The sequence below is a fragment of the Nomascus leucogenys genome, chromosome 21 (genome assembly GCF_006542625.1).
Source record: "Nomascus leucogenys isolate Asia chromosome 21, Asia_NLE_v1, whole genome shotgun sequence".
Classification (NCBI taxonomy): Eukaryota; Metazoa; Chordata; class Mammalia; order Primates; family Hylobatidae; genus Nomascus; species Nomascus leucogenys.
The window spans coordinates 51627059-51764351 of record NC_044401.1 but is presented as its reverse complement, the minus strand read 5'-3'; the positions used below and the strand labels follow the sequence as shown (position 1 = coordinate 51764351).

The 137293-nt window shown below is 53.1% G+C and overlaps 1 protein-coding gene across 2 annotated transcripts; it reads left to right on the top strand.

Moving 5' to 3' along the window:
- Nucleotides 1-40281: 40281 nt before the first annotated feature.
- Nucleotides 40282-132535, top strand: FBLN2 (fibulin 2). 2 transcript variants are annotated; one of them, XM_030801798.1, is made up of 18 exons: nucleotides 40282-40363; nucleotides 64917-66263; nucleotides 102506-102617; nucleotides 103948-104077; nucleotides 108349-108529; nucleotides 112308-112517; nucleotides 113135-113248; nucleotides 113968-114069; nucleotides 116015-116155; nucleotides 120589-120723; nucleotides 121957-122094; nucleotides 123031-123174; nucleotides 123290-123418; nucleotides 123946-124071; nucleotides 124874-124990; nucleotides 125502-125630; nucleotides 130595-130718; nucleotides 131704-132535. In XM_030801798.1, the coding sequence occupies exons 2-18, from the start codon at nucleotides 64958-64960 to the stop codon at nucleotides 132059-132061; spliced, it is 3696 nt and encodes a 1231-aa protein (XP_030657658.1). In that variant the 5' UTR covers nucleotides 40282-40363; nucleotides 64917-64957; the 3' UTR covers nucleotides 132062-132535. The 2 variants fall into 2 exon arrangements, with proteins under 2 accessions (XP_030657658.1, XP_003265057.2); XM_003265009.3 differs by lacking the exon at nucleotides 116015-116155.
- The last annotated feature ends 4758 nt before the right edge of the window (nucleotides 132536-137293 follow it).

Genomic DNA, 137293 nt, shown 5'->3' with positions numbered 1-137293 from the left:
GGGAGGTGTCCTTTGAGGAGGCCTGCTCACCCTAGCTCAGTGCTGGCTCAGTGCTGGCTGTCAGCGTTGTCGATTTGTGGAGGGCTTGAAGGAGCCTGGCACCCCCTGGCAAGCAAAGCAGAACCCCGGCCTCCTCTCCTCCTCACCTGGCAGCCTCCTTGCAGGGGGTGGCTGTGGTGAGCATGTGCCATGTGCCAGGCCACGTGTGTGAGAGGATTGCAGAGGCCCGTGCACGGCGAGGCCCCTGCCACTCTCTGCGTGCCTGGTCCTTGTTTATCCTCACAGCAGCCTCCCTGTGCAGGGTCCTGGAGCTCCATTGTTCAGGCTGGAACACCAAGGCTCAGAGGGGCCTGCAGGCCCTCGCCCATGGCCACACACGGTGGAGTGGCAGAGTGGTCAGTCTTCACCACCACCCCGGGTGTTGACCTCTGAACTCCCTGATTTTATTAGGGCTGAGGCACAGTGGACAGGGCAGGTAAAAGCCAGGACCTTAGCTCAGGGTGACCTCAGCTCAGGGTGGAGAGTGGCCTCCGGAGAAAGAACGCAGCTCTGTAGTTGTCCAGCCAGGGTTTCAGTCCTGCCTCTGCTGTATGCCTGCGCTGTGGCCCTGGGCTGAGCCTTACTGCCTCCTCTATAGAGGACTCTGGTAAATAGTGGGAATGAGGCTGGCATACAGCAGGTGCATAATACATGTGACACTGGCCAGGGGCTTCTTTACCCTCTTCTGTTCTCATCACCTCTTTGACTCAGAAACAGGGCAAAGTCCTGTTTCCATCTCTGGTTTGGGGCCTCCCAGTGAGCTGCGGGGCAGCCCTTTTAGGCAGGGCCCCAGGCCAAGGCTTGCCCAGTCCTCGCATGCACCCACCTAGGGCTGGGCCTGAGCACCCCCAACCCTCCCATGGCTCCAGGCTCCTCGCTGGAGAGTTTGCAGGGTCTGTTCAGCTGAAAGGACCTGGGGACACATATCATTAGGCCTGGCCCCTGGCATGCTGGGGAGCCTCCCTGAAGCCTGCTGCACCTCCCCACCCTTGGCCCTGGGGAATGGGGCTGGGCAGGTCACCATCTCTAAACTGTGGGAAGACAGCCATCTTCCCTCAGGGAGGGTGGTCTCATACAGGGAAAATTCAGGCCTGGACTTGGATCTGTGTTTGAATCTAGGCTCTTGGTGGCTGTAGGCAAATCACTTCACGCTTTGTGCCTCAGTTTCCTGCTCTGTAAATAGGGATGATAATCCCTTCCTTCCCTAGGGTGGCTTGAGGGTCAAGGAGGCTAGGCAGGTAAAGCACCAGTCTGGGTCCCCCTCACATCCAGAATTTGCAGGTTACCCCTGCTGGTGGTCCTGAGACAGTGACGTTCTTTCTTGTCTTTTTTTTTTTTTTTTTTTTTGAGACAGAGTCTCACTCTGTCACCCAGGAAGGAGTGCAGTGCAGTGGCGTGATCTCGGCTCACTGCAGCCTCCGCCTCCCAGGTTCAAGTGATTCTCCTGCCTCAGCCTGCCCAAGTAGCTGGGATTACAGGCACCTGCCACCACGCCAGGCTATTTTTGTATTTTTAGTAGAGACGGGATTTCACCATGTTGGCCAGGCTGGTCTCGACCTCCTGACTTCAGGTGATCCGCCCGCCTCGGCCTCCCAAAGTGCTGGGATTACAAGCGTGAGCCACTGCCCCCAGCCGACAGTGACCTTCTGAAAGGAGCAGGTAGCGTGACCAGTGCATGCATACTCTGGGAGCCAGGGCAGCAGATTCAAGTCCCACTGCTGCCTCTACCCTCCATGTGGCCTTGGACAGGTGACAGCTCCTCGTGCCTCAGTTTTCCCATCTGTCAAATGGGGTTCACACTAGCACCGGCCTCACAGAGTGGTTGTGAGAAGGAATGAACCCATTGAAGCATCAGAACTGCACCTAATCAGCCTCAGCTCTTGTATCACTGAGGGGCAGGGGTTGCCAACATTACTGTAATCAACACCTCCAACTTTATTTACCCTGCAAAGCAGTACAGTAAGTCCACATTTAAGTCCTTGATAGGTTATTGGAAACTGACTTTAAGTGAAACCACATGAAATCGTTTGAATCAGGCCAGGCCAGTGGTTCACACCTGTAATCCCAGCACTTTGGGAGGCTGTGGACGGGTCACCTGAGGTCAGGAGTTCAAGACCAGCCTGGCCAACATGGTGAAATCCCGTCTCTACTAAAAATACAAAAATTAGCCAGGCATGGTGGTGTGTGCCTGTAATCACAGCTACTGGGGAGGCTGAGGCAGGAGAATCGCCTGAACTGGGGAGGTGGAGGTTTTAGTGAGCTGAGATTGTGCCACTGCACTCTAGCCTGGGTGACAGATTGATTGGGATTCCATCTCAAAAAAAAAAAAAAAAAAAGTTTGGATCTGTGTCCCCTTCCAAATCTCATGTTGAAATGTAATTTCACGTAATCCCCAGTGTTGGAGGTGAGGCCTGGTGGGAGGTGATTGGATCATGGGGGTGGTTTTCTAATGAATGGTTTCGTATCATCCTCTTGGTACTGTCCTCATGACAGTGAGTGAGTTGTCATGAGATCTGGTCATTTAAAAGTGTATGGTACCTCCCTCCTCTCTCCCTTGCTCCTGCTCTGGCCATGTGACCTGCAGGCTCCCTCTTTGCCTTCCGCCGTGATTGTAAGTTTCCTGAGGCTTCCTCAGAAGCTGTGCAGATGCAGGCGCTATGCTTCCTGTAGAGCCTGCCAAACCCTGAGCCAATTAACCCTCCTTCCTTTATAAATTATCCAGTCTCAGGTATTTCTGTATAGCAGTTGGAGAATGGACTAACACACCAGCTATAAGAAAACCAATTTTACGCCGGGTGCGGTGGCTCACGCTTGTAATCCCAGCACTTTGGGAGGCCGAGGCGGGTGGATCACGAGGTCAGGAGATCGAGACCACGGTGAAACCCCGTCTCTACTAAAAATACAAAAAAATTAGCCGGGCGTGGTGGCGGGCGCCTGTAGTCCCAGCTACTCGGAGAGGCTGAGGCAGGAGAATGGCGTGAACCCAGGAGGCGGAGCTTGCAGTGAGCCGAGATTGCGCCACTGCACTACAGCCTGGGTGAGAAAGCGAGACTCCATCTCAAAAAAAAAAAAAAAGAAAACCAATTTTACCATAGGCTAATTGATATAAACAAGAGTTAAGTTCCTACAGCATATTTTTGGTCACAAAAACAACATCAAACTTCTCTAATACGAAGCACCTCTAATATTAAACATTGAAATAAATGTGAGGTATACATACATTTAAGAAAGAGTAGTAAAAACAAGATAAGTACCCACTTATTCCAGTCTCAGCTCTGGGGTGGCTGGAGCCTGTCCCAAGAGCACAAGATGGGAACCAGCCCTGAGCTGGATATCACCCCATTATCACTGTAGGGCACACTCACAGACACACTCACACTCAGACTGGGGCCATGTAGACACACTGGTTCACCGAACACCCACATCTGCAGGATGTGGGAAGAAGCCAGAGTATGTGGAGGGAACCCATGCAGACGTTGGGGGAAGGTTGCAAACTCCACACAGACAGCGGGCATGGCCAGAAATTGACATTTTTTTCTTATCAACGAGACGATGTTGAACAAAATGATGTTATTTGAGGACCTGCTGTATTCAGTGACCTCTCTGCTATTTTCTGGGTGCCAGGCCCTGTGTTGGGTGCCAGCACACAGACTGTGTCTTCCCTCCTACTGGTCTCCAAGTTTCTCCAGACCTGTTGCATCTCTGGGTCATTTGAGGACAGGATGAGGGTCTAGAGGGCCAGTGTGGGAAGAACTCTCATGGTCCATGCAGTCCAACTTCTCCTTGCACAGACAGGGAAACTGAGACCCAGAGAGAGCAGGAGCTGGGACCCATGGGGAGGTGGGTTCAGCAGGGCAGTGTCCACAGTGAGTAGAGCTTGGGTCTAGCTGTGCTGCACTGGGTAAGGCAACCACCATCTTGAGCCTCAGCCATTTCCCCCATCAAATGCCCTGGCACGTGGCAAATGCTCAGTTAATTTTAGCTAATAATATTACCTAAGTCAGAGTGAGAAAAGACTTTCTCATAGCCAGAACTGTGCACAGAGCACCATGGTAGTGGCCAGTGCAGAAGGAGCGCTTGCTAGTTTTGGCACACTCTAGGCGCCACGCTTGTATCAAATGGCTTTGTCCTCACGTAACTGTGTTTTGCAGATGAGGAAAGGGGACTGGGGGAGGTTTGATGGCCCGCCAAGGCTCTCCCAGCCAGGGTGGTAGAGCCCCGGGCTGACACCTAGCTGGCCGCAGTCACCCCCACTCTGGGTGCCCTGTGGGGTGTGACCTCTCACACCCCTCAAAGGGGTGCAAGTGGAGGCTTGAGGCTGTGGGAGCCATCTGGGACTTCCCAGTTTCTGGGACTTTTCTTTCCTAGCCCCTGCCAACCCTGAGAGGCTGAGTTTCTCAGGGTGTGCCCTGGTCTTGGAACCAGAGGGAAGGGATCAAGTGTGAGGGGGGCTCCTGCTGCGGCAGTAGGGAGTGTGCCGGGGCCTTGCCAGAGGCCCGCTCCCTTCTGGGACCCTCCAGCCAGCATGCACAGCCCGCCGGTTGTCTCGGTAACCGATACCAGGCGGCCAGACAAAGTTACGGTGTGTGTCTGGGAGGCTATTTTGTCTAATATGCTAAAAGGCCTTTGGAAATTCCTGGAGCCCATCTGGTCCTAGTTACCCCACAATATTGCTGCCTCTTCAGCTCACAGACAAGGGAACAGTTTTATTTCTCCTTTTGGAGCTCAGGAATGTGCCTTAAACACGAGCCGGCAGACGCCCACTTGGTGCACGAGTTCCTTGGTCACGTGTCACACTCATCGTCCTTTAAAAAAGGACTGCTGCTCTTTCCCCTTGGCTCCCCAACCCCAAAGGGTCCCTCCCAACCCCATTACCTAGAGAGTGATGTGGGGAGGGCAGATGCTTCGGGGCTGGGCCCGCCTGACTGCGATGTGCCCAGCCTCTGCGCTTTCTCGCCTGTGTCCTGGGGACGGGAACTCCTGAGAATGGAATGCAGCCTGGTGCATGGTAGGTTTTTGGTACATGCAGGTTTCCCAGCTGGCTCTGTGAATTTAAGTAGGTCCCTTGACCCATCCAAGCCCCAGTAGCCTGCTCTGTAAAACCCAGTTGGAAAGTGTGGTACAGGAGTTTAGGAAGGTCTCAGCCACACCAGGGGATGTGGATGATTGTTCCTTACTCACCTGGCGCTTCTGCCCACCCGTGGCCGCCTCCAGACCCAGAGGGTGAGAACACATCCAGGGCTGCACATCTGAAGTCTCTCTTTCAGGGAGGAGATGTCTTCAGGCCCAGCCACTCCCATGCTTTTTGCGGGGCTGGAGTGTGTTTCTTCCCTGGAGTTCTTGTCCCTTTGGGTTCTTCAGGTTGAGGCTGGGTGTGGCCGCTCCAGGCTGGCTGAGTCTTGGCAGCTGCCCTACGTGGTTGCCTGGGGCCAGGTGACATCCTTCTTGCTTCCTTGAAGAGCTCCCCCTCCCCAGGCCCAGGCTGGAACAGTCACAGTGCCCTGCTCACCTGGCCCAGCCCCCGCTAGGCTGTGATTCCAGGGGCTGTGTGAGTGTGTGATTCAAGCTCAGATAACCCTAGACCAGGCTTCTTCCAGGCCGGGCAGGTCTGCACCTCCATCCCCTGCATGGCTAGATGTGGCATGTACTTGTTTTATGAACCGTGAACTCAGTGGCTTGTGTGCCCTCCAAGTGGAAGCTTTAAGAGCCAGCAGGCGATTCTCCACACCCCTTTGCCACAGCAATGGAGGGAGCACATTTCAAGCTGTAGCCCCTGAGAATCTGGGTCCCTGAAATCCCAGATGACTCAGGTCTCCCAGTCAAAGCAGGGCTGACATCCAGTGTGAGCGATAAATAAACCTTCATAGTTTAAGGTCCTGATGCTTAAGGGTGGTTTGTTTCTGCAGCATAACCTTACTGATATCAGCCTGGCTGATACACTTTCCATTTCCCTGATCATAGGGATGGTTTAGAGATATCATGTGATTCAAGAGTCCTTACATTACTTTTACGTTTTGAGTGGAAGAGGAAGGACTTTATCTTCTGAGTTATCAAGTTTTAGAGAAGCCATATTTCCCACCACAAAGAGAAAGCCTGTCTGAGGTATGAAATAGTAAAATGAAGGGAGAAAAAGAAAAAAACATGATGGAAAAGAGGGAATTCTGGTGATGTCAAGATAGGGCTGCCATGAGCATCTGCACAGGTTGTGCACTGCACAACTCTCGAGGCTGCTGTTACACAGTAATCCCAGTAGATTTGTGTATTGATTAAAATAATTTTTTTTCTTTTTTTTAGATGGAGTCTTGCTCTGTCGCCCAGGCTGGAGTGCAGTGGCACAATCTCAGCTCACTGCAAGCTCCGCCTCCCGGGTTCACGCCATTCTCCTGCCTCAGCCTCTCCGAGTAGCTGGGATTACAGGCGCCCGCCACCACGCCCGGCTAATTTTTTGTATTTTTAGTAGAGACGGGGTTTCACCGTGGTCTCGATCTCCTGACCTCGTGATCCGCCCGCCTCGGCCTCCCAAAGTGCTGGGATTACAAGCGTGAGCCACCGCGCCTGGCCGATTAAAATAATTTTCTAGCAGACACTAGTAAAGTATTTTGAGGAAGTGGAGCCTTTCTCTAATTTGCAAACAACTGCTGTAAAGGCTAGTGACCATGCCATATCAAGACCCTGATTTTAATTCTTGATTCCCCGGAGCTTCCCTAGCTCGATAAGTACTTGGTAAAATGTATTATTTTGGTGAATTCCCTTTGTTGTTAAGTTCTGCTCACAGCAGAACCATTGATAATTCAGTCACCCACAAGATGAATCAAGTTTATTTTCTACTTTCCAGAGCAAATCCTTAGTGCTTTTAGGAATAACAGCTCAACAATAAGAGAGAGACAGAACAACCATTAAATGCAGACATAAGAACAACAACAAAATATCAGTTTGGGGCCATTTGTGTAGGTGCAAGTAACCTTTCCTATCTCACTGAGCACCAAGACCTTTACTGTACTGGTCTGTGGCCTGAAAATGGTTCACCATGGTAATTAACACAGAGAAGACATTGTGTAGACTTCATTTCCTCTTAAAATAGTTAAATTATAACTGTGTTGTTGTCTAAAAGGAAAGACAAAAATTATCTAGAGAGTTCTCATCTGTGTGGCTTAAGCTAGATGAATAACATATCATTGTAAAAGGATGGTGTCAGCCAAGGTCCAGCCCCCAGCTGTCCCCAGTGTAGGAGGTGGCCCCACTGGCAGCATCCCTGACACCACTCTGACCTGCTCAGGACAGCTCTTTCTTAGTCCCCTAAATGCCAGGAGTTTCCAGAAAAAGTCTGGGGGAGGCTGTGGGCTCTGGGGTCAGACACTCTGGGGTGGGGTCCCTTTCCAGCAAGGTGACTCTCAGTAAGTGGCTCCCCGACTCGGAGTCTCAGCTACCGCTTCTCTAAAATGGCAATGGCCACACCCACCTGGGGGGCCGTTGGGAGGGTCGGGTGGGCCTGGGAATGACCCAGCACACAGTAGGTGCTCAATGAGAAGCAGCTGGCACCAGGGTGGGACCTGGGTGAGTTCAGAGCCCAGGCAGGAGGGCTCAGAATCTCAGCTCGGCCTTGCTGAGTGCTTGAGCGATTCACTTCGTCTCCCAGAGCCCCAGTTTCCTCAGCTCAAACTGAGATCCCCAGGGAGTTGAAACAAGCAAGCATTCTTGAGACTGTGCGTTTCCTTGCCTATTCTTCCTGCTGGGCAGTAAAGGGGCAGGATTGGGTCTGTCCCTGACTCGACCCCCGGAACAGGGCCTGCGGTGCTTAGTAGGCACTTGGTAAAGACTCAGTCATTTGCTCCAGTTGGGAGGGAAGTTGGCTGGTGCCTGCTGGGGGGCTGCCCCTGCCCTCCTGACTGTGGGGAGCAGGCCCAGAGCCGACTTTGGCCAGGCCGGGGTAGAGGCCTGCTTCTGCCACCCCTGGTGGGCCCCAGCGTCTCCTCTGAATCCCCACCCTGCTCCTGAGCAAGTGCTCCCATCCCCCACCCAGCTTTGGCGGCTTGGCATCGGTGGGACACCAAGCCCGGAGCTCCCGGCTGCTCCAGCCACCCGAGCCAGCCCCACAATTGTTTTTCCACCTGGAACGTCCAAGGAGTTGCTGGCAGCCAGGCCAGGCGGGGGAGGCGGGGGGCGGTGTTGGAGGAGACGTCAGTGGGCGTGGGAGGAACAGGCTTCACCCTTTCCATCCACAGGGGTGCTGGTACTGGGATAAACTGGACGGCACTGGTCAGGGCCCACTTTCCTTTGACCTTAGGTGAATGACTTAACCGCCCCAGTCTTTTACTTCATCCATAAAATGGGGATAATATTAGTAACTGCCTCTTGGGGTTGCTGTGAGGAATAAATGTGTCAGCTCATGTAAAGCACTCAGAACCATGCCCAGAAGCAAGTGGTCTTGATGGCAACCCTTGCTATAGGCACTCTAGGCTGGATGCGAGGGTTCTGCCGCACACAGCTGCCTGGTGCAGGCCAGCCACGTCCACTGTCTCTGCGTACCATGTGCACCCACAGCAAGCCTCTGGAGGTGACAGCCCCTCACAGAGGCTGCAGGAAGGAGAAGCGGAGTGGGTGGCAGCTCCCTCCCTTGCTTCCTCGGCTTTCCCTCACTTTCTTTCTTCCACCAGCCTGGCAGGTGCCCCCAGAGGCAGGGGATGGGTCCCCTGACCTCGGGGAGGACCCCCAGCCCCATCAGCCGCGGAAATGGTGGACCCACGGGCCCTGGGCTACTGCCATGCTGCAGCCCTCAGAGGAACTGAGCAGGGACAGGGCCAGCCTGGGTCACCCGATGCAGCTGCACAGATGTCAGGCCCGGCATAGCCAAGGTGTGGTCAGGCCAGGTTCCCCTGGGCCCCGCTGTGGGAACAGGCTGTCCCGACAGCCTGGCTGCCATCCCTTGCTGCGTTGTTTGGAAGATAGAGCAGTCATCAGCCCCAGCCCCCGGCAGCCCCACCCTCCCCTCAGCTTCTGCAGCTCCCAGGCCTGGGACAGTCCCTGGCTGACCCAGGTTGTGTACTGGGTGGCCTGGGGCAGGCCCTGACCCTCTGTCGGCCTCCATCTTTTACCTCTACTGAGAAACCGGGGGCGGAGCCCTCTGTCCCCACTGCCCTTCCAACTCAAGGCCCAGGAAAAAGGACAGGAGACACGTGGTGGGGTCTGGGGCCAGGGTGCTCACATGTGCTTAGTGAGCACCAGGAGCCACCTTAGAAGGAAGGTGAGGGATCTGTAACCTTGGCCAGGACAGCCACGCAGGAACTGTCTCCTGGACCCAGGAGGAGCAGCAGGACCCAGCCTTCTAGGCAGCAAGGGAAACTGAGGCAGGAGCCCAGTTATAGGGCCTAATAAACTTGATCTAGGAGGAGGCAGCTACTGCATGGAGACTTGGGCTCCAAGGTCCTTGTGAATCCAGGGCCCAAGACCATCGACCTCCAGCCCTACCCACTGATGGGAAGGAGGCTGCCATCTCTCCTACACCCGCTCAAGTGAGGCCCAGGCCCCAAGCATGGGAGGCTGGTTTCAGGGGCATTGAAAATGGGTCCTGGGTTCAATCCTGCCTGTGCCACTTCCTGGCTGTGTGACCTTGGGCAGGTCCTTTCTCTCTTTTTCTCCATTTCTTCTATAAAGCGGGACAGTAATGCCACCAACACAATGCAGTGGAGGTAAAGCTTGGCTGTCACGTACACCAAAAGCCTGGTCTGCAGTCTGAGCTCTGTGCCTCTGTCTTCCTTCGCCTCCCCTTATCCATCCAGAGGGCCCGAGGAAGCAGGCACGGGTGGGGTTTGCTCTGGCACTTGCTTCGGAGTCCTTGGATACCTCCAGGCGAGTCCTTGATGCTTTTCCCAAATGATGCCAGCCCAGGGATGGATTCTCTGCCTATGGGAACTTGGGTCCATCCCAGGAATGTAGGCCAGATGGTGGGGAGGAGAAAGTGCAGGGTGGAGGCTCAGCCAGCATTCTACCAAGGTCTCTCGGGCACGAGGTGAAGAGTGGGCACCCGCCTGCAAAGGCAGTGCCAGGGACTGTCGGCCTAGGCTCAGCACAAATGTTGGGGCTGCCCCCGAGGGTTGGTGGCAGGAGGCCCGGGGAAGCCTGCAGGCGGGAGCAGATATGTTCTGCTTGGAAGGATGCTTGGGACAAAGCCAGCTCCGGGAGCTCCTCGTGTGGCTGGACACATGGGGCAATTCCTGGGCTAGGGGAGGAAGGTGGCGCCTGCTGAGGGGAGTGGAGGGCATCTTGCCAGGGTTGGCAGAGTCTAGGGCCTGCGAGCTGGGACCAGGCATCAGGGCCTGGGGCCAAGGCCTTGGGAGGGCTGGCGAGACCCAGGCAGGCCCCAGCTTGGGGGCCTCGCAGACCAGGACTCTGGGTTCACTGTGCCTTATGTGTCTCACACTCAGCCGTGAGTTGTCTTCAGGGCTGGTCCTTCTCTTCCCCCAGGCTGACCCTGGAGGGGTGGCTTCCTGGGTTCGGGGAAGCTTGGTGACAGTGCTTCGGCTGACTTTGTCTCCAGAGTCCCCTCTTCCCTCCCCAGTGATTCCAGGCCTCTGGGGGTGGGCGAGGCTGGGTGATCTGCCCTCCTCTGATACCCTGGCCCCAGCATTACTGGAAGTCCTGCCCCCAGGTCCTATGACACATAGGGCTCGACTGTTTGGAAAACATTCTAATGAGGACAAGAGGGAAATAAACACAGAGAGTCTGGGGAGTGGGACAATGGTGTGTGTGCGTCTGTTGGGAAGGCCTTCCTGCAGTGGTGCTGATGCTGCCGGCCGATACCCACAGGATTAGGGTGAGACTGCACTGCCCCTACCCCGAAACTCCATCTTTGCCCCTCCTGCCTCCCTGGCTGCCTGGCAGGCCTCTCCCAGCACTGTGGGAGTTCTGCCCCCATTCTCCTCCATCTCCTCTCCCAAGAGGCAGCCAGGCTGAGATTGGGGGCCCTTTCCCTCTTTGGTCCCCTGTCAGGAGGTGGGCTGAGGTCCCCAAGGAATCCCCACCCCTTGGCAGCCTGAGCACTGGAGAGACTCCTGGGGAGGGCTGGGGTGGTGCTGGGGAGCTGGGCACCCATGGCAACCCCAATGGACCTCAGAGCGCCGCAGCCCCTGTCTCAGCTGCAGGAACATGGAGAGGGTGGGTGGAGCTCCATGCTAACTTGCAAGTCCTCTAGCTCCGACAAGAATCAACCCATCAGCTTCCCTTCCTCCTAGAGAGGTCCACTGGCTGCAGAGCCTCCGAGTATCTGGACCCAGAGCTTCTAGCCCACCCTTGAGCAGCCCAGCAAACTCAGTGCTCTGAAAGCTCAGGGGCTTTCGGCCTGAGGAGCTATTCCAGCCCAAGAGGGCTTCCTGGAGGAAGAGACGTTTGAGCTAAGCTTTGGGAAGGGCATTCTAAGCAGCAGGAACAGCATGTACGAAAGCCCAGGGGCACGAGAGAGCACGGCCCCTTCCAGAAGTGGCAGGTGGCCGTGGCTAGAAGCCTGAGAGACTGAGGACAGGGCAGAGCTCTGGTATTTTGGATGCCTTCTCCCCACTTCAGGCCTCATCTTGTTTTGGTCTTCCCCCGACCCCGACCTGGGCCCCTCCCTGGCTCTGCTAGTTGCTTGCTGTTAGTCTTGAGCCAGTTACCTTTTCTCTCTGAGTCTCAGTTTCCCTATCTATAAAATGGGGTGGATCCTCCCTCCTCCCACAGCTGTTGTGAGGAAAACACCAGCATGAACTTGGCTAAACCCTCTCCCAAGGCCTGGCACAGAGTAGGGCTAACAAGGGAGAAGTGAAAGAACAAAACAGCAACATCAACATAGTGGTTTCCCCTCCTTGCCTTCCGTTGGAACTTCTGTCCTCAGGAAACCTCAGTCCTATCTCCAGGGAAGAACAGAGAGCCCGGGCCTGAGGGCTTTTCTGTTTCGGCCTCTCTGTGTGATGCCAAATGAAACCCACCTCCTTCCCGACCCTCAGTTTCCTCATCTGTGAAATGGGAGGGAGGAACCACGAGGCGGTTTGCAAAGGACAGCCAGCCCCTCTGCAGGGTGTCCTCCTTTCTGTCATGAGGAAGACCACCTGGATCGCCTACACCGGGAACACTGAGGCCCACAGAGAAGGACGGAGTCCCTGCCCTGCACATGCTATGTGGCCCTGACAAGTCCCAACACTCCCTAGGCCTCTGTCTCCCTGCTCCTGATCTTTCAGGCTGTTCTTGGAACTCCAGGGACTCCAAGGCGGAGGGGCAGAGAAGGCTGAGGGGAGGAAGGGCGCTTGCCCTGGGCGCCCAGCTGCCACTGGGGTGAGACAGTGCTGTGCTACCTCAGGAGGCCCCCACCCCACCTGCATGTCCCTGCCCCCAAAGCCCTTTCCATCCTTCCAGCCCCACAAGGCAGGTATCAGTCCAGAGATGACACTGTTAGACCCAGGGAGAGGCTGGCAGTGTGGCCAGGAACTCTGGGTGACTGCTTGGTTCCAGCACCCCTTCCTCACAGCCCCACAGGACACTGGACTCTCAGGCCAGAAGCCCCACTCCCAGAGGGGCCAGCGTGTGAGCTGCCGGGAAGAGCAGCTGTCCCGGGCAGGGAACCTGTGGGGGTCCTGAGTGGGGAGGTCATTTTACCACGCTCTCTACTTCTGCTAGAAACTTCCTGAAATAAAATCATACAGTTCAGACCCTGGAGAGCAGCACACACCTGCCCATTGTGGCATGAACCCTTCCACCCAGGCCTTGGTTCCTGACTGTTTTCTCTATGAATACATTAATTATAAGGAAGTGATCTGTCATATGGGTGTAAATGTGGCAATCTGGTTTACAATTTTGTGTCACATAAATGTGAGCCAAGAGGCAGAAACAACCCAAATGTGCATCAGCTGATGAATGGATGAGTAAAATGTGGTGTCTGCACCCAACGGAGTATTATTCAGCCGTAAAAAGGAATGAAGGACTGAGGAGCCCTACCACCTGGATGAACCCTGAAAACATCATTTTGAGTGAAAGCAGCCAGACACAAAAGCCCACAGAGTGTATGCTTCCATTTAAGCCCACAGAGTGTATGCTTCCATTTGTTTCCAATGTCCAGAACAGTAAATCCATAAAGACAGAAGCTAGATCAGCAGTTGCCAGGGTGGGGAGCAGTGAATGGGCAGTGAGTGCTAGTGGACGTGAGATTTTTTTGTTGGGGTGATAGAAGTGTCCTAAAATTGATTGTGATGATGATTGTATAATCCTTCAAATATTCTAAAAACTACTGAGTTGTACATTGTATTTGTCTGTTCTCATGCTGCTAATAAAGACATACCCAAGACTGGGTAATTTATACAGGAAAGAGGTTTAATGGACTTACAGTTCTGCATGGCTAAGGAGGCCTCACAATCATGGTGGAAGGCAAAGGAGGAGCAAAGTCACATCTTACATGGCGGCAGGCAAGAGAGAGCTTGTGCAGGGGACCTCTTCTTTATAAAACCGTCAGATCTTGTGAGACTCATTCACTATGGAGAGAACAGCATGGGAAAGCCCACCCTTCATGATTCAATTACCTCCCACCAGATCCCTCCCACCACACGTCAGAATTCAAGATGAGATTTGGGTAGGTACACAGCCAAACCATATTACACACTTTAAATGGGTGAATTATATGATATGTGAGTTATATATGAATAAAGAGGTCTTTAAAAAGACATGTACTCTATGTGTTAATGTGAGTATGCCAGTATTCAACTGTAAGGTGTTTTGTATTGGAAATTGTGAAAATAAAAATTATGGTCTTGGAGTCAGTGTGCCTGTGGCCCTAGGTGTGAGACACCCTCCCTGAGCCTCAGTCTCCTCATCTGTAAAGGGGGATAATACTAGCACTTCTCTCACAGGGGGCACTTGTGAGGATTCGGAGGGGGAAGCACTCCAGGCTACCCCAGCTCTTACTATTATTGTCGATGTTATCCTTGTTGGGCTGTGCCGGGAGGCCCTGCCCAGCTCTGGCTGATTTCACCCTGAGTTCGGGCCCTGCTGCCATGAGATAGCGGGTGTCTACCGGTAGTACCTGAGAGACTTGGGTCCTCTCCTGACTCTGTCCTGCACAGCTGTGTGCCTTTGGGCAGGCTGGTAAGCTCTGGAAGCTCAGTTTTCCCATCTGTGAAATGAGAATGAAGCCAGCAGAGCTCCCCCACTTCTTCCTTATGTCCCCTCCTCAGAGAAGCCTCCCCTGTGTCCTGTTTTAAAAACAGCCATCCTGCTACTCCCTCTTCTTTTTCCCCATTGCATTTTTTTTTTTCGCTTGCCACTTCTGGACACAGATGTGTTGACCTACTTGTTTTTATCGCCTTTCTCCTCTCCCTGGAATGAGCTCTTTGAGGGTCTCAGGCAGCACTGGGCACATGGCCAGTGCTTGGGAATGTCTCTGGAGTGTGGAATGTATCCCCAGGTGTCGTTGGCCAGGACAGGGAGCTCGTGTGTTCCTTCCTCAGGGCCTTTGCACTTGCTGTTCTTTCAGTAAGTATCCACATGATTTGCTCTCTCATTTTATGTAGTTCTTTGCTTACCTATCACCTTCTCAGGGAGGCCTTGCCTGACTTGCCTCATATTTACCCTCCCCTCGTGCCAGCCCTGCCTAGTTTCCCCCTGCTTCCCATGTCACCAACTGACGTTCTGCGTGTTGGCTTACGGACGGGCCTGCTGGTGGTCTCCCCACACAGTGGTCAGCCCCAGGCCAGCAGAGATCTGTGCACCTTATTGCCTGCTGGGGCCCCTGTGTGCAAAGTTAGCACTCAGCAAGTATGTCTTGCATTAATGTCATTTATTTCCTGGAGGAGTAACCACGCATGGAAACCCCTTGAAAAATGCCTGGAAGCATAGACACCAAAACTCATGACCATGGATCTCTCTGGGCAGGGAGGAGAAGCCCTGGTTGTCCATTCTGTGTTCTAAGGAGAGGCAGGCAACTGTTCAAGGGGCTGGGCCACAGCAGGAAATGGGGGACAAAGACCCTGACCTTCGTGGGGCCAACAGTCCAGTGGCAGAGGCACAAATAAATCCATGCAACACAGAGCTTCCCAAAGTGTGGTCCGCAGACCCCCAGGAATCCCAAGGCTCTCTTAGAAGATCCACAGGGTCAAATGGTTTTCATAATGATCCTAAGATATCATTAGCCCCTTTCCCTCATTGACATTTGCTCGAATGATGCAGAAGATGAGGAGAAAAGCACAGTTGGGGCCGTGGTGCACCTGTTGGTGGCCCCTAGAGTCTTCACCAGCACACCTGGGCCACGTCCTTGCTAAGCGCACAGACTAGCAGTGGTGTTGAGCCTGACCCTTGAGTGCACATCTTCTGAATATTCTTTGTGACAAAGTGGGAAGTGCACATAAAGCAAGCCCAAGTGCGATGGTTCTCAGAAAAAAGGCACACGTGAGATGTTTGAGTTGTCAGCCCAACTAGCCACGTTTATGTAGAACCCGAGGGTTCTATAACAATGGCAAAAGCTATGGCTATTCAGACTTGGTATCGTGGCAGATATTTTCTTGAAAACGATCGAAGTGAGCTGTCACTTCAAGGAAAACAATTGACAGGAATTGTTGCTAGTGAAAAGATTTCAGCTTTCAAGTGAAAATCAGAATGTTAGAAAACTGGCCAGGTATGGTGGCTCACACCTGTAATCCCAGCACTTTGGGAGGATTGCCTAAGCCCAGGAGTTCGAGACCAGACTGGGCAACATAACAAGACCCCATCTCTACTAAAAATGTGAAAATTAGCTGGGCATGATGGCGTGCATGCCTGCAGTGAGCTGTGATTGGGCCACTGCACTCCAGCCTGGGTGACAGAGTGAGATCTTGTGTCAAAACAAAAAAACAAACAAAAACTTGTACCAGCACCAGAAGCCAATACTTACAGACTTTTCTGATGAGATTGGCAGGGATATCAGCAAACTGTGATGTTTACTTATTGAATAATAACATTTGGAAGGTGAGTGAACCAATATTCTTTAAATGATCAACCCATGTTGTTACAATATGTGTGAAGGTAAAAAAAAAAAAAAGCCATTCAAAGAATGAGATAGACAGGCTGGGCGAGGTGGCTCACTCCTGTAATCCCAGCACTTTGGGAGACCTAGGCAGGTGGATCATTTGAGGTCAGGATTTCAAGACCAGCCTGGCCAACATGGTGAAATCCCATCTCTACTAAAAATTCAAAAATTAGCTGGTGGGAGTGGCACACACCTGTAATCCCAGCTACTAGGGAGGCTGAGGCAGGAGAATTGCTTGAGCCTGAGCCTGGGAGGCAGAGGTTGCAGTGAGCCGAGATTGCGCCACTGTATTTCTACCCCGGTGACAGAGTGAGACCTGGTCTCCAAAAAAAAAAAAAAAAGATGATGGATTTTTGTGTAACCAAGTATGAAAAACTCTTCATATGGTTCCAAATTCCACATCATGAATAAAGTTTAAGAAATTAACACTTGTTGAGTTTTGATGTTATAGCAAAGAAAAATATTCATAACGATCTGAAAAGTCTATTAAAATGCTCCTCCCTTTTCTAACTGCATATCTGTGCAAGGCCAGATTTTGTTCACATAGTTCAATAAAACCACATATCGCAATGAACTGAATGAAGAAACAGCTATGAAAATCCAGCTGTCTTCAATTAAGTCAGACATTAAAAGGATTTGCAAAAGTGCAAAACAACACCACTTTTCCCACTGATTTCTTTGTTTTGAAAAATGTAGCTTTTTCATAAAAATGCTTTATGTGAACATGTATTATTTATTACTTTTAAAAATAGACTGATAAATATTCTAATAATTCATCTGTCTTAGTTTCAAATACAGTAAATATCAGTTTTCATAACTCACATGAACTACAGCTCTTTGAAGTCCTTGATAATTTTTAAGAGTATGGAGAATAGGCTTGCCAGATAAAATGGAAGTGTGTCCTGTGCAATATTTGGGAAGTAGTTGTTCTAAAAAAAATTATTTGTTATTTATCTGAAATTCAAATTGAACTGGGCATTCTGTACTTTTATGTATGTAGTAAATCCGGCGATCCTACTAAAGGGATCCTGAGAGCAACATATTTGAGAACTGCTGGTTGGGAAGAAAAATAAATCGGGTAAGAATTCAGAGTGGTCTGCGTGATCAGGGCCCCTGTCATCGGGGCCAGCCACACGGGGAGGAGGGCTCTGGTTCGGGGCTTGGTGAGGCTCAGGGCCTGGAGTCTGGATGGGGCTTGGGGAGCCGGAGACACAGCAAAGAGGGAGGGAGATGTGGTCTCCTACTGCGCTCAAATCTGTTCCAGGAAGGAGGACACCTCTATGTCCAAGAAGTGGGCTTGCAGAGAGGCAGGAACAAGCCCAGACTTGCGAAGCTAGTGTGTGGCATCAGGAGCAAACCCTCTCAGGCTTGACACAAAGCCCACGCCTGGCCTTTCTAGTCTCTTCTCAGCTGCGGACAGGGATGAGGATGGGAAGGGACGGCTGGCACCGGGCCTGGAGGTGGTGTGCTCAGCAGGGAGCTTCCTTCCTCCCTGACTGAAGAAAAGGCAGCCATGGGGGGCAGGGAGGAAGGGCAGCAGAACAAAGGCCTTTTGTGCAAGGGAGGGTTTCGGGCTGGCCCTGTCTGCACACAGGATTAGGGTCACCAGTCTGGTGGGGAGGCACGGGCTGACCCAGGCTGCCTGCCGGGCATGGCGTCCCTGCTGGTGTGAGGCTTGGCTGCTGGGGCACATCTGCGATGGGTGGACTTACAGCCATCTGGGCTGGGAAAGTGAGAGGGACCCTGACGAGTGTCCCTCTGGGGTCACAGGGCAGAGCCAGAAATGTCCTCATCCCCAGAGACCTCCTCCTCGGGCCAGCCCTGCCACTACTCAGATCAGGGGTGGTGGTTGCCCAGGCGGGACACAGTCAGGGTGAGGACCGAGGTGGTCTGGTGTCTCCAGGTGGGGGCCAGGGTATATGCAACAGTCTCCAGCCACAGGATCTGTGGGTTAGGTCAGAGGGTTAGGCCTGGGGGCGTCGGGCAGGACCCTTCCTCACAGCTAATGAAGTGCCAGGGGTGTGGCAGACTAAGGCAAGAGGCGGGAACCGTCTGTCCTAGGACAGCCAGTAAGGGGTGCATTGGCTGCACATGATGTGAATCAGTAATGAACCTGGCCAAAAGCCAGGCTGCTTTTTATTATCACCATGCTCTGAAAAATCTAAAAAAAAGGTGAATGATAGAATATTGCTCCTTGTGCTAAACAATTGCTGTAGATACTGTTAAGTTTTACTAACATATATGTATGCTCACATTAGCATATTCTGGTGACTTTTTTTTTTTTTTTGAGATGGAGTTTCACTCTTGTCACCCAGGCTGGAGTGCAACGGCATGATTTCGGCTCACCGCAACCTCTGCCTCTTGGGTTCAAGCAATTCTCCTGCCTCAGCCTCCCAAGTAGCTGGGATTATAGGCATGCTCCACCATGCCTGGCTAATTTTGTATTTTTAGTAGAGACGGGGTTTCTCCATGTTGGTCAGGCTGGTCTCGAACTTCCGACCTCAGGTGATCCTCCCACCTTGGCCTCCCAGATTGCTGGGATTACAGGCGTGAGCCACTGTGCCCGGCCGACTTTTGTTTTAATAAACATGGAGAACTCAATTATGCAGTCAGCCCTGAAACATGCCCATTCAATGATAAGCATGTGTTTGGAGAGTCTGTTTGTGGTGATTTAGGATCATTTGAGCAGCTTAATGTAAACTTGTGTCTCTCGTTCCTGGCGGAGCTACCTACTCTTGCATTTAGGCAGTGGGTTTGAAATAATCAGTGACTGTGCAGTGATTAGAAAGACAAAGAAACATGGCTGGGCCTGGTGGCTCACGCCTGTAATCCCAGCACTTCGGGAGGCTGAGGCGGGTAAATCACCTGAGGTCGGGAGTTTGAGACCAGCCTGACCAACATGGGGAAACCCCGTCTCTACTGAAAATACAAAATTAGCTGGGCGTGGTGGCGCATACCTGCAACTACTTGGGAGTCTGAGGCAGGAGAATCGCTTGAACCTGGGAGGCAGAGGTTGCGGTGAGCCGAGATCGAGCCACTGCATTCCAGCCTGGGCAAAAAAAGAGCAAAACCCTGTCTCAAAAGAAAAAAAAAAAGACAAAGAAACAAAAATTGAGTTATTTCAGTTCTTTCTCTGTGCCCACATGGAGTTTTTATTTGGGTTTAACATTTAAAACAGTGAAACGAATGCAAACAGAGTGAAATGGTCTTGCTTGGTTAATGCACATTTTAGTTCATCCATACAATGTTTTCATTTTGTGATTACTACCAAGAATAACTGTAAAAGTGACCTGCTCTGAGTGTCCGATGTGCTATGTCTGCCACTGGGCCAGAGTAACCACAGAGAGAACCCGGATGGGGTGCAAGACCCTGAGGTGTGCCAGGCAGAAGGTGACTCTGAACCCCAGGTCTGGGCAGGGAGGCAAGGCAGGGCTGGGGAGGGGATGCTGAAGGCACAGCTGAAGTAGGGGTGGGAAAGAGGGCCAAACAGAGGCTGGGGTGCCACAACAGGCCAGGGTGGAGGAGTCTGCCAGGAGCCGCCCCACTCCCACTTTCTGCACGTCACATCTCTGTTAACAGGACCCTTGGCTGATTCTGCTGGCAGACAGCCCTGCTGCCCTGGAGCTGCAAATAACAACTATTCTGCCCATGCCTCACCTCCTTCATCCTTTCTCTGCAATCATTTGTTTGACCCCAAGGGCAGAACTGGATGGAAGAGGAGGCCTAAGGGAAGGTAAGGAACTCTGACTGAATGCCCTCTCTGCAGCCCCTTGTGGCCTGGGCTTCTCCTGGGCTTCCCCACCCCTTTCCCCCCTCCCCACCCCTTTACTCCGTCCCCACCCCTTTCTCTTGGCTTCCTTCCTGGCTGGCTTCACTCTCCTGTCCCCAAGGTTTTGCCTTATCCTCTGGCTTTTTCCACCGATATCTGGACATTTCCCTCAATCCCACACGTTCCCTTCCCCTCTCTCTGTTAGAACCCCCAAGCACAGCTCCAGTCCCCATGACCCCCGTCTTTTCATCCTTGATGCCCTGGCCACTCCTCCCTGGACCCCAGCCCCTTCCCTAGGCTGGTCACCACCATCACTTAGGCTGCTCTCTCCACTCCCAGTGACACTTCCAGCGCACCCCTGCTCCAGCTACCCCTCACTCCATGCAGCTCCTGCTGTGCACCCAGCTCTGTGCTAGGCTCCAAGGAGGACCCCTGGGTCAGATGAAGACCTCATTGCCTCCCCAAGGGCCTCACCACACAGTGGGGTAAGGAAATCCCTCTTATCCCATCCCTCCATCTATCTCTCCCTCTCTCTGTTTCTGCATCCATCCATCCTTCTATATCTCCCCCGTCCTCCCTTTCCTTCCTCTATTCATCTCTTTATCCATCCATCCATCCATCCATCCAACCATCCATACCCTTTTCCCTCCATCCCTCCCGCCCTCTTTCCATTGAGCCATCCTTCCTTCTTTCAACTCATCATCCATCCATTTCTCCCTCTCTCCCTTCATCTACCTATTCTTCTCCCCCTCCTTCCATTCCTGCATCCATCCATCCTTCCATCCCTCTCTCTAGCCCTCCCTCCCTGTATCCATCCATTCTTCCCTTCTTCCACCCACCCATCTCTTCGCATCCTTCCCTTCCTCCATCCCTCCCTTTATCCATTTATTTATTCAACTTGTCCCACTTTGTGCCAGGCTCTGGGTTGGGCATGGGGGCTCAGGCCTGATTCAGACATGGTCTTTGCCCTTGCAGAGCTCAGTCTCATGAGAGAAGGGTAGTAGGAATACATCTAATGGAGAAAGCCCAGGGCAGAGAGCAATGCCTAAACTGGGCTCTGTAGGGTGACTAGGAGTTTACCAGGAGAAAGAGTGAGTGCAGGGAATCAAGACAGAGGGAAGAGTATCTACAAAGGCAGAGGTGTGAATGATGTGGTCTGGCTGGAGGGGCAGATGTTAGGAAATGGGGAGGCAGGGCAGCTGAGCTTGCTCACAGGGACCTTGAAGGCCAGGCTGTTGCATTCAGACTCCATCCTGAAGGTGGTGGAGGCCCAGGAAGGCTTCTGGGCAGGGGAATAATGTAGGCAGGTGCATGCCTCCAGAAGGCCCTTCCTGGCCACAGTCTGGGATGCAAACTAGAGAGCAGTTTGGGATGCAGGTGAGGGCCTGTGGATGAGTCAGTGCATTTCTCTCTGAGCATCCAGTCCCAACTTCCACAGTCAGGTTTTCATTTGGTGTCTGCTTGTAGCCTGAGAGTTCTGGGTTCAAGTCCTGACTCAGCCACTTCCTTAACCTCTCTGCCTCAGTTTCCTCAGCTATAAAAATGGGAAGATGATGTCCTCCACTCCCCCAGCCTCAGCTAAAGGCTCACAAGCTCCATTGCTCACAGGGTCTCCGAGAGAGGGAGAATGAGTCCAGGATGGCCGGCAGTATTTGGCCCTCCGCTCAGCATAGAGGAGTACAGGGAAGGGCAGGGAGCAGCAGGCCAGGCCCTGGCTAAGGGGCCACCACGTGGCTCCAGCTGTGGGAATGCAGGCCAAACCAGACCCGCTGGCTTTTCAATACAGAAAGCAAGAAATACAGATTCTTGAACTGTCCTGAGTTTTAAAGTATCGTGGCAAACAAAATGCTTTTGCGGCCCAGATTGGGGTTGCTGGGAAGATAAGCTGAGGCTGCACGTGTGGATGATGCCAACAAATGCAGCCCCTGACCCTTCTGCCCATCCACATCCCTCCCCTTCTTAAAAACAAGCCTCAGAAGGACTGAAAGCAGTCCTTCTGCAGCAAATCTCCCCAACCCCAGTGTCTGAGCTAGTGAGAGAGGAGCCAGTGTTCCCATGGTTTGAAATAATTGCAAGTAGGAACTTGAATAGATATTTGTTCCCCTATGTTCACAGCAGCATTACTCACAGCAGCAAAAAACGGAAGCAACCCAAGTACCCATCGACGGATGAATGGATAAAGAAAATATATGGTCTATTCATACAATGGAATATTATTCAGCCTTAAAAAGGAAGGAAATTCTGACCCATGCTGCAACATGGATGAGCCTTGAGGACATTATGCTCAGTGGAATAATCCAAGTCACAAAAGAACAAATACTGTATAATTCCACTTACGTGAGATCCCTAGAGGAGTCAAATTCATGGAGTCAGAAAGTAGAATGACGGATGTGGGTGCCAGGGGCTGGGGAAGGGGGAACGGGAGTCAGTGTTTAATGGGGACAGAGTTTCAGTTTAGGAAGAGGAAAAAGTTCTGGAGCCCGATGGTGGTGATGGTTGCACGGCAATGGGAATGTACTTCATGCCACTGAAATGTGCATTTAAAAATGGTTATGATGCTAAATTTTATGCTATGTGTATTTTACCACAATTTTTAAAGAAAAGTAGCAGACGTTCATGTGAGGAAGGGAAAGGCAGGCCAGGAAACTGGCGTGTGGCACTGAGTGAGCTCTGCCTTGCTCCCCAACCCCAGGGACGGCCACCTCTGTAACAAGATAAGGCCTCGTTGAGGCTGGACAGGTACATTTAGTTCCACCAGGGTGGGGACCCTTGCTACTTTTGTGTGATGGGCCTGGCATGAGAGGTGTTCAGGGACACTTGCCTGCAACAGCAAACTGGTCTTGAAATAGGACCTGCAGGCTCATCTAGCCCTATCTTTAATTTTCTGTAGAAAATGAAATATTTAAATATACTTTATGACACTAAGGCAGTTCTTTCCACTGTAGCTTGTAAGGTGTTGCCTTCTGTTTTTTTTTTTTTTTTTTTTTTGAGATGGGGTTTCACTCTGTCACCCAGGCTGGAGTGCAGTGGCATGATCGCAGCTCATTGCAGCCTCCACCTCCCAGGCTCAAGTGATTCTCCCACCTCAGCCTCCCAAGTAGCTGGGATTATAGACGCCCGCCGCCTTGCCCAGCTAATCTTTGTATTTTTAGTAGAGACGGGTTTTTTTTTTTTTTTTTTTGGTTTGGTTTTAGGGTACATGTGCACAATGTGCAGGTTTGTTACATATGTATCCATGTGCCATGTTGATTTCCTGCACCCATTAACTCGTCATTTAGCATTAGGTGTTTTGCCATGTTGGCCAGGCTGGTCTCGAACTCCTGACCTCAGGTGATCCGCTCGCCTTGGCCTCCCAGTGCTGGGATTACAAGCATGAGCCACCGCACCCAGCCTGGTCTTGCCTTTATTATACACATTTCCCTGTCTCTACTGAGGTGATCATATCACTTTCCTCCTTTACCTTGGTAAGCCAAATGCCTTGCTCTTCTAGGGTTAAGCCAAATTTGCCTTCCTGGATACCTCCTGCTGGCAGGCGATGAACTGCCTTCAGAAGTGGCTACCCCGGGTTTGTTAGTGTTTGTACTATAGGGTGCTGAGTCTGTGTCTCTGCATGAGGCTGGCCTGTGCTTTCCTTTTCTCAAACTTAAGACGTCCTATTGCTCAATCACCCCCACCCTACTCCCCACCCAACCCTTGGCCATGCTTACCAGCTCAGCCATCTGAGCTGGACCAGACACCGAGACCAAGAGCTTGGCCGGGGCTGTATGGACTCTGGTGTGCCCTAATCTCCAACCGTGGGACATCCCAGAACACTCAGATTGAAAATCCCAATCAGGCTTTTGTCAACTTCCACACTCCCCCCTCCCCACTGGGTTTGGATGGTTGTGGCCTGAGGCACCAGGGATGGGGTGGGGAGGGTGTGGCCTGTCTTTCCCTGAGGCTGCAGACAGTGGGGAGGAGGCCCAGTTTGACTCTCCTGGCCAATTTCTGTTTCTGTAGCCTCCTGGCTGCACTGACCAGTCATCAACACCAACAATGCCTTTGGTATGGCCTTTGTCCACCAGAGCTTTTGTGATTCTTCCAGAACTGCTATTGGGGGAGGCCCTCTCTGCATTTGGCTTCTGCTGGACCCCATCCCACCAGCTCAGTTCCTACTGCCATCAGGGTCCCCTGCTGCTGTGGTCCCCCTATGGCCAGGCATCCCTCTCTGGTGTGGAACCAGGGAGACAGCCCATGTCAGGCTCCCTACTATGGTAACATTTGACTTTCAGAAACTCATGGGACCAACCCTGCTGCCTCTCCTTGTCCTGAGGCCCTCTCCAGTTCTCCTCTCCCTGTGCCGATGGACCCAGGACACAGTACTGCCAGTCTGCTGCATGAGATGACACCCAGGCTGAGAGGGAGGTGCCTGTCTCCCCGCCTTGCAGGTGCCTTCAATCTCCTGGAGATTTGGCTTTGGGCTTTCCTTTGGCTTTTTTTGGAGCAAAAAGGGAAGTGCCGCTCCCGCGCCATAGCAACAGTTCACAAGCCTGGTGATTTCTGAGCTCCCTTTTTCTTCCTGGATGTCTGCATATTTAGGCTGGTAGGGCTGGCCGAGGAGAGGATCTTGGGGTGTTGGCAAGAGCTGCTGGCTCTCTTTAAAATGTGGGCGTCTGGTTGCTTGTTTGTCCTGAGTTTTGGGTCCTGGCCACTAATTCCTGCAAAAGGAAAGGGCTCCTCAGCACCTCGTTCTCCTGCAGGAGGCTCAGGCAAGGCTGGTGACCTGTCTAAGGCCCTGTGTTATGTTCTGATTCCTTCGGAGACTGGCATTCCCACCTCCTGATTCCCAGATACGAACAATCCCTCTTGTCTTAACATCTGGGGACATAAAAGAAGACCTAGAGCAAGGATTTGGGTGCAAGTAGTTTATTTGGAAGATTATCCCAGAGAGCACAGTGAGGGTGTGAGACAAGGAAAGGAGGAAGCCCACAAAGGGTGTGTTAGGCCTGGGGGCCACGCCTGTGATCCCAGCACTTTGGGAGGCCAAAGCAGGAAGATCGCTTGAGGCCAGGAATTTGAGGTGGCAGTGAGCTATGATTGCGCCACTGCACTCCAGCCTAGGGACAGAGTGAGATCCTGTCTCTAAATAAGAAAAGGCATGTTAATGAATGTCATCACTGGGAACCGCTGGAGCTCAGTCCAGCCAGGATTCAAAGCGACAGTGCAGAGCACAGCTCAGAATTGTCCCAGTAAGAGACCTCCAGCACCGCCCCCCATTGCTTGAGAGGGGCTCCTGGGGGCACTAACTCAGGACATGCCTGGGCTGCCCGGTCAACGTGGGCCAGATGAGCTCTTGCAACCAGTGGTGTAGGTGAAAAGTCATCTGTGTATGCAGGAGCCAACCATGAGGCTGCAGGTGACCTCCAGCACCAGCTGAAGGACTATAGGCAGGATGTTGTCTGCACTGAACTACTCTAGCCATGCCTTTAGAGACCAACAACAAAATAAACATCCCCGGGGGAACAGTGCATCACAGCCCTGTCTTTCATCAGCTACTGATGCCTGTATCATAAATGTGTGCACACTGGCTTTTCACAAATTGAACATACTTGTGGAACTGGCACACAGCTCAAGAAACAGAACCTGACCAGCTCCCTGCAATCCCTTTTGTGCCCCCTTTCAGGCACAACTACCCAAAGGGTACCTGCTCCTAACTCTTTTTTCCTTTTTTTGAGATGGAGTCTCGCTCTGTTGCCCAGGCTGGAGTGCAGTGGCACCATCTTGGCTCACTACAACCTCTGCCTCCTGGGCTCAAGCGATTCTCCTGCCTCAGCCTCCTGAGTAGCTGGGACTACAGGCGCACGCCACCATGCCCGGCTAATTTTTGTATTTTTAGTAGAGACGGGGTTTCTGCCATGTTGGCCAGGCTGGTCTTGATCTCCTGACCTCGTGATCCATCCGCCTCGGCCTCCCCAAGGGCTGGGATTATAGGCGTGACCCACTGCGCCCAGCCCCTGCTCCTAACTTTTAACAGCATAGATGAGTGTCGTCTGTTCTGGAACTTCACACAAAATGTACAAAGTGCATATGCCATACGTGTGAACTCCTTTGTGTCTAATTTCTTTGGCTCTGAGTTGTGTCTGTGAGCTACATCCACCTTGCTGTGTGTAGTTGTGAGTTATAGGTACTCAATTGTGTGGCGGCCCCATGACGCACCAGCCCATCTCCACTGTCAGTGGGTGAGGAGTGGCTTCCGGTTTGGGGAGCTGTGGCCAGCCCTGCTGGGGATCTTCTTGTTTGTGCCTCCTGCCTGGAGGACACAAGCTGTCCTGATTGGAAACTGAGGAAGGGGATTTCTGGGTCACAGCACACACATATGTTCTGTTTTGGTCCCTTCTGCCAAAGTTTCTTACAATGGTCGCGCCATCTGAAACTCCCGCCGGCAGATAAACATTCCAGTGGTTTCCCTTCTTTGTCCACAGTTGTTATTTTCTGTATTTCTTGCCTCTTCCACAATTCCAGTGGGGTGGAGCCTCAGCTTTTCCATCCTCCCGCCAGCCACCCTTGTTCATATTTCACAGGTGAGAACACAAAGGTGAGGGGATGGAGTTCCTTACTCCACGTCACACACCCTGTGGGTGGCAGGATGGAGACTGAAGTCTCTCCAGAGGGAAGCAGGTGGTAGGGGGAGGCTGGAGGAGCATGGAGCTGATTTCGGCTGCGTGAAGGTGGCTGTGGGGTTGAGAGCCGCCTCTTCCTTGAAGTTGTCTGGCAGGCCGTATGGTGACATCTCTCCCTGCCCATTCTCGGGCTTGCTGCAGAGAGGTTGCACTGTGCCCACTCTTCTAGAGGGAAGGTCAGTATGGGATTTGGCACTTGCTGTGTGCTTTAGAAGACACTGTGGTCTCAGGCAGGAGCCTTGGGGGTGGCCGTGCCGTGGGGGTCAGGCTGCCTCTGCCCCTTCTGGCTGGGCCCAAGGGCTTACACCACCACCTCCAAGCATCCTGCATTTCTCATCTGTAAAACGGGCCTGAAAGCAGAGCCTGCCTGGCAGGTTGGCATGAGCCGTGCATGAGACAGGAAGGGGGTATGCTTTGCCTGGCTCCTGCAGCCCCATGGAAGACTCAGATGAGGGCCTGGTGCAGCCGGGGTTGGGGCAGGGGTGGAAGGGAGTTCTCCTCGAAGTCCGTGGCATCTGGCATTCTGGGCAGGGGCCCAGACATTGAGAAGGGTGCTGGGATGCTGGGATGCTGGCCGCCCACCTACCCCTCCTCCCACATGTTGGCATATGGTTTTGTTCAGCAGGAGCCAAGCTGTGGGGGGAAGTTTCCTCCAGAGAGCCCGGGGAACAAGGCTCCTTTGTCTGGTCTGGGGTCTGCCTGCTCCCTAGGCCTGGAATTATGGGTCAGACCTCAGGCTGGCCATCTAGGGGCACTGTCTGTGATGGAGGAGGCTGGGGTCACCCTCTGTTAGATGAGGAAACTGAGGCAGAGAGAGCAAGAGACTGGTCCAGAGAGCTCAGTTTGCCAGCAGTAGAGGCAGGACCAGCTCTCTGCTTCCCAATCCAGTGCTCTCCCTTCTCCACCCTAAGGTGGGTTCCTGGAAGTCCCTGGGTCGCTCATAGAGTTTGTTTGTGTTGGTGTAGGCACTCTTCTTTAACAACCCCCACTCCTTCAGCCCATCCTTCCCTCCTTCCTGCCCTTCCACCGAGAGTTTTAGAGTTTTAGAGTGTGGCTCTGTGCAGCCACATTCCCAGCTACCAGGAACAGAAGTGTAAACAAAACAGTCATGATCTTGGCCCTCAGGGAGCTTGCCATCCAGTGGCAAAGCCTGATGAACCCACTGACATTGATGTCACAGGAGTAGTGCCCCGAGACAGGCGCTCACAGGTGCTGTGGCTGCACAGTCCAGGGGGTGAGAGTGAGCCAGGAGAGCTCCTGGGAAGAGGTGAGGTTTCAGTTAAGACCTGAAGGCTGAGAAAGTAGCAGCCAGGAAAGAATGTGGCGCCCCGGTGGGGAGGGGCAGGATGCTCCTGGCAGGTGGCACAGCACAAGCAGGAGCTGGGAGGTTGCAGAGAGCAGGGAGTGGGCAAGCCAGTGGAGGAAGCAGGAGTCGGGGGAGGGGAGACCGTGAGCGGAAACAGGAAATAGCTACCATCGAAAACGGAGACACAGGCTGGAGCCAAACCACTTTAGGGCCTTGCCGGCCAGGCTGCCGAGTATGGGCTTGACTCCGAGGCCCACGGGGAGCCACGGAGGGCTTAAAATCAAGGAGTCACATGGCCAGATTGTGCTTTAGAAATTAGTGATTGCAAAGAAGAAAGCAATGTTTTAAGGCGCAAAAGCCATGAGCAAAAATTTCACAAAAAAGAAAATGCAGATGGATGACGAACATGGCAAGATGTTCATCCTCATTAGTAACAAGGGACATGTGGACTAAAACCACACCAAGGTACCATTTCACACCTACTACACGGGCACACAAGAGTTGGTGAGGAGGTGGCACGCTTGGCAGCAACTGGTGGAAATATACATGGGCACAAACGCTCTGCAGCAATTATTTGGCATGAGCTGATAAGCCTGAATATGTGCATGTCCCATGACCTAACTGTATGTCTGCCCTAAAGGACTCATACAAATGTCTACAAATGTCACAGGGAGACAGGCATAAGGCGGTTATAGCAGCATTATTTGTAACAGGAAAAACAAAACATGACAAAAACCAGAAAGGAATCTAAATATCCATAGACAGAGAAGCATTCAGTATGTAAGAGCTGGTCAGTAGAATACTATACAGCACTGAAAAGGAATGAAGACCACCTGTAGGCACTGATGGATGCATCTTATCTCCTCAGTGCAATGAGGAACACTTAAAGTATGAGTCTCTTTATATCAAGTTCAAAAACAGCCCTAACTGAACAGATTAGGGGTGCATACAGAAGTGGGAACACTTTTAAGGAAACTCGAGGAGTTAGTGTGACTGGGAAGGGGCCCCAGAGAGGATTTCCGGGTCAAGAAGCCCGTGCTTTTCACAGGACCCCTTTCTGGTGTTTGCACATAACCCGAATCAGCCCCTGGGCTCATGTCACATTCTCTCCTGCTGGCTAACATTTTTGCAATGGGTGTAACCTGCTTGTTTTATTATTAGTCACCAACCGCAGGCAACTTGCTTTTCCATCAGACCCTCGCGGTGTGCCTGGCCTTCGGTTCCCAGCCTAGTGGGAGCCAACGACCCTATGAGATCTGGGTATTTCTGAGTATCTCTGGGCTCTGATTGGCTGGATCACAGGGGCTTCCATGACTTGAGAGCCAATCACTGAGGAGCTTGATGAAGTCCCCTTGTGTCTGTTGAAAACTTTAGAGAGAACATATTTTAAAAATGTGTGCTAAATACATATCTGACAGTGTCTGAATTTAATGTCCAAGAAATTGACCTGAAACTCAAGGCTGCAAATTTACCTGCCCTAATGGGGCCATTCATGGATCGCTCTCCAGCATCTGGGAACAGCCCTCAGTTTCCACGTGGAGATTCCTCCCACCCGTTCAGGCCTCTGGGCACATATATGACCTGGGCAGAGCCAATCAGCACAGCCCATCCCCGCTGCAGTGACTGGTTCAGGCCTGGGCACCTGAATTGAGTCCCTCCAACTGGGGAGAACCTTAAGACCAGTGCATTAGTGCTGCATTCTAGCTGGACTCGGTTATGAGTTGAGGGACAAGGGGGGAGAAACTTGCTCCTGGTAACGTATTTGAGAGACTGGATCAAGCTGTGCTTGAAGTCCACCCTTGTACTCTGTTGGTACTGAAGTCAATAGTTCCCTTCTTGACTTAGCCTCTTTGAGTCAAGTGTACTGTGACTTGCAGCAGAAAGTCCAGACTGGCACCTTTTCCCAACTTGTCAGTCACACCTCCTGAGCCAGAAACCTGTGTGTGTGTGTGTGTGTGTGTGTGTGTGTGTGTGAGCCTGCCCCTCCCTCTCTCTGGCTCCCAGCATCACACCGGTCTGTGTCCTCTCCCCACAGTATTTCTCCAATCCTACCATTGCCCCCATGCCACCAGCCCTGTCTGAACCCCATCATCTCCCACCTGGACTCTTGCACCAGCCTCCTGCAGTGGCTTCCCACTGCTCTCAGAATAAACATGGAGCTTCTTCCCGTGCCCACAGGCTCCCCCGTGAAGCCTGACCCTGCCACCTCCTCTTTCCCCCAACTCTCCCTTCAGTGGACTCCGCAGCTTCCGGATCCCTTTCCCAGAGCCCACTTAACTGTCCTTGAGCACTTCCTGCGTGCCAGGCCCTGTCTGGTCCTTCCCACTGGTTAACTCGTGGAGCCCTCCCGAAGCCTGGCTATGTAGGAGCTGCTATTCCTATTTTATGGAAGAGGACAGGAAGCCCAAGTGGTCAGGAGCCTCCTGAGTCTGAGTTAGCACACAGCCAGGCAGCCGGACTTCAGCTGACCACTGTCCGCACCACCTCCCCTGCAGCACTGCCTCAAGGCGCTTCGTACTGTGGGGGTGTGAGGTTGTTGAATTTATATCTGTCTCCCACTGGAATGTGAGCTCCATGTGGTCAGGGGCGAGTCAGCCCTACTCATGGCCAGAGCCCTGGTGGGATGCACAGTGCCTGGCAGAGTGGGTGCCCTGGAAAGGTTTGTTGAGTAATATTCGCTAATACTTATTGAGCACTTACCACATGCAAGCCACCTCCTAAGCACTTTCCATATAACTCAGTCCTCACAACAGCATGCCGAGGTAGGCAGTTATTTTATAGTTGGGACCCTGAGACACAGAGAGGCAACTTCTCCCAGGTCCCATGGCTACTAAGCAGCAGAGCTGGGCTTCAAACCCAGGCAGCCTGGCTCCAGAGTCTGACCTGGTAACGACGTGCTATGTCATCCCTGTGTGGGCGGATGGCTGCACAGATGGCTGGATGGACACTGAGGCTATGTTCCTGCTGGGGGTCAGGGTGAGTGGAGATCAGGGGCGTGGAGCCGAGACTGGGCCCATGTCCCAAACATGTCGGGAGGCCAGGGCTGACAGATGGAAATGAAGGATCAAGGCACACCTTGCGGGGGTCTTCTCTACTTCCAGGGGCTTGGCCAGCTGGCCAGTGTGGTCCAGAGGATGTGGGTCTCCCGTCTGCTCCCTTATCAGGGCCCTGGTGAAGAGGCCTGGAGAAAGGAGGGGTTGAAGCACCTGGGGGAGAGCGGGAGGGATGGAGAGAGACCAGAGGGCAACTCAGTGAAGATACCCAGGAGAGAGGGACAGACCTGCCCATGGCCAAGCAGCTCTGGACCTTCAGCTAGGAGGTCAAGGGAACCTGGAGTCAGAGTGTGTTGGCAGCTTAATACATCACCCCGAATAACTACTGCCAGCTTAGGTCACATGGCCTGAAGGCTGGAATGTGGAAAGTGAAAGTTCTCTATGGGCCGTGCAGACCACCCTAAGGACCTGTGCTCAGTCCCTGGAATCGTCCTGGAAGAGGGACGGCTGAATTGGCCCCAGGATACTAGAGCAGCTGCGGTGGCTCAGCCTGCAGAAGAGCAGGCTTGAGGCTTTGGCTGAGGAGAAGCAGACAGGCCAAGAGGACCAGAGGGTGGGGCCAGAACCCAGAAGGGGGTCACCTCTCTGTGCCAGGATGACTTTTCTCTCAACATCCAGAGTTGCTCAAGAAGAGAGGGTGTTGCCCTCCCACCCCATAGCTCAGTTCCTGGCTCCTTCCTCTGGGTTCAGCTAGGGCAGGGGCACCTGGGCTCTTTCCACCCAAGGAAGGGGGTTCCAGGCTCTGTCCTTCCTGGCATTCCAGTGGCCCATTGGGGCCCCAGGGCCTTAGGGCCGGTTGAGGAAACACAGAGCCTGCTGGGCCGTGGCCCCAGGCACAGGCTCTGGGCTGAGAGGCCTAGACAGAAGACCCTGGCACTCCAGGGGGCTGTGTGACTCACTCATGCTGCCTGGGGGGACCCAAGCTCAGCTGTCTCTGAGCTGTCTCAGTTTTGTTATCTGTGAAGTGGGGACACCCAGTGTTTAACCTTCAGCGGGTGGAGGACATGCAAGAGAGGCAGCTGTGTCTGAGCTTCATAAACTGTATAATGCAGTGATGATTTCAATTACCATTTCTATCACTGGATTAGTTTCGGTCTGTTAAGAAGCCCAAAGTGATTTTGTCAAGCAAAACAGGGTTAGATGTGCAAGGAAATTTTGCAGGGAGGGAGCAGGAGAAGGCAGAGAGAGGTTCAGAGGGCAGCACAATTCTGACACTTGTGCTGGGAGAAGGGGAAGAAGGATTGGGCAGGAGGAGTCTTGGAATGTGATGCAATTCCAAAAAGCTTCAGCCAGGATGATGATTGGGCCTGGGAACTTTTCCAGCAGGTGAGTGCAAGGAGTCCTGGGTCTCTCTGGGATGTTGCTGCATTCCCATTCCTAGCTCTGTGCTCTGTCGTTGGTTGGGAGCAGCTCACAGTGGCCTCAGTGCAAATGTGATGGCGGGTGTGGAGAAGCAGTCAGTGACCTATGCTGCAGAGATAAGTGGAGATCTGAGTGATACATCTTCATGGCCACCATAATCCTCACTATCCAAAACCCATCTATACCCAAGACAGGTTGGGTCAAGTCCTGCCAGGTAACCAGAGGTTACTTGGAGCCTCAGAGGCCAAAGTTTGTTATTTAAACAGAGATGTGTTTCCTTTCTTCACATTCCTAGAAGGGGAGGTTTCCAGGTATAACTGGAAATTCTTGCCCCATAACAAGGCAACCTGCTGGAGGACCAGCCATCAGCTGCATGGGAGGGGCAGCCAGAGGGGCTTGGGGTTAGATTCAAGGGCAGCAATAAATGAAGATTTGATGGATGGATGAAAAAAAAGACCTGGAATAGAATATAGGTAGCTTACTATTCTATTTCTATCTTGGAATAGAGGAAGGCTTTCCAAGCACAACCCCAAAACCATAGACCACAAAGAAAAATACTGGTAGGTCTGTCTACATCAAATTTTTAAAATTCTATGTGTAAAAAAGTACATAACCGAAGCTAAACTAGAGGAGTCTGCAGCATGTGCTTGGCAGACAATAGGTCGGCACTTCTGCCATGCAAAAAATGCTTATCAGTTACTACGACCAAGATGGACACCTCCATAGTATACATGCCCTTTGTCCTTGCAACTTCTTGGAAATAGACAAGTGCTCCAAAAAATAGATTTATGTTTTTTTCTTTCTTTCTTTCTTTTTTTTTTTAGAAATAGGGTCTCACCCATCCTGGCTAACACGGTGAAACCCCGTCTCTACTAAAAATACAAAAAATTAGCCGGGCGTGTTGGTGGGCGCCTGTAGTCGCAGCTACTCGGGAGGCTGAGGCAGGAGAATGGCGTGAACCCGGGAGGCGGAGCTTGCAGTGAGTCAAGATCGCGCCACTGCACTCCAGCCTGGGCGACAGAGCGAGACTCCGTCTCAAAAAAAAAAAAATAAAAAAAAATAAAAAAAAATAAAAAAAAGAAATAGGGTCTCACTCTGTCTCCCAGACTGGAGTTCAGGGGTCAATCATGGCATTCTCCCATCTCTGCCTACCAAGTAGTTGGCATTACAGGTGTTAGAAATAAACTTTCAGTGCTGCAAAAGAAATAGCACTCAAACGTGAATTTTCTCAGCAAGCTTCTATAGAAGGGTGCATCTTGCAGATGGAGCAATGGCGAGAGCACACAAGGGAGGGGAAGGGGTTCTTATCCCTAACGCAGGTAGCCCCTACTGCAGTGTCGTTTCCCTATTGGCTAGAATTGGACTGCACAGTCTAAGCTAATTCTGATAGAATACTGGACAGCTATTGACAGTGATTCCAAAGATTTCTGTTATAGATATCTTTGGATATTTGTTATTGATATCTGTAATTGATAGAAAAATGACCATAATATATCACATGATGGAAAATATTTATTAGAAGCTGTGGGCAGGCATACATACATACATTCATGTATATGTATAAAACAAAAGCAGTTGGGGCCGGGTGCAATGGCTCATGCCTGTAATCCCAGCACTTTGGGAGGCAGAGGTGGGCAGATCACTTGAGGTCAGGAGTTCGAGACCAGCCTGGTCAAAATGGTGAAACTCCCGTCTCTACTAAAAATACAAAATTTAGCTGGGTGTGGTAGCGTAACTCCAGCTGCTTGGGAGGCTGAGGCAGGAGAATCGCTTGAACCTGGGAGTTGGAGGTTGCAGTGAGCTGAGATTGCTCCACTGCACTCCAGCCTGGGCGACAGAGTGAGACTCTGCCTCAAAAAAAACCCAAACCAAACCAAAATAAAAAACCCACCAAAAAAAAACAAAAACAAAAACAAAAGCAGTTGGATGAGATTCTCTTAGGAAGATAGAATCTCCCAATATTGAATGTTTTATTATATGAAGTTTCTAACTTAGTTATTAAAATCAGAGCCAATCTCTCTCATTTCACAAATGGGGAAACTGAGGTTGAGAGTGGGCAAGAGCCTTTCTGGGACCAGGCCCCCTGTGTCTGGGCTGCCTTCGCTGTCCTGCAGGCCCCCTTCAGCCCCTTAGGATTTCACAGTGTGGCCTTAGGCAAGTCTCTTCCCTCTCTGGCTGGCTGCAGTGGGGAAGGGGCTCTGAGGCTGCTCAGCCTATTTTTCCAGCCTGCTGGGGAGGTCCCAGCCTCTGAGACCAGTACCCTGCCTCCTCATCCTTCCCCCTGCCTGAAGAGTTGGCCCCAACAGCAAGGCTGGGCCAAATTTCATCACACCAGGCAAACGAATGGGCCAGCATGAGTCATGAGCAAGCCGGGCCATAGGAGGTAGGGGCTGACCATTCCCAGATGGGAGTTGTGAGGCCAGGCGGCTTTCCTGGAATAAGTAGACTGCTTGGGAAAGTGCAGAGAAATCCCAGAGTGAAATAAAAGTTGCAATGCCTCTCCCCCACTCCTCTCCCCAGACACTCTATTCCATGCACTTCAGCCCTTTTTGCCACTCTGCCAAGGGGTCACCCAGTCCTTTACCGCACATCCCAGCTCCCCACTACCTCACTACGATGTTCTCCCTCTTCCTCTGGAAGAGCAGGGAAAAGCATGCTGACTCTGGAATTGGGCTGCTCCAGGTGGGGGTCCTAGCTGTGATGCTGAGCCTCAGTTTCTTTGTAAAATGGGAGAAATATCTAGTACCTCTAGAATTGTGTAGAAGATTAAATGAACTAATCCATGTAAGGTGCCTGTTAAAATGCTTAGTACACAGTATATGGTTAACAGACATGAGTTTATTTTTCATCACAATCACTGCCCCCTTTACTTAAGGCAAACCACATTTGGAGGGAGCCTAGACATCATAAAAAATAGAACCTCAATGGCAAACACCAGTGTTCAAAGGGGCCTGGCAAGTGCAGATGCTGGACTTGGTGGGTAATGTTGTCTCAGTGAGATGAATTCTATTAGCCAAGGCTCTTGGGTGATAGAAGTGAGCACACCAAATCTCAGGTACAAGAAACCCCAACTCAAATTGGCCGTAGCCTCAACTAAACCAACTCAAAAACAAAACCCCAACTCAAATTGGCTGAAGCCCCAAAGAGCATTTATTGACCCCTGTAACTGAAAGATCCAAGGGCAAGATGGCTTCAGGCCGAGCTCTAACCAGGTGCTTAAACATCATGCCATCAGAAAGCCTCTCTCTCCTTCTCCTCCTCCTCTCAGCCCTTACCTCTGAGCTGGTTTCATTCTCAGCAAGTTCCCCTAAGAGGTGGTCTCCAAGCTACTGCCTTACCCCACCAGCTGACCAATAGGGCAGAAAGAGTGCTCCCTCCCCTGGCTCCAGGGCAGGCACAATCTGCCTTACATACAGATGCCCCTCACTAGGGCCACATACCTTTCCCTGAGCCAACCACTGTGGCTGGGGAAGGGATTCCCCAGTGGGCCACACCACATCAACCAAATGAACCACATCAACCCAGAATGGAGCCAAGAAGGCTGTGCAGAGGAGCCTCAAGGGCTGGTAGCTGGAGCAGGGGATGGGGATGGGCAGAAACCAAAGGTGTAGACTGCACAAGTCTTCTTGGAAGGCTCTGAGTCATGAGCTTTGGTGGGAGACTAGAGAACACAGCTTGTCTATGGCTTCTCAGTAGAGCATTTGAGCTCGATATTGAAGTGGGAGGTGTGGTTGTTAGTTGGGTGTAGGTTAGGCTGTTAGCTATAGCAAGGCTATAAAAGACTCATGTGAAGGTACAGGCCAGGTGTGGTGCTCCTCTGCTGCCCAGGGACTCCTTCCATGCAAATGTGACTCTCACCTGGTAATACAAAGTGGCTATTTCCAGCCAGCGGGAAGGGAAAGGAAGGAGAAGACATCTTTTTCTTTAAGGCCATGAGCTAGAAATTGTCCACATTACTCTGCCCCAATTCAACAGCACAACATGTTTGTGGTCCCACCTGGCTGCCAGGGAGGCTGGCAGTGAAATCTTCAGCCAGAAAGCCATCTAAAATTTCTATAGTTATGTTTCTTACATGAAAGGTGGGGGCCGATGAGGGTTTCTGCCACAGAGTAGGAAGGATCTGGGTAGGTGGAACAGCATTCATAGTGGGATGGACAGGCAGAGAGGTGGGGAAGTTCCTGGTGTAAGAGAAGAAATCAGCTTTTCTGATTTCTGATTTCTGATTTTCTGATTACATCCCAGAGTAGGGCTCTGGGATGTAAGGACGGGGTGTAGGTGGGTGAAGGGCTGGAGAGGCAGTGGGGATCCAGACCAAAGAGAGCCTGAACTCAGCTCCCAGGAGTGACTGTGTGCCCACATGTCCATGCTGTGCTCATGCTACCTGCCGGCAGCTGCCCTCGGGCCTGGGCCTGGGGTGTGTAGACTGGTGTGCAGTCCACTCTTGGGAGGAGGGAAGATGGGAAGAGACTTGTGCAGGCCTTGGGCGTCAGGGCCATTTAAGCAGAGACTTTCGGGCACTGGCATATGATCTGGAAAGGAGTAGGGGGTCATCAGGGACTCCTGGCGGGCACATCTCATTGTTCTCTTAGACTCTTCACTCTGGGGAGGGACAAAGCTGAAAGAGGAAGGCTAGAGGGAGGTACCCTAAGTGGTGTTTTTCAAATCTGGCAGCATCTTACAACCTACTAGGGATTACAAAAAAAAAAAAAAAAAAAGTACTGATGCCCAACTCCACCCTCTGGAGACTGGGATTTAATTGTTCTGGAGTAGAGTCTAGACAGTGGTATTTCCAAAAAAAGCCAAAAAAAAAAAAAAAAGAGAAATTCCCCAGGTGATTCAGATGCACTGCCAGGTCTAAGAAGCCTTGTTCTAAAGCCTGGGAGCAGGTGTGGTGTCCTGGGTCTTCGTTGGGCAGCAGGATGGCAGGTGGGGCTCTCCCCTGGGGGAGGTGGGCCTATGTCTAGATATCTTTCCTATTGTGTGGAATTCTTCCCCTTGAGGGTCTTGGTGGGCCTGGACACTGACTTTCCTAGTCTCTCTTGCAGCTGGGGACAGATGGGAGACCCACACTGCCCCCACTGTGGCTGCAGCTGCTGTTAAATGGAAGGCGGAAGAGATGACTAAGCAGGCTCAGGGCCGAACCCACTGCTGGGGAAAGAGAGGCACTGTGACCCTTGGAGGGAGCTGGAGAGAAGTCCTGGTGGGGAGTCCTGGGCCCACCATTCAAGGAGTGGGCAGCCCTCATGCTGTCTGCACCCAGGTGGGCAGCGAGATTTTGGGCCCTGTCGCTGGGTCTTTCTCCCTGAAGCTTGGTTTCCAGACACACTGTGATCACAAATCTCTTTTCTCATCCAAACAGCTCAAGTTAGTTTATGTTGTTTGTAATTAACAACAACAAACATTTAATGGAGGGCTTATGATATGCTAGACACTGCTGTAAGCATCTTAACTTCAAAACAATCCTATAAGGCAGGAACTAGTTTATAGGCTAAGACACTGAGGCCATAGGGTTGAAGCCACCTGCTGAAGGTCATATAGGGAGGATGTGGATTTAAATCAAAGCCAATGGGTCCCAGAGCCCATGCTCCAACGCAGGCAGCCTCCCCAAGGCTACCCAGTGAGGATGCAGACCCAGGAAGCTCAGGAAGGCTTCTCTTCCCAATCCAGGCTGCACAGGTGGGACAAGTGAGCCTCATGCCTGCTGACCCTGGCGCCTCAGTGCCCAGGGAGCTGGTGAGATTGTCACTGATGTAAATAACTTCGCTGCCTACTGTGATCATTCTGTCTAGGCCTTATCAGCCTGAAACTTCCTCCAACCACGTCTCAGCCAGGCCCTGGGCCCCAAATTCCTGGTGGGTGATGCGTGCTCTGTCTGCGATAACAGCCTTGGAAGGGCTCTGAAGGGACGGCCGCTTTGGCCGCATCTCTGGCTCAGATAACAGGACGGGAGAAGTGTCTCCACTTTATCTTGTGGAAGGCGGGCCAGGCCTTGGGCTCCCTGGGCTGCAGGGTGAGTTGCATCTGGCTCAGTGCCTCCCCTCCCAGGCCTGGGCCCTGTTGGGGAAGGAAGCCTCATTAGCAGTTGCCCAGGGTCTCTATCACCCCAGCCCACTGCCCCTCCTTCCCCCACAGGAGGAAGGATTCAATCTGTCACTTACTCATCAGATATTTACTGAGCACTCCCTTGGGTCAAGTCCCATCCAAAGTACAGATAATCCCTGACTTACGATGGTTCGATTTAGGATTTTTTGAATTTAGGATGTTGAGAAAGTGGTACACACCCAGGAGAAACCCTACTTAGAATCCCCAGGCAATCATTCTGTTTTTCACTTTCTGTGCAGTATAAAATGAGTTACATGAGATATTCAACACTTCATTATGAAATAGGCTTTGTGTTAGATGATTTTGCCCACCTGTAGGCCAGTAATGGAAGTGTTCTGAGCACATTTAAGGTAGGCTTGGCTGAGCTATGACGTTCTGTAGGTTAGGTGGATGAAATGCATTTTCAACTTACTATATTTTCGATTTATGATGGGTTTATGAGGACATGATCCCATTACAATCGAGAAGCATCTGTACTTTCGGTTTGGCTCATTTCGGTTCATTTGATCTTTCCAATAACATTATAAGGTAGGCTTTGATGTCGTTATGTTCATTTTACAGTTGAGGAAATAAAGGCCCAGAGAGGTGAAGTAACTTGCCCAAGGTCACACAGCTGGTGTGTGGTGACTTTCTTAATGACCAGGTGATCCTACCTATAGTCATTTATAAATGAGTAAGAGAAATCAGCCAGTGACAAGCACTGTAATAAGAGTGCGGCCGAGTCCCAGGGTGGAGAGTGGTAGTTACTACCTCTGCTGGGGTCTCAGGGAGGGCTTCTCTGGGGCTGGTGGCATTTCAGCTGCATCTTAATGCAGGGATGAGTCAGCCACCGTAGATCTGGGGAAGAGCATCCCAGGCATAGGGAACAGCAATGGCAAAGGCTCTGAGGGAACAGCAAGCACAGAGCTCCAATGTGGAAACCGGCCCAGAGGGAAGGGACCTGCCTGGGGTTAGACACAAGTTGGGGCAGGCCAGGCCCAGGCTGCCAGCTCAGGCTTTGGCCCCTCCATGCGCTCTTGGCTCCTCTATGGGTGGCCCCATCTGAGCCAATGGGCCCTTCCTGGCTCCACTTCCTCTCTGCTGTGTGGCCCTGGGCAGGCAGCTGCCCTGCCCTGTGCCTTTGCTCTTGGCTGCCTCGCCCCTGTCCTGGGCTGCAGGGAGACCCCTGGGGGTAGGGGCGGGCACACTTTGGGCCCATGGCTGCCGCTCAGATGTGAGGTGGTGACCACCAGGCCATGTGTCTCTGGACAGAGATGGGAGAGACTCAGAGAGACACAGAGACCAAGAGATAAAGTCAGAGGGAGATGCAGAGACCAAGAGGGACAAACCAAGGGAGACAGAGAGACGACATTAGATCAGAGATGGAGACCCCGAAAGAGACCCAGAAAGGGATCAGTGTGGGCTGGGGGAAGAGACACCCCGGGGGTCACACAGTGGTCACAGGCATCAGAGCTGGGCTAAGGAAAAGGACAAACTGAGCCTGTCCCAAAGCTGGGGGCTCAGTACCGTCTGCCCAGGGACGTGCAGCAGCAGTGGGGCTGCAGGCAGGCCCCCAGGGTAGGAAGCAAGCCGGGTGGGAGGCAGGGCCTGGCCTCTGGGCAGTTTTGCACCTGGGCCCCTCAGGCCCTCACAATGTGCCTAAGGCTGCTGGGCCCATCTTCCAGGGGTGATCACTCAGGCTCAAGCTGGCTGAGGCGACCGGACCCCAATCCCTAGCCCTGCCCTGTGGGCAGCAGTGCCAGGTCTGGCACTCAGAGGTTAGGCTGGGCGCAGGGAGGGTGCGGGCTCCGCAGCGAGCGCGCCGGGCGGCCTCTAGGAGCCGGGTCTGTGAGTCTGGACTCTGAACGAGCGGCGCCGTCACGGCCCCCTCCCCGGCGGGCGGCCGAGACCCCGCCCCGGAGGCGGAGGCGGAGTCAGGGGAGGGGGCCGGGGGCCGGCTGGTCCCGCCCCTCGCGCCTCCGCCCCGCCCCGCGCGCACACAGCCGGGGGCCGCCCGGGCTCTCGACGCGCCGACGGCCGGGCGGACGGACGGACGGACGCCGAGCGCAGCGCCTCGCGGTGAGTGCACGCGGCCCCTCTCGCCCGGACTCATCCCCGTCGGTCCGCGCCTCGCAGCTCAGGACTCGGGGGAGCTCGGACTCACCGACGGCTCGGCTGACCCTCGGACGCGCCTCGCGGGCTGCCCGCGCCTCCACCCGCGCCGCCGGTCCGACCGGGTCTCGTTCTCCCGGTCCCAGCGCGGGGACGGCCCGCGAGCGCCACGACCCAGTGTACAGATGCGGGCTCAGAGGCCGGCGTGGGGTGGAGGCCGGGGGTCCGCGGGCGGGTTCCCCCACCCCAAGTCCGCAGCTTCCTCCGCTCTGGGTCTCACTTCTCCCCCCTCTCCGGGCCAGCTCCCACCAGTCATCTCCTCTTGTACCACTGCCCACCCCCACCCCGACCGCAGGACCCCGCCGCCCCTCCAGTCCAGAGGGCCAGGTCAACACCCTCGGGGAAAGAAGACTGGAGTCCCTGGTCTAACACTACCCCCTCCATCACCCCCAAGTCACACTCACCGCCACACACGCACTCGCACCAGCAGAAGTTTCTGCGCGCTCTGCATTGGCGCACCCACCCTCCCTGTCACCACATCCTCCCTCTCCCAGCCCCATGCTCACCCCCCCAGCTCCCCCAGGTCAGAATCTCTCACACTCATCTCACGTCCCCTTAGCACACAAAGCTCCACACACACGTGCCTTGCACACTGGCACCCCTGCGAGACATGCCTCTCTAGCAGACAGTTGTGTCTCTGATAAACACATGTGCCCTTACTGCCCTCTGACACGCACACACGTCCGCCACACAGGGGTAGCTATCACATGCATATCTCCATCATATGTATTACACATGTGTCTCTCACATGTGTGTGCTCCTCATACCTGGAATCACAAACACTGGGAGTGCCACACACACTGTGAGTCTCACATACGAGTTACAGACCCCCACGAATTCACAGTCCCAGCCCCCCTGGCACTCCATGGGCAGTCCTCCCCTGTCCTAGGGGGTGGGGAGCCGATTTTGGAGGAGGGAGGTGGTTGCTCCTGACGGAGGCTGCTTACCATGCATGGGACCTGGGTGGCTGTGGGGAGCATGGGGTGGCTCAGCCTCAGGCTGGGCCTGACTCCTCACCTCCCTGCATCCTCTCTCCCTTCCTCTGCTCCAGTTTCCTAAATAGGGGTGCCCTCCCTCCCTTTTTTGCTGCTACAAGGAGTTGCCCATATCAGCTTTGCAGTGACCACTTGGGCCAGTCCCAAGCAGGCTTGAGCCAGGAGGCGTCCCCTGACAGGCCAAAAAGAGAAAAAGGGAAGTCAAACAGGATGGTTTGGGTGCTTGTGTCTACCCTGATGCCCCTGAGGTGCTGGTCCGGGCCCTCCCAGAGGGAGCCCTGATGAATTGGGTAGCAGCTGAGAACTGTGCCCTTGGCCTGGCATGGATTGGGAGCCGGTGTGCGTTTGTGGCTGATAGGGGCTCTGGGCCTTAACTTCCCCATATGCAAAATGGGGTGAAGGCTCCCCAGCAGGAGGAAGAGAGGGAGGGGGAGCTACTCCCCTGGGGTGCACCCTTGACTTCCCGCCCTCCCCTCCTGCAGCTGAGCTGTGTGATGGGGGTGAGCAGGGGATGAAGTCAAAGAATCTTATTCCGGAGGCACAAACCTGCCAACCCCGGCTGTGGCTGGCCCTGCATGTTTTGTTTGGCTCTCACCATGTTATTATTATTTTAAAAAATTAATTAGCTGCCAGTATTTACAAATTGGCAGTTTTCACGTAAAAGTCCGGATTTCCGTCTTCTCTTGAAAAATCACAAGGTCTGGTAGTTCAGGATCTGCATCCCCTGGCTGGTGCTGCCCGCCCCCAACCCAGGGGATGGGGCAGGGGCGCTGTTTGGTCCGCGTCCCCACCTGGCTGGCCCTCTTATGCCTTCTCAGCTCCTGCCTGGCCTGCATGGCCTTTGTGCGGCTGTGGCTGCTGCGTGCATTGGGCTGATTTTGCTCCATTGCCCGCCTCAAGCATAGGCCCAGGCTGGTCCTCCATGCGTGGCTGAGGAAGCCCTGGGTGGGCCTCTTACCCTTCAAGGCCTTAGTCACTGAAGCAATGAGTGGCGCCCAGGGCCCTGGGCCACAGGGCATCTTTGTGATGGTGGCAGACACTTCCTGCTAGGCTGTGGGGGACGGTGGTGTGGGGACCCCATGAAGCAAGAGCTCATGCCAGACAGCATTCTCCGAGGCAGGCTTTGTTCATCGCTTTTCTTCCCAGATCCCGCCACCCCTCCTGCAGGGTGGAACTTTTGCACCTATTTAAGAGATGGGGAAGGGGAGGTTGAGAAAGGGCCTCCCAGCAGGCAAGGGGGAAAGCTGGGGTTCAGCCCAGGATCTTCTCCCTCCAAAGCAAAGCTCTTTGCCCCTCTCATTGAGCCACTAGTGGGAGGACTTGGTCTCCTTGGCCGTAGAGGGAGTGCCCTGAGCCCATCCACACCTGACACGCAATAGGTGCTTCATAAATGCTTGGGGCATGCTGATGGTGAGTGAAACTGTGTTCTCTGCAGCAAATTCGGGCCTAGGGTGAAGATTGCACAGCCACTTACATGACCTTTGACACTTTTCGTCTGCTGTAAAACCCAGCCCAGGATTCCTACTTGGGTCTTGATGGTCACATTCACTGTGACCCCATCGCCACCACGTGGAGGCCACTGAGTCCTGGATGAGTCCAGGAGGTCTTGGGACCATCATGAAGTGTCCTGTTGAACGCCGCATGCAGTGTTTGCTTTGCATTTAGGAGCCGTGGGTGTGAGCATCGTTTCCTTAAACCCCTGGTTGGCCTAGGCACCTGAGATCCCACATGGGACTGAGGGACTCGGGGCCAGCGTTAGGTGGGGGTCAGCTCCCCTTCCCAGCTCATGTTCCCCTGGGTGGCTGGGTGGGCGGCATGAGGTGGGGCAGTTGCTGCATTGTTCTATCCCAATTCCTGTGGCCCTCTGCTCTCTGCCTGCCATCTGTATGTGGCTGAATTCATGTAAACTAAGGGCTTCGTTATATGTGGCCTCCTGGAAGTTTGCTGCCTGAATGAAGACCAGGCCTGTGCGTGGCACGTGGGACTTGGGGTGGGGGAAGCAGCCCTGGCTTCTTCCTTATATCTCCTGGAGAGGCTGACCCTAGCTTTTTTATTTCTGTCCTGCTGGGGGAGAGGCGCTGGGCCTGGACGTGTGAGGTGACATGGAGGGCCTGGGGCCAGGGCTAGTCTGTGTGTGGCTGTGTTGTACTCCTGAGTCTGGCCCTCCCTCTGCTGGGCCTCAGTCTTCCATTCTGTAAAGTGAACGCTTCTGATGGTTTTCAGTGCTCACGGTCCTGCTGTGGGGCCGTGGGGGGTGGGATTCTGAGACTGCTCTGCAGGAGGCAGTTGGGTGTGGGCCACCTCTCTGGCTTCCTGAACTCAGGGGCCTCCACCATCTGAAAGCCTTTCCCTGAGTTGCAGTTCCAACCTGGGACAGGCTTCTGGGCACTGTGTTCTCCCTGGTCCTTTGTGAGGCAGGAGCTGCAGCTGGGGGCCTGGCTCTCCTGGGCTAAGTGGGGAGTCACTTGCCCATTCTGGGCCAGGCATGGTCTGGGTAGGGGGCTCACAGAGGACAACGCAGACACTGTCATGGCTCCCATACAGCTTATATTCTAGTTGGAGTGGTGAAGTGGGGTCAGTTGAATGATTGGAGCTGTATTTAGACGGGTTAGATGCTGTCAAGGAGGTAAGGCCTGCCGGGCAGCGGCATCTAGGTGGGCAGGGAGGGTGCCTTTGAGGAGGGGATTTCTGAGCTGAGCAAGGGGGGAAGGAGGGGACAGCTTGTGCAAAAGACCTGAGGTGGAGCCTGATTGGCATGCTAGGGACAAAGAAAGAGAGGAGGCTAGAGTGGGTGACGGAGGGGAGAATGGGGTAGACGAGGCAGGCAGGGAGTTGGAAAGCTGCTGGAAAGTTTTGAACCAGGGCGCAATGAGGTCCAATTTTCATTCTAAGACTCCCTCCCTAGCTGCAAGGTCAAGAGGCTTTGTGCCTCTGTGGAGAGATTTTTTTTTTTTAAGACAGAGTCTGGGTCTGTTGCCCAGGCTGGAGTGCAATGGCGCAATCTTGGCTCACTACAAGATCCACCTCCCGAGTTCAAGCGATTCTCCTGCCTCAGCCTCCCGAGTAGCTGGGATTACTGACACCCACCACCATGCCTGGCTAATTTTTTGTATTTTTAGTAGAGACAGAGTTTCACCGTGTTAGCCAGGATGGTCTCGGTCTCCTGACCTCGTGATCCACCTGCCTCAGCCTCCCAAAGTGCTGGGATTGCAGGTGCCTCTGTGGAGAGATGTTGGCAGGACTGCTAAGCTGCCTGCTCCCCTGTGCCAGGCCCTGTGCTGGGGACAGGCCTCACCTTGAGAAGCTACAGGCAGGTGGGGGAGGTCAGCCTGTCCATAGATGCTGAGGTCCTGGGTGATGCATGCCACTTCAACAGATGATGGCTCATCCTCACAGGGAATATTATGCAGCTGCGAAAAATGATGCTCTCGATGGAAAGATCTTTAAGATTTGTTACGAGAAGAAAGCAAGGTGTTGACTGGTGTGTAAAGTGTGCCACCTCTTGTGTAAAATAGGGATATAAATTCACATCCGATTGTATGTGCATCAGCAAATCAGGAGCTAGTTTCCGTAGTTAACTGTGGTCACCTGGGGGTGGGGGGACAAGGGTGCAAGGGGAGGTGAGACTTCCCACCTCGTGACCTGTTATATTTTCTGGTTTTTGGGCTGTGTCACTGTATTGCCTGTTCACATTACATGAAATTAAAAAGCAGTTGGTGGTTGAATGTTCATTTGTGAGTTTTAAGTGAAAATGTTTAAGATGGTTTTAAATTCCCCGTGTTACTGACCTTGTTAAACAGACTTCTTCCTGGTGTGATATATGAAGTTTCCATTGTGATTAAAATTATATGTTACCGAAGTCATTTTTTGCAGTTTAGCCAGTGGACAAAAGAAAAAACCCCACCCATTCTCCCTCCCGCCTTGCCTTCACCTCTCTTCCTGTGGGTGTTTCCTTCTGTGGAGCAGACTGCAGGCTCTTTCTGCGGGGACATCACTGCATTTAACATTCTGTCCAGAGCCTGTTTTCTCAGTCTGCCCCACTGTCCCAGGGTTTGGTGACAGGTCCGGGCCCCGGGGGGCGGGGAGCAGGCCCAGCTCCTGGGCAGGGAGCAGCCAGGTGCAGGGAAGTCCCTTTCTGGCATTCTGCAAGGCTCCAATCCAGCTCGGCTACTCACATGCTGTGTTCCTTGGGGCCAGTATGTCACATCTCAGGTCTCAGGTTCCTCCTCTGTGAAGTGGGTGTCAAACTCCCTAGCTCTCAGGGTGGTTGGAAAGAGGAAAAGAGGAAGTGAGGCTGGGCTTGGTGGCTCACGTCTGCAATCCTAGCCCTTTGGGAGGCCAATGCAGGAGGATCGCTTGAGGCCAAGAGTTCAAGATCAGCCTGAGTAACAAAGTGAGACCTCATCTCTACAAGAAATAGAAAATTAGCTGGCTGGTGTGCGCCTGTAGTCCCAACTACTTGGGAGGCTGAGGCTGGAGGATCACTTGAGCCCAGGAGTTTGAGGCTGCAGTGAGCTGTGATCACACTACTGCACTCCAGCCTGAAAGACAGGACAAGATCCTGTCTTAAAAAAAAAAAAAAAGGAGGGGCTGGGCACGGTGGCTCACACCTGTAATCCCAGCACTTTGGGAGACCGAGGCGGGCAGATCACGAGATCAAGAGATGGAGACCATCCTGGCCAACGTGGTGAAACCCCATCTCTACTAAAAATACAAAAATTAGCTGGGTGTGGTGGCACACACCTGTAGTCCCAGCTACTTGGGAGGCTGAGGCAGGAGAATCGCTTGAACCCAGGAGGTGGAGGTTGCAGTGAGCTGAGTTGATGCCACTCCACTCCAGCCTGGTGACAGAGCAAGACTCTGTCTCAAAAAAAAAAAAAAAAAAAAAAGGAGGAAATGAGAGCACACGTTCCTTTATTCTGCAGGTGTTTATTGACCACCTGCTGGGTGCTGGGGACTGTTCTGAGGGCTGGAGTAAAGCAGTGACCAAGACAACCCCCACAGAGCTCGCTCCTGCAGGGAGACTCAGATGAGAAACACACTGATGCACACTATAGTTAGTGTCCTTGCTGACCCTGTGTGTGAGGAGGGGCGGAGACACTGGTCCAGGACAGGGACTAGAATTGGGGCTGTTTTAGGTAAAGTGTCAGTGGGGGTCAGGACCCAGCCTTGGATGTTGCTGAGGGGAGGGACATTAGGACTGAGGATACAGCAGGTGCAGGTGATTGGGTGTGATGAGGAGCTGCTGGTGGATTCTGGTTTGGGGAGGGGTGGGGTCTAATTGAGATCCTAAAGGTCCCTTCCCCCACACTGCTGCTAGCAGGGAGCAGGCTGGAGGGCAGCCGTGGGGATCCATGCAGCAGCGTCCAGGTGAGAGAATTTGGGGCTGGGATTAGGGCAGTGGCAGCATTGGAGGTGAGAGTGGTCAGATTTGGACTGACTTTGCAGGTGGGGCTGCCAGGATTTCTTGACGGATTGGAAGTGGAGTGAGTGAAAGGGGAGGCCAGGGTGAGGCCGGCCGTCCTGCCCCGTGGTGGACAGAAACACCATGCATGGCTTCTGGTCCTTAGCAGCCCTCTGTCATCCAGTTTCCTTCCCCAGGTCCCCGAGTGTGGGCGGTGCAGGTGTCCGTGTGGCTGCAGGCAGCTGTGCCTCCAGGGCTCCTTCTGAATGCTGGGGCTGCAGAGGTCTACCTTCCCAATAGACCAGACAGAGGTGCTGCTCCTGTATGCTACAGGGGCAGAGGGGACCACAGGGCTGTGCCTCCAGCCAGGCATTATGGGGTGGTGGGGAGCAGTGGGTTTGTGGCTTCACCTCAGGAGGGCCGGGAGCCATGACTGGGTGTCATGTGGGGGCGGCCAGGGCGGGGCTCCCTGGAGTTGGTGTTCCTGCTTTAGCAGCTCTATGAAACCCTTTGCCAGGGAGTGTGCCCAGGGCCTTGGATTCTCTTCATCACCCCACAGTGCTGGCAGTAGCCTCTGGTGTGGGCCGACGCTGTGCCAGGGGCTGGTGCACAGAGGAGCGGAACACAGGGCCCCTTCCAAGGTCATCCCCAGGGGCGCCTGCATGGGTTGTTCTGAAATGCTTTGTCGGGGCCGTCCTGGAGGAGAACGCTGAAGTCATGGGAACTGGGGAGGCATCAAGCTGAGCCTGGGTAGTCAGGGAGGGCTTCCTGGAGGTGGTGCAGGCACTGTGATATGAAGGTAGAGGGGTGAGGGACACCTGGGGACAGGAGAAAGCCTGGCTTCTTTCAGAGTGGGGCTTGGAGGAATAGTGGGAAGTAAGGCTGGTGAGGCCAACTAGACCCTGAAAATGGAGGCCCTCCAGTCCTGGTCTGTGAGCAAGCAACAGGCAGCCTCAGGGCGTTCTGAGCAGAGGAGGCGCTGCCAGACTGTGAGGTTGAAGGGTCCCTCTGCAGCCCAGGTGTAGGGGCGGGCCCGGAGAGGACAAGGCGGCAGGTAGGAGGCCTGTGAGAGTGACAGGGCCAGGAAACTGAGGTGCGGGGGAGGTGTGCTTGCCTGCAGTCACATAGCGACTGAGGAGGAAGAGCTGGGACGGGAGCCAGCTCCGTCCACCTCCAGGTCCTGCCTGGCGAGCTGCCCTCGCATACAGGGCACCACTGCACGCCCACACTACAAACTTACCTCCTCTGGGCATGTCCTTTCCCAGGGCCCCTCGTGGGTCAAGCTGTGCGTCATTTTGTGCCATTGTCTTCAGTTATTGGAATTTGGAAACGTTGCAGAAATGCCTCTCTCTCTCCTCATATATGGAGATTGTTGCAAAGCAAGTGCTGGTTTGGGGAAAGGTTATTTCCTTCCTCGAGGGCGGGGAGCCCGGCTTTCCTGAGAGGGGCTGTATTGTAGGCAGCCAGTGTGTCCCGCCTAGGTCTGTGTGCTGGGGAGGAAGTGGTGCCACCCACCTGTGCCGGGCCAGGGATGTGGAGGGGAGCACCCATGTGCTCAGGCAGACCCTGCCGGTCCCAGGTCTCACACCTTGTCGGGCCTCTGGTTGCTCATCTGTGAATCGGGGGCACCCCCCTGGCTATGCTGACATTATTGCCCAGGAAGAGCCTGAAATAGGAGGAGGGCTGTGAAGTGTGATGAGGCCCAGCCAGGCGCATGGGGAGCACCGTGGGCGTTGAGCGCTGCCTGGGCCTGAGCCCCTGGAGCCTGCGTCATGAGGGAGTTGTCTCCTAGCCTCAGCTTCTCCGTCCAGAAAATGGGCCTGGTGGTAGGGGCCCCCAGTAGGGTTGGTATGAAGGCTGAAGGATGAATGGAGAGCCCCAGGCCCGCTCTGGGGAGGCGGACAGTGCTGCTGGCCGTAGCTGGTTCTTGAGTGTGGCTGAGTGCAGCCACCCATGTCCCCTGTGGCTTCTGTCTTCTGGCCATGGAGACACCATCATCTGTGTTGGGGCCAGCCCTTGGGCTTGTGATCGGGGCACCCCAGTGCTTGATAAGCCTCCCAGAGTTCTTCCCTCCTTAGTTTGGGACCCCCATCCTGGCCCTGAATTCCCAGCCCCGACCTTGATCCCCAGTTGAGCTTTTAGGTGATCCAGAAAGTTCTGTTCTTCTTAGAGTCTCCTCAAAATGAAAACACATCGTCAAAAAACATTGACAAGCATGCATGTGCGTGCCCACACACACCTTCTCTCTTTCTCTCTGTCTCTTGTCTGTCTCTGAAGATCCTGCTCATCACTGTGGTTTCTTAGATAACTTCCTAGTCCTTGGAGCAGAGACACTCACTGTCCTCATGGTTTTTGGTGTTGGCTAAGCACCTCAGTGCCCTCCCTCATCTCTGTTCCCTTGCAAGGCTGTGGAAACAAATTAATTTCACCGCTTTGGCCCATGGGCGTCCCAGGGGCCCTAATGGCTGTTGTCTGATTATGGGGCTGGTAGCGGCAGAGGGCTTATATGGGGACCTGTGTACTTTCTTGGGGAATAAGCCAGAGGGTGTCAGCTTCCTTTCTGACAGAGTGGGGTTGAGCTTCACCACCGTGTTTTCGGCTGCATCCTCCTACCTCCTCTCCTTGACATCATACTTAATAACCTAATGTTGTTTTAAAAAAAAAGCCCTTCCCCGTTTTGCTTATACTTACTTTTTTTTTTTTTTTTTAATACTGAATCTCACTCTGTCGCCCAGGCTGGAGTGCAGTCGTGCGATTCCAGCTCACTGCAACCTCTGCCTCCAGGTTCCAGTGATTTTCCTGCCTCAGCCTCCCAAGTAGCTGGGACTACAGGTGTGCGCCACCACACCGGGTTACTTTTGTATTTTCAGTAGAGACGGGGTTTCACCATGTTGGCCAGGCTGGTCCCAAACTCTTGACCTCAGGTGATCCACCCGTCTTGGTCTCCCCAACTGCTGGGATTACAGGCATGAGCCATTGCGCCTGGCTGCTTATACTTACTTTTAAAGGAAACCTTTGATCACAACTGTAGATAGAAATCAGGATCACTTGCCCTAAACCAGCAATACCCATAAAAATAAATATAGCACTAAAAATACAGGGCTTAGCATCCTAGCCACCTTGTATTCTCTACCATAGCCTTGAGCCTGAGCTAGTGTTGCCTGGTTTTTATTTATTTATTTTCATTTTTATTTATTTATTTTTTTAGATGGAGTCTCTCTCTGTCGCCCAGGCTGGAGTGCAGTGGCGCCATCTCGGCTCACTGCAAGCTCCGCCTCCCGGGTTCACGCCATTCTCCTGCCTCAGCCTTCTGAGTAGCTGGGACTACAGGCACCCGGCACCACGCCTGGCTAATTTTTTTGTGTTTTTAGTAGAGATGGAGTTTCACCGTGTTAGCCAGGATGGTCTCGATCTCCTGATCTCGTGATCCGCCCGCCTCGGCCTCCCAAAGTGCTGGGATTACAGGCGTGAGCCACTGTGCCCAGCGCCCTGGTTCTTAAAAAGAATGGTTGGCAAGCGTCTGAGAGGTGTGGGAGGCACACCCGTGCTGCCCAGAGACGGTCTCCAATAGCCAGATTGGTTCAGAGGGATTCGTGGGGACGTTTCCTCACCGAGCGTTGGTGCTTGTCCCTGAAATCAGCTGTCCCTGCACAGTCATCTCTATCCCTGCCCGGAAAGGCCCCTGTGGTGGGGGCGTCACATACCTCACATCTCCTGGGGCCTCCTTGGCGTGTTTCGTGCTAGGCTGGGGTTGATGGAGGAGGCCCCAGCCCTCTAGCAGAAATGTCTTCTCTGAGACCAAGTGTCTGGCTCTCAGGGAGTGGCCATGTCCTCTGTGCCGCCAGCTCCGTGCCCTAAGACTGTCCTGGTGGGTTCCGGCTGCTATAACAAATGTCACAGATGAGTCGGGGAGGAGATTGAAGATGGACATTTATTTCTCAGTTGTGGAGGCCGGAAGTCTAAGCCCTAGATTTCGTTCCTGGTGAGAGTTTTCTTCCCGGCATGCACATGGCTGCCTTCTTGCTGTGTCCTCACAAGGTAGGGGGCGGGGAGCAGTGGAGGGAGAGAGAGAGAGAAGGGAAGAGAGGGAGGGAGGGAGGGAGGGAGAACGAGTGAGCTCTGGTCTTTCTTTCTGTAAGGACACTAATCTACACATGGGGGCTCCACCCATGTGACCTCATCTAAACCTAATGGGGGGCCCCACCCCCTGATACCATCTCACTGGGGTCAGGGCTTTCACATAGGAATGTGGGGAGGACACAGATGTTCAGCCTATAAGACTGGTTTAATGAACTGCCGAGGATGGAAACACTGTAACACCAGCTGCCGGTCCCTGAATGGTCACCCTGTGACCCCAAGGCAGGGTGTGGTGGGGAGGCCATGGCTTCCTGTGCATGGGATGGGAGGAGTGACCCCTCCTTGGCCCTAGACGTTGGGGTTCCCAGGGTCTGGTTGGGCATCAGCACATGATACTGTAGCCCACCTGTGACCTGGGCTTGGTCCCCCACAATGACTTCGGAAGTTGGCCTGCCCATTGCTGGAAGCAGGGGCCCCTTTGCACAGGCTTCTCTGTGTCTGAGGCTACTCAGGAGACGTAGGGGCCCCACTACATCCTCATGGAAGGACTAGTGATCCGTCAGTCCTGGGTCAAGTTGCGGCCACCAGGACTCCCTCACGCCCCATCTTTCTTTTGTCTCTGCCTTTCTCTGTGAGCCTGGTTGATTCTCTCGAAATGATGCCCGCCACATGGCAGGAAATGTGCCCACCTTCAGAACTTGCTGTTTCTTCCCCTGCAGGTAGTCTGCGCTTTCTTTTACTTCCACTTCAAGAGCTCAGGGAGGAGATGTGACCAGCCCAGGCTGGGAAGAACGTCTGCCCTGGGCCAGTCAGCTGTGGCTGGGGAGGGTCAGGGGGTCATGCATTGATGTGGCCCCAGGTGCATGTCTGGAGCCATTCCCTGAGCCTGGGGACTGAGCGAGGCAACCTGCTGCCCTAGGAGGGGTCTAGTCTACTGCAGGGACACAATTTCATAACCCCAGCAACTCAGACATTTTGGGGTTAAGTCAGCCATGAATACAAGAAGATGGTTCTTCTTTCTTTGTTTTCACAAATGTCAGGATAATTTTGGTTACAGGTGATAGAAAGTACAATTTCAGCAAAAAAGTCATGGAACTAAAAAAGTACAGGATGTAGCTTCAGGCATGGCTGTATCCAGGGCCTCTGCAGATGCCATCAGGAGCGGGTCTCCGTCTCTCGCTCTGCTGTTCTCCGTGTTCCATACTTCCAGGCAGGCTCTGCCGTGTGGTGATCAGGTGTCCCAGCAGCTCCAGGCTCATCCTTCAGCTCAGAAGCTCTGGAGCAAGGCAGCCCCCTCCCAGGAGCATCAGCCTGGGCCATGTGACTGGGTTGTGTGACTGCTCTGACCTGTCACTGTGGATGGGGCAGGGAGACCTCTCATTGGCCATCCAGCAGTCCACGTAGCCTGAATTGTGAGGGGGTTTCCCCAGAGGAAAATGGCTGCTGTGATTAGACCCATTGTGTAGATGAAAGCATTGCTGCTCAGAGGGTCACATGCTCCGAGGTGCCCAGCAGCCTAGTGGCAGGGCTAGGTTCAAATTTGAGCTCTGATCTCTGGGAGTCCAGAGCTTGGTCCTGCTGGCTGTCTCTCTTGGCTTTGGCAGCAGAGGCTGACTGCCTTGGGGGCCTCCAAGGCTCTTGAGCCCAACGGTTATACCACAGACTGGGCCAGACCCCGCTGTTGGTTGTACACCGGCTGCCTCACTGGCAGCCCTGAGAAATTCCTAAATTTCAGGGCCGTGCAAATAAATTGGGCACAGCAAAGGCCTGAGGGAGTCGCAGAGAGACTGGGCTGCCCACTTCCCTGGCTGCTGCCTCCTTCCAGATGCTGTGGTGGCCGAGGGAGCCTGGGTCTGCCATAGGCCAGCCCCGCCTGCCTGTCTCCACTGGCTGTCTGTCTCTGGCTGTCTGCTTGGCTTTCAGTCTGTGCTTCTCTCCATCTCTCTGTCTTGCTCTCTTTCTGTCTCCCTGATGGATCTCTTTCCTTGTCTGTGTCAGTCTCTGCGTCTCTTTGTCTCTCCGTGTCTCTTTCTGCCTGTCTCTTGCTGGCACCACTCCCCCCACCCCGCCACCCAAGTCTAGGATCTCAGCCCTTTGTGAGACTAAAAGGCGGACGCAGGAGTGAAAGTGCTTCTGTATGAAAGGTGGACACGTACCTTGGTTGTTTAAGTCACTTAGCCAGTGACTAGCCAGGTGACTTCAGGGAAGCCTTTTCTGTTTCTGAAGGCCCTTCTGGGATAATGTTTGTGATACTCACATTCATAACTCATCCCATCCTCTGTTCCAGCCCTGTGCTCGGGCCATACGGATTAATTAATCTACCCCTCTCCACTCACCCACCCATCCGTATACCCACACACCCATCCATCCACCCACCCACCCATCCGTTCACTCACCCACCCATCCACCCACCCACTTTTTTAGCCACCCATCCATTCACTCGTCCATCCATCCATCCATCCATCCATCCATCCATCCATCCATCCACCCATCCACCCCACCCTCCCACCTATCTACCTACCCATTCATCCATCTACCTACTTAACCTATCCTCGGGGCTTGGCTTTAAACCATGGGGTGGGATTTGGGTGTTCAGGGTTCTAGGAGAGTTTCAGGAGAGAGGGCATCACAGGTTGAGCTAATGATAAGAGAAAGATAAGGGGTTGGGAACCAGAGAGAGTTTTCCAGTTTAGCAGGAGTTGGGTGTGTGGAGGACAACAGAGGGGGATGGGTTAGGAAAGCTAGGTGGAGTTAGATGGTGAAGGGCTTTGAATGTCTCCGTTAGGAGTTTTTTCTTTATCCTTGGGCCACAGGACTTCAGCCAGGGGTCTGTGAGTGGACTCCAGGGAGTCTATGAAACTCCCTCACACAGCAGTCTTAGGTATGTGCCCATATGTCTGTTAAGGCTCTTGGTTGCAAGGGACAGAAAACCTGGTCCAAGTTAGGTTAATCAAAAGGGGTTCATGTCATTGTGAAGTTCAGCTTTTCAGTTAGCTTCAGGCACGGCCGGATCCAGGTGCTGGGCAGCTATCACTATGACCCTGTTTCTCTTTCTTGGAGTTCTTGGCTTTTATGTGTTTTATGAGCAGGTGCCAGCCTCTGATAGTCTCCACTTGATGACAAGATGGCTTCAGGTACCCTTGATGTTAAATCATCTTAGTCTAATACAGTAGGAAAGAGAGAAGCTGTTTGCCCAGTGTTTCACCTGAGGCGGGTCTTATAGGCTCTGATTGTCCTGGCGTCCATCTCTGAGTCAGGCACTGTTGCGAGGGGAATGGGAAGTGCTGATTGGAGCTCCAGTGGGGTGATGGGACCACAGAATGAAATCTAGGGGCTGTTCTTGGAAAGAGGCTGAATATGTGCCAGGTGGTCAGAAACCACCCAGCGTCACTGCAGAGCTTGGTTCATTATGTGCTTTTTTTGGTGGAGCTGGGTGTGTATTATCCATAGCTTTTTTCACATTCTCCAGGGGGCCAGAGCTGATGGAGAACCATTCAGGGTTTGGAGCAGGGATGAGAGGTGATGAGCAGTCCCTGGAGGCAGGATCTCGGTCCAGGGGCAGACCATGTGGAGGATGCCTGGGGATCTTAGGACTCCCCCCACCACAGGGAGGGCATGGGTGTGCCTCCTTCTAGGGTCGGGTGGAGGGTGTGTGGAGCGCCAGGTGGGGAGGGCGGTGATCTCAGCCTTGGCCGTGGGCAGCCTCATTTCTCATCGCTCCCACCCTGGGAGTGTTTCCTCTTTGCAGAGGAGCAACTTGTGGGGAAGGAAAATACCAGCTCCCTTCAATGCCAAAAGCAACATTTTCTTTTCTCAAAGGTTGATTAAAAGTCACGGACATTAATCTTTGTAATTTTTCACCTGCTTATGTTGGTAATGAGATTAGTGATTGTGTATGTAGGGTCAGCTTTACCTAAAATTTAAGGAGCTTTTTATTCATTTCTTTTTTTTTAGGGAGCAGAGGGAAGGGAGGGGAGACAACCCTGGCTGTTCCACTTAAAAGATTATTTTTCCCAGGGTTCTCATGAGCTCACCCTGTTGAAGGAAGGCCCAGTGACCAGTGAGCATGTGAGGAGCATGGGGCACCTGCTACCCTAAGCCCCACCTGCGGCCCACAGCTTGGTCTGTACTTCACGTGTAGGGCTTGCCCTGGACCTGCTGTCTCCCCGCTCCTCCTTGGGGTCTCACACCACCAACCAGTGTCATCAGCCTCACCTGCTCAACAGAAAGGACCATAGACCTCTCCTTATCCTCCTGGCCCGGTAGTCCTTTCCTCGCAGCCAAGCTTCTGGTCTTTTGCACATCATGCTATTATTAAGACATTTGCCCACGAGGAAATGAAGGCAACTGTAGTTTTCAAGATTGAAGCCAACTTGATTACTTTGCTCTGATAATTTGTGAGTTTCAAATCACTCCCCTTCTTTCTGTTTCTCTTGCCAACACCTTCTCTGGCTTTTGTTTCCTTTTTCTGGATTACTGCAATGGTTCTTTTTTATTTTCTTTAAAAAGTCCCTCTTTCTCTGTCTTTTATATATGGGGTTTTGCTCTGTCACCCAGGCTGGAGTGCAGTGGTGTGATTATAGCTCAATGCAGCCTCCAACTCCTGGGTTCCAGTAATCCTCCCGCCTCAGCCTCCCAAGTAGCTAGATACAAAGTCTCTTTGAAGGGAAAAAAAAACAAACACACAAAAGAGTACCTAAAAGTCGGTGTAGGGTGGTAGAGGAAATTCTTGGATAACCACCACCTGGGCAAAGCAAGAGGACACTGCCTGCCCCCATAGGTCCTCCGATTTCCCTTACTGGCCACTAGACTTTGATGGTGACAACTGCTGCTTGACTTTCTAGTTCTGGTTCCTACATTTGCAGTCCCTAAATGATATAGCTTAGATTTTACCAGGTTTTGTACTTTATGACTGGAATCTGTCTCAGATTTCTTGAAAGGGGTGTCTACAGTTTGTTCTTGAATTCCCAGTGTGCTGTGACCTAGTGGTGGCCCTGCCATCCTGTTGGGACAACATCCACTAAATGTACCAGATGTTTTGCTGAGGTCCTGGGCCCCAGATTCAGTGACTGACTGATCGCCCTCTCCTTGGCATCTCTTCTTCCTTGACGTGTGTGTCCCCCTCCCCCACCTCTATCATTTTTCTTTGTGCTGCTCACTTCCCAGCGACCACTCTCTTCCTGATTCCCTGCATGCCGGCTGCAGTGTGTCAGCCTGGTTCCTGCCTCAGGGCTTTTGCACATACTGTTAGTGCTGCTTAGGATACCATTCCCCAGATCGTTGCATGGCCACCACATTTTTGCATGATATCACCAAGTAGGTGTCGGCTGAAATGTTGCCTCCTAGGCCTCCTCGTCTGACCATTCTTGCCAAAGGAGCATGTGGTCTGTCTCTGTCGCAACGCCCTTTCCTCTTCCCCCCATCAGAACATTGGCTGCATGCGGGTAGGATTTTCTTTCATCTTGTTCACTGCCATATCCCAGCACTTGCAGTGGGCTGGCCGGTAGCATCTGTTTGATGAATAGCTGCAAACTAAAGGACTCTAGCTCTACTTTCTCGGCCAGACAGACCTGTTCAAATCCTTTTACTACTTTTACTACTTATGTGGCCTTGGGCAGATCATTTACTCTGTCTGGGCCTCAGTTTCCTCATTTGTAGGTGTTAAATGGTTAAGGAAAATAAATATCCCTGGAAACTCTCAGTCCAGTGATTGGCACTGTGTTGGCACTGAGAGAGTGATAGTTAGACACGAACTTGATTAACAGCTAAAATCCCTACTTGATGCTTTGTGCCAAGAACAAGCTTATTTTTCCCAGTGAACTAGATGACTTCCTCTTATCAGAGAAGGAGCACCGGGTCACCTCTCATTTCCCTTTTGGCCTTGGCTGCCAGGAAGCATACTGCTACGGGGAGGTGTCAGGAGCAGCCCTTATTTCCTGTCCATCTTCAGTGCAGTTCTTCTTCCCTTTCTTCTCCCTGTTCTTTGGTTATTTACGTTTGGCTCTACAGTGCACATGTGTGATTATTGTCTTTTATTTTGGTAAAATATACATAACATGAAGTTTACTTTTTTTTTTTTTGGTGACGGAGTCTTGCTGTGTCGCCCAGGCTGGAGTGCAGTGGAGCGATCTTGGCTCACTGCAACCTCCACCTCCTGGGTTCAAGCAATTCTCGTGCCTCAGCCTCCCAAGTAGCTGGGATTATAGGTATATGCCACCACACCTGGCTAATTTTTGTATTTTTAGTAGAGATGGGGTTTCACCATGTTGGCCAGGTTGGCCTCTATCCCCTGACCTCGTGATCTACCCCCCTTGGCCTCCCAAAGTGCTGGGATTGCAGGCCACGCCTGGCTGAAATTTACCATTTTAACCTTTTTAAGTGCACAGCTCAGTGGCATTATGGAAATTCACATTGTGCAACCATTACCACTATCTATTTCCAGAACTTTTTCATTATCCTGAACAGAAACTCTGTCCCCATTAAGCAGGAACTCCTCCTGCTGCCCACCTCCAGTCCCTGCACCCACCATTCTACTTTCTGTCTCTGAATTTGGTGACTCTAGATATCTCATAGAAGTGGAATCACACAGGATTTGTCCTTTGGTGTCTGGCTTATTCACCTAGCACAGTGTCCTCAGGGTTCATCTGTGTTGCAGCATGGGTCAGAATGCCCCTCCTTTCAAGGCTGATAATGTTCCATTGTATGGAATATTTTGTTTATCTATCCATCCATTGATGGTCACTTGGGTTGATCCGTGTGACTCGAGTCTATCATGAATAACACTGTAGTGAACTTGGATGCGCAAATATTATTTTTAAAAAATTACTTTCTGGGCCTCAGGTGGTCTCAGGCCCACTTATAAATTAAGGGTAGATTTTTGGACAGTTTCTAGGATCAGGCTGTTTTCCCTGCCTCTGCCTGGTGTGTGGCTGTGTGTCCGTGCTCAGTAAACTCCATGGCCACTGTGGGTGCCCACCCAGGTCTCTCACCTGGAGGTGCACGTCTCCCAGCGGCCACAGGTGCTGGCTGCTGATGGCTCACACCTGTGCCTTCTCCAGCTGCCTGCCCTTTGCTGGCAGGTGTCACTTCCCCGTGAAGTGCCTGGGAGGTCACTCTCCATGGTCTTTGGCCAGTGACTGACATGCCTCTGAGTGAGATGCGCCCGGGGTGCCCCCCACACTGCATGGCTTCTCGTGAGTCACGACTCCAGCTGAGATGCATCCTTGCCCAGCTCCCCCTGGCTCTGCCTGCTTTCCTTTGCCCTTCTCCTGAGAGCTCTCCCCCGACAGACCATGCCCTCAAGCGTCCCTGCCTCGGACTCTGCTTCTGGGGAGCCCCGTCTAAGACAGTGTGCAGCTCACGTACCCCTCTGAGCACTATGGGTCTTTCATTACTGTGGGCGTTGGGTTGGATTCTGATGCAGCTGACCTACTGAGGCCGACTACACCATGTGGCTAGGGGTGGTCTCCTTGGAAGAGGGTGAGAACTCCCAGCATCTGTCACATATAGAAGAGGCAGGTACTAACCCAGGAAACAAAGCTATTCTGGAGGCGACCCTGGGGTGGGGTGGTTGGAGGGGCAGGAGCTCCCACCTCATCCAGGCCTCTCTCCTCCTGGTGTGGACAAGAGACGCTCAGGCCTTGGAGTGTTCAGGCTGGTAGAGACGACCCAGGAAGCCCAACGATGCCAATGGGAAGGGAGTGTGGATCCAAATTAGCCCAGGGAAGCCCTGTTGCTGGGCCCCACAGCTTCAATGTCAAGTGTCCTGACATTAAATGTTATCATTTTAAACTAATTATCGATGAATAATATTGGCAACTAATTTAAAAAGCACCACGTGGGCCCCACGAACACATCTGTGTGTGAACAGGCTGGGTGGCTGGTTTGTGCCTGCTCTCTGCTTGGACTCGGGCCCAGGGGCAGCCGTGTGGGCACAGCCAGCGGGCCAGGTGGTACTGATTATGGGTTTCTTTGTCACTGTCTTGTCTGTGTCTTGTGTGTTTATTTCCCTGCTGCCATCCCCAGCAGTCCCAGTTTGCAAGTCCCAGTGTTTTGATACAGCTGCTTATTAGTTTTTAAAAGAGATCCCCTGCAAATATTTAAAAAATTTTAAAGCCATACTGGCGCCAACCTGAGACTTTGTTCTTATCTGTAGTTGCCTGATCAAATGGAGGTTGCCCAGTTAAGTTGGAATTTCAGATAAGTGACAGATGTGTCCCAAATACTGTACAGGACATCCTTAAATGCTAGACAGTTCTCCATCATTTCTCTGAGATGCCTATGCACATCCCAGATCTGTATTTGCTGGATCTCATCAGAGCCAGAAGGGTCAGAGCTGGAGGTGGGAAGACCTTTCCTTCTGATCCAGTGTCATATCCTGTGGCCTGTGTGCTCACTAAGGTGGGACCCCCCCTTTCCACAGTGGCAGCACTGGGGATGTCCCCCCAGGTGGCCTTGACCTTCCAGTGTCCTGGCCAGCCCAGAGAGGTTTCATCTGGGGCCTGCTGTGGATGAATGTGAAGGTTAATTTATCAAAGGAGGCAGTGTCGCTTTACTATAGGATGTGTGTTTGTTTTTGTGGTAGGTTGGGGCCCAGCCCTATCAGGACAGCAGAGCGAGGAGCTTGTGGCCAGGTGAGAGAGGCAGCTGGGGCCTGAGCCACATCCTGAGGCACTTCTGACTCTGATGTGCCGGAGCCCTCCCTCCCCATCCTGCCTGCCCCAGGCGCCTTGTGAGGAGTGGGCAAGTCTCCAGGGGGCTCACACTGTGTGCTGAGTCACCTGTCCCTGCTGGACACTCCCTGGGGAGACCCTGGCTGAATTTCTCCCCGCCCCCACACTGCCCTGTGCACGTTCAAGTGATGGCCCTGAATATGTAACTCCAGGTGTGAACCCTGCCGCCACTTTAGAATACCCTGGTCCCCCCACCCACAGCAGGGATTTGATCAACAAAGACCAAAGCTGTGATAGCCCCACCCGCCGCTGGTCCTGTCTGGAGCCTGCTCTTGTGTCTCCACTCCGGTGGCAAAGCCTTCCTCACAGTGCTGGATGCACTCCTGGATGCTAAGTGCTGAGTGCCACTTCATGGTGGCTTGACGTCCTTATTGTCACCTAAATGTCCATTGTCATTTTGGCTCTTCCTATGAAGAATGGGCCGCCAATTACAGAGGAATGGCTAGGCACAGAGGCTCACGCTTGTGATCCCAGCACTTTGGGAGGCCGAGACAGGGCGATTGCTTGAGGCTAGGAGTTTGAGACCAGTCTGGGCAGCAGAGCAAGATCCTGTCTCCTGCCTATTTTTTAATGCCGTGATATATGTTACACACATGATACGTAAAGCATTCATCTTTTAAAAGTGCCAGCAGTTGCCAACCTTCACCCCTCCTAGGGTTGCAGCCTGAGGCCAGCCTGGACAGTGACTGGCCCAGTGGCCTCCATCTACCAACCTTTCCTGTCCCCAGATGGCAGCCCGGTGACCACCAGGGGCCATATGGACCTGGTACAGACATCTCTGAGTCGCACACTGGGCGTCAGAAGCACAGGGTCATGGAGTGCACGTGCTGAATTCTCACGTGGGTACTGCCTTGCAAAGAGGCTACTCCAGGTGACACTTCGGCCAGTGGCATAAGAATGATAATAACACCACTATCCTAGTGTTTGCCTTCCTGATGGGTGCAAGGGAGAGGCTGCAGTGGTTTTACTTTGTATCTTGTTTTTTGTGTCCCCACCTGGGAGGGCTGGCTTGGCGCAGTGTGACTGCCTGGTTGGCCACCACAGCCAGTCTCCCAGGGGCTTTGTTTGCTGGCCAGGCTCTGACTGCTGGGACTGCCGCCTGCAGGGAGGTCAGGCCTCCTTCCCCACCCCATCTCCAGGGGCTTCTTTTTTCAGGTTGCTGAGGGGTGGGGACTGTCTGCAGAAGCCAGGGTTGTGGGAAAACTCAGTTGGAGCTCCCAGGAGAGGCATGTTTGATTCTGTGACCCTGCAGTGTAGAGACTGTGCCCTCCTGCTTCTCTCTTGTACGAGTGTCCCCAGCCCTGCTTGCTTATCTCTGGCGATAGGGAGCTCACTCCTTCCCAGCAGCCTGGTCTGTCCCTGCCCTGGAGGGAGCGTTCTTCACTTGGAGCTGACATCTGCCATCTCCTCCATGCCCCCACCTCCCGCCCCACACATACACGCCCCATTGGGAGCAGCTGTGGAGATGTGAGGACAGGGAGGTCTGCTATTCTCCCAGGTGAGCCACCCCAAGGGGCCTGGGCCCCCTCACCACATGGGCCACTCCCTCTCGACACATCCCAGATGGTCCTTTCCCCTCCTGAGTGGACATACAACCATCAGACAGCACCAGGATACTCTGAGCTGCATACATCTGGGGGGGCCCGCACGACATGGGGAACCTGGGAGCTCACACCCCATGTGACATCTCAGGGTGGCCAGAGCTCTGTGGCTTGAAACAGGAGTTGGAAACCTGAATTTTTATGTGAACGTTTTCAATTTATGCATGCTGGTAACCAATTTAAAATGAGAAACCCACTGTGTGAGCCCAACAAAATGCACTTATGGGCCAGATAATGCGGGTGGGCCCCCGACCATGACCTGAGGTATGGTGGAACACGTTCACTGGGTGGATGCAGAACTAGGGCTCAGAGAGGGCCAGGGCTGTGCCTGGGGTTGTGCAGCAAATATGGAGAATGCAGAGTCAGGCTTGGGCCTGATATTCTTTATCATTGCCCTGGGCCTGGAGTGGGGAGATGGGCAAGCCTGAGGTTTGGGATTGCTTGAGCATGGACAGAATGTGATGCTGGGGGCCCTGGGGGCCAAGGGGCCAGGTCACCCTGGGGGCTGTGCCGGTTAGCAGAGCAAGGGGACAGACTTGGTGGACTGGGTGGGCTGGGAAGGAAGTTCTTCTGGAAGAAGTTCTAGGACAGCCCTGTGTCCTGTGGCCAGGGTACTGTCCTCTCAGGACGCAAAGTTCATGCCTAGGTGTGTGATGCACCTGAAGGCAGGAGGGCAGGGAGCTTGGATCTCAGTTCACCAAAGATTTCCTTTTGTTTTGAGATGGGGTCTCCCTCTGTTGCCCAGGATGGGGTGCAGTGGCATGATCTCGGCTCACTCCAACCTCCGCCTCCGGAGTTCAAGCAGTTCTCCTGCCTCAGCCTCCTGAGTTGCTGGGATTATAGGCACACGCCATGCCTGGCTAATTTTTGTATTTCTGATAGAGACAGAGTTTCACCATGTTGTCCAGGCTGGCCTCGAACTCCTGACCTCAAGTGATCTGCCTGTCTTGGCCTCCCAAAGTGCTGGGATTACAGGCGTGAGCCACCTCGCCTGGCCAAAGATTTCCTTTCTTAAAAGACACTGTCAGCTGGCACGGTGGCTCATGCCTGTAATCCTAGCACTGTAGGAGGCCGAGGCGGGAGGATCGCTTAAGGTCAAGAGTTCAAGACCAACCTGGGCAACACAGTGAGACCCCTGTTTAAAAAAAATTAGTTGGGTGTAGTGGTGTGCACCTGTAGTTCCACCTACTCAGAAGGCTGAGGTGGGAAGATTGCTTGAGCTCGGGAGGTTGAGGCTGCAATGAGCTATGATCACATAACTGTGCTCTAGTCTGGACAACAGAGTAAGACCCTGTCTCTAAAAACAAACACAGAAAGAACTGTTGAGAGTGGACCTGAGGGCCTCTCCCTTGCAGTCTGACTTTTGCTGACTGGGATTAAAGGCCCTGATTCTCCCAGGGGCCCACTCCTAATGTCAGTGGCTTTACAGAGTCCTTCAGCCTCCTGAAGTGGCACCTCAGTGTGAGGGCAGGGACGTCAGCCCTGGAGTCCCCAAAGGCTCCCTGGTACTCCCCCGGCCCTGAGCCTGGTCTGAGCATGGGCTTCCATCTCCCCGCCCGTCCATGGCCCTCCACCGCAGCCTTCCCTGCCTCGGTCACACAGCTCCCGCTTCTAGGCGCTCCTGGACTTCTGTCTTCTGTCCACTGCATCCTATCCATCAGCAAATCCTGTGGGTCCTACAAAATAGATCCCCTGTGCCACCATCTCCTGCCTCTCTTCACTCACTGCCCTGGGCTCTCTCACCTGCTCCCTGCTGGCTCCCCTGTCTCAGCGCAGTGGGCAGCTGGGTGGGTCCCTTGCACTGGAGAGTCCAGGCTCCAGTGCTTGCAGGCACGCCCAGAGGCCCTCACAGCAGGCCGGAAGCCCATTGCTCCGCAGTTACCACCTGTGTGCTGGCGTGGCTCAGCCCTGGGGGCCCTCTCTGTCCCTCACCTTCCTGCTGCTGGTCCGTCCTCAGCCCCTTGGCCCTGCCACTGCCTGCCTGACGCCCTCCTCAGAGAAGGCGTTCTCTTCCGCCGGACTGACATGGGCTCCCCTGACACTGCCACGTCCTCCTTCCGTCTCCTTGATTCCCTTCATTTATTTCATCATGGGGCTCATGCCTGCCTGGCGTTCAGTTCTCTGCAGATTTGCTCTTGGGTTTATTATCTGCCCCTCCACCCCTGAGGGTGTCAGTGCTGGGAGGTCGCTGGGAACCTGTCTTGCTGGCTGATAAACCCCTGGTTCCTAGAGGGGCCGGGCGCAGAGGAGGCCTTCCTTCGGAGATGGGGCAGGCCTGGGGACCACTGCTATGGTGACGAGCCCCACTGTCCCTCTATCACTGCCCTGTGGGGCTGGGCTTTAGACTGGGAGTTGGAGAAGGAGCTCTTAACTTGTGACTTTGGGGAGCACGCTGTCTATAAGAGGCAGGTATGGCCACTGGGTCACAAGTGAGGCTACAGGCACTGGGGACTTGGGCCAGGGTGGAGGAGGGAGGAGGCATGAGGACTGGTGAGAAGGTGGCATTTGAGTGGCTTATGCAAGATGAGAGGGGAGAAGAGAGCCCTTGGGGGAGTTCAGGCCTAAGGGCCCATGGGACGGTCAGGTTGGGATGGCTCCTGCAGGGCCTTGAGTGCCAGGCTCAGCTGGGAATCCAGACCTTTCCTTGCTGGCCATGGGAAACTGGGGCGGGCTGTGGGGCCATGGCATGTCGGGGCCAGCTGCTCTCAGACCAGACTGGGTTCCCTGGGAAAGGGGAGGAGTGGAGACGGGGTGGGCAGGGAGGTGGCGGGGCTGTTCCAGTGCAGATGGGAGCTGAGACTGGAGCGGGGACAGTGCCTAGAGATGGAAGGAAGGGGCAGAGACCACGGGGAGGGAGTGGAGACTGATTGCGGGGAGAATGGACATGACTGGGGGAGTTGGTGGGGTGTTAGGGACAGCAAGGCATCAGGATGCATTTGCCAGTGCTACTGGGGAGGGAGACAGGAGCGTCCCCTGGGGCTAAGCCTGCAGTCCTGAGGGTCTCAGAGGGGTGTTCCTGAGTCCTAGGGTCTGCCGGCTGGGGCTGTAGTGGGGGTCTTGTTCTTGCCCAGCATTTCCCCACTGACAGTATTTTCTGGCCAGCAGCTGTGGTGCGTGGCTGGGGACTGAGTCAGGGATCTGGGGGGGAGGGATTGGTCGGGTGTGTGCATGGGACCGTGCATGTGAGACCACCCAGGGTGTGTACTGGCACGTGGGCGTGCTGTGGGTGAGACAGCGTGTTTGACTGCATGGAGGATTATGGGCCATGTTGCCTGACATGCCCTGGTGAGTGTGACCGAGTGGGTGTGGGGCCATGCATGCGTGTGTGTGGGCACGAGGGCTCACTCAGAGGACCTGTGTCAGAATGCAGGTGAGGATGGAGGATCGAGTGGCCCAGTAAACACATGTGGGGCTGTCAGCGACTCCAGGTCAACACTTATGGCACCCAGTGACTGCACACTCACCTGTCTGTGATCTGCCCCATGTGTGGCAGAGCCTGTGTGTGGGAGGCAGTCCTTAGTGTGCTCCTGGGGATGAGAGCATGCGAGTTAGGTGGCTGAGGCTGGGCTCCCTGCCCGCGTGCGTGCCGGTGTGCACCCTGTCTGTGTATGCACACCCAGTACTGACAGGCTTCCTTTCTGATTCCCCCAGGGTCTTGCAGGAGAGGGGACCGTCCTGGGCTGGCCTGGACCATGGTGCTGCTTTGGGAGCCTGCGGGAGCCTGGCTTGCTCTGGGCCTGGCCCTGGCCCTGGGCCCCAGCGTGGCCACAGCTGCCCCTCGGCAGGACTGCACAGGCGTCGAGTGCCCGCCGCTGGAGAACTGCATTGAGGAGGCACTGGAGCCGGGTGCCTGCTGCGCCACGTGTGTGCAGCAGGGCTGCGCCTGTGAGGGCTACCAGTACTACGACTGCCTACAGGGTGGCTTCGTGCGTGGCCGTGTGCCCGCCGGTCAGTCCTATTTTGTGGACTTCGGCAGCACTGAGTGCTCCTGCCCACCAGGCGGCGGCAAGATCAGCTGCCAGTTCATGCTGTGCCCGGAGCTGCCGCCCAACTGCATCGAGGCTGTAGTGGTGGCTGATAGCTGCCCACAGTGCGGCCAGGTGGGCTGCGTCCACGCGGGCCGCAAGTACGCCGCTGGCCACACTGTTCACCTGCCGCCCTGCCGGGCCTGCCACTGCCCCGACGCCGGTGGAGAGCTCATCTGCTACCAGCTCCCCGGTTGCCACGGGAACTTCTCAGATGCCGAGGAGGGTGACCCCGAGCGACACTACGAAGACCCCTACAGCTATGACCAGGAGGTGGCCGAGGTGGAAGCAGCAGCAGCCCTGGGGGGCGAGGTCCAGGCGGGTGCAGTCCAGGCAGGCGCAGGGGGCCCCCCAGCTGCTCTGGGAGGTGGGAGTCAGCCACTGTCCACCATCCAGGCACCCCCCTGGCCAGCTGCCCTACCCAGGCCCACAGTGGCTGCTGCCCTGGGTCCTCCAGCCCCAGTGCAGGCCAAAGCTAGGAGAGTGACCGAGGACAGTGAGGAGGAAGAAGAGGAGGAGGAGGAGAGAGAGGAAATGGCTGTCACTGAGCAGCTGGCAGCAGGTGGCCACAGGGGGCTGGATGGGCTGCCCACTACAGCCCCAGCTGGACCCAGTCTTCCCATCCAGGAGGAGAGGGCAGAAGCTGGGGCAAGGGCAGAAGCTGGGGCAAGGCCCGAAGAGAACCTCATCCCGGATGCCCAAGCCATGTCCCGCAGCACTGGGCCGGAGGGCGCGACGCCTGCACCGGGCCTGGGCAAGGCCGCTCTCGTCCCGACTCAGGCCATGCCTGGCTCTCCCAGGGATCCAGTCAAGCCCAGCCCCAGCACCATCCTGTCCATACCACTGCCTGATGCAGCCTGGATCCCACCCACCCGGGAAGTGCCCAGGAAGCCGCAAGTTCTGCCCCACTCCCACGTGGAGGAGGACACAGACCCCAACTCTGTCCATTCTGTCCCCAGAAGTAGCCCTGAAGGTAAGACCCTGTCCTGGTTCCTTCAGGGCACTTTGTGCAGGACGGGCAGCCTCAGGCTCTGGCCATTGCCCCAGGTCTCTGCCTGGGGCTGGGGATGCCGGACTGTGGCACCAGGCCTAGGGCGGCCAGCCCAGGCCCTTGGTGTGGGCAGGAGGCTGTGAGAGTGCACCTTCTCCCAGGCCCACCTCTTGGGATGGGGCGGGTGGGTGGGCGTGGGGTTCCTGTTGTGGGAGGTGCTGGGCCCCCTGGTAGGGCTGGGGTAGTGGTCAAGGGTCCAGAAGGTGCATATCTTCAGAGCTGGGGGCCCTGAGGAGGGTTCCTGCCTCAGCCCGGTAGGCCCCCATGTGTCCTGGCAGGAAATGCGAAGGGCGGTCTCTTCTCAGCTGCCCTGGTGGCTGGCCTGTGGCCTAGGAGCCTAGCATGGCCACCTCTGCCAATTTTTCAACAAATGTCAGCCAGAAAGCTGAATTTTATGTGACATCTTCCCATTTCTAAGTGTCTGCAGCAAATTCTAATCTCACAAGCACGTGTTGTAGAAAGAAGTGAACTTGTGGACAGAGGCGAGGTGGGTGGGCCATTTGAGCAGGGGTGCTGGCCATGCTGGGCCAGTGGAGGTGGTGGGGCCACACCAGCTGTACCCTCACTCCATGGAGGCCTCTCTCCGAGCTGGTCAGGCAGCTTCCCGTCATTCCTTCCAGCAGCACCGAGTGCTTACAACCATGTATGCTGTTTCGCCAGTGAGGCAACTGGGGCTCAAGGGTGATGCTGTAGGCTCAGGTCACACAACCAGTGAGCAGTGGGCCTGGAAGGCCCTGGAGCCTGCACTTCTGACCCTATATCCTCCAAGCCACCTGACACAAAGTTCAACACATTCCATCGGGCACATCAGAGCAGGCAGCCAGGACCAGGGCACCCAGGCTTCAGATGGGGACCGGCCCGAGGCTGTGCAGAAGCTAGTAGGTGGTCCAGGCCTCTTCTTGCCCATCCATGCCTGCTCCCAGCAGGTCCTCCATAGCCCAGCACAGTCAGACACCCCATTTGAAGACCCCATGAGCTGTGGTGAGAAGGGGAATGGTCCACTGAGCCTACCTAAGAACCGTCCTCAAAGGGCTCTGCTGCTAAACAGGGGCCACAGCCCCCACGAGGCTGACCCCTTCCTGCTCACTTTAGGAGCCTTGAACTCCTGCAGGGGGTGATTCTGTCACATCAGCTGGGGGCTTGCAGGTCCAGAAGCCTGGTCTAGCTTCCATGGGGACCTGGGGTGATGCTCCTAAGACCCCACGCAAGTTTGAAACCCCCGTGGGCCAACACTGGAGAGGAGAGGCTTCAGGAGTCCTCTAGCAAACAGGTTAATCTGGGCGGATGACCCTATGCTGCCACAGCCTGGGGAATCTGGGGGCCTCACAGACCCATGGACATTGGAAAGGCCCAGAGCTCCCTCAGTGTGAGGGGACAGCCCCGCACCTGGGGGGAGCACCTCAAACACAAATCAGATCATGCCACCCTCTGCCCTATATGGCTCCCTCCTGCCCCTCCTCAGCCTCTTCTCACACCAGTCAGAGCTTCCTTTCAATCAAGTTCAATTCCCTCTGGCTACAGGGCCTTTGCACATGCTGTTTCCCCTGCCTGGAGCACCCCCTTCTCACCACTGCCCACTTATCACCTCATCCTCCACATTGCAGCTCAAGTGGAAGCTCAAGGCTCCCTCCAGGGAGCCTTCCCTGACCCCCAGGAGGAGTCAGATCCCCTGAGTGAGGCTCACCACTTCACTCCTCAGCTCACATCACTGCTCAGAACATCACACCTCTGTGACTGCTGGGGTCTTTATCTCCTCTTCAAAGCCCCAAGCTCCCCAAGGTCAGGGTCTCTGCTGGGTTTTGCTCAACCCTGTACATTCAGCATCTTACCGGCTCCTGTGCACATGCTGGGCACTCAGAAGCTACTGTCAGAGGGTGGGCTGGGCGTGGTGGCTCATGCCTGTAATCCCAGCACTTTGGGAGGCCGAGGTGGGTGGATCACCAGAGGTCAGGAGTTCGAGACCAGCCTGGCCAACATGGTGAAACCCCAAATCTACTAAAAATACAAAATTAGTCTGGCGTGGTGGCAGGCACCCGCAATCCCAGCTACTTGGGCGGCTGAGGCAGGAGAATCACCACCTGGGAGACAGAGGTTACAGTGAGCCAAGATTGTGCCATTGCACTCCAGCCTGGGCGACAAGAGTGAAACTCAAAAAAAAAAAAAAAAAAAAAAAAGAAAGAAACCACTGTCAGAGGTTGAAGAGCTGAAGAAGGCAGAAGAGAAGCCTGCTTCCATCACTTTCTGCCCTTATGTCCACAGGCGGTGGCCCGAGCTCCCTGTAGCCCACTCTCTACTCCTGTAAACTAAGAGGGCTGTTGTGCTCAGTAATCACGGAGCGCTGAGCACGGTGCCTAACAGAGTCACCGTGTTGAGGGGTGTCTGCAGTGGACAGCAGCAGTCATTTGAGTTTTAGGGTTTTCCTGTTAGCCAGAGCATCACAGCATTCAGATACTCCTGCCCTGCAGAACCTGCTTGTGTGAGGCCCTGAGGAAGGGGCCCCTTTCCTGCCATGCATTCCTGGGGCCACAGGCTGTGCTGAGAGGCCTTCTGCAGGTCAGGGGCTGCCCCCAGCTGCTCTGGGAACCTCTGACCTCCTGAGGGCTGCCCTGCCCGAGGGTTCCTCCATGTGGCCCTCCACTGTGCCAGCCCTACGGGAAAAGCCGCCCTCACAAAGCCCCTTGAGTGACAACAGACGTCAGACCCCTTCTTCCCAGCCCAGGGAGCCGGGCATGTGGCTTCCATTAGGCCACATCTGGACATGCTCTGAGGCAGGGACGGCCTGGCCGAGGCAGTCTGGATCCCTGGCAGGGCTCCAGCTCAAAGACAGGACCCCCAGCCCAGCCAGGCCTGGGGCACTGGCTGGAAACCCCTTTTCTAGGCCCCAGGGCTGCCATGGCAACGTGGCTGGAGGGGTCACTTCCGGCCCCATTACCTCCCTTTCTGCAGGGCCCAGGGCTGAGCAGGGCAAAGCCACCTCCCCAGCTTCTCCTCACCAAGGGCTGCTCCATCATCTAGATCCCCAAGGCCTCCCCCAACAACAGCAGCCAGGGGCTCTAAGGCCCAAACCCCACTTCCCCCAAGAGGCTCAGTTGGGCAGCCCGATACCCCACCCGCTGGGCTTCTGTCTCCCACCCCTCCCATGCTGTGTGCACATGGCCGTGACCAGGGATAAACCTGCCTGTGTACATCCCTGTAATGCCCTCCTCCCCCATTAGACTCTAAACGAGGGCGAGTTGCGTCTGCCTTGCTCACTGTCGCAGTCTTGGCTCAGTGAGGGTGCTCTGTGAGTATCTGTTGAAGATATCAGCGGGTGGGCTGAGGACAGATGGTGACTAATCATCGTCACATTTCTAATTGCTCAGCAAGTCCTCAGCTGAGCATTGGACACGAATTAGCTCATTTAATCCTCAAAGCAGCCTCATGATGCAGGGACCTCCCTACTGCTTACAGATGGAAAAACTGAGGCACAAAATCATAAGCCACATGCTCAAATTCTGTGGGTTGTGGAGCCAGAGCCCATGAATTGGTGATGATGAGTGGGCCATGGGTGGGCAGAAGGGTGAGAGGTGGGGTGTGGGTGTGGATGTTTATCTGTCCAGGCCTGAGCTTCTGGGTCCCCTTTGAATTCATCCTCTACCCTTGGGTCCTTAAACCTTCCATTCCCTGCACACCAAAAGCTGCAGCTGCCTGTCCCTGCCCTAATTGTGGTCTCTGGGCCTTTGCGTGTGCTGGGTCCCCTGCCAGATCAGCCGTCAGACAAGATAAGGGGGACTCAGTTGGGGGCCTAACAGCCAGCAGGCCTCATCAAAGCCCACACCCAAAAATTTATTTGAGAAAGCTCAGGGCAGAGGGGAAAACTGGGGCTCCTGAGAACAAAGCTGCTCTCCAGGATCCCACAGCCCAGACCACAGAGAGGCCTCGGGCATTAAGAGGCAGGATTGGGGACCAGGGGTGGGGCCGCTTCTATTTCAGAAACCCTGGAAGCTGCACTGCACGCACCATGCTCCTGAGCCTGGCTGCATGCCCTCCCTGGCACACGTGCACTTCATTACACACTCCACCCACAACATGCATGCTCCCCACCTCCCCCATCCCAGCCCACCACCTCCCGCCTGTGACCTGGTGCTGCTAGCCACACCTCTTGGACTGTGCTCTGCTGAGAATAGGGAGATGGAGCCTACCTCCCCAGCTTGTTGGGAGGATCATATCACAGAAACAAGAGCCGGGCACCCAGGAGGTGCTCGGTGAGGGCGAGTTCTGTGTCCTGCCCACCATAAGCAGGCTGGAAGCAGAGTTGGCAGGGGTGGCAGCTGGTGGGCCTGGAGGAACCCACAGAGACCCCAGTTTCACCCTCGCTGCATGTGCATGGGCTTTGCACATGGTCCATGCCCAGCAAGTGCTGTGGGAGGACTTGGGAGATGGGAAAACAGGATCCAAGCTGGTTAAGAGCCTTGCCCAAGGCCACAGCTATGGACAGCAGAATGAGTAGATGGGAACACTGCTGACACTGCAGAGCCCCTCATGCCCCCTCCTTCAGGAAGCCTTCCCAGATATCACACAGGCCTCTCTTCCTCACAGTCCCCAGCCTGTGAACCAAGTCCATATTGGTTCATCTCTGCCTTCCCAGGGACGCCAGGACATGCTCACAGCTGACACCTGATGAAGGTTATAGAGTAAATGATATGGGATTGAACAAGACACAGGCATCCAGCTGTGGGGACAGATCTCTAGAAACATCAGAAGGGAGACAGGAAGAAAGTAGAGCTGGAGCTGGGGGAGGGGGCTGAGCGAAGGCACAAAGATTCAGGAAGGCTTCCCAGAGGAGGTGCTATCTGAGCTGGCCAGGAACAGTGTAAGCAAATGCTTGGAACAGAGGAGAGACGGTTTGGGATGCTCAGAGGGTGGCAAGAGAACTAGGGTGAGGAGGAATTACTGAGAGAAAGGGTGGTTAGGGGGATCCCCCCAGTTCACTCATTTATCCACCCAATATTTATAGAGCTCCAACTGTGTGCAGGCCCTGCTAGAGGCCCTTGGGCTCTGCAGAGAATATGAGAGGTATGGTCCCCACCCTCACCTCACAGTGCTGACATTCTGTTGGGGAAGAAAACAGTAAACAAGTCCATGGGAATTATCTGCTGTAATGTGAGGTATTGCTAAGAGAAATTAAAGCAAGGTGAGGCAGCTCACACCTGTAATCCCAGCACTTTGGGAGGCCGAGGTGGGTGGATGGATCACCTGAGGTCAGGAGTTCAAGACCATCCTTGCCAACATGGTGAAACCCCTGTCTTTACTAAAAATACAAAAATTAGCTGGGTGTGGTGGTAGGCACCTGTAATCCCAGCTACTCAGGAGGCTGAGGCAGGAGAATCGCTTGAACCCGGGAGGCAGAGGTTGCAGTGAGCGGAGATTGCGCCACTGCACTCCAACCTGGGCGACAGAGCCAGACTCCGTCTCAAAAAAAAGAAGAAAAAAAAGCACAGTGAGAGGAAGGGTGGGTGGACAGGGGAGTCCTCCCTGGGGCGGTGACCTGAGCAGAAAGCTGAAAGGAGGGGAGGAGCGAGCCATGCGGATACCTGAAAGAGGGAGCGGGAGCGGCAAGTGCGAAGGCCCCAGGGCAGGAAGGTGCCCGGACAGGAGGCCAGTGGAGCCGAGATAAGTGGGGGAGAGGGAGGGGGATAGGAGATCTGGGAGGTCACTGGGGCAGGCTGTCCAGGGCCTGTGGCCACCATGAGGACTTTGGCTTCTACTCTGAGGTGAGAGCTACAGCAGGGTATTGAGCAGAGGAGTGACACCAGCCAACTTATGTGTTAACAGGATCCCTGGCTAGGAAGAGTGGCAGAGTTGGTACAGGGCCCTCACAAGGAGCTCCCGAAAGGGAACACATCCTCTCTGTTGTCAATGCAGAGACCCAGAGCACAGCTGTGCGTAGAGGCTCTGCCGGAGAGGATGGGAGCAGGTGGCTGCCCCAGGTCCACAGAGCTCTGCGGCTGGACAGGTGCGCTGCATTTGCTGCAGGCCCCTCCAGGCCAGCTCCCCAGGTCTCATTGCCACCAGCCCTGGCTAGCAGCTGGGTTCAGGCCCTCTGCTCAGGGGCATCTATCAGAAGCAGCAGGTTTCACTCTGGCAACCTGGAGATACTCTGTGTGGACATCCCATTTCATGGAAGAGAAAACTGTCATCTTGGGGCTGTAGCAGGGGGCCCCAGTCTCCCAGTGGAAGAGGGGGGCTTGTGGTTCCCATGGGGGACCTAGAGGTACAAGTGGGTTTGGGTGGCTGGTAGCTGGGTGCTCCCTGTGTTTGCCTGCCTGGGCAAAATGTGTGCATTTCACAGCCGGACCCAACCCATCTTGAGGGTCTGGGGCCAAGGCTAGGCCTGCGGTGGGTTTCTTTATTTTAATTTTTAAAACTAACTCTGTTAGTTTATGCAAATAAAACCACTTTATTGAGATATTATTTGCAAGTCATAAAGTCCCCATTTTGAGAGAGCAGAATCTAGTGGGTTTTAGTAGATTCGGAGTTGTGGAGACATTCCCAGAATCTAATCTCAGAGCATTGTCATCGCTCCAGAAAGACACCCACATCCTGTAGCAGTCACTTTCCATTCCCTTTCTCCCAGTCCCCAGTAGCCAGGAATCTTCCTTCTGAGTCTATGGATTTGCATATTCTGGATACCCCTGGACTCTCTGGGAATCATGCACTATGTGGTTTCTTGTGTGTGACTCTTTCACTTAGCACAATGTTTTCAGCATCCATTCATGTGGTAGCATGTGTCATTAATTCCTTTTCATGGTTGAATAATGTTGTATGAATATACCACATTTCAAAAATCTGTTCATCTGTTGATGGACATTATTCTTCCAACTTTTCGGTATTATGAGTAATGTAGCTATATATATTCATGTGTAAGTTTTTATATGGACACATGTTTTCATTCATCTTGGGACCATATCTAGGAGTGGCATTGCTGGACCACATGGTAATTCTGTGTTTAACCCTTAGAAGAACTGCCAGACTGAGGCCGGGCGCGGTGGCTCACGCCTGTAATCCCAGCACTTTGGGAGGCTGAGGCAGACAGATCGCCTGAGGTCGGGAATTCAAGACCAGCCTGACCAACATGGAGAAACCCCGTTTCTACTAAAAATAAAAAATTAGCCAGGCGTGGTGGCGCATGCCTGTAATCCCAGCTGCTTGGGAGGTTGAGGCAGGAGAATTGCTTGAACCTAGGAGGCGGAGGTTGTGGTGAGTCACGATCGCGTCATTGCACTCCAGCCTGGGCAACAAGAGTGAAACTCCGCCTCAAAAAAAAAAAAAAGAACTATCAGACGTTTTCCAAAGCGACTGCACCATTTTACATTCCCACCAGCAGTGCACAAGCGTTCCAGTTTCTCCACATCCTCACCAGTTGTTATAGCCATCCTAGTGTATATGAAATAGCATCTCATCGTGGTTTAGATTGCAATTCCCTGATGACTAATGATGCTGAGCATGTGTTCATGAGATTGCTCTAGAAACTTCTAGAATACGCAAGCACACATCCCATTAGCCTCAAAGTGATGACATCATCACACTGTCATGTAGTCTCCGGAGAACTCCACTATACACTGTGCTCTGGGGGAGAGTGTGTGAAGAAGGCAACCGATGTCCTAATGTTATGACAAACATAATTTTGACCTTATGGATCCCTGAAAGGGTCTTGGAGACCCTATAGGGCCAGGACCACACTTGAGAACCACTGGTCAGTGCAACTACAAGCATGTAGGTGCGTGCATGTATTTTTCACAAGCACTAACAGAGGATGTACAGTGTTCTGTTCTATGCCTTTTTCAAATAACAATGGATCTTGGAGCTTTTCCCTGTCACTGCATGGAAAGTCCCCTTTCTGTGTTTGACGGCCGTGGTGCCCCACAGCATGCAGACCCCATCTTTGATTTACCAGTTCTCTTACTGATGGATATTCAGGTTGGTTCCAGTCTTTTGCTCTTAAAAAGTGATGCTGCTGTGAGCATCTCTACACCATGCCCCAGTGTGGAATTGTGAGGTCAATGTGTCTGTGCTTTTTTTCTTTGTACGCTGTTCATTGACACATAACCACTAGAACCTGTCAGAAGCACACAACTCAAATGAATTTTCACAAGTGAACACACTGTGGAGCTGACCCTCAGCTCATGAGACAAGACCAGGCCCTAGGAAGCCTCCTTTGTGCCCCTCCTGGGAAACCACTTCTCTTGACTTCCAATGGCAGAGGTTAGTTTTCCTGCTCTTAAACTTTTATAAATGAACAGACCGTGCCATTGCGTGTATCGGCAGGGGGTCTTTTTGATTGTTGCGTAGTGTTTCGTTGTAGGGATCGACCTTGCCTGGCTTGTTCCCCGGCTGGGGGCATCGGGGTTGTTTCCAGTGGAGGCCATGAGCTTTCTCTGCCAGGCTTCTGGTCCTTATGCCTGTGCATTTCTGTTGAGAGGTGCTGGCTGGCTGAGCTCTAGGAGATATGGATGTATTTTTTTTTATATGGATGTATTTTTATAGCCCTGGTAGATGTCGTTCACTTGTTCACCCTGGAGAGTGTACTGGATTTTACTTACACCTGCAGTGCATGAGAATGTCTCTTTCCTCATTCTATTCATGCAACAAATATTTATTGAGTGCCTATCTCACCGTTGCTGGTGCTGGGGAGACAGGGTGAGCAAAACAGACGAGACTGGAGCTGCCAGTCATGGGGTGGGGATTCACACAGTCAACAAAATGAACATCTGAAATCTGGCATGTTAGATGGTGAAAGTGCTAAAGAGGAAATTAAGCAGGTTCTGGACTTTGCCAGTCTGAGAGGTGGGGGGCAGCCTCTCCTGGTGGTTTTAGTTTGTGTATGCATAGCTCTCCACCCACCTCATCTGAGGGTTCCCAAGTGAGTCTCACTGGTCACACTCCCACCAACACTGCTGTGGGGTGGCCTTCCTGCCATTCTTGCTAAACCAATGTTATTCTTTCCTCCTTGGACACACCTCGGCCATGTACAAATGACCCATTGTCACAGTAATGCAAGTGAGGCAACCACAGCACCTCCGTAGCACATGCATTGCACATTTATTATTGCTCCCAAGTCCACAGGCCAGTTGGGCAGTCCTGCTAACCTGGCTAGGTGTGGCTGACATCAGCTGGGCCTGAGCGTGTATCTGTGGTCATCTGGCAGCTCAGCTGGTCCGGGATGGCCTCAGACAGGATGGCTCATGTCTGTGCCACGTGGTCTCTCATGCTCCAGCTGGTTAGCTCTGGTGTGTTCTCATTGTGGAAACAGAAGTCCAAGAGAAAGATTAGAAACACACAGGTGTTTTAATTTAGGATCTTGACGATGGAGTGCACTCCTTCAACGATTAAGATAGACTTGAGATGGAGATTGAGATTTTATTACTTCCTGGGGGATACGTGGCACACCTGGGGGCCACACACACACATACAGGGAAGTCAGGGAGCACAAGGCAGGGGCGGGAGTGGGGGGTGCGGGGAGAGGCATGGGCCTGGGGCACTGGCTTTCATTGGAGTCCAGGGTGGGGAACATGAAAGTCCAATAGTGATTGGACAGTTTAAAGCAAGCAGGCCTGAGATTTGAAACAAACCAATGCAAAATCCTTTCCTGGACGGAGGTGTTATTTTGGAATCCCACTGACCTGGAGGCCAGGTGTGGGTTTGGGGAGACAGCTCTCTGGGCTGAAGTAGAGGAAAGACAGCAGGAATTTATCATCTAAGTTAGGTGGCCAATCAAACATGGAGGCTGAGGTAGTACGTGTGCCATAAACCTCAACACCCACAGACTCTTGCACCTGGGCCCAGAACTAGCAGGGCCACTGCTTTTGCCACATTGTGTTGTCAGCCAGTCAGGAGGCCAGCCCAGGGTTAAGGCTCCTGGCCACGAGAGTCACTGCAGAGTCCTTCTGCCATGGTGGGGATTAAGGATGGGGAGAATGCAGGCGGTCATTCAGTGGGTGCCCCTATGCCTGAGCACCAAGCCCCAGACCCCGTGCCAGTGCTTTACATGCCTCATCTCATTTAGTTCCCATAGTGACCCTACAGCAAAGGGATTATGAGTCCCTTCCCACTGTGGTGTCAACCTGTGCCTGGCCACGGCCTAGGGCGAGGAAGTGTTGAGTCCAGCTCTGAACCCAGATCTGTTGATATAAAAGGCATCTCTGTATTTTCTGCTTGGGTCCTGGCACAGGGCTCCCCAGATTGGAGGCTGGCTCCACCCCTCACTAGCTGTGTGACCTCAGGCAAATTGCTTAACTGTCCTGGGCCTCAAGGTTTCTCATCTGTAAAAGGGGCTTACTAATGGCTCCCTCCCAGAGCTGTGTTCTCAATGGGAAGAAAGCCTGCGGTGGACACCAGGTGCAGGGGAGGCCTGCCACAGAGCAGAGCTCCACTCATGGCTGGTGTCCCGGATGCTGTGGTTCCAAGTCCTGAGGCCCTGCTGAGAGGGTGGCGGCTTCTGAGCCCTGGGCTGCATCCTGTTCACACACCCAGGCCAAGGCAGCAGATGCGGCTTTCCTGAGGCCGAACCATGCCCAGAAGTCCTTGGCCTCCTGAGCCTTCCAGAATCCTGGGGGCCTCAGTGAGCTGGAGTTCAGGATCTGTGCTGTGAGTTTCCCTGCTGGCAGTGTCAGCATCCTCTACCTGCCAGCACCTCCTCTAGGCTAGGCCAGGCTGTGGACCTCTAGGAACTCTGGCCTGCAGCATCCGGGGCTTTGAGGTGAAGCTTCTGGTTGAGATCAGAGTTGTGTGGGCTGGGGCTGTGGTGGGACCTCCACCCCCTTGTCCACTCCTAGGCCTCCATGCTGGGAAAGTGGGCTTGGGGCCAAGTTGCAGTTAGATTGAGCCTGCTTTGGCCCTCAGAGAGTGAATTCCTGCCTCTGCTGCTCCTGGCTGTGTGACCTCAGGCAAGTGACTCACCTTCTCTGAGCCTCAGTTTCTGCATGTGTACAATGGGGTGGTCCTGTTAGTCTCAGGATTACTGAGAGGAGCAGGTGGGCTAACGACAGCCAGCACACAGTGCTGCTCTGGGCCACGGGCTCCCTGCCTCTTCCTGCCAGAGGTTCTGCAGGAACTGGGGTGGCGGGGAGGGATGAGAAGAGGGCTTTGTGTTCTTGTTTCTTCAAACAGATGTAGATGTGTATCTTCTGGTGGCCAGAAGTTGTCCCCTCTGGCAAAAGAGCAGGGGAGACAGGCCTGGCGGGATTGGGCAGGGGCCGTTCAGCTGCTGTGTTTGCCACTCCAGCTGCCTCCAGATGTGCAGCAGCGTGTTCCTCACTGGCTCTCTCCCGCCCATGCTGCACTCTTGTTTCAGCCCCTGCCAACTGCGTCAGCAAACGCGCGAGCTGTGAGACCCCTCCTTCAGCCATACAGCCTGGCTGCAAGGCTGGCTTCCCACAGACAAGGGGAGGGGCACCCTCCTCTACTAAGTCTGCATGCAGGGCCCTCTTCACCACCCTCACAGGTCACCCTGCATCAGTGGAGCATTTATTATGTGCCAGGCACTGTGTTAATCACTGGACGCGTATCAGTCCATTATGTGTCGTGACCCCCCTGTGAGGGGATGTCATCATTATGTCCATTTTGTAGACGAGGTGACTGAGGCCCAGGGAGGTTAAGTGAATTGTCCAAGGTTCCTGAAACCAGTGAAGCAGATGTTTGCCAACCCCTGACTTGGCCCCCTGCACCGGGCACTTCTACCTCCTGCCTGCTGCCTCCCTGAGCTTGCCTGGCTGCCCAGTGTGAGCAGGCATTTCCCTGTTGTGGACAGACTGAGGCTTCAGGACTGTCTGGATGGCTGGCCCTCAAGGGGCAAAGCTGAGCCCAGGGCAAGCTGGCAGGCCTCAGGCTGTGCACTCTCCCCCCTGCCCCAACCCCTCAGGCCTCTCCCTGGTACCTGCCTGGTGAAGGTCTAGGCCGGTGGACCTGGTGGGACTGTGGTTCCAAGTATAGTCAAGGGCCACATAAGGACGTTTTGGTCAGTGATAGACCCCATATATGACGGTGGGATTAGCAGGTAGGCAAGCCTGCTCGGCACAGAGGGCCCAGAACCTGGTGGCGAGGGGAGTAGGGAGAGAGGGAGTGAGAGGCTTTCTCTCCTGCTTCCAGCCCCGCCCTCTCGCCTGCCCCCCTCACCCTTTGGGTGCCAGGGATTCAGTGGAACCACAAAGGTGAAGACCCTTAGGGATGAGGGTCCCTGCAGTCACTCCAGTGACTGGCCAGCCGGAGAATGCATACGATGGAGAAGCAGCACTGGAAGTCTGGGAGTGCAACAGCTCATTGGAAAGTGGGGGCCGTGGGGACCAGAGACTGTACCTAGAACACAAGGGCAGTCGCCCCTGCTGTTGCCCTGGGGCCGTGGAGGCCCGGCATGGTCCGAAATTTTGGATTTTCTACAAGAAGCCTGGGATCTGGAACTTCATATGACAGCTCCCAATTTGTAAATATTAGCAATTCGTTCACATATTTTTAAAGCACCCACAAAGTACACTACAGGCACCTGCTTGCTGCCATAACTTGGAATCTCCCTCTGCCACCCCTCATGACACAACTAGGATGACACAGACGTCCAGTGCTGAGTGAGGAGCTGGCTGAGAGCTCTGCAGATGCAGAGGATGGGGGCCCAGGAGTCCTGACTCCAGCACAGGCTCTCTCTGCCCAGACCTCCCATCCCAGCTGAGTCAGAGCTGGTGGGATCAGTGTCATGGCGAGGCTACATGGAGGTCTGAGGGCAGGGACCTGCAGGTTACTGTGCAGTACCTGGACCAGCAACAGTAGGAGCACCACCCCTGGCCTGCAGGGGAGACTGGTGAGAGCTGAGGCTCCAGGGAGTAGCCGTGGCCATAGGTAGAGGCAACTGTGCCTGTATGGGGACCCCGGGATGCCACCCTCCAGGCCAGCCTCCCTCAACAAAGAGCAGGGCTGACTGGTGGAAGGTGGGTCTAGGGCACATAGGGAGTGGGCAGTAGGCTTTGGGGAGGATGGCCGCGTGGGTGTGGTGGTTGGGGATCAGGGACTGTCCGCAATGCCACCACACAGGCATGGGCGTGAGATGAGCAGCCTCAAGCTCATCTCTCTGAGCTCCTCACGTGCTCACACGGAAGGAGTTAGAGTCAGCTCAGATGCCCAGGTAGAGATGCCATATTGGCGGTGGGAACTTGAGCATGGAGCTCAGGGCACAGGCCTAAGCTGGAGGTGGAAACTGATCAGAGAATGGCTGTGCTTCTGTCCCTTCCCCACCAAGCTGGCCCACCTGGCAGTTGGGGCTGGGTTGGTGGTGGGTGAGTGATGGAGGACGACCTCACAATTCCTCATCTGTCACCGTGTGGCCCCTGGAGCCCGGATGCAGGAGCAGGGAGGCCAAGGGTCTTGCCGGAGGTGGCTTGGCTGGTGGGGGCATGGCTGGGCTTTGAGTGGAGCCCTCTGGCTTCCTGGCTCTGTGCCTCCCACCCGCTACCAGCCGTGGCCATCAGGATAGAAGTGTTTCCTGCTTGGCGTGAGGCTGGTGAGCGTGTTACCCTGACCTCTCCTAGGCACCTTTGATCAGTGCTGACTGCTTCACTTTGAGTGTCCAGAGTGGCCAGTTATTCTGCAGGAGCAACTAGACAGAGGAGGGATGTATTTTAGTGGGGGGTGTGCATGGGGGAATCAGATCAATCAGTGCCTGGTCAAGTTCTAGGAAGGCGGGCCTGGTGGGGCCACGGTCCCAAGTACAGTCAAGCGCCGCATAATGACATTAACATCAATGATATACTCCGTATGTGATGGTCCCATACGATTATGGTGAAGCTGAAGGAGCTGAAAAATGCCTTTTGCCTAGTGACAGCGTAGCCATTACTCGTGTTTGTGGTGATGCTGGTATAAGCAAACCTACTGCACTGCCAATAGTACAAAAGCCTAGCACATGGTCTGGGTGTGGTGGCTCACGCCTGTAATCCCAGCACTTTGGGAGGCCAAGGCAGGAGAATCGCTTGAACCCGGGAGGCGGAGGTTGCGATGAGCTAAGATCGCACCATTGCACTCCAGCCTGGGCAACAAAAGTGAAACTCTGTCTCAAAAAAGCAAAACAAAACAAAAAGCCTAGCACATGTAGTTAGTTACAGTGTATCATACTTGATAATGAATGTCTGTGTTACCAGTTTATGTATTTACTATGTTTTTGTTGTTATTTTGGTAGGCCTAGGGCACTACTGTGCGCTAGTGTGTTATTTGGCTTTCTAATTATTTAAAAAATAGTTAACTATAAAACAGCCTCTGGCAGGTCCTTTGGGAGGTATCCAGGAGAAGGCATTGCTATCATAGGAGATGACAGCTCCCTGCATGTTACTGCCCCTTAAGATGTCCCAGCGGGATAAGATGTGGAGGTGGAAGGCAGTGATATTGATGATCCTGACCCTGTGTAGGCCTAGGCTAGTGTGTGTGTTTATGTCTTAGTTTCTTTTTTTCTTTTTCTTTTTTTTGAGACGGATTCTCGCTCTGTCCCCTAGGCTGGAGTGCAGTGGCGTGATCTCAGCTCACTGCAACCTCTGCCTCCTGGGTTCAAGCTATTCTCCTGCTTCAGCCTCCTGAGTAGCTGGGATTACAGGTGCCCGCCACCACGCCAGGCTAATTTTTGTATTTTTAGTAGAGACGGGGTTACACCATGTTGGTCAGGCTGGTCTCGAACTCCTGACCTCGTGATCCGCCTGCCTCGGCCTCTCAAAGGGTTGGGATTACAGGTGTAAGCCACCACACCTGGCCTATGTCTTAGCTTTTTTTTTGTTTTTGTTTTTTTTTTTTTGAGACGGAGTCTTGCTCTGTCACCCAGGCTGGAGTGCAGTGGTGTGATCTTGGCTCACTGCAACCTCCACCCCTGGGGTTCAAGCAATTCTCCTGCCTCAGCCTCCTGAGTAGCTGGGACTACAGGCGCGTGGTGCCACGCCCAGCTAATTTTTTTTTTTTTTTTGTATTTTAGTAGAGACAGGTTTCACGGTGTTGCCCAGGCTGGTTGCAAACTCCTGAGCTGAGGCAATCTGCCTGTCTCAGCCTCCCAAAGTGCTGGGATTACAGGATGGAGCCACCACACCTGGCCTATGTCTTAGTTTTTAAGAAAAAAGATTTAAAAGTTAAAAAAAAAAGTTGAAAATAGGCTGGGTGCAGTGGCTTATGCCTGTAATCCCAGCACTTTGGGAGGCTGAGGAGGGCGGATCACCTGAGGTGAGGAGTTTGAGACCAGCTTGGCCAACATGGTGAAACCCCGTCTCTACTAAAAATACAAAAATTAGCCGGTCACAGTGGCTCTGGGCTATAATCCTAGCTACTCAGGAGGCTGAGGTAGGAGAATCGCTTGAGCCCGGGAGGTGGAGTTTGTAGTGAGCCCAGATCGGGCCACTGCACTCCAGCCTGGGTGACATAGTGAGACTCCGTCTCAAAAAAAATAAAAAATAAAAAATAAATAAATAAAAACACATATAGAGTAAGGATATAAAAAATATTTTTCTATAGCTGTACGATGAGGGCATTTATGTTTTAAGGCAAGCGTTATTACAAAAGGGTAAAAAATTAAAGTTTATAAAGTAAAAACATTACAGTAAGCTAAGATGAATTTATTATTGAAGAAAGAAAAATATTTTAAACTAAATTTAGTGTAGCTGAAGTGTCCAGTGTTTCTAAAATCTGCAGTAGTGCACAGTAGTGCCCTAGGTCTTCAAATGCACTCACCACTCACTCATTGAGTCACCCAGGGCAGCATCCAGTCCTGCAAGCTCCATGCATGGTAAGGGCCCTGTAAACCAAAAATAAAATTCTAAGGCCCCTGCCACCAACCATCTAACTGGACTTCCTCCTCAGCAGGCGCTCTTAAAATTTAACTTGAAAGACTGGTTCAGGCCATGAAGGGAAGTGGGGGTCAGACAGTCCTCATTATACCTCTCACATTAACATCAATACAGACTTTAAGTCTGATAAGAAACATTTTACAGCCTAGCTAAAAGCTTCATCTGCATGATAAAACTACACCATGCACAACCTCTTATCCCAACCTAAACATCATTCCTTTCTATTGATCCCAGGTCTTTAGACAAACTTAACCAACTGTCAAGCAGGAAATGTTTACATTTACCTGTGGCCTGGAGGCGCCCCCCCATCTTGCTTTGAGTTGTCCTGTCTTTCTGGACCAAACTAGTGTGTTTCTTAAATGTACTTGATTGATGTCTCATGCCTCCCTAAAATGTACAAAACCAAGCTGCACTCCAGCCACCTTGGGCAAAAGTGGTCAGGACTTCCTGAGGCTGTGTCTTGGGCACGTATCCTCAACCTTGGCAAAGTACTTTCTGAATTAACTGAGACCTGTCTCAGATTTTCTGGGTCTGCAGGCCCTATACAGGGGAACCACTTTTTATCTTTTATACCGTATTCTTACTGTGCCTTTTTTATGTCTAGCTTTGTTTAGATTCACAAATACTTACCATTGTGTTCCAGTTGCCTGTAGTACTCAGTACAGTCATGTTCTGGACAGGTGTGTCACCTAGGAGCAAGGCTACATCATGCAGCCCAGGTGTGTAGTAGTCTATGCCATTTAGGTGTGGGTAAGGACACTCTATGTCCTCACACGATGACGACACCACCTAACCACGCGTTTCTCAGAACGTGTCCCCTTCGTTAAGTGGTGCATGATTGTGTGGGGTGAAGGGAAATGGAAAGCTGCCAGGTGGAGGCACAGGGCATTCGGTTCTGGAAGGGCCCCAGCCTGGCCCTGCGGCTTCTCATTGGGAACCCTGAGCTCCAGGTCCCAGACCACCTTGGCTTTGCTCTGGCAGAGCATGGCTGGTTGCTGCTCCCAGGGTACCTGCTGCCTCTTCTCCAGGCAGGACTTCTGAGTCAACGCCTCCCCGGCCAGCGCGGATCACCTGAGGCTTTGCAGAAGACCATGCTGGACAGTGCTGGTGCCCCACTTCCTGTTTACTTCTAAGAGAAAAAAAGATCCAGTTTATATTATGTGCTATTTTTACTTTTATTTTTTATCAATCACTATTTATATTTCTAAAAAGGTATGTTTCCATTTCTCATAGTAAATGCTGGCGTGGGAATACCAAAATTGCTATGCAGTTAAGTATCTCTTATTAAACTGTATGATGGGCTGGAAATAAAGTGAGAAAGAAAAAACAACAGAATTAAATCGTTTATAAGATTCATTTATAAGTAACACAAAACATTATTCTAAGAATCAGAATTACATCAAACTTCAGTTTGAGCAGAAATATAGTCTCTTAGGTAATAGCAGTTCCTTAAATAATAATGAAAGAGGTAATTCATAGTTCTTTCTGAGAAGGGACAGTGCACACTTTTAGTGTCTTGCAAGTTCCACACATTCTTTTTAAACAGAGTTAAACTTATCAAGAATTTCTGTGCTTCTTGTGAATCAGGGCAGCCCAGAGTTGTGCAAGATACTTTTCTCTCTTTTGCATAGAGTTGGCCCCTAGACATCTCAAGAAAAATAACCCATGAAAATGCCGATGACAGTCGCACACATCACTGGCTCCCTGGAAGGCTGTGGAAGGGTGAGGCTTGTCCATGGGTCATCCGACTGCAAACATACCACTTTCCAGAGCTTTCTAAGGAGCAGCTGGAAGTCAAATACTATGGGGTCTCACAGCATCTCCCACCCATGTTGTTGAAGCCCACCATCAAGCCCCCTTTGGTAACTGTGACTCTCCCAGCCACAGCTCACTAACATCCCAGGGTTCCACCTGGAACCCCAGCCCACACCAAGCAGCTGGGACAGACTTTCAGTGGGGCTGTTTGAGAGGGAAGGGGGCTCAGTGAAGAAGGGGCTCAGCCTCATCATTGTCCAGTGCTCTCTCTCATTTGGGACACACAACGGATATTTCAGTTTTGACACTATATCTTGCACCTCTAAAAAATAACGATATTTTCTAATATTATCACATACCAATTACCAATTCCCTAATGCCTTCTAATATTCAGACTATATTAATCTCTCTCTTCTTCTTCCCAAAGGGTATTGTATAGCTCGTTTTGCAAAAGCAATGTCTAATCAAGGATGATTAAATATTTGGTTTATTTTTGGTTGTTATGTCTCCCGAGTTTCCTTCTTTCTTAAAGTTTCTATTGAAGCATAACGTACATGCTCTTGAATGTCTTTTAATCCAGATTAATGTAACAGTACTCGTCTTAGAACTTTTTATTAGAGTAAAATGTATAGACAGTAAAGCAACAAGCCTTAATAGAACAGCCCAGCAAGTTTCTTCTTATGTGTAAACCCAGATATTCCACAGTCAAGATAGCATTTCAAGCACCCCAGAGTTTTCCTGGTGCCCTTTCTCAGTTCTTAACCCCACTGCTGCCAGAAATCATTATTTTGACTTTTATCACCATCTATTACTCTTGCCAATTATTTTTTATTTTTTTGTAGAGATGGGGTCTACCTATGTTGCCCAGGTGGGTCTCAAACTCCTAGCGTCAAGCAATCCTCCTGCCTCGCCCTCCCAAAGTGCTGGGATTATAGGCAGGAGCCACCGTGCCTGGCCTAACTCTTGCCTAGTCTTTAATTAATTTATTTATCGAGACAGAGTCTCGCTCTGTTGCCCAGGCTGGAGTGCAGAGGTGCCATCTTGGCTCACTGCAACCTCCGCCTCCCAGGTTCAAGTGATTCTCGTGCCTCAGCCTGCCAAGTAGCTAGGACTACAGGTGCCCACCACGACGCCTGGCTAATTTTTGTATTTTTAGTAGAGATGGGGTTTCACCATGTTGGCCAGGCTGGTCTTGAACTCCTGACCTCAAATGATCCACCTGCTTCAGCCTCCCAAAGTACTGGGATTACAGGCGTGAACCACCATGCCCAGCCCTGTTTTGTTTTCTATTCTTGAATTTATTTTGAATGATGGGAATGTACAGCGTGATCTTGCTTGTGTTTGGCTTCTTTAGCTCAAGGTAAAGTATTTGAGACTCATGCATGTTGGTGCATATAGCAGTAGTTCATTTTTAGAAAATTACTGCTTATGATTCCATTGTAGGAATAAATCATAGTTTTAAAAATCAGTTTTAGTGTCGATGGACATTTGGGTTCCGTGCTGCACACAGTTGCTGTGAGCATTCTCGTCTGCGTCTTTGGAAGACTTAGGCATCCATGTCTGTTGGATACAGACCGAGGACTAGAGCTGCTGCATCAAAGGTTATGTTTAACGTTAGCAGATACTGCCAAATGGTTTTCCAAAGTACATTGCCAATTTGCATCCCTACCAGCCATGCATGAGAGTTCCATTTGCTCCACATTTCTGCCAACTCTGGCGGTTGCCATTCTTTGTAATTTTGGCCAGTCTGGAGGATGTGTAGTAATAGCTTACTGTGGCCTTTATTTGCCTTCTCTTACAAGTTATGATGTTGTCTACATTTTGATATTACTCTTGGCTATTTTGTTGTCATTTGCCTATTTTAAAATTAAGTTTCTTTGTCTTATTGATTCATAAGAGTTTTAAAAATATGTTCTGGTTATGAGTCTCTTGTTGAATTCCACATATGTGATCTCATTCTATGACTTGCCTTTCTACTCTCTTAATAAAACTTTCTGATGAATTCATTGCAAATGTTGTCATTTGAGGAACACAAATTCCAAATTGGAATGAAGTATCATCTATTGATCTATATATTTATGTTAATACATTTTGTATTAACAAATGGCCCCTGGACATCTCACATGGGGTTTCACCATGTTGGCCAGGCCGCCGTCGAACTCCTGACCTCAAGTGATCCACCTACCTCAGCCTCCCAACGTGCTGGGGTTACAGGCGTGAGCCGCCACACCCGGCCAATGTTTTCTGGCCTCTTTTTTCTGTTCCATTATCTATCTTTGCACCATTACCACTCCATCTTGATTACTGTAGCCTTGTAGTAATTTTTAGTATCTGCTAGTGAGAGTTTTCCAGCGTTGTTCTTCTTTTTCAAGATTTTGTGTCCTGTTTAAGAAATCGATGTCTCTCCCAAGGCCATAAAGATATTTTTCTGTAATATCCTAGATGTTTTATTGTTTTACCTTTCACATTTAGCTCCTTAGTCCATCTGGAACTTGTTTCTGTGTATGGTGTGAGTAGGAGTCAAAATTCAGTCTTTTACTAATAGACATTCAGCTGGCCCAGCACCATGTGTTGAAAAGGCCGTCTTTCCCCTACTGCATTACATTGTTAGCTTCTCCAGGAATCCAATGGCTGCATCTGTATGGTCTGTTTCTATCCTCTTCTTTTCTTTTCTTTCTTTTTTTTTTTTTTTTTTTTGAGCCAGAGTCTCACTCTCGCCCAGGCTGGAGTGCAGTGGTGCAATCTCAGCTCACTGCAACCTCCACCTCCTGTGTTCAAGCGATCCTCCTTCTGCCTCAGCCTCCCGAGTAGCTGGGATTACAGGCGCCTGCCATCACACCCATCTAATTTTTGTTCATTTAATAGAGACAGGGTTTTGCCATGTTGGCCAGGCTGCTCTCGAACTCCTGACCTCAAGTGATCCACCCACCTCAGCCTCCCAACGTGCTGGGATTACAGGCGTGAGCCACCACACCCGGCCAATGTTTTCTGGCCTCTCTTTTCTGTTCCATTATCTATCTTTGCACCATTACCACTCCATCTTGATTACTGTAGCCTTGTAGTAATTTTTAGTATCTGCTAGTGAGAGTTTTCCAGCGTTGTTCTTCTTTTTCAAGATTGTTTCAGCTATTCTGGGTCCTTTGCATTTCCATTGAAATTTGGAATTAGCCCTTTTAAAAGGCTGCTAGCATCTCAGTTGGTATTGTATTGAATCTGTAGCTCAAATTTGACAGAATTGACATCTCAATATTAAGTTTCCAGCCCATGAACATGATATATGCCCCTATTTATTTAGGTTGCTTTTATTTTCTTTTGGGAGTGTTTTGTCATTTTTAATGTAGAGTTCTTGCATGTCTTTAATTAGATGTATTCTTAGCTAATTGATGTTTTTAATACTATTGCAAATTGTGTTGATTTTAACCGTTTATTTTCTAAGTATTTGTGGCTCATATTAGTTTGCTTTGGCAACAGTTTATTTAGCTCATTCTGTGAGTTGGGAATTTGGGCTGGGCTCTGCTGATGTGGGCCAGGTGTGGCTGAGCTTGCTCATGTGTTTATGGTCAGCTGGGGGCTCAGCTGGGGGATGGCTGATCTGGGATGGCCGCTGCTGGGATGGTTGTCTGTGCTCTCTCATCCTCCATCAGGCCAGCCCAGACTACAGAGTCCCAGGAGAGAGGGCAGAAGCCACAAGGCCCCTTTGGATTTCACATGTGCCATATCCTGTTGTCCAGGGCAGCATAGTCACGAGGTCAGCCCAGATTCAACAGGTGGGGAAATAGATGCCACTTCTCAATGGGAGGAACTGCAAAGCGTTGAGGCGATTTCTGCAGTCGTCACAGATAGGATGGCAATATTCACACTGAATTTAGCAGCCACCTCTGGAGGGTTGGATCTTCATTGGAGTCCTGCACATGTTAACTACCCAGACATGGGTTAAAGTTAATCTGCACACTCACATTGTGATATAAACATAAGGAAATGTTTTCAAGTTTGTCTCTGGTAGACAACAGCCTGGGCTTTGGGGACAGGCAGAGCTGCATTCCAGTCTCAGTACAGTCACTTTTTTCACCTTTAAGAGGAAGGTAATTGGCCGGGCGCAGTGGCTTATACCTGTAATCCCAGCACTTTAGGAGGCTGAGGTGGGTGGATCACGAGGTCAAGAGTTCAAGGCCAGCTTGGCCAACATGGTCTCTACTAAAAATACAAAATTAGCCAGGCGTAGTGGTGCACCCCTGTAGTCCCAGCTACTTGGGAGGCTGAGGTGGGAGAATTGCTTGAACCTGAGAGGCAGAGGTTACAGTGAGCCGAGACTGCGCCACTGCACTCCAGCCTGGGCGACAGAGTGGGACTCTATCTCAAAAAAAAAAAAAAAAGAAGAAGAAAAGTGGAAGATAATTGCCCCTAGCCTGCAGGGTTGTGGGGAGAATTAAGTGATTAAGTGGGTGACATATTCAAAAGTCCCCAGCACGGGCGGCTATGACCATTAGTAAGTATGAATTCTTCTCTCAGCCCTGGAAGCAGCCCGTCTTAAGCCAGTGTACCTCCTCTTCCTCTGCCCCTGACACTGCAAGCTTTTATAACACTCATTTTACCTCCACTTCAGAGTTGAACTGAGCTACAGTCGACAAGCTGATATCTTGTAAAATTGATAGACTTTTAAGTGAACATTTTCCCAGTTCTTTTCTGTGGTTGTCTCTTTAGATTTTGGAGCCATTATATTTTCTTCCCAGGCCCAGGAGTCAAGCATTTTTTCTGGAGACTTTTGGAAAGCTCATAGACCCCAGTGGGTGGGTAGGATACTGAGGGTGTGGTTAAACCCACCCTCCTTGATGTTTGGGGGCTGCGTCTTGAAACATAGGCAGAGTTCTGTCGCTAGGAGACCTGCTTGCCCGGGCTTGATGGGCTGCGGGTGGTGCTGGGCAGGGCAGAGGTTCCTGCTGTGATGGGCTTCTCTCTGGGTGGTGCAGAGGTCCCTGCTGTGATGGGCTTCTCTCTGTGCTCAGACCCCGTCTCTCACCATTCCTGGGCTCCGGGGACCTACAGCTTGGGCAGCTTTGACTCCTGTCCTGGGGAATGGGGAATCACCTCACAAAATAAGCCTGTCGTTTAAACCCTGTATGTGACCTTGGGCACGTCACTCTGCCTCCCTGGGTCTTGGTTTTCCCAGCTAGATGGTGGCTGTTACTAAAGTGCTCCTGGCTCCGTGGGCTCTGGAGGGAGGGGGAGCCCTAGCCCCCGACCTGGGCCCAGGAAACAGCTTTTGCCAGGCATCTCAAGCTGGCAGAGCTGAATGGTCAAGCTGGCTTTCAGGTGGCACTCTGCTGGGGATGCAGAGGGACCCCAGAGCCCAGGCCCCCGCTCCAGACCCTACTATGCAGGATGGTGCACAGCTGAGAGCCTGCTGTGAGAGTGGGCTTGGGGAAGGCGCCAGAGGGGTGGCAGGGAGGGCCCTGCTTCCCTTGGAAGAACTGATGCGGATGGGGACTTGAACTTCCCTCCCCTTCTTTCCTTTCTTTGATGCTTGGCTCAGGAGCCTGCATTCTGGAGCCATGCAGCTGGGGTGAGATCCTGCGGCCGCCCCGGCTGGGTGTGTGGTCTGGGGCAAGCTGTGCCTCCTCTTTCCACAGCTGTCTGCTGGTCTGCAAAATGGGGGCTGGGGCTGGGACGTTCCTTCTAGAGCCAGAGGGAAGATACCATGGGTGCAGTCTGGGGTCCAGCAGGCAGCTCTGCCAAGCCTGAGATCCGGCCGGTTGGCCGGACTGGCCAGGCGCCTGCTCTGGGCCAGGCCGGGGTATCCAGACAGTAAACACCCACAGAGGAGAAGGTGATGTGAGGGCCGCAGAGAGCCGTGGGGATGCAGAAGCCGGTGCTGAGGGGGCTGGCTAGGGCTGCTCTGCCTGCTAAGGAAGGCATCCCTCGGGCTGAGTTGGGTGAGCTCAGGCAGACCCTGCCGCCTGGCCGCTCCTGCTATTTCTTAGCCATCCCCTGCTGGTTTCTGTGATCCTGGGGAGGAAGGCAGACCCAGGTTCAGAAACCCTTTCTGTCTGTCCACTTTACAGTCCTCATAAAAAAAACTCAAGGTGCCTCCACAGACCTTCAGGTAACCCCCCTACCCTGTCCCTCCACACCCCCAGGAGAACACCAAGGCTGGCAGGAACATCAGGGCTGCAGCCTTCTCTGCGCTGTTTGCTCAGGCCCCACAAACATCCTGTCCAAACAGGGGCCTGGCGGAGATGGCCCTATCACCACCCTCCTGCCAGGTGTGGAAACTTCTCTGCAGCATTTTCAAAGCCAGAATTCTTTAAGTCTTTAATGTCAAGGGACGGGGACTGTCTAGAGGGGTCATGACCTCTGCACTGGATTGTTCAGGGAACCACTTGTCCTGTGATCAAAGGAGCTTAGAATCCTCAGAAAATGGGTAATACCTGCATAAGATAAGAAACAAATACAAAATACAAAAGGGGTAAACAGTCAGTTTCCTTCCTCCCTCCCCAGGGCTGAGTCCCTCCCCAAGATAGCCACAGTTACCAGTTTCTTGGGTCTCCTTCCAGAAATAATCTATGCATATCCATGCATCTTTTTAGAAAGATAAATGGTAGCTTACTAGAGATACTATTCAGGATTGACCCTTAAAAAATTCTTCATAGTACATATGGAAATTGTTTCATATAAGTGCATGCAGATCTAACGCTTTTTAACAGCTGGATACGATTAGATGGATATAGCATCAGTTTTGCTTTGTTTTGAGATAAGGTCTTGCTGTGTCCCCAGGCTAGAGTGCAGTGGCTTGATCACCGCTCCCTGCAGCCTAGACCTTCTGGGCTCAAGGCATCCTCCTGCCTCAGCCTCCCAAGTAGTGGGGACCACAGGTGCATGCCACCGTGCCTGGCTAATTTTTTAAATTTTGTTGTGGAGATGGAGGCTCACTGTGTTACCTAGGCTGCTCAGCATCAGTTATTTAATCACTGCCCTGCAGATGGGATTTAGGTTGTTTCTGGATCTTTGCTGTCACAAATGCAGGTGCATCAGAATCTGTGATGCTCCTGTTTGTGTTCATGGGTGCATCTCATCTATCAGCAGATTAGATCCCTACAAGGAGAATTGCGGGGTCACAAATTTTTTACACTGCAAGGCGTTATTATTATTTTTTAAATCACATAACATGACATTTTCCATTTTTAGTTGTGCTTTTCCAAGGCATGAATTACATCCACCTCGTTGTGCAGCTGTCACCACCATCCACCCCCAGAAATTTTTCATCTTCTCAAACTGAAACTCTGTCTCCATTAAACCCTAACTCCCTATATCCTCACTCCCAGCCCTTGGCACCCACCATTCCATTTTCTGTCTCTATGAATTGACTACTGTAAGGACCCCATACAAGTGGAATCACAGTCTTTATCCTTGTGTATCTGGCTTGTTTCACTTACCTTGATTTTATTTTTTAAACTTATTATTTAAATTTAAAAAATAAATTTGTTTTATTTAAATTTAAAAAATAAATTTGTTTATTTATTTATTTGTTTTAGATAAGGTCTTGCTCTGTTGCCCAGGCTGAAGTGTGGTGGCACGATCATAGCTCACTGCAGCCTTGATCTCCCAGGCTCAAGTGATGCTCCTCCCTTAGCCTCCCAAGTAGTTGGGACTATAGGCACACACCATCATACCTGGCTAATTTTTGAATTTTTTGTAGAGATGGAGTCTGGCTGTGTTGCCCAGGCTGGTCTTGAACTCCTGGCCTCAAGCAACCCTCCCGCTTTGGCCTCCCAAAATGCTGGTATTATAGGTGTGAGCCACTGCATCTGGCCTGGATCTATTTTTAAAAGACTCTTTTAGTCTTTAGTCTTAGAGTTTTCTGATCATACTACCTTTTTTCAGTACTGTTTTTGTTTGGGAGGAGAAGAGTAGTTAAGGAAGTGTCCACATGGGCAGCAGGACAGAAACCATAGGGTCGCCCCTGACACCCCACTCCATCATCCTGATGGCAGTCAGCAGGAGTTCCCTCCTTTTCCTTATAATTTTACCCCCGAACAATCTTGCTTCATTCTTCTGTTGTTGAGCCTCACATGAAAGGCTGTGTGCAGTATTCCCCTGTGACCTGCCTCTTTCCCTGGTGCAGTGCTGGTGTGGTCCTTGTGGGTCATTGCACGTGGTGGCAGTGAGGTGGCTGGCATCATGTGGTCACACTGCAGCCCATGGACCCTTTCTCTCATTTGTGGGCACTTGGAAACCACCTGGAGACCACCGGAATACTCAGGGTCGTGGGTGTGGCGCCTTCTGCTTTACCAGGGGACAGTGAGTGGTTTTCCAGAGTGGACCTGCTCTGTGCCACTCGGCGTGGGAACAGCGGGGTTCCTGCTGGGCAAGGGTTGTGCTCAACCTGCTGCCAGGCCCAGAGCCCTGATGCTGTGAAGTCAACTGTGGCAGTGTGTTCTGAAGCTGGGATGTTGCTGGGCCATGTCACTGCCAATCCCAGGAGGCCAGAGAGAACCTCTGAGTCGAGGCTGGGCTGTCAGAGTGGGAGAGCACCTGCGTCTCTCTTTCCACAGTGCTGCTGAGAACCAGCAGGTGGGGAAGACATTGCTCCCCCTCGGCCTGAGCTCCTGCAAAGTAGCAAAGTGGACAGAAATGGAGAATTCTCGAAAAGCCAGAGGAAAGAGGAGGCAGGGTAGGCGTGGCTGAAGGCTGCACCAGCTTCTGCTGCTGAAGGGATGGTTGCTAATCCTTCCATGGATTTGTCTGCCCCTTTGTTAATTAATTTGGAAAGTAGTCACCAAGCATCTTGTATGTGCCAGGAGACAGGAGGCTGTGTTTACTGAATACCAGCTATTTGCCACGCACTGAATCTTACGTTCCCACTTGTGAAATGTGGGCGGGGAGAGTTACTTGCCCATTTTACAAGCAAGGAAATGGAGGCTCAGAAGCTGAGTGACTTGCCCAAGTGCCCCAGCCAGTGAGTGGTGGCCCAGCCACACACCTGTGCTTCCAGCGGTGGAAGGACACACCTGTGCTCATCTTGTGACCCTGGTAGCATCTGCTACATAGAAGTGGTGTAAGGGGAGGTGGCCAGTAAGGGTTTGCATTCTTCCTTGTCATTTCCCTAAGGCTGTGCCCCTGGGCTCCCTCTCTTAAACTCTTAGAACCTCTTTTTACACCTCTGGGACAGGGAGATCATCCCACCGACCTCTTGTTGATGTGAGCTTTACATGAGATGATATACACCAAGAGCCTGAAGTATTTCACCCAGCCCCAGATTTTACCAGGGACCCAGTCTGTGCTGTGTGCTTGGCACTGGAGACCCTGAAATGATTAGGCTGATTCTTGGCCCATGAGACCCTCCCAATCTGGCGGTTGGGACAGCCTGCCACCTGACAGGGACATCGTGGTGGAAGGACATGAGTGAAGTCAGAGGAGGGAGCTGCTTTTCCTGGGTGCCAGACAGAGCCTGCTGGACAGACAGACAGGCAGGGAGTCACATTTGGACTGGCTCATGAGGGATGGGTAGTTGGATACTTGCCAGTTGGCCAAGGTAGAAGAAGGGCATCCCAGCATGGAACAGCGTGTGCAAAGGCATAGAACAAGAGAAGGTGCATGTGGCTGGGAGCTGAGTCTGGGCTGTGCTGTGAAGGCCCTGAGTCTCACCCCAGAGAGAGGCACTTTATCCTGTGGGGCAGTGGCTTTTCCGTGGGATCTGTGGAGCCCAAGGCTCCCCAAGATGACTCATGGATGTGGAAGGCCAGGGCATTGTGAGGAAGACTAGGTAAGATGATGTGATGAGGGTTGAGTAGGAGTTAGTTTAGATATGGAAGTTAGGGAGACCCTCTCTGAGGAGGAGAGACCCCCAGAAAGAGAAGGAGCCTGCCCCATAGAGAATGGGGGCAGCAGATGGCACAGGGAGAGGTGGAAGATTCCAGGCAGGCAGCATGGCAAATGCCAAGGCCCTGGGGCAAGACTGAGTCTGAGGAGCTCCTGAGTAGAGAGAGCGAGTGGGAGAGTGAGTCAGAGAAAGGAGGTCAGGAGGGGAGGCGGACAGGGCCCCACTCTGTAGGACTTTGTAAGGAAACTGGGGACCATGGGGGGCCATAGGCACAGGAGTGATCCAATCTGATTTGTATTTGTGGACAGTCATTCTGTAGCCCTGTGGGTGATGGGCTGGAGGGCGACAGAAGTGGAAGCAAGGAGGGCAGGAGGGGGTGGTGGAGGAGGGGGTGGCTGGTGGACTTGGATGCCTTTGGAGGTGGCCCTGTGAGTGATAGATTGGAGGGAGGTGGGGGATGGGGGATTGGCCTGGGAGAGTCCTGAGGATGGTAGGGCCTTTGTTGACATAGGAAGACCCAGGGAGGGGGTGGCTTGGGAAAATCCGGAGCTGAGCAAATTCCAGCTGGGGAAGTGCCAGGGAGACATCTGGGGTGGTTTCTTGGCCAGCTGTGGGCATGTGCATGTGACATGGGGGGCGGGGGCAAGAGGAAGGTGGCATTGGAAGCTTAGAGATGAGATCAGCCAGGCCAGGGTGTGTTAGAGAAGAGAAGAAGCCCCAGGGCTGAGACTCCAAAAGTCTGGTGCTCCGGAACTTAAAAAACACAACACAGAGAGAGAGAGAGCACCAGGCAGGGGCTAGGGGACCTGTGAGAGGTGGTCTCAGAAGGAGACCTAGAGGAGAGGAGGTGGCTGCTGGGCGGAGCCTTGGAGAATCAGGGTGGAGGGCTGGGGCCTCTGGACATGAGATGAGGGGTACTCACTCATCTTGTTGGGCTTTGCTTGGCTCTGCCTCCCACATTTTGGATGGCACCTGGCAATGCCACTCGTGGTACCTGCACAATTTCCCCTCCTGCTGCAACTGGGTGGCCCTCCCAGCATAAGGGTCACAGCTCCTGAGCTTTGTTTGAGAAGGAAGGTGGCCAGGAGAGAATGGGGGGAAACCTGGCACCTGATCAAGGAGGAACAGGCAGAGAGCACCATTCAACACCCATGAAAGCAGAGCCACCTCTTGGGCTGGTGATGGTTAGAGTCCCAGAGAGGACCTTCAGGATCGGCTGCATCAGGTCACCTGTGCGACAGACATGGGGAAGTTCAGGCCTGGAGAAAGGAGAGTAAGAGGGGAAATTGAGGCTTGCGACTTCTTTTTAAAATTTGTACTTTTTTTTTTTTTTTTGAGACGGAGTCTTGTTCTTGTTGCCCAGGCTGGAGTGCAGTGGCATGATCTTGGCTCACTGCAACCTCTGCCTCACGGGTTCAAGCGATTCTCCTGCCTCAGCCTCCTGAGTAGCTGGGATTACAGGTGCCCACCACCATGCCCAGCTAATTTTTGTACTTTTAGTAGACATGGGTTTTCGCCATGTTGGCCAGGTTGGTCTCAAACTCCTGACCTCAGGTGATCTGCCCACCTCGGCCTCCCAAAGTGCTGGGATCACAGGTGTGAGCCACTGCACCTGGCCATTTGTACACATTTATGGGGCAGGTACATGTGAAATTCTGTGACATGTATGTGATTCACAGTGATCACATCAGGGTGTTGAGGGTGTCCATCACCTGACTACAATGCATTTTTGTTAAGGGTAGTCACTCTGCCTGGGATTTCTAATTCCCCAGCTCATCTGTGAAATAGGAATGCTAACAGTTCTTACTATTAGTAACTGTGAGGTTCGTGTGCTGGGACCCTGCCTGGCTGGTTGCTAGCACTGCTATATTTCAGCTGTTACTGTTATCCTCATTGGGCATCCCAATGATGTCATCTGGCTAAGAGCCAGGGACCATAATCTCTGTAAAGCAATCTTGGAAGAAGTTTAGGGAGGAAGGATTCGGTCCTGTAGAAAAATGTTGTGAGTCTGAGCTGTGCAGAGGAGAGGATAAGCTGCCTGGGCAGAGTCGCCTCCTGTCACCAGAAGTATTCAAATAAGGAGAGTCTCCCACATGCCCAGAGTATAACAAGAGGGGATGAGACATTGAATGGTGGTATCACTCTCAGTGGCCACAGAGACTCAAGTCAGGACTGTGGCATCCTGGGAGGTAGAGGCAGGACTCTGCCTGGCACTCAGTGCTCCTGAGTCCTGGGACAGACATGTCTGAGCCATGTTCCATTCAGACGGTGAACACTGATCCCGGCCTCCGACACAGTGCCTCTCAGTTGCCCAGGGTCTCCTAGATTCATTCAGCAAATACTCATTGAACACCCACCAGGTGCCAGGGGCTGGGATATGGCTGTGAGGAAGACAGATAAGAGACCTACCCTCTGGGAGCTGACATTGCAAAGGAGGAAACAGAGGACTGAGAAAGTAAACTCATCAACAAGAGGCTCTCACAGTGCTGACTGCTGTGAGAGGGTTATTTATTTGTTTGTTTGAGACAAGGTCTTACCCAGTCACCCAGGTTGGAGTGCGATGGCACAAGCATGGCTCACTGAAGCCTCTGTCTCCTGGGCTCAAGCAGTCCCTTCCCCTCGGGCTCCTGAGTAGCTGGGAATGCAGGCATGTACCACCATGCCTGGTTACATTTTTTCTTTTTGAGAGACGGTAACACTATGTTGCTCAGGCTAGTCTCAAACTATTGGCCTCAAGTGATCCTCCTGCTTTAGCCTCCCAGAGTTCTGGGATTACAGGCTATGGATTTTATTTCTGAAGAAGATTCTCTTTTTTCTAAAATTATCTTTGTAAATTTTATTCTAATCCTGCCTTTATAGATTTGGAACATACTTTCGTGTATGGTGTGATGTGGGTCCCAGCATCATATATTAAATTCTTTCCCTGCTAAGTTTGAATGCCACCTTCATCATATATTCAATTCTCATATGCATATAGGTCTGTTTCTGAAGTCTTTTCTCTTCCATTGAGCTCCTTGTCTTCTTGTTTTGATTATTAGAACTTTGAAGTGTATTCGGGTACTGTTAGTTCTAGAAAGTCTACCTTCTCTGTTCTTATTTTTCAGAAATGTTCTCGGGTATTCTTAAGCATTTCTTTTTTTGGATGAATTTTAGAATTAACATGACAAATTCTGTGACAGTTACACTTTGCTTTGGTTGGAATCGCATTGAAGTTGTAGAGTAAGTAGAGGAGAATTGACATTTTTAAGGTACATATTAGACACATAGTATGTATTTTGAATAAAGTGTAAGTTATACCCATTAGACAATCAGATTTTCTTCTTCATGTGAATCAAGCATGTTTACTGTAGATTTATTTCTAGGTTTGTTTCCCTTTTGAATGGGAATTTTTTCCTATTAACTTTTCTATGTAATTGTTACGGGGTATAGGAAAGCCACTAATTTGAGTGTGTTGTTTTTGTTTTTGGCTATTGTATTACAGTAATTATTGTTAATTGTATTAATTCTAATACTTTGTGAGTTTTGATTCTCTTGGATTGTCTAGGAAGATGAAACCATAACATCTGCTGATAATGACTGTTGTTTCTTCTATTATTTCTTTGGCCCTTTTTTCTTTCTTTCTTTTTTTTTTTTTTTTCAAGACAGGTCTTGCTCTGTTGCCCAGGCTGGAGTGCAGTGGTGTGATCTTGGCTCACTGCAACCTCCGCCTCCTGGGTTCAAGCAATTTTCTTGCCTCAGCCTCCCGAGTAGCTGGGATTACAGGTGCATGCCACCAAGCCTGGCTAATTTTTTTGTATTTTTAGCAGAGACGAGGTTTCATTATGTTGGCTAGGCTGGTCTTGAACTCCTGACCTCGTGATCCACATGTCTCAGCCTCTCAAAGTGCTGGGATTACAGGTGTGAGCCACCACGCTTGGCCTCCTTTTTTCTTTCTTTCTTTTTTTTTTTTTTTTAATACTTTAAGTTCTAGGGTACCTGTGCACAACAGGCAGGTTTGTTACATATGTATACATGTGCCATGTTGGTGTGCTGCACCTGTTAACTTGTCATTTACATTAGGTATATCTCCTAATGCTATCCCTCCCACCTCCACCCACCCCACGACAGGCCCTGTTGTGTAATGTCCCCCACCCTGTGTCCAAGTGTGCTCATTGTTCAGTTCCCACCTATGAATGAGAACATGCGGTGTTTGGTTTTCTGTCCTTGCAATAATTTGCTCAGAATGATGGTTTCCAGCTTCATCCATGACCCTACAAAGGACATGAACTCATCCTTTTTTATGGCTGCATAGTAGTCCATGGTGTATATGTGCCACATTTTCTTAATCCAGTCTATCATTGATGGACATTTGGGTTGGTTCCAAGTCTTTGCTATTGTGAATAGTGCTGCAATAAATATACGTGTGCATGTGTCTTTATAGCAGCATGATCTATAATCCTTTGGGTATATACCCAGTAATGGGATGGCTGGGTCAAATGGTATTTCTAGTTCTGGATCCCTGAGGAATCGCCATACTGTTTTCCACAATGGTTGAACTAGTTTACAGTCCCACTAACAGTGTAAAAGTGTTCCTATTTCTCCACATCCTCTCCAGCACCTGTTGTTTCCTGACTTTTTAATGATGGCCATTCTAACTGGTGTGAGATGGTATCTCATTGTGGTTTTGATTTGCATTTCTCTGGTGACCAGTGATGATGAGCATTTTTTCATGTGTTTTTTGGCTGCATAAATGTCTTCTTTTGAGAAGTGTCTGTTCATATCCTTCGCCCACTTTTTGATGGGGTTGTTTGATTTTTTCTTGTAAATTTGTTTAAGTTCTTTGTAGATTCTGGATATTAGCCTTTTGTTAGATGAGTAGATTGCAAAAATTTTCTCCCATTCTGTAGGTTGCCTGTTCACTGTGATGGTAACTTCTTTTGCTGTGCAGAAGCTCTTGAGTTTAATTAGATCCCATTTGTCAATTTTGGCTTTTGTTGTCATTGCTTTTGGTATTTTAGTCATGAAGTCCTTGCCCATGCCTATGTCCTGAATGGTATTGCCTAGGTTTTTTTCTAGGGTTTTTGTGGCTTTAGGTCTGACATTTGAGTCTTTAATCCATCTTGAATTAATTTTTGTATAAGGGGTAAGGAAGGGATCCAGTTTCAGCTTTCTACATATGGCTAGCCAGTTTTCCCAGCACCGTTTATTAAATAGGGAATCCTTTCCCCATTTCTTGTTTTTGTCAGGTTTGTCAAAGATCAGATGGTTGTAGATGTGTGGTATTATTTCTGAGCTGGCCTCCTTTTTTCTTGTTTTACTGCATTTGCTGGTATCTCCAGGACAATGCTATACAGTAGCATGGCCCATGGGCATTATTTTTGTAATATTTAATAATTCAGTGGGGGATGTGTCTAATGTTTCCCCACTGAATATGGTGTTTGCTATGTGCTTCTGGTAGACACCAGTTCTCATTCCTCTTGGTGCCTCAGAGCAGAACAGTAACAGGTTGTGATGGAAGCTGTTTTCCCTGTTTTACGGAAAAGGAATGAAAACTTAGGAAAGCTTGGTAACTTGCCGTGCCTGCTAAGGCGATGCAGCCGATGACCCTCAGTGAGCTCTTGCTCCTGCTGGAGTGTGCAGGTGCCGTCCTTCACGGCATCTGTCCCTCAGCCCTGTGCCCTTACGTGAACTGCTCAGGACATTTAGAGGGCTTTGTGGGCCTTAGCACCTACACAGCCATTCAGTCTTCATGCAGAGAAGGACACTGAGTCTGTAGGGAGGAGAAGCGGCTGTCAGTGGTAACGCTGAGATGTGGACCCAGGCCCATCAGGCTCAGAGGCACTCATCTGTTACTTGTTGTCCTCAGCACGAATGTCTAGGCATTCTGTATAAACTTGACTTAGGAATGTCACTTCAGACCTCAGGGGCAAACGCTTGGGTTAATTACACTTTTCATTTCTTGGCATGGCTCTTATTATCCTCTTTGCAAGGCTCTCTCTTGTTTTATTTATATATTAATATTTTATTTCCTTTCATCTTCTTTCTCCATTCCCATCCACCACCTCCATCTGCATAGCTGACAGTTTCATCTCATCAGTGTGTTTTTTGCTGTCATGTGTTCTTGCGAAGTATGCATTGTTATTTTATGTGTGATAGTTTAAATTTGGATAGTAGAACTGATTTGGTTTCTTCCTTTTCTCCCTTAGTGCTATGTTCCTCCACACTTCTGTGTGTCTGTGTGTCCAGCTCATACTGCTGTGTGTGTATCCAGTCTGTTGTTTCAGACAGCTCCTCCATGTAGCATGGCCCCAGATTTTCCTCATCTTCCCCCCCAGTGGTGGATACCCAGGCTGTCCCCAACCCCCTTCCACAAATAACACTTCACATGGGCATCCTTGTTCTGGTTGTCTTATGGGCTGTGGTGAGGACTTCCCTGGCACAGACACCAGGAGCAGAGTGTCTGGGTCCTCGACGATGCGTGTGCTTAACTGTATAAGTCGTGCCACATCTCTCTAGCTGGCCGCAGTCTCCACTCCCACCCCAGACACACGGACATGCAGCAGTGTAGAGGAATACAACACTAAGGGAGAAAAGGAGGTCCCCACCTCTGCGTGGCATTTCTCACTCTTTCTTATATTTCCAGTTTAATGGATATTTTATTATTATTTTTTGATCAGAGTCTCATTCTGTCGCCCAGGCTGGAGTGCAGTGGCTCCATCTCAGCTTACTGCAACCACCAACCCCCCTCCCCATCCCTGGGCTCAAGCAATCCTCACACCCCAGCTTCCCGAGTAGCTGGGCTTTTTGTGGAGCTGGAGTTTTGCCATGTTGTCCAGGCTGGTCTCGAACTCCTGAGCTCAAGTGATGAACCCACCTTAGCCTCCCAAAATGCTGGGATATAGGCGTGAACCACCACATCTGGCCTAAGGAGTATTTTACTTTGGAGTTCTTTTTTTCTTGTTAATTTTCAGGAGTTTATTATGTTTTGTAGATGGCAATTCCTTGTCAGTTTTGGACATTCCAGAAACATCTCTTAATATGTCAGCAGTCTATTATATGTGTACATGGAGTTCTTTGTTATACATATTTGAATTTTGGGGTAATCAAATTCATTAATTTTTGTAACCTATAGCTTGTGCCTTTGAGTTTTAAGACATTCTCCCCTACCCTTGACTCCTTCCAACCTCCCCAGTCACAAATACAGTTGAACCTTGAACAACTCAGGAGTGAGGGGTGCTGACCCCACTAACAGTCAAGAATCCACGTGTAACTTTTGACTCCTCAAAAACTTAACTAATAGCTGACTGTTGACAGGAAGTCTTGCTGATAGCACAAATAGTTAACACATATTTTATATGTTATATATATTATATACTGTATTTTTTTTTTTTTTTTGAGATGGAGTTTCACTCTTATTGCCCAGGCTGGAGTGCAATGGAGTGATCTTGGCTCACCACAACCTCCGCCTCCCGGGTTCAAGTGATTCTCCTGCCTCAGCCTCCCGAGTAGCTGGGATTACAGGCATGCGCCACCATGCCCGGCTAATTTTTTGTATTTTTAGTAGAGACGGAGTTTCTTCATGTTGGTCAGGCTGGTCTCAAACTCCTGACCTCAGGTGATCCTCCTGCCTAGGCCTCCCAAAGTGCTGGGATTACAAGCGTGAGCCACCGTGCCCGGCTGACTATATTCTGTATTCTTTTCTTGTTGTTTGTTTGTTTTTTTCCCCAGGACAGAGTCTTGCTCTGTCACCCAGGCTGGAGTGTAGTGGCACAATCTCGGCTCACTACAACCTCCGCCTCCTGATTTTAAGCAATTCTCCTGCCTCAGCCTCCTGAGTAGCTGGGATTACAGGTGCCTGCCACTGTGCCTGGCTAGTTTTTGTATTTTTAGTAGAGACGGGGTTTCACCATGGTGGCCAGGCTGGTCTTGAACTCCTGATCTTGTGATCTGCCTGCCTCGGCTTCTCAAAGTGCTGGGATTACAGGCGTGAGCCACCGCGCCCAGCATATATTCTGTATTCTTATAGTAAAGTAAGCTTGAGAAAAGAAAATGTTATTAAGAAAATCATAAGAGAAAATATGTTTACTATTCATGCAGTGGAAGTGGACCATCATAAAGATCTTCATCCTCGCTGTCTTCAGGCCGAGTAGGCTCAGGAGGAGGAGGAGGGGCTGCTCTTGCTGTCTTAGGGGTTGCAGAGGTGGAAGAAACTGCTGTGTTGTCCCAGAGGTCAAGTGTGTATTCAACATGAACCTTTCGTGAATTTCCTGGATGAGCTTAAACTTCCCTTGCTGCCACTGCTGCTGTTTTCTTATCTCTTGTCCTGTCTTAGCATCTTAGGTTGGGTTCCTTAGAAGCAGAGCCTGAGGTGGGGGGTCTTGTGCATGTGTTGGTTCATTTGGGGAGACCTCTCAGGAGAAACTCTCTGAGGAGCGAGGGTTGAGAGGTGGACAAAGCTGTGGCCCACGTGAGGTCTGACCCTGTGGGAGCTCTAGAGTGTGAGTGGCCCCCACGGAACTGGCTGCTTTGAGAGTGGGGGCTGAGCTCTAGCCCCATGTTAGCCTGTTATTGGCTGGGCTCCTCCCAGCCCCCACAGGGAGGACTCCACCTCACAGCCAGTTCACCAAAGACAGTTGTGTTGTGAGCTGTTAGCGACCACCATGCACAACAGTGGTGGGTGAGTTTGCCTGCCCAGTAGAGGAGACCTGGACAGGCCCCTGCATATCTGCTGGACTTGGTGACCTCTGAATGGTGACTCTGCCTCATGTTGCTATCCACAGGCTCCACCAAGGACCTGATCGAGACTTGCTGTGCAGCCGGACAGCAGTGGGCCATCGACAATGACGAGTGCCTGGAGATCCCTGAGAGCGGCATGGAGGGCAACGTCTGCAGGTAGGGTGGGCTCCCTGGAGCAGGCAGAGCTGCCCATTTGCCTTCTCCAGAACCCTGCTTGCCTAGGACCCCAGGCAGCCCAGAGAGAGTGCACCTTCACATGCCTCTGGGGCATGAGGGGGATTGGGTGTGGCTGCCGTGCACCATCTGGCCAGGCTTTCTCCAGGGGTGGAAAGTTCAAGACTGATCCTAGGAACAAACCAGCCACATAAATTGGTAGCTGGTCTAGTGAGCAAGATCCAAGGAATGTATAATTTGAAACAAGTTTTAAAGGAGTGCTATCCCCTAGGAATAGTTGGGTGCTCCCCTCACCACATGCTGCGGTTGCTGCCACACTCATGCCCCTCAGGCTTTCTCTCCTCTGCCCTCTTCCGTTCTCCGCTTTGCTACCCTTGGGTCTTCAGGAGGCTGGCCTCTCACTGTGCTCCCTTGCTGCTGTGCTGGTTGTTTCTTCTGACTCTGATACCGCAGCAAAGCAATCCTTTATCCCCATGCCTTCCCTTTTCGAGGCCCAGGAGAGCTCTTGGTCAGCTGCTCATGCTTTCTTTTTTTCCAGGGACCCCATCTAACCTACTCATTTTTTCAAATAAGAAAGGTAAAGTTCAGAGAGGCAGTGTGATTCACTCAAAGCCACACAGCTCACTGGCAGCACGGCCTGGATTAGACCCCATGTTTCCCAATGTCCAGACCACTCTGCTTCCTGTAAAAAAAATTTATCTTCTAACCTTGTCTTTCCCTTCAGCCATTCTACCAATATGGGGCAACTTAGGAGTTACAGCATGCAGCACTGGGACCCCTGGAGTTTGGGGCTAAGCGGTCCTAGTGTATGCTTGCATCCCTCTTGTGGATGTGCCCCACCTCAGGGGGTGCTGAGCCCTGTCCCCCATAATCCCCGCCACTCTGTCCTGGCTCTGGCCTCTGTACCTGATTCGTCAGCCACCTCTGCCCCAGGCAGCCCAACAGTGACTGGCAGGCAGTGACTAGGGACCTGGAGGCTGTGCTCCTCCAGGCTGACCTGCCAGCCTTTTCTGGGATTGGGTCTCTCTGTCCTCCCCGACCGTTGTGGGGGTGGGGACTCTGATGCCAGCTGCTCTCTCTGAGGTCAGGAACACATATCTCCGAGTCCAGTGGGACCCAGGCCTGCATCTTCTTGGTTAAGCCAAGAAATGAAACCCATGCAACCCCATGGAGGTTGTGCCGGCTCTGCCACCTGCACCAGCTCCCTTGCTGTGGACCTTGGGCAGGGCTTCCCTCCTCTGAGCCTCACTCACTTTCCACTCTCGGAGGATGGGGTGGGCGATTGGGGGCTGAGTTACCCCCTCCGTTGCAGGACAGCCCAGAGGCACTGCTGTGTCTCCTACTTGCAAGAGAAGAGCTGCATGGCCGGCGTCCTTGGAGCCAAAGAGGGTGAGACCTGTGGGGCTGAGGACAACGACACCTGCGGCGTCTCCCTGTACAAGGCAAGCCTGACCTGTGGTCTTCAAGGCAGGGTGGGGCGGGGGCAGGAGGCTGGCCTGGGCCTGAAGGTCCTTGTGGCCCAAGAAGTTAGGCTGTGCTTGGGGCTCCTACTGGGAGTGACCCTCACGCCTGGGGTGGAAGGACTCATCATCTGCGCAGAAAACATCATCAGTTATACTGACCAATTAATTCACAGAATATTTTTAGAGCACCACTGTGTGCCCTGGGCATCAGGGATGTAGCAATGAGTAACACAGATGGCAATTCCCGCCCCCCCGGTGATTTCTTTCTGGCCAGGAAGACAGAGGAAGATCACGATGAATATGTTAGCACCTGGCGTGGTTGCAGGCGATTGTGCTAAGGAGGAAAACCTAAGGAGAGGCGGGAGAAGCAGTGTCAGGGCTGGGGAGGGACTGCAGTATCAGCTGACAGTGGCCAGGGACAGCCTCACTGAGGAGGGGACATTTTTGCAATGCCTGGGGTGGCAGACGTCTGTGAAATGCTTTCAGGCAGAGTGCAACACGTGCAAAGGCCCTGAGATCAGAGCCTGCTTGGCATGTCTAGGCTGTGTGGCTAGAGTGCATCGAGTGACAGAGGGCAGGTGGAACTGAGCCCAGAGAGATGACAGGGCTCCTGGCCATCATCGGAATGACTGTGGTTTGACTCTGAGTGAGGTGGACCCCATGGAGAGTTTGAGGGTCCCTTCTGGCAGTTGTGGGAACCGGTTATTGAGGGTGTTTCTCCCACATGGGAGGTGGGATTGGGATGGGGTAAAACCCCACCAGGCAGCAGTGGTGCAGAGAACAGTGTGAGCTAACACACAGGTGAGGACGTCGGGAAATGGGTTGTGTGGTCCAGTGGTCTGGCAGCAGTGGAGACAGGCCACCAGGAGTCCTCAGGCTGGAACATAAAGGACAGTAAATGCTGAGAGCTTTGGGCTTCAAGCAGAGTGTCTGTAAAGCTGTGGGAGGGATTTGCAGCAGGAGATCAGTTTGTGTACTAGGGCTCATGGAGGCCACTGGGGGACAGGGTGTCAGTTTGGCTACAAGTAATGGAAAACTTCCTGGACCACTAGTTTTTCTCTCATATGCTGCAGGCTGGAGGAAGGCAGGGCTGAGTTAGAGGAGTGAGCGGCTCCATGGTCATGAGGAATGGGGCACAGGCATAGTGGTCTTGCCCTGCCAGCTCTCATTTGCCACCTCTTGGTCCAGGACGAACTCCAGAAAGGGGCAGGAGAGCCCCCTTGTTTTAAATTATTATTATTTTAAGACAGAGTCTCTGTCACCCAGGCTGGAATGCAGAGGTACGATCTCGGCTCACTGCAACTCTACCTCCCGGGTTCAAGCAATTCTCCTGCCTCAGCCTCCCAAGTAGCTGGGATTATAGGCATATGCCACCATGCTTGGTTTTGTATTTTTACTAGAGATGGGGTTTCACCACATTGGCCAGGTTGGTCTCGAACTACTGACCTCAAGTGATCCACCCACCTTGGCCTCCCAAAGTGCTGGGATTACAGGCATGAGGCACTGCATCCAGCTTAAATTATTTTTGATCATGGTGAAATACACATGATGTAAAATTGATCGTCTTAACCATTTTTAAGTGCACAGCTCAGTGGCATGAAGCACATTCACATTGTTGTGCAACCATCACCACCAAGCATCCAAGGAACTTTCTTATCTTCTCAAGCTGAAACTGTTCCCATTAAACACTAACTCCCATTCCCTCTCCCTGTAGCTCCTGGTAACCACCATTCCTCTTTCTGTCTCTGTGGGTTTGACTCCTCTAGGGAACTCATGTAAGTGGAATTATACAGTGTTTGATCTTTTTTGTCTGGCTTATTTCACTTAGCATAATGTCTTCAAGGTTCATCCCTGCCATATGTAGCAAATATAAGTGTTTCCTTCCTTTTTGAGGTGGAATAATATTCCATTGTGTGGACAGACCACATTTTCTGTATCTGTCCATTCATCGATGGATACTTGGGTTGCTTCCACCTTTTGGCTATTGCGAATAATAATGCTGCTGTGAACGTGAGCAGAAGAAGTGCTCCCTTTTTTGAGGGCGGACTGTAGTTCTGCTTAGATTTCATTGGCTGGAGTTTCATCTCCTGGCTACATCTAGCTGCAAGGAAGACTAGGGAATGTAGTGTCTTTATTCTGGGAGGTCAGGTGCCCCACTGAACATGAGAAAGAAGGGAAACAGACATTGGGATGGATAGCTGGCTGTCTACAGCAGAGGTGAGGGCAAACTAGGACAGTGGCACAGTTTCAGGAAACTTTCCAGAAGGGACCTCATCCTGACTGAGGAGCGGGGGAAGGAATTGAAGAAGCCCAAGGTCTCAAGCCTGGGTGATGGTGACAGAGACCGCTGGATGGTTCTGGCATTTGGGAGAGGATTTTGACTTCAATTTTGGTCATCTTGGGGTCAATTTTTTCCTTAAAACAACTAGTATTAGTGAGAGGACCCTGTTGACAGGGTCTAGAAACGTTTAGAATCCCCTTTTCCGTCTTTATGTTTGACCCTGGACCAGTTCTCTTTTCTTTCTTTCCTTCCTTCCCTTCCTTCCCTTCCTTTCCTTCCTTCCTTCCCTTCCTTTCCTTCTCTCCCTCCCCTCCCTCCTCCCTTCCTCCCTTCCTCCCTTCCTCCCTTCCTCCCTTCCTCCCTTCTTTTCTTTGTTTTCTTTCTTTCGAGACGGAGTCTCGCCCTGTCACCCAGGCTGGAGTGCAGTGGCGCCATCTCGGCTCACTGCAAGCTCTGCCTTCCAGGTTCATGCCATTCTCCTGCCTCAGCCTCCCAAGTAGGTAGGACTATAGGCGCCCGCCACTACGGCTAAATTTTGTATTTTTAGTAGAGGTGGGGTTTCACGGTGTTAGCCAGAATGGTCTCAATCTCCTGACCTCGTGATCCACCCACCTTGGCCTCCCAAAGTGCTGGGATTACAGGCATGAGCCACTGTGCCCGGCCAGTTCTCTTTTCTGAGCCTCAGCTTTTCTATCTGTAAAATGAGGATAATAATCCATGTCTTTTTGGGTGGTTGTGGGGATCAGAGATAATGCAAACTAAGTGTTAGGTATGTGATGGGCCTTCATTAGTGGGAAGTGTTCGACATTGAGAGGTGCAAAAATAGAGTATCGGTTAGCTGTTGCTGGGTAACATACCATCTAAAACCTAGTGGCCTGTTGCTGGCTTAATGCATGAATTAATGGTCAGCTGAGTACTTCTGCTAACCTGAGCCATGCTCAGCTGATCCTGGGGGCGGGGGTGGGTGCTTGCTTATGTGGCTGCTGTCAGCTGACGGCTCCACTGGAGCTAGATGACCTAGGATGGCCTCGGCTGGGATGACTTGTTTCTGCTCCCTGCAGTTGTCTCAATCCCCAGCAGGCTAGCATGGGCCTGTTCAGTTAGTGGATATGCAGAGTTCCAAGAAAATAAGCATTCAAGGTCTTTTGAGGCCTAGGCTAAGAACTGGCACACCATCATGTGTATCTCATTCTATTGGCCAAAGCAAGACAGAAGCCACAACCAAGAGGTTGGGAAATACACACTTTCTCTTAATAGAAGCAGCTGCAATATCACATTGCAAAGACAGTGAACACAGAAAAGACTAAATAATTGGTGCTGTTATTGCAACCAAAATACCACTGTATTTTAAAATAAATAAAACCAATTTATTTTTGAAGACAAGCAGCCTGGGCTGGGGTAGATCTACATCTTTAGGAACCTAGTCTTCTATTTTTATGTTTAATTATCTTTAACTTGTAGCTTCCATCTTCAGGGTCACTTCATGGCCCAAGTTGGCTGCTAAAGCTCCAGCCATCACATATGTGCTCCAAGAAGGAGAAAGAGGGGGAGCAAAAACGATATACTTGATTCAAGTAGAGTCATCCCCAGTTTAAAGCCCTCCTGAAGGCTCCGCTGAGTGAATCTATCTCTAACTGCAAAGGCCCCTGGGAAATGCCATCTTTTAACTGACTTGAATAGAATTGGGGTTTGCTAGTAAACATGAGGGGATAGTGAGTGTGGCTGGGGGGTTATAGTTCCTTCCACAAAAGGCCATTTATTTATTGTCTGTTTCAAAAGACTTATATTAGTCCTACCCATGCCAGACTTAGGAAATAGAGGTAGAGGACCCCTCTGCCCTGGGAGAGCGCATAGTCTGGCAGAGGAGATAAGATAATGGTGAATTCACCACCATTTATCAGTCCCTCCCCTGAGCCTAGCTCCAGGCTGGGGCCAGAGATTGGGCAGTGATAACTGTCTCTCCCTGCAGCAATGCTGTGACTGCTGTGGCCTGGGCCTCCGCGTGCGGGCTGAGGGCCAGTCGTGTGAGTCCAATCCTAACCTGGGCTATCCCTGCAATCATGTCATGCTCTCCTGCTGTGAGGGTGAAGAGCCTCTCATAGTACCTGAGGTTCGCCGACCTCCGGAGCCCGCAGCTGCACCACGGAGAGGTGAGTGCTGCCCTTCCCTGGCTGTGGCATATGGGGCAAAGGCTGGGTGACCTCTGGCCTTCTGTGGGGACCCTGGGTCCATCATCACCTGTGGCTTGAGACACAAGTTCTGCTGTAAACAGAGTTCTGAGGATGGTGATTTCATTGTTTTCTGTGGACTACCCACTCCACCAACTTAACCACCAACTGCCACCCATCCCCCTTTCAGTGTCCACTCACCACCCTCCCCTCTCTTTGTCTATACATCTTCCTCCCTATCTACTTTGTCTATACATCTTCCTCCCTACCCACTTATCAGTCTGCTCTTTTTCCATCCATTGCACTTGTCTCCCACCCATCCTCCCATCCTCTTGTCTATCTCTCCATCCATTCATTCATTCACTTCCTGATTCATCCTCTATCCCATCATCTGTCCATCCATCCATCCATCCATCCATCCATCCATCCATCCATCCACCTACCCACCCGATTATCCATCCATCCATCCATCCACACACCCACCCACCCACCCACCCACCTACCCACCCATCCACACATTCACTCACCCACCCATCCATCTATCCATCCATCCATTCATCCATGTATCTATCTACCTATCCACTATCCACTCATCCATCCATTTATCCATCCATCCATCCATCCCTCATCCATCCATCCGTTTATCCATCTACCTACCCATCCATTCATTCATTCATCTGTCCATCTGTCCATCTACCCATCTGTCTGATCATCTATTCATCTATCTATCCATCCATCCATCCATCCACCCACCCACGCACCCATCCGTCTGTTCATCCATCTGCTTATCCATCCATCCATCCATCCATCCATCCATGCATCCATCCTCGTTGTCCTTGGTGTCACCCCCTTCTTCCCTTCTTGTGCTGTGGCCACTGTTCCAGCTGCCATGTCCAGTCCCTGACCCCTAGCCAGGGCTGTCTCCTGGACCCATGACCATTAGCCTCTGTGCCTGGTGGGTCTGCAGGAGCCTGATGAGGGTGCCCCAGTGAGTCAGCAGGTGTCCTTTGTGTACATGGGCCTTGGTGGCCCTGGGGCTGGCGCCATGAGAGTCCTGGCAGGCCTGCTTTGTTGGTGTCCACATGTTCAGCCTCAACTGATTGGGGACCAGATGTCCAGGTGGGTTCCAGAACCACCAGCCCAGTTTTTTCGCTGTTCCTATGGACTGTCATCTGGGGCCCCTGTGGATTTGTCCTGGGCACTTCATGGAGTGGGAATTAAAGCCACAGATGAGGTCCTGGTATCAAGATTAAACTCTTGGCCTCTGGAGTCAGGCAGACTTTGTCGGAATCCTAGTTCCTTTGCTTAGCTGGGGCAGGTCACACAGAAGGAAGGCTCCTTCTCAGAGCCTTCACTGTGGCATCTGTCAAATGGTCTTGTATTCTTTACCTTGTTCAGTGCAAGGATGAATGATAGGATGCCTGTCAAGGGCTTTTGGCAGTGCCTAGTGATGCACCCAGCATTGCCACCACTGTTGCTGTTACCATTGCCATGCTTCAGTAGCTCAGAGGGGGAAGATGAGGCCCAGAGAAGGGCAGGATCTTGCCCCAGGCACAGGCCGGGTCTTTGGCACAGCCACAACTGGACACCTTGGCTCTAATGACTCCCATTTCTGCCCCAGCCTTCCTGCTGCCCTGAGTTTTATCTAGACCCAGTCAGCCTTGGTTCCAGTCGACCCAGATCTCTGTCACTATAATGCAAGATGGCGGAAGTCTGTGCATAGGGATTAAGATGCCTGCTGTCCACAGGTGCCAGGGCTCAGGAGATCCTACAGGAAGAGCTCATATCCTGTGTGGTACAGGTGGGAGAACAGATAACTGGATCTCCCATCAGGGTGAGGCAGGGGTGAGTGTGTGGGGGTTGGACCCAGGCCAGGCCTGGGCAGATCAACCAAAACAGATGTACAAACCACCCTCGCCAATCCATTGTGGGTACAGAGAGTTAAGTCCAGTCCAAGGAAGTGCTACTTGCTGAGATTGGCTCTAAGGGGGCTGGTTGAGTACTGGTGTGAAGGCTAGGTTAGTACCCAGAAGAGTCTGGCTGAAGGTAGAGTTTGGGAGGAAGTCCGGCTTCAAAAGTCAAAGGGCAGGTGGGTGGAAGGGAGTAGGTGGGCAACAGAGCCAGGCACGATCCTGGCCAGAGATCCATGCTCCCTCCTCCTGTGAGGAAGATGCTGGTGAGAGTGAGCTAAGCCTGAATCCTGGAGGTACTGTCTAGCCTGTGGTGTGCTAGGAGGAGCTCTGGGTCCAGGTCTGTCCGCCGCCTGCCTGCAGTGCTGAGTCTCTGCAGGGCCAGACCACCAGCCATCATGGCCATGCCTGGAGGCACCGGCTGGGACTGATTGGGCTGCAGCTTAATGTAAACACCCTCCATATGAAACACGTTCCTCAGATGTGACTTCATGTAGCTACTCTCTCTATGGGCTCTGCTGCCTGGGTGGGGTGGGAAGGGCAGAGGCCCTGGGCTGGCACAGAGCTTAGAGGGGCTGTAGGCCTCCCCCTGAAGTCCTGGCTGCATGCTTTCCCCACACTTGTCATACAAAGAGCTTCCCAAGGCAGCTCAGCCTCAGGAGCCTTCTTTTCCACTCTCACCTGCTCCCCAGCACAACCCTGGGAGATGGGTTTATCCCAGAAGCTGGAGGCACAGAGAGGCCTCGTGCTGCCCAAGTTGACCCAGCTAGGGAAGGCCCAGGTCAGTGGTCACATCTGATCCAATGGAGCCCAGATTTGAAGCCCTTTCTGCTGCTAAGGATGGTCCTCCCTGATGTCACTGAGGTCAGGGGTCTGAATCCATTGTAACACTTTAGTGAGAGCTTCTTTGCGTTTCTGACCCTGTCCTATTGTAGGGGACTCAGTGAGGAAGACTTGGACCTGGCTCTGATGGGTTCATTCTTACTGCTTGAGGTCTGTTCATTCATTTGCCCATCCATCCATCTATCCATCCATCCATCCATCCATCCATCCATCCATCCATCCATCCATCCACCTACCAGTCCATCCATCCATTCGTCTGTCTGTCCACCCGTCCATCTACCCATCCACTCATCCACTCTTTCATCCACTCATCCATCTATTCAGCCCCACACCCATTCATCCATCCACTCACGTATCCATCCACCTACCCATCCTTCCATTCACTCATCCACCCATCCATCCACTCACCCATCCATCTATCCATCTACTCATCCATTCATCTGCCCATCCATCTATCCATCCACCCACCCATCCATCCATTCAGCCAAATACTCATTCATCCGTCCACCCATGTATCCATCTATCCACCCATCCTTCCATCTACCCATCCATCTATCCATCCATCCTCCTTCATAAATCCACCCATCCAGTCACCCACCCACCCACCCATCCATCCATCCATCCCCCATCCACCCATCCACCCACCAATCCATCCACCCACCCGATCATTCACCCACCCATCCACCCACCCATCCACCCACCCATCCATCTACCCATCCATCCATCCATCCATTCATCCACCCCCCCACCCCCCACCCATCATTCACCCACCCATCCATCTACCCATCCATCTATAGCCATCCATCTATCTATTTACCTGCCCACCCTCCCATCTATCCACCCATCCACCCACCCACCCACCCATCCATCCTGCTTCATCCATCCTTGCTGTCTGCTGGGCACACAGAGGTCTTGAGGAGGGCCTGCACTAGTTTCCCAAAGCTGATGGTCTCAGCCACCTACTCTGACCAAGCTGGCTCTGTCTTGAGCTCTAACCCCTGTCCTAGTTTCAGAGGCAGAGATGGCAGGCCGAGAGGCCCTGTCACTGGGCACAGAGGCTGAGCTGCCCAACAGCCTGCCGGGCGATGACCAGGATGAGTGCCTTCTTCTCCCGGGAGAGCTGTGCCAGCACCTTTGCATCAATACTGTGGGCTCTTACCACTGTGCCTGCTTTCCTGGCTTCTCACTGCAGGACGATGGCCGCACTTGCCGCCCAGGTAAGGGCCCTGATGGCCAGGGCAGGGGCTATGGGAAGGGCTGATCTTGCCAAGGGGTGTGGCATTCCTGGGGTGCACACTGTGGGGTCCTTCACTTCCTGCTACCCCACACGTTGGAACCCACAGAAGCCTGAGGCTTCCAGTGATGGGGGATTTGTGAGGCAGGAAAGATAGAAGCTTTCTTCCTGGGGCTCCATCTGCAGTGACCTGGCCCCAGCACCTTGTCCCATATTCGAGCGCAGGGACAGGCTCAGGCCACAGAGGCTCTCACCAAAACCCAGCTATCTCCCCAGTGCTGGGCCCATGGTAATCCTGAGGGATTTCCTCCCAGCCACTGGTCCCAGAATTGATTGGTTTTTAATCCAGACACTCTTTTTCCTTTCCCCTCTCTCTTCTTCCTTGCCTCCTTTCCTTCTACCCCCCTGCCCCCAGTAGCTGAGATTGATCTTTCCCAAGGTATATGCACACTCCAAACTTCATTTTCCTCTCCTGTGAAATGGGGGTGGGGATTAAATGTCAGTGCCCTGCATGAGAAGGGCAGGTGCCTGGAAGTGCCTGAAGCCTGGCTCAAGACCTGAGACCTCCCCGCAACCCCCGCTCTGCTCTACCCATGACAGAGGGTCACCCTCCACAGCCGGAAGCCCCACAGGAGCCTGCACTGAAGTCAGAATTTTCCCAGGTGGCCTCTAACACCATCCCACTGCCACTGCCGCAGCCCAATACCTGCAAAGGTAAGCAGTGGGGGTGGTGTCTTCAGGACAGGGCCCAGGGTCCAGGGTCCAGGGTGTGGGTCTGGGCTGCTTGCAGGTGGTGAGCTGTCTGGTGCAGGGTATGTGCAAGATGGCCCCTCCAAAGGGTGTGCTTCTGTTTTGGGGATGATGGGCTTACCCGGGGCTGAGTGAGGAGCTGAGGAAGTCACTGGGGAGATGTGGTGTGGGGGCAGCCTAGGGCCTGGTGTGTGACCCCAAACAAGCCAGTTAGCTGCTTTTTGTCTCCATTCTTGTAACGTTGAGGTAGTCAAATCCTGGTTTGCCGACCTGCTGTGGAGGCTGTGTTCAGCGCTGCATAGAGAGTCCTCTTCTTTGTTGTTCTTCTCCTAATTCCCTTCCCCTGCTTTTTTCCCTGCCCCCTTCCCTTTCTCTTCCTCCTTCTCTGTACTCCTCCATCTCCTCACTGTTCCTGCTGTCACTCAAGGCATGGGCTGGGATCCCAGTGGTGGGGGAGGTAGACCCAGAACATCGTCCCCGATGCCAGACGGTGTTGGAGCAGACTTAATGGATGAACCAGTGAAAAAGACCAGGAGTGGGGTTCCTTGTCTCCCAACCTTCCTGCCTCCCAGGGGCCTTGTTTCTGTGTCTCACTAGTAGGTTAGAGCCAGGGATAGGGAATGAGCCAGAGTGGACCAAGGCCAGGGCCTGGTGGTCTCTGATTTCTGTGTGGTTTCCTCCAGACAACGGACCCTGCAAGCAGGTGTGCAGCACTGTTGGGGGCTCAGCCATATGCTCCTGTTTTCCCGGCTATGCCATCATGGCGGATGGCGTGTCCTGTGAAGGTGAGTGCCTTGGGGTGCTCTCCTACCTGTGCAAACCTGAGTTGGCCTGTAATGGGGGCCTCCAGGTGGGGGTGGCTGGGACTTAAAACTTGCTGAGTTTGTGCAGGAAAAGTCTTGGCTGCTATGATGAGCACCCCCAGTGGAGCAGGTTAAACAGTCACTCCCTCTCACTGTACATGTGGTGTATACGTGCACTCCAGGGTGGGCCCGCAGCGCGGCTGCAGAGGAACAGGGCCCGGGCTCCTCGCGTGGTGTTGCTCCGCGTTTCCTGGAGCAGTGCTTCTCCCGCTGAGTGTGCACCTGAGTCCCTGGAAGCCTGGGTCAAACAGGCAGTCCTGAGATTCTACCGAATCCCCAAAGATCGAGCCAATAGGTCTGGGTGGTTGGGCCTGAGAATTTGTGCTTCTAACGAGGTGATATGGATGCTGCTGGTCCATGGACACCACCTCCACTCACCTTGCCCTTGAGGGTTGCCCTGGTCTGTGCAGCCATGTCCAGGCCTGGGTGGAGAGGGGGAAGGGGAAGCAATGCTGGTTGTTTTAAGGGCAGCCGGAAGTGTCCCCGATGGGGAGTGGGAGGGAGGCTGGACAGCAGGAATGCGTGGCTGAATCTGTTCCCAAATGAAGGACATTGGTGATGATTAGCTGTCCAAGGATCACATTCCTTCCACCCCCGTGGCCCCGCCTAGGTCTGGGTCTTGTCTCTGTGGGGCCTCTGTGGGCCAGGACACCCCACTGTAAAATGAGGCCATTGGATCCAGCACCTGCTGGGTTGGTTCCCACAGTGAATGGCTTCTGAAGAACCAAGTTGAGAGGTCTCAAGACTCCACCTCCTGCCTGGAGGCAGGACAGAAATGGAGTATGCAGAGTCTAGGAAGTATGGCAGTTCTGGCTCAGAGATGAAACCCTGGTGGGTGTCTGGGGGAGAACAGAGTCAAGTCTGCCTGGGTGAATATCCACATCTCTCCCAGAAGCTGAAAGCCCGTGTCCATCTCCAGCCGAGACTGTGTTCTGATGTGGACAAACACCGTCCTACGAGCCCAGAGAGGACAGTAGACCTGCCCAGGGTACATGACGTGGCAGTGACCGGCAGGCCTTCCTCTCCGATGCCGGGGGCAGCTCTCAGGTCCAGGTGGTGCTGGGTTCTCTGGGCCCCGCTCCCCATCTCCCAGGGTCCTGAAGATGTAAGAGCTGCATCTTTTCTGGGGCAGGCCTCCTTTGGGCCCAGCCCTGTGAGGCCCCTCTTCCTGTGCTGGTCATGCAGCCTAGCCCATGTCTGCTCATCCCCAGGACCCCCTCCTTCCTCTTGAAGCCCTGGTAGTGAAAGCTGGGGTCCAGGTTGCAATGGGCATTCAGAGCGGCACCTGCTCTGTGGAGGAGCGCTGCTCAACTCTGCTGCATTGGAAATAAGTGAGTTCCAAATATGTTGAGTACAAGAATGATTAAAACACTTCCAGATTTCAGGTTTCTCTTGAAACTTTGTGAAATCTGCATACAAGGGACCCACCACCCTGTCCCCTTTTGGATGGAGCACAGACACTCAGTGTCCTGGAGCCTCTGTGGGCCCTTCCCTGGTTTATGTGGCTGGCCTGGTCCCCTAAGTACTGGACTTTGCAAGCTCTCGGTGGCATGGTTCTCTTGGCGCCTGTGGATGTGGGAAGTATTGAGTGCGTACAGGAGGCAGCCTCTGGTCCTGTCCCCACTGTGACTGTGGGCAGCCACCACCCTCTCTGAGTCTCACCTCGCCACCATCCTTACTGGAGCAGTGGGGACCAGCTCTGCACACTCAGACTTGGGCCCAAGGCCCAGCTACACACAGTCAGGCAGGGAGGCCCCAGGCAGGCCCCCGCCCCTTGCTGGGTCTCATTCTCCTGTCGCTGGATGCTCTGTGGCAGCCCATGTCCCTCTAACAGTCCTTCTGTTTTTCCTCCTGCGGCTGCCACTAGACCAAGACGAGTGCCTGATGGGTGCTCACGATTGTAGCCGGCGACAGTTCTGTGTGAACACCCTGGGATCCTTCTACTGTGTCAACCACACAGTGCTCTGTGCCGATGGCTATATCCTCAATGCGCACAGGAAGTGCGTGGGTAAGCCAGGGCCCCGCCTGCCGCCCGCCGTCACAGCTCTCCGCTCTGCTCCACGCCAAGCTCGCCACACTGGCCACATGCCAAAGGGTCTGCCCTTTGCATGTGAGCTCTCAGCACAGCCGGCATCCCCGTGCTCCATGTCGTGCCCTTGTGTCCTGGCGTCTTGTCCCGCTTGGCTGCCAGCTCCGCCCGGAGGCTGCTTTCCCCAGGGACATGTCTGTGTGTCAGGGAACTGGATGTGTGGCCTGGTGGATCATGGACCCCACCTGGGCTGCAGGAAAATGAGGGGGTCAGACACGCTGGGAGCAGGATAGCATGTGTGGGGTGTGGAGGCAGGAGGCCTAGCCAAGCAGAACCCCCCAGAAGCTCCGTAGACTTAGATGAATGACTTGTCTTCCCCCAGCCGTGGTTTTCTCATCTGTAATAAGGAGGCTGTTGATCCTCTTTTGACGATTGTGTGATGTGTGCGGGGTAGCACAGAGCCCGGGCACCGTGAGCATGCAGCTCACGTGCCTTCCCCAAGGTGCCCCACAGAGGCTGGTGGATGGAGGCTGGGGTCCAGCAGAGCCCGCCTCACACACCAGCTTGGCGTTCCTTTGCTATGTGACCTTGAGCAGTGGAACTCTCCTCTCTGAGCCTCCCTTTCCTCCCCTCTGACCACGGGGCCAGAGGACTGGGTGAGGGCTCATACCCGGCACCTGGCCTGCACATCGCCTGGGTCGGTGCTCAGTGATGCCTCTTCCTTCCCCTCTCTTAGGCCCCATGTGTGCCTGGCGCTGTGGCTCTGGTAGTGCTCTGCGTACATGTCTGCAGCCTCTGATGTTTTCATAGAGGACTGTAAGCCCTTGTCGTCCTCCAGTTTGTGGTCCCAAATGGAGATAGACCCAAAGTAGCTGGGACTCAGGGCAGACTGTGATAAATGCCATCACAGAGACACGCACAGAGGGCGAGGTCATTCCAGCTGGTGGCATCGGGTTAGCATTTGGAAATCAGGAAGGGCATGCGGGGTGGAAGGAACAGCTCGAATAAAGGTATAGAAGTAGGATCAGAACATAGTGCATTCAGGGCATGTGACCAGAGCCCCGTTTGTCTTCTCTGTGCTTGGGGACCATGTCCAGCCTGGACATACCCCCTCCTTCCTCGCCTTTCACCGCTGGGCACATGGGCCCATGGTGCTGGGCTGAACGCCTGATGCATACATGTTTGCCCTAGGCCTCTAGCCGTCGGGACAACATGCACCTCCTGACCATGCTTGCCAGCAGCCGGCCAGCTCTTCCTGTCTGGGTTGGGTCCATGTGTGTATGTCTGGGAAGGTGGATCCCACCAGGGCCCACGAGCACCCCTCCCGTGATGCCCTGCCCTCTCGCGGTGCCTGAGTACGCAGGCTCGTCTGGCTGCCTGGAGATAAGACCTCATGCTAAAAGGGATCCCCAGGCAGCTGCAAAGTGGGTTCTGGGAATGAAAGAGCAAGGGCACATTCCATTCAGCAAAATTGATGAGCTCACACGCATTCCTTTATTTGTTTCCCTCCTTGTTCATCCTGTACAAACCCGTCAGCGCCTCTTCTTCATCCTTCCATGCCCCTCGCACACGTGTTCATCCCGTCGTGTTAGCACCTGCTGCGCGTTCTTTCCGTCATTTGTACGTCCACAAATGTCCACTGGGCTCTCCTGCAGTTCATTTGTTTGCTCTGCACTTGTTTATTAACCCAGGCAGGTGAGATAGAAGGCTCATGCTAGGATCAAGAGTGTGGCCTCTGCAGCCAGCCTGCCTGCCTGTGCTGAAATCCTGGCTGTTTCGATTTCTAATCATAAGACCTTAAACCAGTTGGTTAAACTCTCTGAGCCTCAGTTTCTTCATCTGTGAATGAGATAACAGCACCTACCTCAAAGAGTCATTGTGGGGATTAAATGAATTAGTCCATTTTAATAAGTTGCTACTCTTGTGACATCATTGTTATGATTCAACCAATGTTACACTGAGGCAACCTGCAGAGGTAGTAAGCTCCCCATCACTGGAGGTATGTAAATCAAAGTGGGACATATTGGGTGTGACCTGTGCCAGGGACTCCCCTGTGTTTACCATTTGCCTTTTGTGTTCTGTACTTTGAAGACTGTCTTGGGCACAGGGAAAAGTGTTTCAGGTGGGCCAGGCTGCAAGAAGATGTGAGGGAGGCAGCCCCCAGCTCTGAGCACCCCATGAAGTGGTGCTGCAGCAGTGCCTGAATGATGGGGCAAGGGTACAGCTCTGGGTCGGGCACTCTGGCTTCCGTTCTTGATCTGCCACATGGCTGTCCGTATGACTCTGGTCCAGTCACAGCACTACTGGGAGGCTGATTTCCTCCTCTGAGAAATGGGGCTTGCAGAACGATGTCCTGTAAACCACCTGACCCTGGTGAGCCTCCGCTCATGGTGCTGCTGTTTTTATTACCATAATTCCTCCAGGCTGTGGGAGGCTCCTTGGGTTATGGACATTTCTGGGGTCCTGGGAACGGTCTCCCTCTGTAAGTCCAGCCTATAAATCAGAAATCTTTATCTTGCCCAGCCAAGCCTTCCTTGGAAACCACTGGCCCAGAACTGTCCCTTTCCCTCCTCCCCATTCCCAGCCATCCCCGGGTCTGCCTGGGCTGGACACTGTTTGGTTCACCTGTGAGTTTGGGAGGGTCTCTTTCCCCAGGGCCTTGGCCTCCACCTCTCCACCTGGTCCTCTAGTCATCCTTGTAGACTCAGCTTGAATGTCACCACTCCTGAGAAGTGGCTCTGATGGTCCAGACCACAGCAGGCAGTTCTCTGGCCAGAGCCCCCAAGCCTCCACCTGCCTGTCACAGGAGCCTAGCACAGAGTTATGTGTGTGGAATGGATGGATAAGCAGAGGACTAGTGCACCTGACCGCCGCCACAAGGTGGAGCACCAGGAGGGGGTAAATGGGTCAGCCTTCCACACTGGCTTAGCGCTGGCCTTGGGGTGGTTTCTGAGTTGGTGGCCTCTGTGGCCACTGTGGCCCTGGGGTGGTTTCTGAGTTGGTGGCCTCTGTGGCCACTGTGGCCTGGGGGTGGTTTCTGAGTTGGTGGCCTCTGTGGCCCCAGGGGTGGTTTCTGAGTTGGTGGCCTCTGTGGCCCTGGGGCTGTTTCTGAGTTGGTGGCCTCTGTGGCCCTGGGGTGGTTTCTGAGTTGGTGGCCTCTGTGGCCCTGGGGCGGTTTCTGAGTTGGTGGCCTCTGTGGCCCTGGGCTGGTTTCTGAGTTGGTGGCCTCTGTGGCCCGGGGACGGTTTCTGAGCCTCTGTGGCTCCCCACCTCCCTTACGCATCCTCTCTCTCCTTCACTGGCTTCTCCTCTCCCCAACTACTTATCCCTGGAATCTCCCAGGAGCTGGTCCTTGGCCTCCTTTCCATGTGATCTCTCCCCTGGGTGGCCTCAGCCATCTGACCATTCTCAAGTTAGTATTCCCACTCAGACCCCTTGTGTGAACTCCAAGGCATGTCCTCGGCTGCCTCTTCACCCTCAAACTCTCATGGTCAGCAGGGCTCCCACCTTCCCCTGCAGCCTACACCTTACAGCCGGCCCTCACTGCCACCTGTCCAGCTGCTTGGCCAGAAGCTCTGGGCCCCTCTTCCTGCCTCACCTTCATCTCTTCCATCAGTGGGTTTTGTTGGTTCCAGCTTCACAATATTTCAGAATCTAGCCACTTCTCCCAGCCCAATGAAAGTAGTCTGAACCACTGAATCTCCTGCCTGGATCCTCAGCCCTATTCTCCAGCCCCTGCCAGGGATCCCTGCTCCAAATAAATAAGACCACTCTGTCTTCTGCTTGGAACTCTCTATGGCTCCCTGCGTTCCTCCTGCTCACCCTCTTTCTCCCTTCGCTCCCCTGCAGCACTCCTACCTCCTGGCGGGCCCTTGAACCTGCACAGCTGGCTTCCTTCTCAGGGCCTTCATGTCCCTGACCCCATGCCTGGACTGTCTGCATGGCCCAGTCTGTCACCTTGTCACGTCTTTGCTCAGATGTCATCTTTTCTGAGAATCCATCCCTGACCCATCCCCCCCAGTGCCCCCCGCTGTACCTGCACACTCCCTGTCTCCTGCGTCCTACTCTGTTTGGTCCATAGCACTCAGCACCACCTCCATTTATGTTTGTTTATGTATTTATTGTGTCCTCTCCCCTTGAGTGTCTGCCCCACAAGGGCAGGGATTTCTGTCTTGATCACTGATGTACACCCAGTGCCAAGAGCAGTGCTTGGTGCATAGCAGGTGCTCAATAAATCTTTGTTGAATGAAGGGATGTTTGGGTGCCGAGACATCAGCCACATCTCTGAATGGTGAGCTCCTTGAGGGCGGGGCCTGGAGCTCTGTCCCTCCTGGTGGCCCAAGGTCTGCTGGCTTCACTCAGCCACTGTCCTGGGGACTCTGCAGCCTCTGATGGCCTCGCTCTCCCTGCAGACATCAACGAGTGTGTGACGGACCTGCACACGTGCAGCCGGGGCGAGCACTGTGTGAACACGCTGGGCTCCTTCCACTGCTACAAGGCACTCACCTGTGAGCCAGGCTATGCCCTCAAGGATGGCGAGTGCGAAGGTGAGAAGGGCCCAGAAGGACCAACTGGAGGCCCCGCCCCATGGCCAGCTTTGCCCCGCCCCTCCCTGGTCCCACCCCTGTCCTGCCCTGGCCACGCTTAGGCCTAGCCATGCCCCTCTCCATCCCCTCCTTTCTAGCAAGCTCCCCTTAGTTGGGTTTTCCTGCTGGTGGGAAGACCCCACAATGGTGGTGTTTGGGGCGGAGATGGGAGTCTGAGGCAGGGTGAGGGCATGCTAGGTCCACCCCGGCTTTGCTCCTGCCTGCTGGTGTCTGGGTGCCAGTTATCCCCCTTGCTGTGGCCTGGTTTGTACATTGAGGTGGAGCCCATAGAAGGCTCACTCTGTCCCTTTCACTGGAAAATTCCAGCCTTCTAAGCAGAGGGAGGGGTTTCATCCACCCCTTTCAACAAGTACTTCTTGAGCTGCTCTTATGTGCCTGCCGGGTCTTGGGTACCAGGGATCCAGGGTGGGGTGCTGTGGCGCTTCTCCCACCTCGTGGTTGGGGCAGTGGGGTCCACACAGGCAAACAGAGATGGCAGAGTGACTGGGGGCTGGGGGCCCCTGTAAGTGGTGGGTTCAAGGAGGCCCCGGAGGAGGTGGTGTTGGAGTTGAGACCTGAATGAGAAGCTCCTGGGAAGAGTGTTCAGGCAGAGGGGGCAGCGTGCCAAGGCCTATTGGGTGTGGGGAGGAAGCACTCTTGGCATGTTCCAGAAACAGAAAGAAAGTCTCTGGGGTTGGAGCCTTCTTGCTACTGTGAACACATGACGTTACCTTAGAGATTTAGGCACACGGTGGGGACATCCCCTCTTCTGCCCCCTGCAAGTGTGGGACAGTGGCTAACAGAGCAGGCTTGGGAGCCAGTCCCCCGGGTTCTGGCCCTGGTCCAGTGCTCCCCAGCAGTACAGCCTTGTCTGTGCCTCAGCTTCCCTCTTTGTAAGATGGGGCTTGTCATGACATCTGCTTCTTAGGGCTGTGTGGGGATTAAGGAAATAAATCATCTCAGAGTGCCCAGAACAATAGTGGGACCAAGGAGAAGCGCAGTAAACGTGGTCACGTCATTATTACTCCTGGGACAAAGGCCATGCCAGCAACAATGTGGCTGTGCCAGCTTCCCAGGGAGATCTTTGTGGCCATCAGGGTCATGGGTCTGAGGGCGGGGATGTGTGGGCAGGGCTGCTGGGTGTAAAGGCAGGACCTGCCCCCCAGCCCTTGACACCCAGCCTCTCCGCTGCAGATGTGGATGAGTGTGCGATGGGCACGCACACCTGCCAGGCGGGCTTCTTGTGCCAGAACACCAAGGGCTCCTTCTACTGCCAGGCCCGGCAGCGCTGCATGGATGGCTTCCTGCAGGATCCTGAAGGCAACTGTGTGGGTGAGCGGGGGCTGCAGGGCTGGGGATCACCAGCCTAGGGCTCTACTGGAGGCATTGTGGGGGTTTTGAGGGCTTTAGAGACCAGGGAGGCCGGCTTGCTGCTCCATTCCTCTGCCAGCCCCCTTGTCCCTACCTGTGAATGGGCGTGTCAAGTGTTCAACCCTGGGGGCACCACTGTCCCCAAAGTATAGCTGCTCCTATTACCTTGAGCTGTGAAACCTTGGCTGAGTTATTATTCAGTGGCCTCTGTGAAGCTATCTGTGGGGTTGGACTGGATGTGAATGAGTATCCAGTTTTTTAACCAGTCAGCAGCGGCTATGTGATAGATCAGGACCTGGCACATACATCTACACACATCCAGGAAGAACTGCAACACCAATGTCCCCACACGGTACTGCATGTGACACCCACTGAAATTTCCCATTTTCAGAGAATGCTAGTGAGACCTCCTAGAGTGATTCCATGCTGTACTCGAGGGTTGAGACTTAACAGTTTTACAGATGCCAGCCTAGTCCCCAAGTGGGTCTGAGATTCTACCCGCTCTGCACCCCCCATCAACTCCTTCCAAAAAAGGGTTTGCTAACTTAGTCTCTGTGCCTCCAAAACTTCTTGTTAATGTGCTGTACTTCCCCGGCACCTAGACCCCTGGCACGTGGTTGGTGTAGTTATCCTAGCACTCAGCCTCGATCCTGCCCTGCCTCCAGCTGCTCTGTTGGGCAGATGTGAGAGGGCATGGGGCCAGCCATCAGGTGCTTGGGTTCTGGGAGATGTATCCCTTGGGTAGTGGGGCACAGGGGTGGGACAGTCTGGCCCTGCAGCTCTGAACAGGGCTGGTCTGGAGCCCAGGACCAACCCCCTCCCAGTGTGGCCCTGGGAGGGGCTGGGGCCTGGGAGGACGCCATGCCAGGCTCCTGTCACCTACACCTGCCTCTGCAGACATCAACGAGTGCACGTCACTGTCCGAGCCATGTCGGCCAGGCTTCAGCTGCATCAACACAGTGGGCTCCTACACGTGCCAGAGGAACCCGCTGATCTGCGCGCGAGGCTACCACGCCAGCGATGATGGGGCCAAGTGTGTGGGTAAGGCCAGCTGTCTCTGCCCTGCCAGCCAGCCCGGCCTGCCCGCCTCCCCACCCGTGGGAGGTGTGTGTGGAGGGAGCCCCAGGCCTCAATGTACCTTGCTCACCCCCCACAGACGTGAATGAGTGTGAGACGGGTGTGCACCGCTGCAGTGAGGGCCAGGTGTGCCACAACCTCCCCGGCTCCTACCGCTGTGACTGCAAAGCTGGCTTTCAGCGGGACGCCTTCGGCCGGGGCTGCATCGGTAGGTAGGCTGGTGGCCAGGACCCCTGGGGAACACCTGGCTGGGCCCCTGCCCTCTGTGCACTCCACCTCCCCATGCCCAGCACCTCCACTGCCTGAGTGGGGCCCACCTGCTGGAGCCCCCAAGGTCGCCTTCCAGCTGGCCTCATCCTCCTGCTGGGCCTGCCAGGGCCTGGCTCTGGCCCCCGCCCCCACATTCTCAGTCCCTCCTGTCTCATCCCTGTGGCTCTGCCCCTCTTACTCTGGTCTTTCCTGCTTCCCTTGGTCTCTGTCACCATCTCTTCTTGTCTCTTGCTTTGCCTGTGTCTGTCCCTCTGGCCTCTTCCTCTCGCCTTCCTCCAACACCCTTGCTGCCTCCCCGCCACCTGGTCTCTTTGCCTCTCGCTTTCCCTGTCCTGGCCTCTCCCTGTTTTTCCTTCTGGGTCCCTCTCCCACTTAGCCTTCCCTTAGGCCCTGGATGGCCCTTGGGGGTGCAGGGAGCTGGCTTTAGGGCCACCCACTCTGTGCCTGCTGCCTGCCCTCCCACAGACGTGAATGAGTGCTGGGCCTCGCCAGGCCGCCTGTGCCAGCACACGTGTGAGAACACACTCGGCTCCTACCGCTGTTCCTGCGCCTCCGGGTTCCTGCTAGCAGCGGACGGCAAGCACTGTGAAGGTACGCTGGCCCTCATCTCTGACCCTATGCCGCCTGGTATCTGCAGTGGGCAGACCCACCGAGGAAGGCCCAGGGCCTTCCCCGACCCTTCACCCTCACACCTTCACCCTCATACCTTCACCCATGCTGGTCCTTCCCTCCTCTTCTGTCTGCCCTAACCGTCTCTGGCCTCCACTCTCACCTTCCTCCTGTTGTTTTCTGCCCTGAATTCCCCTGCTGAGGTCCTGGGGCCCCAGCTTCCTCAGTCCAGAGAGGCTGGGTCTCTGTGTCATCTGTACTTACAAATAGGGTATCTGAGGCATCCAAGGTCCGTGTACCCACCTGTGCGGGATGCACCTGTGGCTGAGGGAGGGGCTGTAACATTATTCCCATATGTGTTCATGGTGCTGTTTGCCCCAGCTCAGTGGGGACTGGAGTGGAGTAAGGCCACCAGGCTGCTCAGTGAGGGGGCGAGGGGCCAAGCCAGAGGGCCATGGAGTCTCGGCCCCATTTACCTGGCATGGTCTTTCCCAGCCCCTCCCCAGCCTGGAGGCAATTTCCTCATTTTCTCCTGGTGAGGTGAGTTGGCTGAGACCTCTGGGAGTCTCAGCCTCAGGGAGAGGAACCATGGATCCCTTCCCAGTCACCAGGGAACCGTGGATCCCTTCCCAGTCACCAGGCCTGGCAGGAGAGCTGGCCCTTGCATGGGTCAACCCCAGTCCAGGCCGGGGAGCTTGGTGGGACTGGCTGTCAGACAGCATTTGGATGGCCTCTCCAAGGCAGACTTGGGCCCTGCCATGACTGCCTGCTGGTGTCCCTGCAGACGTGAATGAGTGTGAGGCCCAGCGCTGCAGCCAGGAGTGTGCCAACATCTACGGCTCCTACCAGTGCTACTGCCGCCAGGGCTACCAGCTGGCTGAGGATGGGCACACCTGCACAGGTACCTCTCCCCTGTCCAAGGGCCCCCTTCCAGAGAGGCATTCCTTTCCCTTGTGCCAGGCTCCCCGAGGGTCCCTCCTGGGCCATGGACACAGAAAGGTTTTAGCATCAGATCTGAGTTCAAGCCCTAGCCCTGCAGTTTCCTGGCTGTGTGACCTTGAGCAGATTGCCTCTCCACTCAGACCTCAGGCTCCTCCTCTGTAAAATGGGAAGAAGGGTCCCGACTTCAGGGGGATGAAGAACTAAGTTTACATAGGTGCCCACGACTGGCATCTGATTGTCCCCTCAGCTGGTAGCAGTAGTCACGGAGCAGCCCTAGGGCATAAGCACTGGAGTGGGAGGCCTGTTTTGCTTCGTGGCCTTGGGCAACTCTCTTCTACTCTCTCAGTCCTTGTCTTCATTTAAGAAATGGGCCCCTAAGCTCTATGGCTGTGACAGGGACAGGCTGACTGTCAGTGGCTGGGCTCTGTGGGTGGACGAGGTTCACCAGGGGCTGAACCTCTCTCTGACAGACATCGACGAGTGTGCTCAAGGCGCCGGCATCCTCTGCACCTTCCGCTGTCTCAACGTGCCAGGGAGCTACCAGTGTGCATGCCCTGAGCAGGGCTATACCATGACGGCCAACGGGAGGTCCTGCAAGGGTAAGCAAGTCCCCCCACATGCCCCTGCCTCCATCAGGGCCTTGGGCAGGCTCCAAGCAGGCACAGAAAAGCTCACACAGCTTGCATGCACTTGGAGCCCCCACACCCAGTGAATAAATGCAGGATGGCCAATACTACCAGTGGTCATGTTAACTGAGGTTGTGCCTGGGATGAAGAACGTGACAATCTTGCTGCTGCTCAATCCAGCTTAGAATCTTCCAGGCTTGTGCTCACCTCTGGACCCTGCCCTGAGAGTGGAACAGGGATACTATGGGGTGGTTCTACGGAAGCACGAAGCCTGCCCAGTGAGGAGACTGCAGAAGAGCCGCAGGGGTCCCAGGCAGTGTCCCGAGTCTCTGCAGTGTTATGCAGGGACAAGGGGATCAGGCAGGTCTGTGGAACCAGAGAGTAGGGCGGGATCCTGGGGAGTAGGGAAGGGTGTCATGGGGAGGCTTATCCCAACCCTGGTGCAGAAAGGCATTCTCCTCATCAGAGCTGTTGCAGAGCTGGGAGGGGCTGCACAATGGTAGGGTGCCCCACTTCCCTGCTATTGAGGATGTACAAGAGCTGGGCAGTCACCCGTGGAATTTGCAAGAGAGGGGACTGTGTCCCTGGATAGAGACCATGTTCTGTAGTATTTAATGTTCCTCCTCTACTAGAGAGTCATAATTCTAAGTCCAGTGCCATTTGCCACCAGATTCTGGGCCTGGTAAGCCACCAGGGCAAGGTGAGGGGCCAGGATGCAGAAGGAGTCATTGCCCCAGGAGAACCAACCACTCAGCCCCTTGGCCCCTTGGCCCCTTGGCCCCTCGCTCCCTAGGCCCCTCGGTCCCTTGGTGCCGCAGAGCTCAGACCTCCTCCTGACTTCAGTGGCCAGGTGTTCCCCACACATGGAGCTGAGAACCTGGAGTTCCCTGGGGTGCAGCTTTCAGGGTGTGACCAGGGTCCTGGCCCAGCCTTGGGCATCTTCTTGGCCCACAAAAGCAGAGGGGTCAGAGTTAGCTCCCAGAAGGGTTTGGAGTTAGCCCAGCACGGTGCAGGCTGGTGGTTGCTACCTGTCAGTGGATCCTGAGATCAAGTCAGTAGACTTCAGCCAGCTGTCTGTATTCTCCTTTCCATTAGCATAGAACAGAAAGCAGCATAGGGCAGGGTGGAGTGGCGTGGCATGGGGCAGGTCAGAGTGCATTGTGCCCCTAGGTTCCAGCCCTTATGTGTGTACCTAGTCCCAATGCACAAGGGGTGCTTTGTGTGGGTGGATGCAAACATGTCAGAGTCATAAGTTAGAAGACCGTGAGAAGACCCTATAAATCACTGACTGGGAGGCCTGCTGGGCCCACAGAAGCTGGCTTAGGTCTTGCTGGCTGCAAAGCCCTCTTCTTTTTAATTAAAAAAAGTCAGTATGGACTCCGTAAAAGGTAAGGATTCTGTTCACCATGTGCTCAGCTCGGCAGGAAATATGACTTTATCCTTCTGGATTGTGATTTCACATGTGACACCAAGGCCCTTTTCCTCCTGGTGGCAGAACACACGTGTGGCCACTTCAAGGAAGCCCTATCAGACACTGCAGTGACATTTGCTTTTGGAGGAGTTTCAGGATGCAAACCTGTCTACATTGAGGACAGACTGTCCCTGGCTCTTTATTTTCTGACCCACACCAAGCACCTTGGGGGTGCTCGGGACACCTGGATGCCCACATGTGCCTGGCTGGCCACTAAAGAGGGCTTCCCGTGTCCTGGCATACGCCCATCGTGGGTACACCTGACCCCAGCGCTTCTCTCCTGCCCGGGCTTGCCTGCCACCCCGTCTCTGCGTCCTCTTCTTGGGGTGGCTGCCCCTCTGCCCCAACGACTTGCTCTGTGTTGAAGAACTGGCGAGGCCAGGTCCCCTCTGCAGGCCCCCAGTGTGCCACCAGCCCCACCAGGAGGTTGGGGCAAGGTAGAGCCCCACACCTGCACATCTGCCGCCCTCGCTTCCTCTCCAGACCTTCCTTCTGGAAGAGCCTTCTGACTCACATGGTGGGCGAGGGCACAGTGGGGGCTGCCGGCTCCCTGGCCTCATCCGTTTCACAGGTCACTCCATGTAGCCACTTCTGCAGCTCCTGACCTTCAGAGCTAAGAGGCTGTCCTCTTCTCCTGTTCTGGCTTGGGCCAAACCCTGAGGTCTCTTGGCTCAAACAGGGTGCCGGGAGGCTGGCTTGGGGGAAAGAATGTGTTGGATAATGTCTCCGTTAGCCTTTAGCCTCTCTCCAATAGTTAAAAAAAAAAAGGACAGGAAAATCTGAAGGAATTTAGACTCAGCCCTCTCCCCTGGTATGCACACTCCATGAAGGTAGGGCCCTATCTGTCTGGCTCACCAGCATCTAGAGCAATGCCCAGCGCATAGTAGATGCTCATTGGACATTTGACCCCATGACTGAGCTGAGAGGGAACCACTGCTCATGTTTGCATTCATTTCCCTCCAGTCTTTCCCTAAGCAGATATAAACACACACACACACACACACCCCACTGCGGAAAGTCGCCCTGAGTCCCGCTCGCTTCTGTGGAGTAAGAGCCCATCTCTGCATGCCACTCGATGGGGCAGGCCAGCTTTGAGCAGCACTCTTGGTCTTGCCCCTGAGCTGTTGTGGGCTTCTGGGCCTCAGGTCCTTCAGAAGCCCTTGGAAGCCTCTCTTCTGGGGCTGCATTTTGTAGGACTCCCCTGTTTCGTCCTTTTTGCTCTGTCACCCACTTTTGCACATCTGTATTGTGGCTGACCCTGGCTGTCTCTGATGAGGCTGCGATGGCAGCCCTAGATACGGGGCCTAGTCCAGCTCCCACGTTAGCCCGCACTCTCCAGGGGCCTGGTGGCACCGATGGCCGAGGCCCTGGGGCGTTAGGGAAGACCTGCGACTGACCGCCTCCCGCGAGCTTGGTGAGGCCAGGCTGCAGCCGCTCACCCTTCTCAGCCCTTCCCTTCTGGGCATCTCCATCAGCAGCAGCCCAGAGCCAAAGCAAAAAGCTCCCAAGTCCTTCCTGCCCCACCCACATAAGCTCCAGGGTCACTGGAGCGGGCCACCCGGGGCATAGGCCGAGGAGCAGGAGGAGGCCCTCTCCATGTGGAGTCCACTAGCGAATAATCAGCAGCCCGGGACCACCCAGTTGGGCTCTACCCTGCCTGGCCTCTTGCCATGTTTTCTCCCACTCACCTCCGCGCCACCCTGGGGCCCATTTTACGGAGGGAGGGAAGTGAGGCCCGGAGAGGTAAACAGATGTAAGCTGACCCCCCTACAAGAGAGCCTGGTGGCCAAAAGCCCAGAGTCTGAGGCGGGCCAGGGGTATTGAGTCCTGGCCTTGCCCTGGCATCTGTGTGACCCTGGGCACATTTGTGGACACCTGCACCTGCCCCGTGGGGTTGGCGTGGGTGCAGAGTCCCTCAGGCATCACAGGGATGTCAGGCGGTAAACTCTGGAGGCAGGCTGACTGTTGGTATTATTACTGTTATGTTGTTGTTATTGTTAGGAGTCAGCTTGGCATCATGATTGGATCCCAGATTTTGGCATCAGGCATGCCTGGCTTGCTGTCCTGCTTGCTGCTGTGTGACCTTGAGCAAGGCTTTGCCCCTCTCTGAGCCTCCACACCCTCCTCTGTCTGAGGAAGCCAGTGACCCTCGCTGCACAGAGCTGGTGTTAGGACTTTGTGAGGAGAAATTCCTAAATGCTGTCAATATGGAGGATTGGAAAACAAAAACTGAAGCCCTCTGTGGTTGTCCCTGGAAGACCCCCTGCCCCTACCCCACGGGACTTCCCGGAGTCCTCCTGAGGTGGCCCTCTCTGGGCTGAGCAGCTCATCCTCAAAGTTCCTCAAGAACCCATTTCTAAGACCTTTTGTCCTCCAGGGTGCCTGTGGGTTACACACACACACACACACACACACACACACACACACACCCCTACCCCACCCCTGCTTCTCTGAGCTTTTGTGAACAGTATCTATTCATATGTCTGTTGACTTTTATATGTGTATGTTTCTTTGTCCCAAATGGGCCTTCTGTGTGTTTGTTTCTGTGCACCTGTGTGGGTGTGTGTGTGCTCACGTGTGTGCTGAACCTATGTGCCTGTTGGAATTGCACATGTATGTTTGCTTCTGAATGTACAGGAAGCGTGAGCACATCTGTTGCTCATGGGGGACATTCACTCATAGCTCTGCGTCTCGGAGTCGGGACTTGCAAGTGATGGGTCTTGGACTTCTGTCCAGCAAGAAGTATTGAGCGCTGCTCCATGCAGGCACTCCACTGGGCACTGGGGACACCATGGGAATGAGAAAGACAAACACCCCTACCCTCCTGGAGCCCAGGTTGAGGGGGGATGGTAGAAACATACAAAACATGCAGCCATACAAAACAGCCTTGGTGTGTTGCAGAGCGTGATGAGCCATAGGAGGATGATAAAATGGGTGGGATGGAGGGTGATGGGGCAGGAGAACCACTGTAGAGTGGTCAGGGAGGCCATCCCGGAGGGGGTGACTCAAGATCTGAAAGTTAAAAGATGAGAAGTTGCCAGCAGTAGGAAAAGCTGGGGATAGCGTTCTGGTAGCAGCAAAGGCCCTGGGGTAGGATAAGGGTCAGGCTATTGGGGCAGCCCAAGGTTGTCCAGCAGGACTGTGGCCTCTGTGGAAGAGCAGGGGCTTAGAGAGGCCAGAGAGCCTTGCACTGTGTGGCTCGACGTCCAAGGGAGGGAGTTGGGCTTTATTCTGGAGCGCAAGAAGCCTTGGGAGGGCATGACATGAGGTGATTGACACTTTAGAGCCAGGCCCCCTGCTGCAGGGTGCCGAGCAGGTGAGATGGGGCATGTGTGTGCAGGGAGGCACGTGGGCTGTTCTCACAGGTCCGGCTGCCATGGGGCCCAGGCCTTTCATGCAGGCTGGAGAGTTTCAGGCTGGGCTCCCCAGCTGTGGGGACCCTGCCATTGCCCCTCTTTTCCCCCAGACCTGGATGAGTGTGCACTGGGTACCCACAACTGTTCCGAGGCTGAGACCTGCCACAACATCCAGGGTAGCTTCCGCTGCCTGCGCTTCGAGTGTCCTCCCAACTATGTCCAAGTCTCCAAAACGTGAGTGTCCCTACCCCAGTCCCAGTCCCAGGGAGCCTGTCCTGGTCCTGTGCTATCCAGGGGAGAGGCTGAGAGATGAGCATCTACCTTGACCACCTCCCTCTCTTCCCAGCCCCTGACTGCTGGGTCTGCGGGCTAGGTGACCAAAACAAATATAAGTACCTTGTAGAGAGTTCAGGGTTGAGAGAAAGAAGGGGAAAAGACACACAGAAGACACCAGCCCTCTTCCTCATACACACACATAGTAGTTACTGCTGTGTGACCAGTTATCCCAACCAACATTTAGCACCGTAATACAACAGATACTTACTCTTTGTCACGCAGTGTCTGAGGGCTAGGAGCCTGGGAGTGGTGTAGCTAGGTGGTCTGGCTCAGGGTCTCAGGGGCTGCCTGTCCGGGCTGCGGGGTCCTGCCACCGCTCGTGTGGCTCTGGGCAGGAGGCCTCAGCTCCGCATCACATGAGCCCCTCCACAAGGCTGCTTGTGACATGACACTCCCCAGCTCAGGGTATCAGGAGTGCGAGCGACAGCCCCTTAACTGCACTTAACCTCAGAACTGACAGACCGCTACTCTGCCACCAGCCACACGGCCCGGCACTTGGGAGGGACACTGGGTGCACTGGGAAGAAGGGAGAAGGGAGGAGGAAGGGAAGGGGAGAGGGAAAAGGAAGGAGAAAGGAAGAATGGGAGGATGGCAGGAGGGAGGAAGAAAGGAGCATGGGGACAGGTAAGAGCTGTTAACGAGCCTGGCCAGTGCCATGCTAAACTCACCCATTCCAGTGACCCTGTGAAGCTTTTATTAACCTCATCTCGCTGGCAAGGAAACTGAGACTCAGGGGACGTAAGGGGACTTACCTGAGGCTTCCAAGCCATTAGGGAGAGAGCTGGCCCTTGATCCTGCCGCTGAGCTGTGCCATCTGTGTCCTTGTCTGGGGTTGGGGGGGTGGTGGGCGAGCCGTGGGTGACCCGGCCCATCCTTCCTGCAGGAAGTGCGAGCGCACCACGTGCCATGACTTCCTGGAGTGCCAGAACTCGCCGGCGCGCATCACGCACTACCAGCTCAACTTCCAGACGGGCCTCCTGGTGCCTGCGCATATCTTCCGCATTGGCCCCGCGCCAGCCTTCACGGGGGACACCATCGCCCTGAACATCATCAAGGGCAACGAGGAGGGCTACTTTGGCACGCGCAGGCTCAACGCCTACACGGGCGTGGTCTACCTGCAGCGGGCCGTGCTGGAGCCCCGGGACTTTGCCCTGGACGTGGAAATGAAGCTCTGGCGGCAGGGCTCCGTCACCACCTTTCTGGCCAAGATGCACATCTTCTTCACCACCTTTGCCCTGTGAGGTGCCAGCACGGGCCACCTGCGGGTGCGGCGCAGCCCAGGGCTCATACTGCGTGGGAGGGACTGGGTCACTATTGTGGTTTTTACTATAACTTTGTAAATTAACTTAATTTTGCTGACTTGACTCCTGTGGGCTTCTGGACCCCTCCTCTGCCCCACAGGAGGAAGTTCCATGGCAGGTGGTGCGTTCCCATGCAGGCACCAAGTAGAAGCTTGCAGGGTGGGCCACGGCCGTGGCGGGTGCCCTGTGGGTGATGACCTGAGGACCAGAGACACGTGACCACGTTGAGGCTCTTGGACTCCTCTGGATGACCCGTCCCCAAAGTTGACATTCCATTTCATGTTCCACTGTGATTCTTTTCTTTTTTAAAAAATCATTTTAAAGTTTTTTGTTTAATTATAAAGTAGTACATATACATTATAAAAAAAAAGTTCAACTAGTATGAAAGGGTTATAAAGTAACAGAGGAAAACGCCTCTTAGTCCCTTTACTTTTGTAAAGTGTTTAGAGTTTGACAACGTTGTCCAGATGTCACAGGGCTCTATGGCCTGGCCAGCATGTCAGTTCATTGATGAAGACCTTGATGTCCTTCTCAAATAATGAGCCCCAAACCTGAAGTTCACTTTGGGCTGAGGGCACCCCAGTGTGAGCAGTCACTGACCGGGCCCTTTATTCTGCTTTTACCACTTCAGCTTTCCCTCCTCCTTCCTCCTCCATCTTCCCTCCTCCCTCCTCCATCTTCCCTCCTCCCTCCTCTGCCTTCCCCAGATGAAGACCTCCACTGATGGCCTGTCACTTGGATGTCGTCCAGAACTTGTCCTGGCCCCTGTTGCTGAGCTGTCAGGTCAGGCAGTAGACCTGGGCAGGAGCCTGAAGGAACCTGGGAAACTGAGGTCCTGAGAGCGGAAGGGATGTGCCCCCAGCCCACAGCGAGCATCAGAGCAGGTGTCAGGACCCAGCTCTGAGGACCCTGCTCGGGCTCCCTGGCTCTAGAGTTAAATATAGGGGACGACAGCCAGCACTTTTAAAATGATGTAGAATAGAGCAGATGAGATGTGAGTGCTTCACACCCTGTAAAGAGAAGAACTGCTTCACCAAACCACAGTGCATGTGGCATGTGCACCTATGCGTGGGCACGCTAGCCCTGGCTTTTGGTAGAAAGTGTTTCTCACTGTGGGTGGAGGGAAGCAGGCCTGTCGGGGCACACTGGGGAGCACACGCCCTGTGTGAAGGGGGCGGCTACACTTGGCTCCAGCAAGGCCGCCTTCTGGGCACGTGGCCCGGGATGGCCAGATGTTCTCATTCCTCAACACAAGCTCTCCCAGTGTTAAGAGGTGGCGACTGGTTCAGGCTTCTAAAGAACAGGTGTTTGGGAGCCTCTTGCCGGAAGCCTGCGGTGGGGGCGCTCTGTCCCTGCTCCTCGCCGGCCCCCATCCCCAAGGTGCAGCAGAAGCCAGGTCTTCCCTGTCCCTGGCCGGGCTGTCTCTGTTCCTTCTATTTTGCTGATTTTCAGAAAAACTAGATCCAGCACCTTTGTGGTGCACAGTCCCCACCAGCGGGAACCAGTAGGCGACAGGCTCCATTCAAGAGGACAGGCAGCTTAGGGACACCCCTGGCTGGCAGCAGCCATTCCTACTTCTACCCAGCCCCGGTTACTCCTTCTGGGACCTCAGGCAAGTGACTTCGCCTCCCCTCACTGGTCTCCCCTGTGAACGGGGGCTCCAGCTGTTCTTCCTGCACAGGCCATCGAGCCAATAAAATGAACTTGGCACCCAGCGCATCCATACGGAGGCTCTTGGAGAACAACTTCTCTTCGGACCTTAGAGTTTCTAAGGTGATTCTAGAATTCCATGCCGGCACGTTTGGCAAACTGCAGCTTCAGGGAATAGCCCCTACGAGACTACTCTCACTGCAGACCAAGAACTGCACACCAGAAACAAGCTCAGGCATCCCCAGGACCACCCTCACGTCTGAGCAATGGGCTACAGATTTGGGGGTCCTTACATCCACCCTCAGCCTTATTAATTCACTTGCGTGACTCAGACAGTTTATGGTGAAAGGAAGCAGGTTAAAGTCATTGATGAATTCTAGAGCAGAGTCCAGGAGAGCCCAGTCACAGAGCTCCCGTGTCTTCAGGATGCAGCACACAGAATAGAGCTGAACAGGGCACTTTTGGGGTTCAGGTGTGTCTGGGAGCTTGATCACTTGGCTATCAGTGTGGCCGGCCCTAAGTCTCCAGTCCCTTGCAGAGCTCAGAACTGAGGCAGAAAAGCCCCTGGAAATGCTGGTACTCCAGTGCCAGCCAGGACGTTCTGGGGGCTGATAGCTCACCCTGCAGGCCACCCCTGGCCCCAGCCCCAGCCCCAGCCCCAGCGTTCTTGCAGTGGAATAGTCACGTTTGTCTGGGCAGCTCCTTTAGCATTGCCTGCTTCCTCCCTTGCTGCAGGGCTGCCTGTGCCTATGATGCATGTAAAGAACCACCGCATGCCGGCGTTAGCCCAGGGTTGGCTCCACCTGCTCTTCCACAGATGTCATTCTCCATCGTTGCTACATCCTGAGGAGGCTGGAACTCAGGGTTTCAATACATTTGCCATCACCGTCAACGTTATAACCTTACCAACAGTGCCAGGTAGGACCATATTGCAGTCTGGTGGATGTCACCTAAAAAGGAAGACCAGAGTCCCACTCAGTCAGAGCAGTTTATCTAGTCCATCACCACATCAGACCAGCAGATGTCCCCGAGGGTGAGGCCACTCAGGTTTGCAGGCTGCCATTCGACCTTGTCAAGTTCCAAAAGCAGAGGCGGCCTTGGTGTCACCCTTTCAGGCATCTAGTGTAGTTGAGCTGAGACGATGCCCTCCACGCCCCTCTTAAGGTAGTACTGTAATGTAGGATTCATGTAAAATTGGATTTCCCGGCTGGGCGCGGTGGCTCACGCCTGTAATCCCAGCACTTTGGGAGGCCGAGGTGGGCGGATCACCTGAGGTTGGGAGTTCAAGACCAGCCTGACCAACATGGAGAAACCCTGTCTCTACCAAAAATACAAAATTAGCTGGGCGTGGTGGCGCATGCCTATAATTCCAGCTACTCAGGAGGCTGAGGCAGGAGAACTGCTTGAACCAGGGAGGCAGAGGTTGTGGTGAGCTGAGATTGTGCCATTGCACTCCAGCCTGGGCAACAAGAGTGAAACTCCGTCTCAAAAAAAAAAAAAAAAAAAATGGATTTCCCTCACTGCATGACCCACGTATTGGTTCCTTTACCCTCAGCTCTGGTTCCTCCTTTTCTCCATTTGTATCCAGGTATTTCCACCTTTGGAAGGGCCATGAGTTTCGGCCATGCTGTTGGGCCGGATTGTCAGAAGCAACGCCAGCCTAGCAAGTGCCTCTCTGACAGTCCACTCCGGTTGGTGTAGGATGGGGCTTCACAGGTGTAGAACTAGTGGGCTGTGTCCACCACCAGGCAATATGCCTGCCCTCACTAGCAGCCCTGATTTTTCCGATGGGGTGAAGGCACCATCTGCTCCATCAGCCCTCAGGAGCTCTGGCATGAAGCTTTAGAGCTAGAGGTGCACCCTCCTGCCTAGGAGTCTGCTACCTCAGCACTTGCAGCTGCAGCCCTGGTCCTGGGGCCACTGCAGCAGATAGGAAAGGAGGAAGGCGAGGTGATGTGCAGAAGAAAAAAAAAAAGCAGTCTTACCAGCAACCTCCCTTCCCCAGTTCTCTTAGAAAAGGCATAGGAGGCCAGGCACAGTGGCTCATGCCTGTAATCCCAACAATTTGGGAGGCCAAGGCAGGTGGATCACTTGAGGTCAGGAGTTCGAGACCAGCCTGGCCAATATGGTGAAACCCCATCTCTACTAAAAATACAAAAAAAAATTTAGCCAGGTGTGGTGATGCATGTCTGTAATCCCAGCTACTTGGGAGGCTGAGGCAGGAGAATCACTTGAACCCAGGAGGTGGAGGTTGCAGTGCGCTGAGATCGTGTGACTGCACTCCAGCCTGGGTGACAGAGTGAGACTCAAAACAACAAAACAAAACAAAAACGGAAAAGAAAAGGTGTAGGACTCTATCTAGTGGGGACTCTCTCCTGGCCCCCTCTCATGTTTGGGGTGGACACACACTTGTGATGGCATGCAAGTCACTCTTTCCTGCCCCACCACCTCTGTTTTAGACAACCAGTATCCATTACATGTTCCGGTTCTCTATCCAACCTTACGCCAAGGATGAGAGTGCTGAGCCCCTTGTGGGACATTCAGGGCTGTAAAGTGTGTCCCTTGGTCCGGAGAAGTGTGAGTGGGCAGTGCAAATGTGTGCACTGTCTCCCATCGCCACGCTTTTATAGTACCTCGAGCGTCTGCCGCCAGGGAGGCAAAGCCCAGGCGAGAGTCAGTGTCTCGCCTTTCCCTGTCAGGGCCCTTTGGTGGCCTCCTGGGGCTTCTATGTTTGGTTTGTTTTGCCAGCTCAATGCAGGGCCTTCCCTCGTGGGACTCTGCCGCACAGCCATCAGCAGTCTCTGTCTCTCTGTCTGTTGGCAGACAGAACAGCTCTTATGAACTGTGCCTTGGGGGTGCAAGAGGAATGTGTCTAGGTTCATCTGCAGCCCCAGTGTCCACTCATTTCGTGGACAGGGGGCCACCCCAAGTGAGCACACCAGGACACCTACTTGCCAACCCAATCACTTCTTGATCCTGGAAGGGGGTTCCTTTGATGGGCATCAACATGTCCCACTTTACTGCACCCCTCAGATTCCCTGGGTGATTTGGCAGGGCCATGCTGCACATGGGTATCTCTTTAATAGGCCAGGTTTCCACTGCCCTCCTGCCTGACCATAGGGTCTGACAGGGTCACCCATGAATCAGTAAAAATACAAACAGACGACTGAACAGCACGCAGTCCCTCCCACTGAGCTAATTCATTTTCACCTTCTTCCATTGGAGGGCTGGCCTTCCAAACCGTGCTGTCCGCATACCTTGGAACCACCATCTATACACACTGGCCAGTCAAGAGCTCTCACAGAGCATCAGCCAAGTGACAGTAGGATCTGGCAGCCCCTCGGGTGGTTCTAAAGTTGGCCCTAGGGGAAAGCCTGTCTGCTCGTGACTACACCAAGTACCTCTCTGCATTCCCAGGCAGCACATTCCTGCACAAACCATTTCGATTTTATTAAGAAACTCTGGGGCCGGGCGTGGTGGTTCACACCTGTAACCAAGTCAGGTGGATCGCCTGAGCTCAGG

What these genes read in the sequence shown, in the direction of transcription:
- FBLN2 (XM_030801798.1), top strand. Translation starts at nt 64,958, where the DNA reads ATGGTGCTGCTTTGGGAGCCTGCGGGAGCCTGGCTTGCTCTGGGCCTG. An exon ending in GCGGCGTCTCCCTGTACAAG is followed by an intron (nt 104,078 to 108,348) that starts GCAAGCCTGACC and finishes CTCTCCCTGCAG; the next exon opens with CAATGCTGTGACTGCTGTGG. An exon ending in GGATGGGCACACCTGCACAG is followed by an intron (nt 124,991 to 125,501) that starts GTACCTCTCCCC and finishes TCTCTCTGACAG; the next exon opens with ACATCGACGAGTGTGCTCAA.